Genomic DNA, 144,179 nt, shown 5'->3' with positions numbered 1-144,179 from the left:
GGACAAGACAGAAATGCATTGTAAAGCACTATCGTGCTGGCTCCTAATTGCCAGATGACTTTAATTAAACTTCAGGCTCTTATTCTTGACTAATCACACAGCCTCACAATTCCCAACCCTCCTTTCAATGGTGCTCTCATGACTTTTTGCAGATGTCAGCATTCCGTTAATAGGAACTTGGTTTAAAAAGCGGCACTTAACAGGACTCATACACTGTACACAGATGAAGCCCAAGTGTTGTCAAGTGAAATGATTTGTCAGTGCTACCATTGCAATTTGTCACCAAGCAGTTACCATGAAGTATAAATCAATATGCTCTCAAACAGCTACCAATTGCATTTCATTTCTGAAATTAAGTATCAATTTATTTTACATTAATGCCACTCCATAATTCCTCCCAGTGACTCTTTGCTGCAGAAGCTCCTCGAGTCTTCCTTTATTTGCAACTCCAACAAGGTGCAAGCAACTAGGTTACCTACATTTCTTCACACCTATGAATAAGAGTTTGTGAGCACGTTTTATATTGCTTAAATGATTCACATGAAAATTGCTCCCTGCAGTAGCAGAAAAGGCACTCAGAGGAGAAGCTTTTATTTCGAGAGGTCCAGGGGTTCATATTTATACTTCATACTTATATATTTGGTAACCTTTGAAATTATTCCAACTTTGTTAGAATTCTGCACACACACATTGCAGCAGCTCTGAATGTAACCTTTAAAAAAATGTGCAAGCTACGGCCTGAAATAATTTACATTACTCATCAAGCATAGTGTGGATATCATTAAAAATGTTACTAGTGGACAAAAATACATGAGGTGCATAAGGCAACAATGCAAAAATATGTGGATAATCTACTAGATACCCACTTGTATCATATTAATTTAAGGTAAATAATTCAAATACACCATCATTAATTGGCTTTGAAAACTGAGAAGTGCACTTAATTGAAATGCCTTGGGTAGATTAAAGTCACTTGATAAATGGAGCTGTATGCATAAATAAATTTACCAATAGAGTTTGTTGAATGATTATACTGTACTGAAAGTAATAAAGTACAATCCATGGTTGTAAAAGTATTTTCACAGGTGATCTTGACTCATCAGTAAATGTTAATTTGTTCGGTGGAAATAAACCATCACCTTTCACATAATCACTTAATTCACTTTATAAATGTATTCAGCAATACAGGCAAATTAGCCTTGAAAAGCCCAAACATGTGTATTTTAACTTAAATGCTTTGGCACCATTATGTAGTGGTAAGGTCTGACCCCAGTTATTGTATTTCGCTTAGAGAGATCAAGGAGACATAAATAGCAGTATTTCATGAATTTTTAGATATAGAAAAGAGATGATAATCACATCAGCAAGGACAGAATTTCTCTTGGGAGTCTAGATGCTGATCGAGGTGAAGAGAGAGAGAGCGGAAAGAATAAGGTTGTTCAAGATGGGAATATACAGCAGATCTGTATGCTGATAAGATAAGTGATGGTTTGTGCAATGCTCTGACATTTACAGATCAATAACACCAGCCAGTCAGTTCATTGACTGCGGGAAGATTGCTGAGTGTTTAGATATGATGATGTGTGAAATGTGAAAATGAAAAGCTTTGTGGTTTGACAGCGTGGGAAAGTGGAAATGACGTAGATTACTTATTTTTTAAAGAAAAAAAATGACAGCAGGGAACACTGTACCCACTGACAGATGAGGGGTGAAATGTGGGAGAAATTATCTTTTTTTTTTGAATATTTTTGCAAAAGAGTTGTGACAAATTGTTTCAGTCTCGACAAAAACGCTACAGGATATCAAAAGGAAAGATCGCTGGTCTGTGAATTTGTGACAGAAATGTTTGAGAGAGTGAGCACGGGGCATCATAGTGCATTATCTCTCCAGTGAAGAGGTGGAATCAAACAGTGAAAATTAAACAGACAATTTATATTAATGTGAGACTGACTGACTGACTGTGAGACTCCCCATGTTTACAAGTCAGTAGCAGAAACCATGGCAGATATCATACTTCGATGTAGACTATGTTAGTATATACTGTATGCGTTTCTTTGATTGTTTGGTTCAGATATGAAAGAGCACATGCAATAACCTGATAAATCAGAGTAATAATACCACTAGACAGAGGTAGCAGGACCAAATCCATAACAGTGAAATGACTTCTTTCTTTTTTTTTACTTGGAGAGGACAAAATTGCTGAACCATCCTGGCTCAGTGCTGTTATGACCATTGCAGTATTTGAACAATAATTCTCCAATGAACATTTTCTTTTCCAGGATATCAGTTAAAATGTGTTTTAGTGGTGAAGTTCTTTCCCCCAACACTGCTGTACCATATTTTTTTCTATAACTTTTTTTTATTATAAAACAAGAAAAAGGCATTGGAAGTTTTTAGATTGCTCATGGGGTACTGCAGTCAAGGAATATAATTAATGAACTGCTGCTGTGTTTCTCTTTATACAGGCCAACACTCGGAAGGTTGAAAGTCAGGTTTGAAATGATGCAAAGTAAAACCTTTCAACTCGGCTCAGCAGCAGGCTGTGTGATTCCTTCAAGCTGCTGGGACCCTGGAGGCACACACAGCAGCAGATGAGTATGGAGAGGTAAAAATGAGCATTCTCCAAAGCTGTAAAATTATTCTTAGCTAGCTGGTCATTACTAGAAAGCCTAAAGAAGAATGAAGTGCATTTATTATTCGTGCCACTGCACAGCTCTTAACATCTCCGAGCGGCATATCACATACAGCATATATACCCTGCAGCTCGCACCCACTGGGCACACGTTCAGTTTGTGAAGTCGTCTGTCATGCTGAATCTGATAGACGGTTCAAGTTATTGATTTTTATGAGGGAGGCTTGGTGAGAGATATCTACGGGTGCCATCAGAGACCAAAGAAACTCCCATTGCTTAACATTTACAGGTTCACTAACTCACTGAAACTTCCTGTGGTTTTTCAGTGTTCAGACTGTAGCGTACTGTATGTCAGCGAGGAATGGTAACGTCTACGTGACTAAACAGTTTTGAACCCATGAACCTAAATATGCAGCTTGAGAAAGAATAAAATACTCATTGTTAAAAAAGTTGTCATTGATGGTTGCACAGCCAGTATGACTATGTCTTTGTAATTCATGTTTGTGAAATTCTGACTTCAGGCTGCTTTAGTCCATTTAAATCAAGACTATAAATAAGTGTAAGACCATGACTATGCTGTCACGCTCCATAAGGTTGATGTGTGGTCTATTTTGCTTTCAACTTCCAGGGGAACTTGGAAGTAAGAACAAGCTCAAAGGCACCCAGAGTGCCTTTGAGCTGTATAAAATATGCATGCCTACTGGACACAGCTCTTTTTATGTATCTCCAGTGTCTTCAAATCTTATTGTCCTTACAGAACTTTACAAATTTACAACGAAACTATAAATTCATTGTATAAAGATTGAATAAGTACTAATACTTTTCATGTAACAGATTAACATCTAAACCAGTTTACTTTTTTATCCACGTTTCCATTAGAGATTTTGTTCAGAGAACTGGACATATTACAAGATCCACTGGACTCCACACCAAAAGGCAATAAAAAAATATCAATAATTTATGCCTCCTGGAGTGCTATTAAAATGATGAAAACTCAACCTGACAACTGAAGGGCTACCTCCAAATGTTTAATGAGCTATTACACTGTCAGGAATGGCTGTTGTTGATATGGATATGCAAAGATACACACACGCACACATACATACACACACTGCAAGAACGTTGCTGTTAATTATATGACAAGGCAGACATTTCTCATCTTTTGTCATATAAACAATGAGCTGTAGCAAAATAGGTCTCAGAAGCCTGCTATCAATCAAGACAGGGATTACTGTGGATTTAGGTTAAGCTTTCATTTCCATACAGCGGTGGTGGAGTGGATGTAGTTTTGGTTCTATCTCTACTTCTTTACTACGCGCTAAAGAGGGATGGACTCCCTGAGGGCATAAGATCAATGTGAGTAAAGCAGTAGTGGTTTGAATTAGCCAGAACAATAATTCTGCAGTACGGTAAGTGGTTTAAACTTGCACAGAAAATAATGTTAAGATTCATCCATTGTACTACTCCAGAATATAGAGGCTGCAATACAAAATAATGTGCCCTTCTTACTACTGGACATGCTGTGGAATACTTCTCACGTGTGTCTAACCCTCAAATGGAAACAAAGTGAAACTGATTAAGAAAAAAAGCTCACTGACAATCATTGAATCTGTCAGTGAGAGAAGAATATGTTTTAGAGAAGAAGTCAGAAGTTGTGTTGTCACTGTTTTACCACCTTGATTTTCACCAAGAAGGAGATAATAATGAAATGCTTCAGGTTAAACCAATTACCTGTTGCAGCACTTGTGGGTCATTAAAATATGAAGTTTCCAAGTGCGGATTTAACACAGGAATTAACAAACTGTGGTCATCCATGAAAATTACAGATTAATTTTGAATGAGTTTCATTTCTCGAATTTTGAATGAGTGCAGACACATTTTCATCACATCTATTTTTATATAGTTCAATTTTGCATTTCATTTGCCACCGTCGTACCATAACATTGGCTAACTTGATGGTGGTCAGCTTGTGGGATTGATGTCACTGGCTGCTGTTATAAACAATCAAATCTCTGGCTGCACAGCACAGCACACTGTGGCTTCTTGGCTGAAGTGCCAGAATGTGTTTTGAAAGCAGAGTGATAGTCTGAAAATATAAACAGGACCTGTGATAGTCTCTGAATTTATAAGCCAGAGCTTTTAGCAGCTTTATGACAAGACATGCAATGGTGGCTAGAGTGGGATACCTTTGCTCTAATAGGTTTAAAAATATAATAATAATCAAACCATAATGCTGTCACTTACAGGTGTGTTAAGAAAAATAAAATACAAGCACGCACAAGTAATAAAAGAGGAATTTCAGTGGAGATAAATAATTTTTGAAAATACCTATTAGCAGTATTTGTCCACCACTCGGTAATTCGGCATGACTAAACCAAAACAAGCTAGATGAATTTCAGCATTCATTTCAGCGCATCAATAGTTGTAGTATTGACACTACAGCTTTTCTTAATGTGACCTGTGTTAACCACTTAACGCACGCTGTTCCGTCTACAGGACGGGACGGATGTTAGGAGGTAGCCACAAGTTCTTCTGGATGTTTTAAACACCAACCCTTAAACATATATATTCATGTCGTACATCGTTGGAAAGCTTAGATTGTCCTGATTCATTCAAGACCACTCACGACTTATATGGTTGCTCACAGCCGTAATAGTATTAGCGATTAGCTCGGCTAGCCCCTGAGCTAAGTAAGAAAAGCTATAATGCCTACATACCTTCAAAGTCTTCCCTTTATCCACAACGATCATCTTATGACTCAGCACTTTCTGTACAGCTCGCCAAATATCCATTCTTGTGAAATATGAAATCCGTTTCCATAAAACCGAAATACTTTCCTCAATATGTCCATGTATTTAGTCCAACACGTAACGTAATAACACAAATAACAAACCACATATGGTCCGTTTACGTCATTTCCTGACCTGCACGTCCATCTCAGAGTACACGTGACTAGATGTTTACGACCGTGAGCCTCTTCTGCTTCTGACGACACCACACACAAGCCAATCGGTGTTTAGGATTAGGCAGTACATGTCTCCAAAGCCAATGAGGACATGTGACCAGAGACATGATGTGACCGACAACAATGACGACATGGCTTTGATTGACAGCTGTTCTAGCCTATGGAAATATTCGGTGAAATGAAGTTGATAACCTTTTAGCCAATAGTCAGAGGTTTCCAACGGTGTATGACCTTTCTTATATACAGTCTATGTGTATGACACTAAGCTATTAAGTTTAGCTGTCCATAAACAAACTCCAAGCGTAACCAGACACATCAGACAACCAGACACGAGCTGTACAGAAAGTCCTGAGTCATAAGATGAACGTTGTGGATAAAGGGAAGACTTTGAAGGTATGTAGGCATTATAGCTTTTCTTACTTAGCTCAGGGGCTAGCCGAGCTAATCGCTAATACTATTACGGCTGTGAGCAACCATATAATTCGTGAGTGGTCTTGAATGAATCAGGACAATCTAAGCTTTCCAACGATGTACGGCATGAATATATATGTTTAAGGGTTGGTGTTTAAAACATTCAGAAGAACTTGTGGCTACCTCCTAACATCCGTCCCGTCCCGTAGACGGAACAGCGTGCGTTAAGTGGTTAATAATAATAATAATGATAATATGGCGTCAGCTTTCATTAGAGACCAAGATTTTGATTGTAGGCAAAGGGGATGTGAAGTTATAGGTGTTTGATTGCGGTTATACAGCTTTGGTAACCAAGTGTCCATTTGGAGTCTCCAAAAAGGACATAAGGAAAACGCATGGACATACCTGTTGAAAAATAATGCTGAAAAATTCATCTTTTGGTCTTTTGAGTCCAAATTTGGACTGCATGAAGCCAAGACCTGTGGCTGTGGCCTCATTGTGTCTATATCCTGCTGAGAGGTCCCTGAATGTCTGTACACATGTCATTGTAAAGGCAAACCTATGGGCGAGTAAACAACCCCATCATTGTAACCTCTGCCACTCTTTGTCAGTAAGTCACAGAATCACACAGACACTTTTACAAGAATCCTGAGAGTGTTTCCTTTCCAATGATACCAGACACATCTCTGAGTCTCAAACTATGTGGGATCTGTGCTGCTCACAACTTGGGCATGTCGTTTAGGCTAACAGCATAAAAAACAGGGGCGTGTGTTAAGTTAATTAATGTTTTCTGTAAAAAGGAATGACTCATATAGACGAACCCACAGAAAATTATGACCTGACCCTGCAGTCCCCCTACAGTTCCCCCTACAGTCCCCCCCCTTTTAGTATCTTTCAGCTCAGTGTTTTAGTTGCTTTCATCAGTGGTGTTTCCTGACACAGCAGGTAGGAGTTTTCAGCAGTTTGCACTAATCATTATCATTTTGCATCTTAACAATGGGGAACATTGCTTTGTGGGATTGATAGCAGAAAGTAGCGTACAGGCCACAGATACTACTTTCTTCATTCCATTGTGGAATTTTTGAAGACTCTTTAGAGGATAAATTTAGACACTTGGATGCTTAAATAAAATCCTGGAGGGTAATAGTGCACTACGTAGAAAATGGGGAGTGATTTCATATACAGCCAGACTAAGTTAGCAACTAACTACTCAAGTCAAGTCAAATATATTTATAAAGCCCATTTAAAGTAACAGCAGTTGACCAAAGTGCTGAACATGAAACATAAAAGCAACATAGAAAAAATACAAAGACTAGTGTAGTAGACAGAAGACAAAGAAAAGACAACTCTCATACTGAGTTAAAAGCCAGAGAATAAAGATGGGTTTTAAGATGGGATTTAAAAACAGGCAGTGTGGGCTTCAGCCTAACATACAGAGAAAACTCATTCCTGAGTTTGGGGGCTACAACTGAAAAGGCCCAGTCTCCCCTGTGCTTCAACCTTGATTTTGGCACAACTAGAAGCCTTTCCTTGATGATACATGTGGTTGTAAAAGATCGGAGAGATATGTTCCAGCTTTATAACTCAACACTGTAGGCGGGGTATGACTGACTCTTCTTTTTTCTTATTTTTGGTTTGACTGACTGTACGACCTGACTTAATATGAGCTACTGGATGCTTTAATTTCCTTGGGGATTAATAAAATATTAATCTATCTAACCTTAACCCTAACCCTAACCCTATCTTTCTATCTATCTTAACAACAGAGAGCGAATTTCTATGAGCGTCGAGCAGCTAAGAGTGATATCCCCTTCAAGTTCAGAACAAATTAGAGCAATTAGAGTCACATTTCTCTTTTTTTGGATAGTGATGTAAAGATCTGTTGGCCTATTGAAGATCAGCATGAAAATAATAATAGGAGATCCCGCCCTAAGGAGGATGGCAGGAGCCTGTCTTCCTCTGCTCTCATAGTATCCACATGACACACCCACGTTGATAGATAACATGCCCACTTTGTTAAGGCCCACTTGGTTAAGTTTGGGCAGTAGCAGTAGGATGGTCATGGTTTTAACTCAGAAACTAAATGATCAGGTTCTGCAAACACCGCTTTAAAAAATGAATTATTCTGAAAGTCCTGATTTATTTTATTCGTACAGGGGAAGTCAAACTTTTACTTGGATTCGCGTTGAACATGGGGAAAAAAATCCCACTAACACCTGTCATAATATATAGTAATTATTTCTTAGAGAACAACAGCTGGGTGCTGTTACTGTGTACAGCTTCCTGGAGTTTTGTTGCCACAGTGAGTTTGCCAGATTTAGTACCATTATGTTTGTACAGAGACCTCCATCAAAAGCCTGTGCTCACAAACAAATCTGGCAACAGACATTGAACAGATGGATAAACTGTTGGTCATCACAAAATAGTTACAACATTCAATTTCCTAAAAAATCAACAACAGTTTTTTTCACATTTTTTAAATACTTGTTAATTGGCCAGCTTTAGGTGTGTTGGTAGGCTTACTTTTAAACTTTGGAGAGAACCAGACTATAACGACTTCCTTTCTTTATTCTAAGTTAAGCTAAACTAACCAAATCCTGACTCCAGCAAACTTAACACATAAACATGAGATTGACATTGATCTTTTTGTCTCACTGCCCCCCCCCCCAAAAAAAAAATGTGTATAAATATATATGATATTTCCCAAAATATCGAGCTATTCCCATAAAAGCATGGGTTCACAGTTATTTAATTTGATAGACTAAATTAGACTCCTGAAGACTCATATGAGCCTCACTTATGTTTGAAGGGATATTTAATAGCCAGTATGAAGAGGAGGAATGATTACAGTGAGGAAAACATCTTTCAGTGTTCATATATGCGCTTGTTTTAAGGTTATATGGGACTGTTGTTTTAAACCAGACTTGAAAAAACCTATCTTTGAAGCCAGTCAGTACTGTCATAATTCAATCAGGAGAGACATGAAGTGAATAAAGTAAGGATAATTGTTTATTATAACAGATGATGTTGTGGTAATTAGGTCTTGGTGAGGAAACTCTTTGGCACTTATACAGGATGATTTTTAATCGAGGGGCATCAACCCAGAGAAGCAGCATAATAAATCCCCCCATGGTGTCCAGACACTGCTAGTGGTGGTGGCTGATGACTTCTGCTGAGACCGATAAGGCTGATGAAGTGATGAAACTGTGAAGACTAGGCAATGATGAGTAGGTGGAGAGGTGCACGTAACAGTGGCATGAATGCACTAAAGGCAGACAGAGAAACATTTTACAAAACAGCAGCAAGATAATAGGCTTACAATGGAGGTGTGTCAGTGTGCTCTTGGATAGATGTGAACAACTGATGTGAAGAGCTGATAACTCAATTGACAGCCCCAGACAATGACAGCAAGGGAAATTATGAGTCAGCATGCATGAGAGATGTGAATGACAGGATCAAATGAGAATATAAGTAGAAGTCTGCGCATGCAAAAGATAGCTTTATTTCACAGTGAATGAAGTAAAGATAAGTGTTTATTATAACAGATGATGTAGTGGTAATTAAGTATCAGTCAGTAAAGTCTTTGGTGCTTAGACTCTACAGGGAGATTTTTAATCGGAGGGCATCAGCCCTGAGCAGCAGGATAATAAATCCCCCAAAATAAGGGGCACTGGCCCCCAAACACAGTATAACAATTTCCCCCAAAGAATACTTACCAGACAGGAATGAAACAGCCCTCAATTAAACATGCAAAGACAGCATAATCTGCTAAGAGATTAAACTTAATAATGAGTGATTATATATATAAAAAATCAACAGTGTACAATAAATGAATAAGCTGAGACAAAACACAGCCAGCAATAACTAACTAGAAATGAGCTGAACAATGAAAGTCCCCATTAAATGACCTTACATGACTTCTACTTCTTGTAAAACAGAATTTCTTAAATGGTGAAATCGTCCTGCACTAGTGGGCGTAAATTAAAACCAATAAAACCTTTATAAATCTTTGAACATCCTCTCCTGTCCACCTATCCATTAAAATAAAACTGTGTTTCTCTCCCAAACTGATATCTTTAAACTATTGGTTTAAATTTGCCAATGACCCTTCTCTTTACAATGCCCTACCCCAACATCCAATTTCAACAGGAAATGCATAAAAATCAAGGAAATAAGAGTCATTTCATAGGGACTTTAACAATGTTGAGCTTAGCCAGCCACCTCTACCCTCTACCATGCCAGCCTGTATGACCTGCATGCAATGTATGGGCCTTAGCCAGCAATGGCTACTACTGAGGAATGACTTAAATAGTAATTATTGGGCTTAGGCAGTAATAAGACACCTGACCTGAAATTCAACAATCATTGGACCTTGCCAAAAGGGGTCAGCAGTGACTTGAAAATTGATAATTATAGAGTGCAGCTAAATAATAGGCAAGACAAAACACAAACCCCATAGATCATCACTTGTATGCAATTACTTACCATAAAATGTTAATGCTTTAGAGATCTGTGAGCTTTAATGATTGCAATGGCATCAGGATGCACATACGAATCAGCTGTTGAAGGCACACTCTTGATAGACCTTGCTTGGCTGCGGAAGTTGCCACACCTATTCGAAGCAAATGACTTGAATAATGCTTTGGGGGTATGTTACATCTCAGAACAATCTGCTATATATAATAGCTAAACCGAGTCTGGATGTTGGATTGTTATCTGGGTGTCAGAAAGAGAGAGGCAAAAGGCTTGTTGAAAGGTCCGTTCTTTTAATAATTACGCATTGATTTAAAAGGACTGCTTTCAGGATTCAACAATGATTTAAGTGCAAGCGCCTCCATGTTTAGAGTGTTTAAGAAAAAGGACTAAAGAAATCTGAATGGAACGTTTAGTCTAGTTAAATCTTTAGCTGGATCAAATTAAGTGGAAGAAGTGGTAAATTCACCACTCCTTAAAAAACCTACAAAAAGCTAATATAAAAGAACAATCCAAGATAGAGTCGACATAGGGATAAAAATAACCATGACTGAAGACTGATTGCATTTTATGCAAGATGGAAGGAGTAAGTTGGAGTCTATTACTAAGACTAGAGTAGGAAAGTTTTTTAAAATGCCTTAAAGTAACAATTTAATGGCCAGGTTAGAGAATAGGCTGGGGAAAGATAAATCAAAACATCTACCATTAGACTGGAAACCAGTAACCAAACCTCTTGTACACTATGGCTTAAAGTGATGCTCAAGCACACTGATTGCAACAGATTATGGGGGAAACTTCAGAGAAACACAGAACATGGCAAAAGTTTTCCATGCAAAATCATGGTTTTCAGAGTAGAGGCAGTGTCCAGTTGTCTGGAAATCAATGGGTGACCCTTGAGGACAACATGCATTGTGAAATTTAGTTGGCCCAGGAGAGACAGCAGTTGCTGTTTTGTTACTTCCTTTGATGCAATAAAAGACTGAGTTATTTTGTGATTCAATCGATTTTTTTGAACTGGAAGAGAAGCTTTCATTTCTACTGTGTGTCCTGAGTAATACCCAGGATCTCGACGTGAATAGCCGGACCAATCATTTCCTCGTCAGAGAGGGGGACGCCCAGATAATCAAACAGACCTTTCAATTTGGACACCAAGGAGCTACATTTGTCGTGTAGAGGATCTATCAGCACAAAGTCATCAAGAGGGTGAAGAAGAGAGGGAACTTGAACTCGGTTTAAAATTATCCGGGAAAGGTCCTTGGAAACCTGATTGAAAATGAAAGGACTGTTCCTACAACTAAATGTGAGATGCACTGCAAAAGGCAGGTTGGATTCCCTCTTGAAAATGAAAAGATGCCACTGTGAAAGACTTGGAACGATTTTGACAGTGTCTGCAGTATTGACCTCAGAAAACCATGCGCTCTGACCAGCTAGCTTAATAAGGTATATAGCATCGTCAATGGAGGAATAATGTAAATGGCTCGGGTAGAATAAGAACGTTGACTGTTGTTTTATTTCTATTTCTATCTGTTCTATTCCTGGCTCTTTTAAGGCAGATGGAGGTTCTCCGGCACATATGTGGAGGCCAGGGATGAGACACGCTAAGAGGGGGCTCATTTCAAACTGGTGTCTCACAGACCACTTCATTAGCCAAATTGTGAAGCACACCACAACCTGCACAGTGACAGATTAGCACATAACGGCAGTATGAATGAACTAAAGGCAGAAAGAGAAACATATTTACTAAGGCAGCAGTGAAATAGATAGTGATAGATGAGATTATAAATGAGCATGTGTGAGAGGAACCATCACTGTGAATGGCAGGATAAAATGGGAAATATAACTACAACCCTATGCATGCAAGTGATAGTTTTCCTGACTGAACTTTCACTAATGCTCCATTCACTCAAAATCTAGCATTTCTTTCAGATGGGGGTCTGTTAAGTAGCTTGAAGCAGTGAAACCGACACCAGCAAAAGATCAAGTAGCCATGATTATCATTTGAATTAAAGAATCTCATCTTTCATAGAAGAATTTACACCAAGGCCAGCTTGTATCATATCTGCTCTTTGTTAATGTAGGCAAAGCATGAGTCCTCCTACTCATCAATTCCACATATTAAGCTTTTATATGGAGAGACATGTATTTCCTCTCTATTATCTAATGTAGATCATAATCACACTGCGTTAGACAGGGTGTGTACATTTTTTAAATTTTGACCAACCCTGATGTATTCAGTGTTGCTGGCCCCAGTGCACATTTTGGAAAGAGGATGTTTTATTCATAGAGATGAGTTTCACCCTTATAGTCATGGAAGCTTGCTGATGAGGGAATGCTCTACATCTTTTATCTCCATATTTTCCATTTTAGGCTTTATATTTTATCTTCTATTCATACAGAAGAGCAAATATGATGGTGCCCAGCCAGGCTTTCAAGGCAAAGACTACTTTTCTTCTGTAGCAGTGATGACATCATTAGCCTGACCTTCTTGTTGTGTGCTTTTTCGATGTCTGCAGGATTAAATGTATGCATGTCTTGAAAAGGAACATGTTCAAAAAACCTTGAATATACATATAGTTGAGAAAAGTCCTCACATTTCCAATAGCAGTGGAAAAGAATGTGTAGTGTATCGCAGCAGTTTTTGCAGAACCTATAACAAGTTCATAACAGTTGATTTCCAGTGTAATTCTTTTGGAAGAGTATAAATCTGACAAATATTTGCATAACAGCAAACATTTCATGATAAAATGCCCACTGTTATGCCAGTTTTGTAGATGAATGACTTTACCGTTGAGTGTGTTGGTGCCTTCACATCTGTGTATGCCCTGTGTGTGTTATAGTTCCACTGTTGCTTTTTTCTGTGGTTTATGGAGTTACAATGCAGCTGTTTTAATACACACCGTCTGCATGACTTACTCCCACTGTCTCCTATCAGCCAGCAGAGATAAATCAGGGCTTGTTAAGTGCTCACTGAGGCACTAACAGTAGCGGTTATTCTGATTCTCAATACGTTTACCTAGCTTTCAAGCTGCAACAGTTATTCTAATTCAAATTCCTCATGCTATGGATGAAGAGACAAGATTTTTAGACATCTTTATTCAGCTGAGTCAGGTCCTCTGCGGTGTAGCTCCTACGAGAAGTGCTGTCTCCTGTATTCAAGTGAAAAAACATCATACGTAAAGTCAAAAGCAAATATTGCTGTCAGACTTGAATTTCACAACTATAGTGTTTTTATATTTCATATATTAAATCCATCTTTCTTCTATCAGTCTTTTCATGCCAATGATGCGCCTTGTGCTCTTTTATACTCAATATACAATCAGTAATTTTACTGCCTAATTGCACAAAAAGGCAATGATACATCAGCAGGGGTTTGCAGTTGTTATTAATCATTCCACTCATGATTAACTCTGCTGCTGAAATTTCAGGCTTAAATAACCAGTCTTTTCTGTGCTCCTTTGCTTTGGTAGCACCCTCAAACATGGTTTTATTATTTTATAATTCTTACCGCTCACTGGTTTTTACAACCAACAGTAAAACAGTAAAATTCATTGTGATTCCCACACAGTGAATAGAGCTTAACTATTCTTCTATTTCACACAGGCTCAGCCCTCTGCACCCGCAAAAACAGGGGCCCCGACCTCATGTCGAGAAGTGGCCCTCTGGTAGGTAAGTGGGGGCTGCACCTTGAGGCGGTGTAGAAGATTTGGAATTGGTTCGTGAAAGCGGAGGTGGACCTGTTTGCTAGTCAAAAGAACACTCCTTAGGGTCTGAAGTCCTAGGGACTTGCAAGCATTGATCAATGGGTCTGTACACATTTGTCAGATATTTGCTGCTACTGTATCCATCTACCCCAGCATCAGAACAGAATGGACAAAGTTAATCAAATGAAATTGTAAAATTATTGTAAAAATGCCTATTAATGGTCTGGTTATGATCCAGTGGAATGGGATGACCTGGAGAAATAGGTTAGGATTCCACACTATTGAATGTTGTACATTTGTATATCAAAATCACAATCTGGAAAACACACTTTGTGTAAATGCAGTTCATTTAATTTAGTGGGCTACAAAAATATGCCTGGAGCTGCAGTAAAATACAAGATTCTTCCTTTAAACCTCTGTAGAAGCCTACAAAAAATGCTTGATTAACTTATAGAGTAAGTTAATGTTCTGCTTGTAATTGACGGCCGCATGTTTAAAATTTGTGGCCTATTTTACTGATAAACAGCCACTTGTGTTCCCAGAAGAGCTCTTCAGTATATTGCTATGTTCACATTACAGGCCTTAGTGCTAAATTGTAGTTTTTTTAGTCCCGTCTGATATTTTTGTGTTGATGGTTCTCATTCATATTTGCAAGTGACATGAATTCAGCTTTGGTATGAACACCACTGAGGTCTGAACCACCCATGCATATGTACAAGAATAACAGTAATGTAATGTGTGTGACAGCTAAATAGAATAGAAATACATTCAAATAGAAAATAAATAAATAGAAGGTTTTCCTAACCCTTTTTACCAGGCTGTGAAGTGCCTGCCTAGAGAAGTGAGACATGCCATTACGCATCTTTTCTACCTTGAAGATTTCCTAGGTGGATGTTACAAGAGTTCAAGTAGTTGCCAGTGAGAGCCCTTGTTAATACCACAACAACAACCGAATGCCATATATCGTAAATGAATAAAATGGAATAATGAAAAAATGGAGTTTGTAAAAAAGTAAATGGGGAACCAACTGGGATATAACAATACAAAACAATCCTCTTTTTATATTTTGAAAACAGGTTTGTTAGATTTATTTGAGCAGTGAGGCTAAAGTGGAAGTAGGCCCAGGACCCTGTTGTTACCTTGCAACTCAATAGCTGCACACTTTTTGTTTATTATAATAGAGTGGTATTCAGTTTTAAGTTAGATTGATTGTTGGCGCAGTGGTGACGTTCAAGAACAGCATCATATCTGTTGTGTATAAGGGTGAGGGAGAGCTTTGGGAGTAACCCATGAAAGTAAAGCATTGAGTGCACAGCTTCTAAAAGGTTTTCTGTGTCCTTGACAGTGAGAGCACCATTGAATCATAGGTATTCAACACTTTTTTTTTTTAAATCCTGGGGGCTACTAACAATATACTATATTTGCTTGTAAAGTAAGAAAAGAGACAGGTTGCTCTTCTGGAGATATCCTCAGTGATCCCTGAAAGTTTGTTAAACTTGACGGGTCTGAGGAGAGATGCTGTTAACGCTCTTATAATGGAAATTCTTTATTAGGAACAATCCATTGCAATGTACAGACTTGTATTGGAGGGGGGGGGGGGGGGGGGGGGGGTCCCTAAACGATAATGACAGACAAAAACACCAATAAAACAGTACCTATCAAATAATAAAATAATAAATTATTAAAGACATGTACAACTGATCTCATAATAAGAAGACATGAGGATATTTTTGAATGTGTGGAAAGATGATACAGATACAATATTTATAGGTAAATTATAGAGGCTTTCTCAGCTCTAGACATAGACACTACAGGAAAATAGCTATGTAGACTGTCTCAGTTGATAAATGGAGGAGAAAGATACCATGAACTGTTTGAAATAGTCTTTAAATAGTTTATTAGGTAAGTGAAATGTGTATAATTAAAAGTAAACTGCAGCCAATGTTGCCGTCAAAGATGAGTTATGAAAGGACAACCAAGAGCACATCTTCAGTCTTTTATAAACTGTATTGAGTAGTAGAAGATTAGTTTTGGATGCAGCCTGATATAAAACATCATCATAATTCAGAATTGGTAAAAATGAGTTGTTACACAAGCTTCTTCTGGATTGGTAAAGATCACCAATAGCAACGTGCATTTTCTTCACAATATGATTAATATGGCATTTAAATGAAAGTTCAGGGTCGAGCCATAGACCCAGTTATCTATTGTGTTCAACTCTTTGCAGTCATTTGCAATCAAGATAGGCAATAACACATGAATAAGCTATAGATTTGAATATAATGCTTTGCCAAGTACCGAAATGTGAGATTTAGTTTTATTGAGTAGTAATTTATTATCTGTGAGTCAGCATTCAAGGATATTAACGTCAGACTGAAAAGCTGATTCAATCTGTAATAAATTAGTTTTAGAAGTGTATATTACTGTGTCGTTATTGTCAAATCAGTGTAAATTAAAGTATTGTGTGTGACTATAAATGCATTACGTTACTGAGCAAATCAACTCTGACTCGGATAAACCGAGGATGAGCAAATATCAAAGCTGGGATGCACAGTTTGGAGACCTACAGTTTGAATCTTTCTCTCTGGTAGCTCTGTTATAGACACTGCAATAAAAGAGAGCTAACATTGTTCCATGTCCCAGTGTATTTCACTGCCGTGTTCCATGATTAATTACTTCTCAGTCACAAAAATATGTCTACTCAGATATATTAGATGTTAACATGGAGGTGGTTGAATTATGTAATGACTTGTGAAATCAAAGTCAGGAGAAATTTAAATTTTAGCCAGTAAATAAAACCTTTTATCAACTCTTTGGACGAAGATTTAAAAAAACACAGTTAATGTATAAAATATCATGGACATATATTCCTGATATTGAGCAAGAGCCACAGAATATTGGCAGTCTCCTAAAATCTTTCCTTGCCTTGTTTATTCTTCTTCATCTCCTCCTGTGAAAGGGGAAATCAATAAAGCATGATGTCTTTCACCTCTTTCATCTCACCAGTGACAAAGGCAAAATGTCCTTATTGTGTTTATTCTGTGCAGTATCAACAATAACAAAAATCTGGAGCATCACATGAAAGCAAGTGATAGTGCCAAAATTCATATCTCACCATATTGTGTGTATTATAGAACTGTTTCATCAGTCAATTGCATGCACCGCTCTGATTCCAAGTGAATTGGCTTTTAGTGTGATTCGAACATGTGATTTCATCATCTTACTATTTTAAAAGAGGGGTTGCTATATCATTTCTAATTCATGCTTATATAAATAAAGTAGTTCAACTCGTAACATGTGTCTCTACATTTGGACACCAAGCGATATGTCTGCAGGAAATGTCTGTATTGGTAATAAAAAATGAGTATCAGCACCACTTGTGTGATTGCTCTGGTAGTAGATAAATATAATGTTCCTCTAGTTTAAGTATAATCACCACTTTCTCTTACAATGTTGCTCAGTTTCCTGTTTTTTTTGTTTTATTACAACCTCAGCTCGAATAATCAATGAAAATTTTATCTGCTTTCCTCATTTTAGAAAAATCTAAATAATCGATCCTAAAATAAAACCTTGAGACATACCTCTATTATGCTCCATTTGGCGTATGGTTGTTCATTATCCTCAGGTAGCAGTTAAATCTCTATCTTCCGCTGACAACCTGTCCAAAAGACTGACAGGTTTTTTAATGATTGCAACCAGCACTAAACAAACAGGAAAATACTCCAGTGCTTACTTCAAAGCACATATGAGCCTGGTTACATTTGCTTTAATCCCACAATCTACTGATTCATTGTTTTTGGTTGTTCAAAGTTGTGAATAAAGAAGGTTTTACTGTAGCAGGTGGTGGAGATGGTAGCAAATTAGAACAGGTTCACAAATGCAGTATCTAGTAGCCTTCATGTTTTATTTTCTGATTCATTTTCATATTTCACTTCACTCTGTCTCCACCTTTAAATCCCATCTGAAAACTGAGTGGCATACTCTATCTCACACTAACTATGCAATCTTCATTCTTGTTTATTTACTGTACTAATGCACTTTGTAGTCACATTCATATTTATTCTTTATCTTTGCACTAAATGTTACCTGATTTATATAGTTTGATGTACTGTTGTTGTGTTATATGTGCATTGCAAGGTGTCCTTGAGTGCTTTGAAAGGCGCCTTTAAATGAAATACATTATTATTATTATTATTATTATTATTATTATATTTCACTTGTTTTAATCGGTCAATTTATTTTATTTTGTTAGAAAGGAAATGACATTGAAGTATGCTGGTGAAAAATGGTAAAAGGTAATCAGGAAATATTGTGTGTGGGCATATAGAAATGCATGTATGTCTGCACAGAAGGAAAATGAGTTGCAAGTTCCCGTAATGACCAGCTACAAACTCACTAATACATTATATAAATGTAAAATACATTATGTGTCATTTAGGGCTCTTCTCAGAATTGTACATTATAGTAGTATAACAGACAGCAGCAATTAGATGAAGTCATGTTGTGTTCAATGCAGGAAAACTTTTCAAACCTTGTGAGATGTTGATGTGATGTATCTTGGATATGCTTTCCTCCAGGCTTTTATTTAATAAATAACCTTCAAGTCTGCCCTGTCACCTCTTTTTCCTGCATGATGCAAATGTAAAGAAACCAAAATCACTATTTTATCTAATGTCATATTAATCTTTAATGATTTTTTCTTGTTGCCATGTCCAAAATTTAAAGTCAGCTCTTGATATAGCACCAGAGGAGCATTTCAGCAAGATAAGCTAGTGCTGCCCTCATGTCATCCTCGAGTTAACGCAGTTCAAATTCATGTCAACATATCATAATTATGACAGGTCTACTTATCTATAAGATCCAATCCAACTTGGCACTCTATAATGTGGAAATACATGAGGCTCACATCAGTCAGAGTCCACCAAACCCAAACTTAATAGATAAAATGTAATTTTGTCAATGCAGAGTATTTTAAATCGTCATACAACCAACTCACTAATCATACAAGCTTCCTGAGTTGTCAGGTGACATGAACACTTTAAAGTGTACATTTCCAGTCTCTATACTTGTATTCAGAGCTCCATTTGTGAATCTTCAGGATAAACAATTTAAAAAACTCTCTCTTATCTTATATTGGTTCTTTGCACAGCCCCTCAGTTCAACCTCTGTCTGAAACAGGCTGTTTTAGCATCGTCTCTTTAAGCCCCCCTCATCATGAGCCCCCTCTGTTCTGATTGGCCAGCTTCAGGGATCTGTCCCTTTGTGGTTCTTGAGGCTACATAAAGAAAAGTAATAGTAGGACTTCGCTTCTTTTTCTGGTTCTTTACTCAAGATGTGGACCTTTGACTAATATGTTGAACATCCAACATCACAACAGTAAAAAAAAACCTTAAAGCATGATATATCATCTTTATCATGGGAATCTTTCTGATCCTTCCCACCCATCCGACATAGTGTGAGCCTGTGCATCCTTTTTAGCTAGTGATGTAGCTCTATAAGGGTGGCATTGCTGGTCTAAAGGTCATTTGGTTCAACAGTTTGGTTCATATTGAAATATCTTAAAACTTTGTACAAATATTGATGGGTGCAAAGGATGAATACGTCTGACCTTGGTGCTCCACTGACCTCCTTCTATCATCACCATAGTATTGACCTTTTTATTTTTTGTGTGTAGCTCACAGAGATTGCAGCATCTTACATATTCTTCTGTCCATGGTTATTTGGTTTCGTGTCTGGAATTTTTTCATGACTTGTTTTACTCAGTCTTACCAATATTTAAAAATAGAAAACACAACTTTCTGTAAACAATCTCTCCACAGTAAGACGTAATTAAAATAATGTTTAAACAACATTGAAGGTGATTGAATTCATGTTTGTCTGCAATGTTATTTGAATTAGCTTTTGGTCAAATATGAAATATACCCAGCTACCCAAGAGTGATTTTCTTCTTCACAATTGAAAATATTCATTTCCAGCATGTTGACTGTTTTGAACAGACTTTCTTGGATGAAGACAAAATAGAGTTGTTAGTTTTTGGTACTGGGTAAGAAGAAAATAAATTTGGGTCCATCCTCATTACCAACTGATGAAGTAATACATCTCAGTGTTTTTCTCTGTGCCAACTTCAATTTTACAAGACCACATTTTGATACAAGATCATCTTTTTAGCATTTAATGAATGAATTTGAGATTTCTAATCAAAACCAGACCTGGAGAGTCTTGCTCATGTTTTTGTAACCTGTAAAATAGCCTTTTTCTCTGGTCTTCCTCAGAGGATAGAGGGCTGGCTAGTCTCATGATACCAAACAATCAGAGATCTCCCCACTTACTAGTCATCTAGGAATTTCTAAATGTAAGGTACTTGCTTTAATGGCTTCGAGAATGGCCCGTAACAAACCTACACCAATAACATTTTGTCAAGGACATGTCTTACCAGAAATGATGCTCCTCCCCCCATTCTACAATGTAGTGAACTGCATATCAATGCTCTCATATGAAAGGCTGCCCTAAAGACTTTGGATTAGTTCTGCAATGCAGGATTTTTTCATTTTACTCTCTAATTGTTTCCACTCAGTTTTTAAAAACAAAAGCTGGGAGATTGTCCTCAGTCTCTAGTTGAGCTAAGCGTTTAGAGACTGACTTGTGAGTCTAGGGGACAGCTGCAGCTCATTCAGAAAGCCAGTTAAAACACGGACAGTAAAAAGAAAGCTCATTGAACCTCTCCTTAAATCACTGCTGTGTACTGGTTTCCAACACGCACAAGAATGAACAGTTAGGTTCTCGCTTTGCATAAAGTACTGAATGTCCTCTGTCCTCAATATGTGTTAGAGAAAGCTTTAAAGCTATGAGCACTACACAATTCTCAAGTGTCTATTCAAAAAATCTTGTGAAGCTACCTTTAGTTTCTGCTTGTTGTTGCTGTAATAGCCTTTCAGAGGACTTGAGATAGGCTCAGACACCTCTTTGATAAGTAGCGTCATCCTTGATGAGTATCACATTGAATGAGCGTCGTATTGAATAGTATAAAGAATATCCATTTTGTGTCTTTTTTCTTTTATTTATTTTGAATTTTATGTAAAGCCTATTGAGTTTTACCTACTACCTTCTATAGAAAATGTTAATTATAACATGAAGTTGGTCTTTGCTGTTGTCAACCAGGACAGGACTCAATATGTGGATTTATTTTTTTTTTATGAAGAGCATGTTGAGTCTGAATCCAAAGTTTAACCTCAGCTTCCAATGCACAGTTAATGTTATAATACAATATAAAGTACTATAATACAAATATAATATTCACAAGAAATGTATTAAATGCGTCATGGATGACATTTTCAAAGCTTTAGTGAAGTAAACAGTCACTCAACAAGCACATGGACCTACACAGGTGAAGGATAAAATGCAACACTTTTGGTGCAGAAGACTGATGATCTAAAAGAGGTGTGAAGGAATCCATTAATGTCAGTAGGCGACAATCATCCCTCAGCAGTCAGAGAGAGAGACCCGGGACTTCACCTTTTCATTTTTTAAAGCTTTGTAATAACATCTTCACCTCACCATTTTTACACCAATTCATACTCTTACATAACTCAAGCTACTCCCATGTGAGGGTGTGACTGCCACAAAGGTTAAAATGCTTCTTCTGATGTGACGCCTTGCGCCTTTTCAGTGGGCAGAACAGGTATCATTTTGGGTTTGACTGAAGATACAAAGAGACTGTAATGTTGATTTGTTGAATGTTGACTTGTTGAATTCAAACCATTTCCTCTCTACAAAATGTCCTACAATGCCTAAAAAGCAAACATTTAGTTAAGACCACAATCTGACATTAAACCAAATAATAAATAGCAATAAGTCATAGGGAAAAAAAGAGCTAAAAATCAATTGAACCAGATATTGGACATATTGGACACATGAGAAACGACTGCTGTATGAAGTGAAAGCTAGATGTGAACAGTAAGTGATTTTTTTTTTTTGTGAAAATGAGATTTTCATTAAATTAAATCTTAGTAATTCATTTGGTATTCCACATAACTTGAGGCAGTAAATCCAATCATGACAGAGAAAAAAAAACCCCACCTGGGAAACTTATCTACTAAACACAGCCTAACTTACTTAGCAAAATACTGTATGAGTAACTGTTATCTGAGCTTGATAAAATTGATGCGATTTGCTGTGTTAATCGCAAAATATCATCATTCATCAACACAAAGGCTTCATACTGTACAAACCATTTTCTTTCAACTTCACTGGCTCTATATCTGTCTTGGATAAATTGCATCATGCAAATGAAGAAGCTAATTGTAAGAGCATTTTGGATCCTGGCGATGTGGTAATTTATATTTCCATTCTTTAAAACACATCTGTTTCATGTCCTTAAAACAGTCTGCTGACAATCTGGCTGAAATTACCATATTAACCATGTAAAAAGAATAAGATGAAAAAGAAGTTAATTGGATCAAACAAAACCTTCTTGGTAGTTAATGTATATGTTCAAATCTTTTTTTTTACTGGATATCATCTTCCCAGCATGAGTTGAGTAATTATAAAAAAAAAAAAAATTCTTTATGTATTGGAAAAGCTTAAAGTTGTGAAAAAACATTGCAAAATTGCTTCTGTATGAGCTATTCTTTGGAAGAAGCTTTATTCTTGACAGTTTTTGAGAGAAAAATATATTGAAATATGAAATCCTGCAAAATTAAAATTATATGTTGGATATGTGAACACAAAGCACTTTTTTTACAAACACACCCTCAGTGAAAAAGACTTGAAGACGAGACTACTCATGTAAAAAGCTTTTTCTGTTGCTATCATATCTGCACTTGGTGAGGTTTCATTAATTACCTTTTTCATAAAATGTCGATATTCTTTACGTTTTGCACGGTTTTATTGGATATTTTTTTAAGTGTAACCTAACTGAGGGAAAGTAGTTATTTAATATTAAGTGGATTCCTCCACCCTACTCTGCCATTCCTTACGAAAACAAACAGTTTTGTAGAGGCTTTTTCATGTCTTTCCACAGCCTGTCTGAGTCCCCAGAGCCACTGGTGCATAAATGGGCAAAAGAAAGCTGAGAGCTGCATGCAGACCGAACACTCACACACTCTCTCTCCATTCCAGAGTTACAGTCATTATATCACACTCCAGGGAGACTTGTTAAAAACATTCTGGAGATGCAAACTTTCATTCCATTTGCAAGTTATCAGTGCAGTTTGTCACAGCCAAAGTGCTGTGATGTAGCTCTGGTGTTCCCGTGACGGCTCCGTCAAAGTTCCCGTTCACTTCTTGCACATTACCAACCGAATGTGCACTTCCAGCAATGGCCTTTTAAGCCCTGATGATAATGATTAGATGTATGAATGATCACTTGGAAACTCTTCAATAAGCAACATGAGCTACAGCAGGTGGGATGGTAATAATGTGCGCTCAAATAGCTTTTTTTTTTTTTTTTTTTCTGGATATGGAGTAAGAAACTAGCTTGTATCCAGTGAATAGCCTGGTCCTCCGGTCAATCATTCTTTATCAAACTAGGCCATCCATCCCTTTGGTCCTAGTCGTTTGTACACAGCTATCAGACCTGGGCCACAGAAGAGGGAAAAGGACAGGCAAGGAGAAAGTAATGATGTTTGTGATGAGCCTCAGTGTTGACTCAAGTTTAGCTGCTAAATCCCTGGACTCTCAGAACCAGGCCATTTCATACACTCAATGTGGTCCCCCTAAGCTGGTGGAAGGGCTTTCAGGGAGCGTAGATTCTCTTATTTGAAGCTGGGGTTTTTTTAACCACCATCTGACTCAACCCTGTCTACAAAGACTGCACGTTTCACCCTTGGAATTATTTGTACTCTCACCCGGTTTTGTAGTACTCATCTTTATGATCTTACTGTTTGTTAAACTGTCTTTTAACTTTCTAGGGATAGCAAAACCATTTTCTTGCTGCATCTCTGTCTTTGACCCCTCATTTTTAAATAGCATGGTGCAGCATATGCAAACGGCATAGCATCTGACTTATTGGAGAAGCACATTAGCTCCAGTTGGGTAATTTGAAATGGCCATTTTCTCACTGTTAAGATTTCCTTTTTAATTAGTCTATTAGTCTTAGTCTATTTGAAGAAACATATACTCATCGGACCGGAGCTGACAAAAATGCAACACCTTTTATCTCTGACATTATTGGGACCACTGATGTTGAAGAGAAAGTATGTATGTTAGTGCATACTCAGACCATTGCAGCTGGACTTGTATGATCTGGCCCATTACTTTCCTTTTACATTATATCTGTTAATGTGTTTGTGACAGAGGAAATGTCATTCTAAGTCACTTACTATATGAAAAGCTTTGATTAAAATATAGCCTGCCAGCACATCAACAGATGTGACAACTAAGACTCATTATCTGCAAGACTTACATATGATTACTGTAGCAACAAATTAACCAAGATCACTAAGGTTCATGTGGGAATTGTTCTATTATTACCTTAATTTTACTAAATACAAATAAGTATTGTGACAAATAAGGCCCAAAACCAATATAAGACATAGAATAAGAATAGTAGTTTCCATCACATAGTTGTCATGGTCTAAAAGTTTCAAACCTTAAGTTGTCATCTTTAATTAAGCTGTTCCTGGAGTACAGGAGTATTAATAACCTTGAGTATAATGGTTCCAGGACATAATATTAAAAAATCTTCTATGTGCTGTCTGCTTCCAAAAGACAAAGCTAGTGAGGATGGCACAGTTATACCTCCAGGGACAGAAACCAATATGAGCTGAGTGGGGACAGCTGACAGACAACAGCGGGTGTCAGCCTATAACCCAAAAAACTCTTCAGCTCTCTTGGTTTTAAGAGCTTAGCTGCAATTTCCTGTCACAGAGGTGCTCAGTTGTCCACACTGTAATATGGCTACATCGAGTTTGGGAAGCTGCACTGCTTTAGGGTGTTTGGCAAAAGTTGATCCGAGAACAAATTGGCAGCATTTAGTGAGTCAACATGTTGATCCTCATTTCCATATTTCACCTGGGTGCTAAGCCCAGCATTAGAGTGGCCCTCTATAAATACAAAAGCAGCAGAGCAGGAAAAAAATGGGCCTGCGTGCCACACAATTGCTGCTTCAAATGCAAAGAAAACAGATATCACTTATAATTTGTTCAAAACAAAAACAAACCATCTTTTGTGTTTGGCACATCACGCCACAGTGGGGGAGGAAAGGAGGGGAGGGTGTATTTTTGTTGAAAACCGGGTAATTATCGTAAGTTTCTATCCTCTCATTCAAAAGAACCGTTGCCCTGTCTCCCTCCGTTTTCTGACAGCATTATTCAGATGAGTTCTGCATTGCAGTCTGAGTCATGTTTACTGACCAAAGCCGCAGTGTGAAATCCAGAATAATTGCTCTCCACAACTCCCCTGGCATTCCCTGGCACATTGTGCTGTTCTGTTCAGTTCAAGCAGGAAGTCCAACTGAGACAGAAATTTCCAAAAATAAATTAAGTCAATGTTCTGTTCCTCCATTGTTTGCCACGTTTTTACTGTCAATAAAAACAATTAACGATGAAATGTCAAAAATAAGAAAAATCCACATACTACTGTCATTAATGCTGCAGGGTGATGAGATGGAATACATGTATGAAAAGTCACCGAGGGAATAAAGACACGTCCAGCCTCGCTGTCATTGAGAGAAAATGTCTCTACAGTATGTTCAGCACCAGCAACTTTTCACACCTAGAAATACACCTGTGATAAAAACAGGTAAGCTTTGAGATACCTGCTGTGTATCTGGGAGTAATTGCTTAAAAATGGCAGATAAGCAAAACAAACAGATGTGTCAGGGCACAGTGTGCACAGCTCATTATAGTGGAGCCTTCTTCAATATGGAGCGATACTCTGTGCCTGCACAAAATGACATGCAGGGAGGAGCTCAGTGTGTGGTGTCAAGTGAGGCAGCGCTGGTAACCAGCAGATAACAGTCCCACCAAGATGATAATACCAATGCTTGGCACAGGAAAAGATGGGGTTGGGGGCATCGTTGCCATTCAGCAACACACACACACACACACACACACAAATCTCACAAGCAGCTGTGTTTCCTCTTGCCTGGATGTCAGTCTCCCAAATTGTTTCATGTTCTTTAGAGTGACAAAGTAAAACCAAAAGGCAAACAAATCCTCCTGGGACAGAGAGGCAGAGAAAAATACTGGTGTCAGATATTTTGTAGTGCTGCCTGTGCCTAATAGGTCTTTCTAGTCTTGTTTCTTCAAAATGGCATTTTCTATTTGAGCTTGGCTCTAAGGCTTTAATAGGAGGAAGCATCTCTAAAGGACTTACTGCCATCTGTTGGTACTGAGTGAAACAGATTATCAGCCGATAATCTTCGTGCTGCTCTGCTGTACTGTACAGTGCTACTCTCTGCATTATGCATGCTGGTTTGGACTATTAGCCTTTTTACATAGCAAAGTCATTGTAAAGTACAAGAGAGAAAATGTGACCAATTCTGTGTCATTCATCTACCTCTTCAAACATGCATTTTCTTACCTTCAAAGCCTGAGTACTTGCCTTAGATGAAGTGAATAATTTACCTGTTAAAACTAAAGCACACAAAAAAGCTCAAGGATGCACAAATCTTTTCAAGAGATAACGGTCATGCTTTCGCTCCAGGTTGAAGCCCAGGCATACCAATGTAAAAAAAAAAAAATTAAAAAATAAAAAATAACCCAAATCAAATATAGAAATTGTGGTTGGTTTGGAAATCAGAAGCAAGTTGGTTGACAGTGTAACATCACCAGCCAGGCATGGGTTTAAACATACCCACTGAAGATTTCACTACTACTTAGCAGCACAGCATTAAAATGAGCGGTCTGTTCTTCAGACTTTGTAAAATGACTTGTCTTGGTGTATGTGCGCGGACCTCCGTTTTCATAACGTCTTGATTCACCATATCACTTTCATTTCTGCATGCTTCACTGAACCATAATTACCATAGTAAGTAGAATAGAAGTGTAGTGAATGAGATCGTTGTTTGTGCTTCAGGTCACGCTAGCAGGCTGCCTTTCCTGATTACTTGATTAGGTGAGGCTAGACGGGACCAACTAATGGACAGTTGAGCACAAAGGATGGATTTCTACATGTATGTTTGGATGCTTATGTATGATTTTTCACACTGTAAATTATTTAACATGACTAATTTCACCCAGCAATAATAATAAAAAACACATCAGTAATGAAAACCATTTATTTCCATTTCTTTTAAAAAGTCAAACTGTTTGACAAAAGGAAAAAAAACAGAAACAAACTACAAAGCATCTATGGGTCTGTTACATAAAATGTGAAGAACAAAAAAAACAGTTAAAATTCCTTTTTTGGGGGGGGCATTGCCACTGTCACCATTGCAATTTAAAATGGCTTCGTCCTTCACCGATGATAAAAAAAAAAAAGAATCTAAAAACAAATTCAAAGTTGTTACGTAATTGGCATAAATGTAAAATTAGGTTACAATAGAAATTTGCCTTTAACAGGGCAGAGATATCGTGGCTTCACAGACGGACCTCTGGCAAATTTGAGAATGTCAAGAGTTCCATGACTAAATACTATAGCTGTGAAATATGCCTTCAAACTGGCTAATTTTAAAAAGGGAATCGTTTTTTTAAAATCCCCCTTTGTTACACGAAAAAGGGTTTCAGTCTATTTAGCTAAATGTGGCACTGTGACCGGCTCCTGAAGGAGTATAAAGAAGAGAACGAGTATTGAGTCAGACTGAAAAACATGTCTAAAATTAAAACAATTACTATAACTATTAAAGCCCTTGATGAGGAGGTAGAAGAGAAAAATGGGGGAGGAAAAAAAAAAGAAGAAGAAACAAACAGTTCTACCGCATCTGATGCTATGTTAATGTAAAAATACAAAATCAGGATAGTAGTTTGGAGGTTTCTCAGTCTGCCTCCTCTTCCTCAGACTCGGACTCTGGAAATAAGAAAAAATGTCTGTCAGCACTTTGCACAAACGTCTAGATACATTAAGCATTACCACCAATGATGCATTCATTTAGAAGGGGGGGGGGGGCAGAGGGCGAGACATCTGGGAAGAACAGAAGCTCGAGGGACAAATACAAAGAATCAATCAGTTGTACTCATTTGTAAGCAAACCCACGTCATCTTCTTTGGCAAATTTGGGATGTTGAACGACAAAAAAAAGACAGACTGAAAAATACAGAAAAAAAATTAGAGAGCGAGGTCCTTACCTTCCTCTGCACTCTTGAGCCATTCAACAAACTTTTTCATCTGTTCAAGGAAAACGCTCTTTCCTTTGGCCCTTTGGGCGTCATTATACCATTTCAGAATCGCTTCCTCACTCAAGACATCCGCTGAAAAACAAACAAAATAAAGTAAAATAAAAAAATAAAAAAATCTCAACATGAAGCCAACAGCACAGATGCATACGCAGGTGCTTGATAAACAAATGTCGCCAGGCAGGTTGACGACATCAATCAAGACAAACTTTTGGCTATAATCTCTGGCCATCTGGCATCATTCACTCATGCCTACATAGCTTCCCAATACAAAAAAAAAAAAAAAAAAAAAAATCGACTTTTTCCAGAAATTTTGAGGATGGGGGAAAAAAAAGGAGTCTCATGGACAACAATAAGTTACCTTTGTAAAGTAGAACAACTATTTTCTGGAAGGAATTCATGAAATGGATGTTGTCATAGCAGTACTCCTGGATCTTTAGCAGGAGAGTGAGTTCAGAGAGACCCTGGGATGTAAAGGCCTTCAACAGTGGGCTGTATTGCTGAAAATGAACAAACAGGGAAAATTAGATTTGTTCTAGAGTTTAGAAATGGTAAAACTATTCCCTTATTCCCTTAATGCTTTCATTAATTCTACTTTTCTGATGGTTAGTAAATTAATTATCCTCTCTGCTAAGTTCATCTAAAGTTCTGTTTAGTACATCTTATTTGTGAGCGTGTGTTGTCGGAATAATGGAGCCATGTAACGAGGGGGGTCACCTTTAAATGTTTGATGGCTTGTTCTGTGACTAGCTCCTCCTTCTTGTTCCACTCCACGGAGCTCATTACACTGGACCAAATTAGTCCAATCATCATCTGCTCGGAGATGTTGTTCTTCTTGATCTCCTCTCGGATGTTGGCGATGATCTGTAAGGCCCAAGCCCAGAAATGAACTCACATTATTGGCAAAGCTGGCAAACCGCGGCCAGCATATGCTGAGGCTTATTGCTTATCAAATCCTGCAGACGTCTGAGGTATGAGAACCCTGGCAGGATATAGAGGCTTGCAGCAGCAGATAATATGTTCAAGTTGACTGGATTTCAGCAACTTGTCATTGATTCACTGCATCTTTTTTCTGCTGCACTCCTCAAGACAAAAGGGGGCAGAGGTTAAGAAGTAAGCAACTTTAAGTGCCGCCCCCTCAGTGATGTGAAAGAAAAAAAAAAAAATGTTGGACCCGGTAAAAGAAGCTGAAAAGCTAACAAGGCTTACATCTTTGAGGGGGTCCCCGCGTGACATCTGCTCCTCAAGCTCTTTCTGCAGCTCCTTTCGGGCACCTATGGACTGCTGGTTTCTGGCAAAGTCCGAAATCTCCTTGAGGCCTGCGTCTGTGAAGTACTTTGAGAAGTGCTCACAACTCCGCTTGTTGGCAGGGAAGAGCTCCTGAAATAGCACACAATCAAAGCTTGAGATGGATCCTGCTCAACAGACGAGACCTCTTTAACAATAATAAGACGCCTTTTGTTCATTCATTACCTCAGTACTGAACATCAAAATCTACTAAATGAACGACCATTAACTTTTATTTCCACTAAACAATTTTAAAAACTGTTTGCACACGAGTAAGAAGTTTTACACTATAGAGCATAATGCTTGACCTGGGCCTGTTAAATGTACTTGACGTGTCATTCTCACCATGAGCCTGTGTTCCATGCCAACTTTTCGGAGACTGCCAGCGACAGAGTTGATGTCCTTCTCAGAAAGCCAGGATTTGAAGAGTTTTACAGCGAAGCATGTTGAAACACCTGAACAAATGCATTCAAATGTGAGTCAGCTGTTAGTCACAGACCTGCCAGGATAACGTTAGGCATTTGATAAGACATCGGTAAACACAACAACTCCAAGATTGGAGTTGTTGTGTTAGACAGGTTTTCACTGGAAAAATGATGCATGTGTCAAAGAGTAAATAAATCTGGTGTTGACCAAAGGCCTAGAAAATAGCACTTATATTAAAACAAATACAATATGATGATTTCAGTAGAGCTGCATCGATTACTCGATCGACAGAAAGTGATTTGGCAATTATTCTGATAGTCAATTAATAATAAAGTATACTCAAAGTTGTTAAAGAAAAATGCCACCATATCTTTGGGTTTTGGACTTTTAGATGGGACAAAATAAAACATTTTAGTTTCCATTCTGAGCTTGGGGAAACCATGTTTTTTCACCATTTTCTGACATTTTATTGACCAAACGACAACATGATCAATTACGAAAATACTCGACAGATAAGATTGATAATGAAAGCAATCGTTAATTGCAGCCTTAGGTATCAGTCAACACCATTTCAGTGATGCAGTTTGAAAATGTGAAGTGGACAAGATCATTACAGAACCCCCCCCCCCCCCTCCCCCTCTGGTGCCCCTGACACATCAAACCAAATGTTAGCAAAAGAAACAAAAACGTCCAGTCATCATTAATTACAACATGGCTAAGTAACTCTGCTAGTGGCATCATTAGTCACTCCTCACATTTAACACTGTCACTGTATTAATTCCTGCTTTCCAGACTGGCTGTGAAGATGTTGCTGAAGCCACTTTAATGTAAGTGATGGGGACAAAATTCAGAGTCCTCAATTTGTGCAAGAATGAATCAGCTGAAGCTAAAATGAGAAAGAAGGGAAAATTGTAAAATAATGCAACTTTGGAAGATACCCACTTGACTTGACAAACTCAGACTGCTACACTGACTTAACAAGGACTTCACTGCAATTCTGTCAAAGTGTGCCGTTTGTGAACCATTCCTGGGGTAGTGTCAGGTTAGAAAGTCTTCATACTCTCAGTGAAACAATTAGGCAGATATGATGACGTAAATGTATGTTAATTCACACCTCAGCCCTTAAAATGTTTGATAGAGGCGAGGAAGTCTTCAAGAAGACAATAAATTATTCATTTTAAAAAAAGAACAGATGATTGGACAAATTGTATTTAAAAAAAAAAAAATCAATGACAGGTACTAATGAGGTGGAGAAAAGAAAAGAACACCGTTTTATAATGTTCTACAACGTTAATAATAAAAAAGTACATGATCACCCCCAACACCTCCCCCCTCTACAAATCTGCTTATTTTAACTCACTCCAATTATTTTTATCTGTGGACCTCATCTGCTTAACAAAACACAACTAGGAAAGCTTACACGGCAGAAAAGTGTGTACCTTCTTTGACCAGGTTCTCGTTGAAGAGGCTGTTGAGAATGGATGCAGAGATATTGCCATTAGCCAGCAGAATCCCTGTTAGCATGGCCAGCTTGTTGCGCTCAGACTCTGTGAAGCCCTTGAGAAACAGTAGCAGCTGCCAAAGAGCAAACATACAGTATTAACACAATCCTGTAGGTCAGACATATTTACGGACTTTTTTTTTTATAGATTTGAGTTATAATATAAAGGCCAAGAACACGAAACCTTGACCTGAACACGTTTTGGACTGTGTTCCTTTAAAGAGGCCTCCGTCCAAAAAACAAACCTTTTTAATCTCCTCTTCAAATCCTTTTTCCAAATATTTGTAACGCCTGATGAGCTTATTGAAGACCTAAAGAAAAGAACATTTTCTTTAATACTTACTTACTAGAATAGATTTTTAACTTCCCTGCAGTAACATTTACAACAGTTCAAGACTGAACTTCACCTGTGCATATGCCTGCATGGTCTCCATGTCCTCTTGTGCTTTGAAGAGACAGAACTCTGTGCAGGTCATGTCATCTGCCATGGATCCCCCCGGGGCTGAAAAACACATTTTCATGAGTCTTAAGCATTACCTCCAGAGATACTTGACTGTGTTGTAGACTCCAAGAATAGTCATTGCTATTGGTAATAGCTAATCGGGATCCAAATACAACTAAACTAAGCAAATTTTGTTTCTATAATTGTAGAAAACTGAATGAATTTCAAATTTAGTTTATACCAAAATCTGCACACTACTTAGAGCACTTTTTGGCAATTGTCAGGCTGATGATAATGCTCAGCTGTACAATGGATCGAGCCCTGCCTCTTACCCAGCATTCCACCGGCCACCAGGATGTCGAATAAAGTCTCGGCATAGCGACGGTAGTCAAGCTTGGCACCAGAGGCATCGAGGAACTTTGCGACAGCTTCCAAATCTGTGCCAGTTTGGTTCAGACCCTGAACGATGCTTTCCTGAAACTGGGTAGGGTCAAACCTCTCTTTTTCATCTGTTGAAAAGACAAATGTTCATTTAAGTTTAGCCTTGCGACTTACATATGATCTTATGATATTATGAAAGAAACACCAAAACAGCATAAACAGGTCAAACAGTAGGAGATTTGTGAATTGTCTACCTTGTATTTGTTATTGGAGTTAAGCTCTACAGGCTAAAACACTAACACAATGCTGCTGCTTTACTGTATGTACTTCATCTTCATTTGGTACTGAAAAATGGGACTCCTTCATATATATTTATTTACCACATAACAGTTTTGGGCCAAGTTAAATCCAATTGCTGTACACATAATTTAGTGGCTAACACTGGCGCCTACCATATGGAATATACCATTGATAGTACAGTGGTGCAAATCTGAGGGTCAGCAAAATGAAAGACAAGTAAGCAAGTTTTCTTCATAAAACCCAATGGAGACCTACTGGGTTAGACAAACAGGATCAAACACTATACAAACTTTAATTCCACTGGGCAGTACAGTGTGATGTCTTGAAGTTTGTGTCTCTCACCTCTTTTTCGTGTTTTGAATCGTTGGCCTGTTAGTGTAGGCTTCTGCACCCTTTGATTACTCATAAAAACACTCTGGAAAACGCAAAGAAAAGCAGAAATACATCAGGATTAGCAGCCAACAATTATAATAATTATCCGGGGCTAAAAATGCCCTTTGTTAGGCTGTGTAAGTCGCTGAAAATAACAGTTTCAAGCCATCACCTCCTCCTGATGACACTGGTCGTTTTTAAATGAGCATTAGTCAAATAATTGTACACTGGAGTCAACAGTAGGTGTACTTCAATGCTTATGTATAATCACACATGCAGTGTAGGATCAAATAAACCAGTCAGTGTACTCATACCAGCATTAATTTTAGTTCACGAAATAATTAGCTCAATATAAATGACATTAACTGGATATAAACTGCTCATATCGTCGTTAACTATTATGTGAATCTAACAAACGACATGACATTGGTAACATATTTCTAAAAGCAATGGTTAGTAAAAGTAAAAAAAGAAAGAGGAAAGACATAAAACGGTGACAGTCCTGAGCATTTTTAGCTATAGCCCAGAACAGCCACGCAGGACTTCAGTGAACACTGGTGTTATGTCGAAATCTGTTACCCCGTCGATATGTGTCCCCCCCTTCTCCATAAACCCCAAACAGTCGTCTACTGGGGTGCTTAACCTAAACCCAAGCTTACCTTAACCCCAACTAGCTAACTGTAATCATAACCTAACTCCAACTGCAGTTGTGAGACACAATTTTAACAGAAGGGGAACCACATTCGAGGGGGTAACATAATTCGACACAACACCGGTGTAGTGTTAGCTAACTCCAGCCAGCTTCCTTTTATGTTCCTGGCGTAGTGCCTCAATAAGCGTAGATTTATATATATATACACACAACCATCGCTAAATAATATTGAACTGCATCGAAAAGCAACTCACCGAAGTCCTTTTTATGAACAAAAACAGTCCGTGAAAACAGAAAATTATATATAGATATATATAATATATAGATAGATATATATAGTGCCACTGGGCTCTGGTTTAGGACAATCAGTTCCAGACAGTGGAGGGGAAATTATAGCACCAGCGCATGCGCATTAGTGCTGAATTTATTTGGGTCATTACACTTGTGTTGGCGGGGGGGTGTAGTACACAGATGGCTAAAAGTTGACAAAATAGCGCCAGAGTTTAATAATAATGGAAAATTTACCAGCGATATGTTTTATTTCGTGCATTATGATTGGTCACTTATCGGCCTGTGCTGTTTGCAGGAGTAATCTAACGGCAATCTTTGTAAATTAACCCCCCCGTGACTTTATATTTCCCTAAATTAACGGTCAGGTAAATAGGCTAGTAGAAATGTTTCAACCCCTCCCCCCTTAAAAACTGTAATAAAATAACTTTATGGATCGCAGAAAAGTGGTTTTAATCTTCAGTATTGAAACCCCAAACTGACCCCAGATTTGGTATCATCAAATAATCGGTCAATAAATCGGTGCTATCTAGATTTAAGACACAGGAGGGGGGTGTTGTGCTGTCGGGTCTGTCTTTGGGATGAAGGGAAAACTTTCATGCTGCGTTCTAACTCAACTCGTAAATCTCAGCTCTAAACATTTTGTACTCAGATAAAATTAGATGGTTTTTAATAGGGCCCCACCCATACTGGATTTTTTGGGTCTGATGCCGATATCGATATAAGGGAGGAAAAAAATATCGTCTGTTAATCATATATACATAATACATACATAAACACACATTTATTGCCCTCAAATTTGGTTACGACATGTTCAACAAACATATATATGTAATAGCCTAGAGGTATACAGTTGAAGAATAAATGAAAGTTTTATCAAATTACATCAGTGCTCTGAAACAGTAAACTTCACTTGGAATTGAATATGTATGTATTAAACTTAAATTAAATATACTTAAATCAAATATACTTAAAATGCAGACTATAGGCCTATATCTTTAGAAAAATATATATCGACACACCAATACTGATATATCTGTGATAGCCAATATATTGGTCAGGCTCTAGTTTTTTCCAAGAATTGCAATTGGAACCTGATCATTTCTACACAAGCCTATTTACATATGCTAAACAAAATGTCCCCTAAAATCAATCCAGCTGCCCAGATGTTGCTTCAGACCTCTTCATTTGTTGGTCGCTTTCATCCTGAACCTCCTCAAGGATCACCTTACGCTCCTGCTGCAGTTCCAGCTCCCAGCTGTGGAGGATGTCTTCTTGCTGAGCATCTTTCACTTTATGAACACTGTTCTCAGTTGTTTTAGGGTGGTTGTGGAACATCTGACCTTTGTGATAAACTTTTTGACCATTGGTATTCTACCCCCAATGCATTCCTTATACTCATTATCCCAGTCAGATGGCCCTATAGGGTTGGGAGTTTTTTTGAGTTACTTCAACAATGCTATCTGAGATCTTTCAAATCAGTTTCGCCCTCCAGGATTAAACTCTACTACATGATCACATTAGCCCTGTTTTCACAGACGGACAACCTCCCGGAACTTTTACAGGGCCTAACCGAGTCCCTGCCACGGGGTAGGTACCATAGACATACATACGTCTAAATATGTCTATGGTAGGTAGGTACTATGGTGGGTACTCCGGTCCCAAAAAACCCCAGGGTGGGGTTTGAGGTTGACTCTGTGCTGATTGGGTATACTCAAAGCGGGATGTGGCGTCAACAGAAAGAGCTAAAATAAGTGGCATTTTTAAAACCCAGCAGAAGACGAACAGTAGTAGAAAGCATCTACACTGCTGGAAAAAAGTTAATAGCATCCACCGCCATGTACACAAATATTGTATTCATTGTAGTTTTATTTGTTATGCGTCGCCTTGGTGACGTCACGGTCAGAGTCCAGTGGGTCCTATCCGGGTCCTACTCTATACAGTCTATGGTCCTACTTTGCTATGGAGACATGCACACCCTTTTTCCACCTAAGCAGCGCTAACGCTGGTTCTGGGCCAGTGCTTAATTTGGAGCCGGTTTTCATGTTTTGACAGACAAAGAACCAGCTCTCGGCCAGAAAAAAAACTGTTCCAGAATGGCACCAAGTCTTTGCTGGACTAGAAGAACAAACCGCTTATGTTTAGGGGCAGGGGGCGTGGTTATTGAGATGAATCACAACAAACAAGACCGCATAGTGGTGAATAGCTAGATAAGGAGTGAATTATCCCTTGACTGATGGTGAGGATCATACATATTTGCGTTGTGAGTTAGCTGTGCTCTGCCGGCTAACGTTAGCTTACAACAAAGGCTAACATAACCATCTCAATCCTGTCAAGCAGCACAAATACATTATATCTGCCGTGTTTGGATGCCAATGAAGCCTCGTAGAGCCAGGAGCAACAGCTGTACAGATGCGTAGCCATCAAACTCATCATGTTCTCTAAATATTTTTTTTCTGAATGGGTTCCTGGAGCTCATTTGGCATGGAATAGGATTGTGGATTATTATCACTGGATGGCTCAAATGACATTTTAAGGTATAATTGTGTCTTTTCCCCTCCCAACTACCCATGCCCAACCAATACAAAAATTCCAAACACAATCGGAGCACGGATACATACAGTACCAGTTAAAAGTTTGGACACACCATCCTATTCATTTGAATGAGAAAATGTTTCCAAAATTTGGACTGGTGTTGTATATGACTGACCATGATGATTATGATCATTATCACAGTTTTGAAGACGTTTTGAAGCCTGGAGTAGTTGTCACACATGACTGTGCAATATTAGTATCCCAGGTATACTACTGGTTTAGTTCAACTGTGTAATATGTAAAAAAGTTTTATAATATATACAACCCCCCCCCCCCCTCCCTATTTTTATTGTTCACTTTGCTGCTGCAATAATGTAAATTTCCCCATCGTGGGACTAATAAAGGAATAGTTTATCTCATTTTATCTTATCTTATCTTATCTTGTGCAATAGCCTATTATTCTGTGCAATATGCTACACTTTGAAGCACGTTGAAGCACTTTTTGTGATTTTGTCTATGTTTTGTTTTTCTGTGCTTATTATGTATTGTTGTATATGTGCAGCTGCACCTGGCACTTTTAGCCCAAGACAAATTTCCTTCGGGACAATTAGCTAAATGATCTAATCTAATCTCATTTTAATAATAATGATAACAATAATAATCATCATAATGAAAAGTAACACACTAGCATATAACAGACTAGAAACTAAAAAACATAAAGCATAGAAAAACAACACTAGAAAATATATGACACATTATTGAATGATATGGTTAACTTCTTCCCTCTAAGTGTAACCACTGTGGGATGTACAAGAGTGATTCACGTGGACAAAAAAAAAAAAAAAAAAGACATCCTAAATATTTCCGACGGCACTCGAACACATCACAACCCCACCCCCCCTCCCACCCTACCCCACCCCACGCTTGAGGTGATTAGCAGACGCTGAACTAACCCAGAGACGCCGCTCTGGACGCTCCCTTCTACCCGGCGGTCTGTGCTCTCTCTCTCAAGCCCCATCCAGAGCTCCCATTCAAGAGTGCTGAGATCCAGATGAGAGCCACATTTCAGCTCCGACATCCAGCACAGCAGCACACAGGCTCCGAGTCAAATTAAAAAAAAACCCAGCAGGGAAGAAGAAGAAGAAGAAGAAGAAGAAGTAGAAGAAGAAGAAGGGCTTCAGAGCCACTCCAGACTTTGGAGAGTCACCTCTTGGGATCCTACTTTTGTCTGTGGAGTGGATTTAGGACGAGAGAGGGAGCAACTCTTGCGGAGATAAAGAGGCAAGTTTGACATGTTTTTGCTGCGTGGCGAGGAGCTAAAAACGCGAGTGCCTTTTGCTACAATTTGAGTTTTATGTGTCACTTGTTGTAACTGTTCTTAAAAAGTTAGTTTTACATTGTCTTTAAACCGTCTTCTTCCCAAACTCATTCATTCATCTTCACCTCTTGCAGGGAGGGGGTTGGGATTTTTTGTTTATCTTTTTTTTTCCTTCGTGGAGGAATTATAGCGGCTGCAGGGTAAAACAGTGACTATGTCGGAGCTTAAGTTGATCTATTTTATATGTGAGATCATCCAAAAGCTTATTCAGCGTTGTGAATCATAAGTACGGTCACTAATTGCCTACATCTGCGGGATCGAGCACCATCTTTGTGTTTTCAAGAGTCAAACCACTGCAGACCCAAAGGCAGAGGGCAGAGGCAGATGTGTCAGGGCTCTGAAACAAACTCATTCAGGAGTTTAGGATTGGAAAAGTTTTGGGTTAACTCAGCTACTCGGAGCACAGCAGCAGAAAGAAATAAAGAAAGACAGCCAGCTTCGTAAAAAAAAGCCCAGCTGAACAATGTGTAAATGTGCAGCTTAAATCAGATATGCTGGGATAAATGAATAACAGTGAACTCTGGTTTTTACATTGAAGTAGTTCAAAGTATTACAACCACCACTATTTCCACACGTTTTTGCTGACTAAAAGCATATTCTGACACTATGATCTATGGATAAACATGGATATGGTATATACAGAAAAAGATCACTGTCAGCTTAAAAAAGTGGATAAACCATGTGAAGGTGGGGTTTACTCAGTGCACTCTGGGTTTTAAGACATCTTAATGTCTCCGACTGGAATAAATTACAGCTCAGCGTGGAATGCATGAATAAAACTGTTCACCTCCTCTGAGAAACATCCCCAAGTTCCTCATGTCAGAGTCGAGCTGCTTTTCTTTCTGCTGGCTTCCCCTGTGGCATCCAGCCTGAAACCCATAGGATCAAACAGGAGGAATACCTTATGGCAGCGGTGCTCAAAGTAGGGTTCAGGGACCCCCAAAGGGGCCCTTGAGGGGGTTTCCAAAGGGTCCCTAGCAAAAAAAGGGGAATCATTTCAGTCAAATCTCATCTATAAGTAACACAATGATGGAATTTATAACTTTTTGGTTTATGGGTTTCATACTTGATAACAAAAATCTTATCAAATGGGGGTCCGTGGACTAATTTGTGTCAGTTTAGATGTAGTAGACTATATTGTTGCTAGGAAACAAATCTATACTACATTAGATAAAATAGCCTGTAGACTACATACATATTGTCATCATAGGAGAAATGGTGCTCTACATGTGCCATTGAAACTCTCCATATGTGCATTTAAAAATAGTAGTGTTTTTAATTCATGCAATGTTTTTGTTAGTGCAGCATACTTAAATAAAACAAGCGAGGTTGCATTCTCTAAGTGGGAACAGAAACTCTGATAATTATTCAAACCTGTGACTCCAAGGCCTGCAGAAACTGCTGATTGTACTTAGTCTAAACATAAAATTGTCCTTGACTTTGACTCAGATTTTTTTTTCTTCTTCTTTTTTTTGCATTAAGTAGTCAATAACCAAAACCATGATCATTTCCATACAGTATAAAAATAACCATGCTTCTGAATGACTGGTTCTGGCTTAATTCAAAACTGATTCACAGCATAAATTTAGTCAAAATCCTTGTTATGCTTTAAATGTCACATGACTGGCTTTAATGCAACACTATTTTTTATGCTCAAGTCTGTTGTGAATGCTCCACTTTTTCAACTCCTAATTCCATTTGTGAACTCAAAATCCCAAGAGGATCAGATAAGACCGTCTTTTATAAATGATGTCTTTCTCTTTGTGGTTTTCCACAAATATGTCCCCGCCTCTGTTGGCCCTAGAGTCCCAGTCAGAGGGGGAAACCAGATGGGAACTTTATTACCTGCTCTGATCAAACAAACAGTGATGTAAGATGACTGTGAAAGGTAGTGTGTGTGTGTGTGTGTGTGTGTGGGGGGGGTAAACTTTGAGTGCTGTAGAAAGACTCCTGGAAAATATAACAACCGTTTAGCTCAGATTTGGAAGAGGGCAGTGTGTGAGTCTGTTTGAGAAATTGCCATTGTAGTAGCTCCCCTCTGCGTGAGCTTGTTAACTTGCAGCTGCTTTTTCTAATGTGCCAAAAGCATCTTGGTGAACACCATCGGGTGACATGCTTTGATGTAACACGGTGTGTGGGTGTATGTGTGTGTGTGTGTAAAGGACCAAAGTCCCACAGCCAGGGCCATGGTGATGAATAGTGTTTGCACTTGTCTGCCCGTGCAGCTTAGCGTATTGAGGCGTGCGTCTTGTGTTAGCCCTGCATCACAGAGATAGACAGGGGCACATGTGCTGCTCCACAGACTGGACAATGAAAAACCTTCAGCAGCTTTGCTTTAAAAGAGGATTTCCTAAACCTAGGCTGCATGAAAAGGCCTGTGGATTAGTTGCATTTCCAGTTCTATGCCTCATCAGCATCATAGGTCTCAGTTGTTACATTTTCATGTTGTATTGTATTAATTTGAGACTGAGAGGATTCAAAATCTCCCCGTGCTCTTCAACTCAACTATCCTAACAAACAACTGTCACCTGTGCTGCTGTTTGATTCCACCTGTTTGACTCGATTTGCTTTATCTCTACATCCCTTTGTCTTCCAGTGGAGCCAAAATAATAATACTGTACATTTTGATTCAGCTCCTTTGTTGCTTTGTGGAGTCCAGAACAGCTGCTTTCTCCATTCACTCTTATGAAACCAAGCCAAGCCAAGTGTTTGACTGCCTGTTATGCAGACGGTGCAGATCCTGCTAAGACAGAGCAGAGTCTGCGGGGAACATTTGTGTGTATTTATGCACTACAGTGAGAATTTGTAACCTTGCAGGGCTCTCCTGTGTGCATTTATTTAATAGCCGACATGTGGTTGAGTCTTTTTAGAGCTGTTGTTATAGCGGTATAGTGCAACATTGTGAACCCCGAGGATCAAGAAAAGGAGCGTTGAGTGCCTTTATGGTAGGGGACTTGACAGAAATTGGATATATTCAACAGAAGAAAGTGACACTTTGCTTTCATGTGGTGCAACTGGAGAGTTTTAAATGCCGGGCACCGTCATATTTTGTTGCACAATGTCGCCATAGGGATTGTATTTTTCACTAAAACTCCTTTTATTGATATTTTGGTCTGTAACTTTAGATAGCTTGAAACATCCTCGCTTAATTAATTTAGCCACTTTGCTGAAGCATATCTTGAAAACGACGTGTGACTCATCAATTTCTGTCAAGCAGCTTACCATGAATCAGCCCTCAGCCTCATAGGCAGGGGTTTCTGTAAATCTCTACCTTGCCAGCCTAAATCGATTAAAAAAAATCAGCATGCAAGTGTCATCACCACAGTAGTGAGTGAGTGTGTGTGTGTGTGTGTGTGCGCTCTGCCCAGAGGAACCTGCCAGTGTTGGATCTTTTACCTGTCTTATCATTTTTATAGCATTACTCTCGTTGGCTGTGTGGATAAATACGAGCATGCTTTCTGTTTCGTAGCTAATGGCTCTTAACAGGACTCAAACTGTTACCTCACATTTCTCTTTAGAGCTGCCAACGTGAGAAAAAAAAAGGGTGCAGAGTATGAAGTTAATTGCCACCTGTTTCATGATGCAAGTTGAAATCAGCAGCAGTAGAGGCTCATAGGTTGTGTAATGTAAGTCACTCTTATTGTGTGTTTACTGCTGAGGGGAATAAGTATACACTAAAGGACTCAAGCCTCATTACCTATATAGAGGAAGTAGGGTATGCTTCATTTGTGGAATAAAAAAATGCACACAAGACTAAAACTCAGTCTTGTAATGCAGAAGGAAATGATTTCTGACATTATTTATTCATTATTCATAACTAAATAGGCAGCCATCAGAGTGTGTTTTTAAAAAAGATGAATATTAGTCAAAAACATGAACAAACAAGTCCACAACAGGCCTGCATCATCGTACGTTTCTGACATGTCACAGTCTGTTTCTGTGCACCCTGGCTCACCTCTGTCATGGTCATGTGACACTTAAAATGCATCAGGGGCATCATGCTTTTCTATGACACAACAACATTCTGTCAAAATGGTCCTGCTGTCCTGTCACCACACTTTGACTCAGACGATGCTTAAATCTAATTGGTGCGTGGAGCCGTGGACATGGATGACATCACCAGTTTCCAACAAATCAGCGAGAAGAGCACAGTCACAAAAAGTACAGCGATTTTTTTTTTTTTTTTGCATGTGACATAACCAAAACTGTTTACTTTGTGATCATGCCCTGTATTAGTACCTCATTACTCATAGTCAGAAAGAATAACAAATGTTTTCAGGGCCTTTAAAAAAAAAAAAAAAAAAAACCCTGAATACATCCGTTCCGATCAGTCATCCGGTCCTGTTTTCAATCATAGTTTATCTGCCTATTGAATTTATGATAGTATGGTTTTGAAACTTTGTCATCTGGATGTCAACAGTAGGCTTATGTTTTGCAAATGTTCTCGTCTTAACGTCTCCCTGCAGTTTGAGCTCAATTGTAAATAAAGTCTAGTGTTTGTTTGGGTTGCAGGTTTATATTTAACCAGGCCGGATGGCTGTGAGGGATTTAATACTCACACTGCTACCCCCCCTGTTACTGAGAAGGTCTCCGTTATCTAAATGTTGGAGCTTTTCATATTAGATGGAAATCATTTAATTGAAGTAATTAAGTGCGAGATATCCTCTTTTTTTTTTGTTCGGCTTTTCGTGTGCCCACAAGTAGAATAACCCTCCAGTTAATTTGTGTGCCAGCCTGTCCTCGCACACACTCGCACAGATCAGCACCTGGAGTGGGGGGGTGAGACTCTGGGTTCATGGTCACTTTCCCAGGCAGCAGCAGCTTGCTCTCTGCTCCTCTAAAAACCTCTGTCCTCTCTGTCCCGGTCTGCTCTTTGGCACAGACCCACACCCCTGCTGCTGATGCTCCATTAGGGAGGGTTTTTAATCTCCATCATTGCCAGCAGGCTGTGATATTGTGACTCTTCTGCCCCGTGACAAGGCCAGCTTGATCTGGGGGGGGGGATTTACAGACTATTACACAGCGTAATATATTTTATTATCGTTTTGTTTGCACATAGACGCCAACGTGTTCTCAAACAACCGCTCCCAAGGTGGAAACAATGCCAATCATCTCTCGGTGTAGCTCACACAATATCCATTAACTTCCTCACAGATCACATGTTACTGTAGGATCTGAGCTTGGATTATTGATCGTGATGAAAATATTCAATAATTTTCAACTTTCAACTAATATATTATTACATTTGTAACTTTATATGGTCTTAAACTTTCTCTGCAAAAAATAAATGAAGTATATGCACCTTGTGTACAGGCTCAACTCCCTGTATTTTTTACTATTTGTTGTGTGTTTTTCATGTGAGTGCCCACAAGGCTGTTGACCTTTTTGGGTAAGTGACTTCTCTCCTTGCTTAAGGGCAGAAAAGAACACGTGGCTTCAGTCTAGGGTTTGTAAATAATATATGTACATTTAATGGTGTTTTTTTTTTTTCATGATCCCCCACCCACCCCACCCACCCCCCATAGCTTGATCTGGCTGGGAAATCTGGGTCAATGTCAGAGGCAGGAAGCGAAGCGTGTCTCATAATATCATTCCCAGCCCACCCATCACTATCAGACTTTCAGCGATGAAATCTCCTCGCTTGTATTTTCATCTTCTCCCGTTGAGCAACTTAGCTCTTCTAAAATACCGTGCTTTAATCTGCCGTATGATGAAACTCCAATTTAATAGTTAATTCTGTGACGTGCAGTATTTTGTACGTGAGATCAAAAACAGTGACTCAGTTTTTTGCCCTTCTCCTGACATTCAGGCTCTGCAGGCTTGATCTTACTGGCATGCCACTTATTGCGTGACACTAAGAACTGACGGGTGTCTGTTTAATGGAGTGCTACTGTCAGGCATTAAGTTGAATTTATATTGATGATATGGCTTATGGAAGATGACAGATAGTTGCATCAGGATGCACTAGCAGAAAGTAGTTTTATAAATGGAAAAAATCACATTAAACATCTGTGCATTTGGCCATGCAATTCAATTATCGTCTAATAAGTGTTGTAAGTAAGCTACAAATAAGTTTATATTTAGATACAGCTGAGATGTTTTGAACACACACTGATGTTTGCCATGCTGTTGGTACATGAAGTCAACATGTCACTGTGCAGCTGAGGTTTTGGAGTGTGCTAAGTGAAGGTAACATGCATCCAGACAAGAGGAGCATAAGTTTTGCTCCATCACTGAATCATCAGATTTAGATTTGAGATTAATAGTAAGCCAAACCGTGTGTGTGCTTACTGCCTCAACATGCATCAGAGAGATTTCATCAATCTCTCTGATGCAAAACACATCAGAGAGATTGATAAAGCAGGACACTTCTAATCCAGTTTCTAAGTGTAATTCGCTAAAGGGTCACTCTGGGTTCATTTTGATTTAGACTGATAAAATGAATCTATTCTATCATACATGGCTGACAGCTGGTTTGTTATGGTGTGTTTTTGTTGTTTTTTTTTTTTGGAAGGACAAAAAACAAACAGTTTTTTCTTTTTGCCTTTCATAAGTACTTTGAAGCAAACCACAAACAAACAGTTTGTTAAATTTGCCATTACAGACTGTTTCTATTCCTCATCTCTCTACCACTCAGCAGTGAGGATAATCCCCAGAGTTTAATCAAGGCTGTCAGGTTTTCTCTCATTCTCTCTCTTCGGATTCAGTACAACATTTAGCAGCAGGCAGCAACTCTTATTAATGGGATTGTGTCACTGGCTGCCTGGAAGCCCCTTCCAAATCTGGGGTAGTGGGTTATCAGCAGAGGAGCTGAGGGCATCGGGCAGCCAGGCTCCAGACAGATGCAATATGTTGTTGGTGAGAATGGCGTAGGCACTCAGGCGACATGGACACATGGTGTCGTCCCCCAGGTCAGTGGAAGGCTTCAGCATCTGTTTTCACTGAGGAGGAGGAGGAGGAGGAGGCAGAGTCCTTTACACTCTTGTTTGTTCATACCAAAGACTAGACTCAGCATTTTCAGTCCACGCACTAACTGTCAGGCAATGGGTTTGCAGAAGCTGGGTAGTTAACGACTTTGTAGTAATTGGTTTTACTGATATTGATTGTGGCAGGCTAATACAAGTATAATCTGATGCTCGGGTTGGCCAGTATTCAATGGGGTCATTGTCTTTAATTTAAATGTATTTACATGGACAGTATGAATGTAAGACTAAAATGATTACTGAAGGAATTTGTTTTTAATTGCATTCATGGAATATGTGGGTGAATTCCAGCGATTCATAAGGGAGCTCTCAGGACCATGAATGTAAACAAACAACTTAGTAGCCCTATGAGAAATTCCATATTGGCGGCGTGAGGAGAATTCACAAACCAGCCCGAAATGAAATTGAGGAAAAGGGGAACGGAAGAATCAAAGCAGCACAACGCTAACTAATGCGATGCTCAGTTCTGTCAAGAGCAAACAAATAACCCAGGAATGCCGTAGCAAAGCAGCAGCATTATGAAATCCCGTAGAAAGATAACATATGGTGTGAGATCACAGAGCAGGTGAGCGCCGTTTCATCTCTGCAGAGAATCAGCAACTATGTCGAGAGGAAATAACTTGATTTTAAAAGTGCGTTTGCAGACAACCAGAGCAGCTGGTAGACATGGGCCTTCACTAGGAATGTATTGGCACAGTGCCATCATACCCAGTACTGGCACAATTCAGTAGTCTGCAGACACAAAGTAATATACTTCGCTGGCCTGCATGTTGACAACAAGCAAATATCATGTGTGAGTCCACATAAAGCTGTTGGCATCTTTACAGCATCCTAGCTAGCCCATTCAAAATGTCTTAATTGCAAAATAACAACAATCTTTCTGCTACATTCTTCCCCATCTGTCTTGGCCCCATCTTTTTAAAAAGTTTTGTGTTCGTGCTCAGTGTGAGAGTGAGCAGTTTTTTAGAGCTTGATTCTTTGCCTTCTACTAAGTGCCTGGCAACTTCTTTATGGGCCCAATAACATTGTGCCCTGCAGGGGGAACAGAAGCCAGGGGAAAAGTGAAGTGGAAGTCTACCCAGGGAATCAATTTTCCGTTTCCAGGAACTCATGCTGTTCCTAAGTTACTGCTTAAAGTACATCTGACAGCTGATTGAGAGTTATGCCTTGTGAAACAAAGTTAGGGTTTTCTACTGAAATGTAAGAGCTTTACGTCGCCCAGATGCGGGGGTGTCTGCGTTTTTTTTTTGTTTTGGATCACATAAAACCTTTCGATCCAGTTGTTAGATTAATATGCAGAAAAAGTTTGAGAAGTGTCAGATGTTGGCCAATTTTAGGGCTTTCTCTAATTTCCACTTGCACCGCTGCTTTACTGGTCGAACACATGTCTAAAACATCAGAGTCCATCATAAATGTGTAGCCTTGCCATATTTTTCATTCAGTGTCAGACAGTGGCTGTTTCTGGTTATGCAAAAAGAGACATCTGTACTATGTGACCAGTGAACAATGGTTGACTACATGGCCTCATCTATTGGCCCGGTGTGGGACAGTCTGTCACAACAGCAGACATTGGGTTTTTTGGTACAGCAAAGCCCTGTGTCCAGGCCCTGAATGTATCCTAGGCCCCTCTTTTATCTTCAGCCCTATAGCATTGGGATTACTGTCCCAAAGGCGGTGGGACGCAACACTGGACTGAAAACTGCCACCCCCAGCAGTGTTTTTGTCTAGGTGCACTCCAGCCCAGATCCTTTACCGGCCCCAAATATTATATTGCTGCAACAAGCAAGATGTGTGAGGGGTAAAAAAAAAAAAGGGAAAAAAAAGAAAAAGCAATGAATTTGGGGTTATTTCTTTGATGTACAAAACAGCCAGAATATGGGAGCAGATTCCAGCTGAGGCCAGGGTCAAACTTCTCCTCTTATGTAATTACCTATGGGACATTCTCACATGCCGGAGGAGAACAAGACTGAAGAGCCAATCAGAAATCCCCGCTCCTCCCCTGGAGTCTAACCACTGCTGTACAAACATGTCCGCTCCAGAGTTTATTTGCATTAGCTAAGTTTAGGACTGTTTATTTACCGATCAGAGACTGTCTCTTAAAACTTTGCCGGAGACCTCACAAATAATGGTCAGCAAACACAATAATGGCCTCTTAGGTGTAATTAAGTGCTACCTTTCTTAACCCAATGCACAGCGTGGTTCATGTGTCTTTTCCTCCTTCTGTTATTCTCTGCAGGGGGGGACACCGGCAGCCAAAATGGAGGTGAAGACGTCACTTCTAGACAACATGATCGGGGTAGGGGACATGGTCCTCCTAGAGCCCCTGTCTGAAGAGTCATTCCTCGAGAACCTGAGGAAACGCTTTGACCACAGTGAGATCTACGTAAGTGTCCACCAATTAACGTTCAAATAATAATTGTCTTGTTATAACTGAACTTCATCCATGTAGAAGAAGTGTTGTTCTGGACCCTTCTGCTCATCCATTATAAGGAAAATATAGAAGTCTTCCCTTAGGAAACATGCTTCTCATAACTCTATTGTTCCACCATTCACTTGCTCATTTTAGTCCTGGCAACAAAAGTGGCACAGATTCAGAGACCGCAGTAACCAGCCAATCAATAAATCACATCACAGTGGAATGTAGATGATATATTTTAATGAGGCATGAAATCCTCTGCTTGAGGACAAGGAGGGACCGGCACGCTGGCTGCCTATTCATTGCTAGAGGAAGGGAGTTGCTGAACTATCATCCCAGCATCAGACGATTGGTTATGGGCCTTTATGCTCCGACACTCCAGGATTCTTCAGCTCTGCAGGTTTGCTGCTCTTGACATCAGCCACAATGATTACAGCCCTGCCTCGGTTGCTGCTGGCTCACAGGGCTCCAGGCCCAAGGGATGATGTCACCTCGCATAGAGACGATTGCCATAGCAGCGCGCTGGATATTTTCTCGAGATGCAGCCCACATCCTGCTGAGGAAAGGGAATGGTGTTTTCACATTTCTGATGCCCTCAATTTTCTGTCCTAAACTATAAGCTCAGAGCTTTTTATTTCCTGCGGTGCTGACCTAAATGTTTTGGCAGAAGTTAAACATGCGCAGTTGCTTTTTAAGATTATTTAAGAAAAAAAAAAAGAAAAGATGATCTGCTTATGATTTCATTACACTGGTCCTTCTTAGTTTTTACATGTCTGCTGTTACCTTTTGATTCAGTACTGACTGCAAATGAAGTGAAAATGAAAAATAGCATTCTCATGGAAAGGTAAATAACATGGTACTAAGTCTATAATGGAGGCATTTCGGTGGCATAAACTGCACCTCAAGAGTGATGACCAGGAAAAGCTCTGAAACCTACACTTATCCAATAAATCTGTGGTGTACAATCCTTGCATGTGAATGTATTTTTCCCTCATGTGCCATCATTCTTTACAAATGGCCCCAACCCCCCACCCCAAACTATCATATGACAGCTCGCAGCAGAAGAAACATGGCTTTGTTTTCCAGTGGGACAGTGCATCATGTATCCAATAACACTGTGGAAAAATCAAAGAGAACGAAAATTACCCTCTTAACCGTTGACCCACATCTTCCGTCTGAAGCTTTCTGTCGTTTTTGATCGAGAAGAGTCGATGGAAAATTTTAGTGTTTCTCCAAGTTTATTTAACTCATGAAGCTCTCTCTCCGTTTCAACCACCAGTTCTTCTTTTCCTTTTAAACCAAAACTAAAGCAGTATGCCTCACTTTAACTTACAAGATTTCTCCTAATGGTGTAACCAACAGATGTTCTGAAGTTTCACAGTCAGCATCAAAGTCTTTTTTCTTCAGTGGCATGACAGATGAAGAGATTAAGATACCAACATATGTTTTGTACATAATTACTCAAGTTTCCACCCAATTTTTAATTAACCAATAGCCTTGACGCTAATGGCCTTTTCATACTAAGTCCACATATTCACATTATTTTTAAAACTTACAGTCATCCCCATACTGTCTTGCACATATATTTCCATACATTAATTTTAAATGTTTTTTTATGCTTTCTTGCTTTTGGTCAGGAGAAACTCTCATTAACACGTGACTCTAGTTGAATGCACACACTCTTTCCCTTTTGTACCCGTCCTCTGCACTTCAAAAAGGCTCATCCAGCCTCCAGTGGGCTATTGAACGAGAGGCTGTGGGAAGTTGTGGCTGCGGTTGCCACGGGGAAGGCCGTGCTCCACTCTTGTCAGAGTGGGTTATGCAACAGCCATTACCGTGGAGAGCAAAGAAAAATGTTTCAGGTTGATGTTTTGAAAAGTGCTATCCAGGCTCTGTTTTGAGCGTAGGAGGAGGAGGAGGAGGAGGAGGATGATGATGATGATGGCTGGTTATGTTTGGTTTCAAAAATATCTGACAAGTGCTATCTGTTGAGCAATGCCAATGTGAATGTTATATAAAGGTGAGAACATGCTTTAACAGATTTTTGATGAGAAATCCACTGCTCACATGTTTTATCTCTTGCATTTTAATAACTGTGTAACGGACCACTGTTCATTTCAATCATTTTAAAGTATTTTTTAGGGTGATTCTTTTGTTTTTTGTCTGCAACAAATACCAATATGTGGGCCTTAACATGAATACTTGCACATGTGCATTCACTTAAAACCCTTTTGCACTTTGACCTTGTCACAATCTGTGTTTACTGCCCAACCCAAACATTTTTTTTTACATGTCTCCTGTCCTCCTCACTTCAGGCATTGCATGTCTCAACAGTATATTAGGAATACCCAGCAGGAAAAAGCTGACATAGGCAGAATTCCTCCCATCACTACTTAACAATTAGCACTCCAGTAGATAGAGGGGAGGAAAAGCTGTTGAAACCGGTGTTGTTGTGAAGCTGACAAATGGCTTTTTGGCGTCAAACTAACTGCTAATGTCTTTTTCTTCACCCTCCAGACATACATTGGCAGTGTGGTGATCTCCATGAACCCCTACAGGTCCCTGCCCATCTACACGCCAGATAAAGTGGAGGAGTATCGCAACAGGAACTTCTATGAACTTAGTCCACACATGTGAGTCCATCACTCTGTTCTTCTCCAAAAAACAACTAAGTTTTTTATTCGTAGCTTGAGGCTCGAGCACTTCCTGTTTTGTCGGTCTATCGATGAACAAGTAAAAAAGACACTTCAAATAATTTGTTTCAAGGCTTTGTGAGTCTGAATGTGTTGAGCAGGAGCTGTCATCTGTCTGTTGAAGATACAGTGTGTTGCAAAACCTCTGTAAGGATTATCAATTTGGAGCCAGTGACTAATGGGGAGGGGTGGGGGGCGGGATTGAGATCAGAGGGACCCTGGCTCTTGCGTAGGGAGTCAATCTGGTGCTTCTGCTGGCCATTCAGAGCCGTGGCACGCCATCTGTCCATTGGCAACATTAAGTCAGTGTTACTGTGAGGCTGCCAAGATAAAACAAAGCCCAACACTCGTCAATTAGCCTGCTGTGTCTCTAGGCTGCAGCTAAAACCCTCAGAGAGACCAACTGAAAGAGCGAGAGTGCCCTTGTCCCAGAACAGACATACTCCCTGCAGACAAAAGCAAGCATCTTGGCTCTACTTTACAGCCAGCTATACAGAAGTGACATGACACAGTTTCACACTGTTTCGTCCCTTTTTTCTCTTCTTTTTGTTTTGTTTACCCCTGTCCGTCTTTACTCTCTTTCTTTTGTATAGTGCCTGGGACTACAAGTGTGTACAAGGACTTTTCCTCACAGTCTTCTCTTTAGTGCAGTATTTAGGAGGTTGTCCTAGTTTACCTGTTGAGTTATGAGGACTTTAAAGGTCGACAACAGATTCCCCTTTTAAAACAGAAATTCAGTCTTCGCTATGCGCTTCTGTTAGCTTGAAGCTGTTCTCTATTAAACACAACTCACAGAACAGACATGCTCACTGATGAATATCTTACAGCAATATGGTGGACAGAAGTGAATCAGCTGTCAAGTCTTTTCTTTAATATATTTTCCATTGCATACCCTGGAATAATAATTATAAGAACAGCATCATTTTAAATAGTTGAGTCCTGTATTGCAAACCTCCTGCAAGGATTATGAATTTGGACTCGGAGGATTTCTAAGCCTCATAATTAAACTTAGACTTGAACACAAACATCAATATTGCTACTTTCATATGAAGTTGGTAAATACTGAGGCATTTAAAAAAAAGTTTGCTGTTATGCAGTGGACAAGTATTTTTATGAATGGCTCTTGCTCTGATTACCACAAGACAATTTGAAGTTACCCAAGGCTAAAGGCTAAATAGCTGGCCATTTGTCAAAGGCACTGCAAGATCATTTTCATACCATACTGTCATGAGCATAAACTAGTGGCTGCCTTTTTAAAAAAGACAGTTATGTAAAGTATGAAAGATCTGTACGAGCTAAAACATGCACAAAAAAAAAAAAAATGAATCACTGGTATGATCGTATGAAGCTACTAATTCAAAGCGCTTGACATATAAATGATAATAGTGCTTGGTGTATATGTCTAGGATAGTTAAAGTCCTAAAATACATGCTGATTCAGGAAAATGTTTTTTTGTGTTCGGAGCATGACTCAATTACGTCTCTGGTTTAGATGTCTGAGCCATTTCAACTGATTTGTCTGTGAAACCACAGAGCCAGATTGAAGGAGTCATGGTAAATCAGACCAGCTAAGATATCCAACATCCTCGTCTGTGCAAGCTCCTCTCAGAGCCGTCTCAGTTTCTGCATCTCTAGTGATAACATGACTAGGCTGCATTGGCAAAAATACTTTTTCAGTTATCGATTCACTGAAATGTATATCCTCTAAACACATTAAACATCACCTCGCCATTAGTCTTTAAGTAAAGAAGATTAAACCCTGTTAAATAGGACGGGCTCTTGTAGAAGTCCTAAAATGCCAGTCAAAGGCAGATTGTTTCAACATGCTACATAAATTGATCTTAATCCTGCAGTCAGGCCATCTGGACCAAGCTTTGTGGCTTTGCATTGATCTGCCCAAAGTAATGTTAAACCCTTAGTCCAGTCAAATACATAAGCACAGTTATTCTCCATGTCATCTCATGTTGAACTGATGTGCAAGCAAAAAACTCAAATGTTATCTCAGCTCATGCTACCTGGCCTTTCAGCATTGGTGCTTCCTACGTGACTCTTTAACTGACTTAATTTAATACTAACCTCATAACTGTGTAAGTATGCCAAACACAGGCATCAATCCATAAAACACACACCATTATTTTTAGAAATCCACTTCCCAATTCAGTGCACGTAACCATTTGATACATGTTATGCTATTTACTATAAAAACTACCAGGGGGAAACAGCAAGCCTACATCAAAAGGGGAAATACTTTCCATCCATAGGTGTTTCCGCTGTTTTCACAGTAAGCTTATGTTAAACATGCCGCAAAGATACCTCAGCATTAAACACACAGAGAGGAAACTGATGTTGATCTTCTCATCAAACTCTCGTTAAGGGGGAAGCATGGTGTACTGAAATGAAGTAATTAGTTTTAGCCTTAATTTAGTTCCTCACCACATTGTTATGCCAAATCTAAAGCACTTAGAAATCATTATTTGAAAAAACACTCTGACCAATCTAGTGTCCAGTTGATATTTTAAATAAAAATGACTCCCAATTCTCTGTAATGTCTTCAAAACCAGAAAAGGTTGCTGCTTTATTTATTTATTTATTCTTTTTGCATGGCTGAGCCTCAGCTGACTGACGGGCATTACTACCAGAGTGACCAGCCAGTGCTAAAGGGGATCAGGGTTGGGCTTTAATTAAGGTAACGGGGGGTCTTACGAATCTTCCTCTTCCCGTCTTTGATCCTCATTAGACACTTCAGCAGTATAAAACCAGCAGCTCAGAACAGGTTGCAGGGGTGTTTCCACTGCCCCTCGAGATACATGTAAAGCTCCTTTTGACTTGCTGCCTGGAAAAACTGTTCACCCTCTCTGGGTTTGACTCTATTTTAACTGCTATCTTCTTGTCTTCTTGCAAGTGTGAAACTTTTAGAAGCATTTGCAATTGGCAGTTATGTCGTATGCTACTGCAAGAATTGGTATCGTGATCATTTTTGACAACAGAACACACCATTTTGTCACAGGATTGTTTTGAGAAATGACAAACATGAATTTGAATGAGTACCCAGCCTGAGGGAAGACTCTTGAAAGCTATAATTGAACATATAGAAGAGAAAATGATTGCACTCTATGTATTGGGAAGCTATCGGCTGATGTGAATTTCCCACTTCACTGACAGCGCAGAGATACTTTAGAGAACAAATAACAAGCAACAGATGACTCCTAAACCCTAACCCCCCCCCGTCCACAGCACCACCCATCCAGACACGCTGTGTAAACAACACCACCGTGTCAGCCGGCCACAGCCATTGGACGTCAAGGATTTGTATACAAACGTGTCATGGATGGCACTGCGTCATAGTGTCACAAATCTCTTTCCTGTGACATCCTGGCAGAACAATGTGCTTATGTAGCTGGAGCCACTGTAAAGAGCTGTGCACAGTGACAAAATGTCAGCTGATTTGTCCAGCATGTTGTTACTAAAACAATCACTGGTCCTCTCTGTCCTCATTGTCCTGTTGATGCAAAGCCCTGTCTGGTGTGATAGTTAATTCACTGTCTAAGCATCCCGGATGGTAATGCAGCTTCAGGATCTCCTCCAGATGTGTTTAAGACATGAAAATATTCTCTCCTTTTTTAAATAGTAAATTGTGTCTGGTTTTATATAAAAAGATCAAATACCTTGGAAGTTTCAAGTTTCCATTTTATATTTGTGTGAGTTGCATATCTGACCATGTCACAAATCATGCCTGTAGATACACACCGATTTAAGACGAGTACAGAGAAACTTCTCTCTTTCAGCAGATTAATGTTCAATCAGTCACTCACTTCTGCACAGTGAAGCCCAAACATCCAAGTGAGGTAAAAAGAAGAAAAACACGTTCTTTATTGGGGGCTTTAATGTTTTCGATTAAAAGCCAGGAAGCAGAATTAGTTTTGTATAATGTGTTGCTTTTGATTAGTGCTTTGGCATCATAATTGGGTAAGTGTGTGTGTGTGTGTGTGTGTGTGTGTGTGTGTGTGTCTCTGTGTGTCTCTGTGTGTCTCTGTGTGTCTCTGTGTGTGTGTGTGTGTATGTGTCTGCATCTCCATGGATATTTTAAATACTGTCTGTTTGTATGAACACAGGGAGTGTGTGCAGGTGGTGATGTATTTCACACCTGCTCTTTTACTCCTCAGGCAAATAGGCATGGAGGGAGGCAGCTGGTCTTCCATCTCTAAAGTTGTTAGTAGACTAATTGCCTGTTAAGTTTCATCTTAATAAGAGCACTGCAGATAAACAGTGAGACAATTCAAAAACAGTCTGACCGATGTTTACATTACAGTTATAAAGTACATTTCATCAACTGAGCTGAAGCAAATAACAAGACATGTGGGACAATTTGAGTGCAGAACAGCAGGTCATACACTAATCTGAACGTCAGTGGTTCGATCCCCAGTTTCTTGGACAAGATATTGAGTGTGTGTATGAGCATGAGAACTCCTGATGAGCAGGTTGGCACATTGCATGGTTGGCACATCTGCCATCAGTGTATGCATGTGTGTGTTAATCAGTCAACATTGGCATTTGGGTAAAGTGCTTTGAGTGACTGGAATACTTTATAAATGCAGCCCATTCACAATTTACATGCATCAATCAGAACCAATGATCTTATTTCTGTACGCTGTGACAGACATATTATACCAAATGATGTATTGAAGTTGTTCTGTAATTTAAGTCATTGGCACATTTTTGCAATATTGGAAACATATTGCAAAATCCACATCTACATTCACATCACATTTACATCCCTGAATGTAAATCCAGCCAGAAAGTTTATTCTGCTTTCCTGAGACCCTCACAGGCCACGCCCCATCTCTATTTATAGAGGACCACACATCTATCCATCATTTCCTTTGCTGGCCAATTTAGCAGAATTTTCTCCGCCCAGATGAGGCACCCATTAATTAACTGGCAGGTGTTTTCCTCCCCTCCATACACAGGCAAAGCATCAGATGTAAACTAATCAGTGGTCCTTTTCTGCCTTTCTCCATGTGCAGCAGCATTACAGATGGCCTGGAGTCATGTTTTGTATGTTGCTTGCTGCCCAAACCAGGCACAGATTGAGAGAAGTGTGTGGGGCGAGGGGCTAGCCCCATGTCTCTAGGGTGGGATCATATTTCCCCAATGTTTAATGAGGTATTGAGACCCCCCAATGTTCTCAGAGCTCAATACTAAGTGCCACTAGAGCATTGGCTGCAGAGGAGCATCACGACTGGCTAATGGAGCAAAGAAGCCCCGCATGCAAGGCTCAGGGCTCTCAGCTGTCACGCACATGGTTATGACAGCTTGACTGTGGCATTTGCTTTGTTAGACATCTAGAAATATTACCTCCCTTTTATTTTTTTATTTAGGCTATGTCGCCTCCTAGTAATCCCTCTTGCATTGTGATGATGCCTCAGTCTCTAAATAGTTTGAAGCTTTAACTTTCGCTGTTGTACAACTACAGTTAAGTTTGAAATATCTCTAGAATGCCAATTAGGAAGTTAAAATTCTTGATTAACACTAGTCCAGCTATAAAAAAAACGCAAAATGAAGAAACTCTTATCATTACACACACTCGGTTACAAACACAAAGGTTGAAAGTAATCATTGCTGTGACTGCAGTTTCCGGAATGAGGCCTTTGCCCTTCATGTCAGAGCACTGAAGAAGTCCAGAGACTGCATGTGGGAGGAAGCTAATTTACCGAGTGCCTGCCTGACACCAAAAGCATTCCCTCTCTGCAAACTCCCCTTACATAATGAGTATCAGAGCTGCAGCTATTAGTCGACCAAAAATAAATCTGCATCTGTTTTCATAATCAATTAATCATTTTGACTGATTCTTTAATCTTCTTAAATTCTCTTGTTCAAGCTACTTAAATGTGAATATTTGTATATAGATAGGTGTGTGTATATATATATATATTTTTTTTCTTGTTTTTTTTAATATATGTGTGTCTTTCTTAGACCTTTGATAGTAAACAGAATATATTTGGGTTGTGAATTTCAGTTAGGACTAAACAAAACATTGAATGTCTCATCTTAAGCTTTGTGAAGCTGTGATTGACATTCACTATTTTCTGGAATCTTTAAGTCCAAACAATTAATCAATGAAATAACCATTAAATAATGAAAATAATCATTAGTTGCAGCTGTAATGTGTATGTATATCATCACTATCTTGTGCCTCTCAGTTATTTGCATATAACAGTATATGTGGTCCTGTATTTAGCTCAATTATAAAGTGCAAGTACAGGCACGTATGAATAAGCAGTGGTGATTTGGGTCGGAGTCAAATTTCTTGACTTGGCATCACTCGCTGCATCTTTCTCTCAAACTTATGCAGAGTGTGTGAGAGCGGCATGAAATTCCCAACTGCCCATCTGTGTTGGGTTTTATTTCAAATGATGTCATCAGGCAGAAGACTGAATGTTGATTTACATGCAGGATATTGGAGATAAAAAAAAAACGGATGGTAATTTACCTCTCTATCTGTGGGTAGGATGGACTTTGGAGCCGTTTACTGCATCATGGCATCACACCTGTGTTTGCCTTTCCAGTACGGTTGGGTGGAATACTGATCGAAAGGCAATATGTGAAAGTTGTAAATTTCATGCATGTAGCATTTGGGCAGCACACTCAAAATACATGTGCCCCTTGCTTTTTATTGGTCTCCCCCTTCAAAAATCTGCGTTGAAATCCTGTTAAAACTGCCAAAATACTGCTACTTTTTATGGATAAATGAGTTCCCCAGTTGAAATAAGGTGAGTGAACGCAGGGTTGTTTTCCAGCAGCCTCAAGTGTCAGATTTGGCAGTAAAATCTCAAATGGTATGAATACCGATTGCGCAGTCAGCCCTTAAAAAGACACATGGATGTTCTTGGTAAGAAAGTCTTGTTTGATGTCATTGTTTCTTGACATCAAACAAAAAGTTTGATTTCAGAAAGACAAAAACTGTCAAAAGATGCGAACTATGGACAGGCTGTAAAACGGTACATATCTTCTCATTTTTTAACCATCACAGCTGCAGTTATTTAGTATTACGCTTATACCACGTGTACCTTTTAATGTTTTTGTATCATATGAAACAGTTTTGAAGCATGCCTACATAAGTTGCAGCACAGAACCTGTTTGTTGGATTGAAGTGGGCACTTAGTGAAATGGCATTTTGACTCAGGTGGGTAGACTGAGTCCTCTCCAGCATGTGTGTTGGCGTAATAGAGAGCTCAGTAAGCCTAGAGAGGAATGATTGGGAACGTGTGCGCATGTGTTCCCTTTTTTTTTCCCCCCACCCACATCTACCACCTGAGAATAAATATGCAAATGCATTGAACAGGATAATGCAACCATTTATAATCAATTGCTACATTTATGCATACAGGCAATACTTTAACTCCCACCCGCTCTCTGTATACATACTTAAACACACAGTCCCGGTCTCTTGTTCTCCACTAGAGAATAGAGAATAGATCCCACTGAGCCTGATGTGGAAGCCACTGACCAACCTAATTATCCTTCCTTGACTATGTTAGTAGTAGATTTTTTTCTCCAAAGGATTACGTCAGTGCCATTTGTATGTATTGAATTTATTATACTGTGTGAGCTGTTTGGTATCTAAAATTACCAAACCCAATGGCAATCATTAATAGAGAAAGGTTATGAATTCCTTCCTTTGTTTTCAGAAATAATGCCTTTGCCTGTCAGTAGTTCAACACAAGACTGTTTAAACATTGCCTAGTCTGTCATTTATTGCTTCCGTGAGCATAAGGTTTCATTTTTATAGATTTTCTTTTGTCTGTGACTGCCCCAAACCATTGTAAACTCTCTCTATTCATAGTCAGAAGAGCAGCTATTGAGCGTTATCTGTGTAAAGAGATTGCTTAACAGTATGTGGGAAGCATATCAATAATATAAAAGACTCCTATCAGTTTCATTGTGGAATCATATATCTTTGACTTTAACCTCGACTTTTAAAGACACAAACTGCTATAAATATGAAATGTCTTTGGAAAGCTAAGATTCTTGTGATTCCATCGATGCAAACCATTTCAAGATACAGTCACATCATCAGGTACATCAGCACCTCTGTCAGACCACCAAAAAACAATTACAAAATTCAGGCAAGTCACCTATGAAGCCTCATAAAACTCTGCCCTGTTTCATTGGCAGAGGCCCAATCAATCCAATCCAGTAAAATATTTAGTCCTAAACACATTATGCAATAAATATCCACAAACTGCTTGTTGCATCATTTCAAATTAGCCGGCAGATGTGCTTATCTTCTACGTATTTCCGTCATAATTCAAGTTAGCAGAAAAACATTAGCAAAATGGGAACTTGACCGTACTTGACCCAATAGGAGCTTCCATGTCCTGTCCAGTCTACAATAGCCAATGAGAATCTGTGTTTAAAGGAAGTGCCCGCCCCTCTTGTTTTGTATAAAGACCAAACCAGTTGGAACATATTGTGCTGACGACTGGTGCTTCTTACAGCCAGTGAAATTCTGAAAATGGCCGTATGCAGTTTTAATGGGATCTATCAAGCCACAACAAGGAAATGATCTACATTAAAATATTTGGTTTGATAATTAATAATTACTGAATTAAAAGTATTCTACAGCTAAGATCTGGTGCAATCCATTTTAATGCATGTATCCACATTTTGGTGTATTGACATGAGAACAGGGCCCTTCTGAGCATAGCACAAAAACTGCAGATGGACAGCTCCATTATGGCCACTGCTGAGTCACGGTGGGACAGCATGTGATCGGTCACATGAAATCAAACAATCTGTCAAACCCGATTTTGAAGTGATTTGTGTGGATTGGGGATTCAGTTGGCTGTGGAAATTTGGCTGTGCGTAGGAACATTTATCTCTTCCAGACCTCGCATAGGACTGCACTAAGAGCGCTAAGAGTAAGGTTGGCAGTACTCAGAGAAACTGTACATGCTAATGGAAATCTGATTTGACAGCCATCGTGTCAAGGTTAAGCCTGCATCATCATGTTCACTGCCAAGTTAGCTTTAAGTATGGGAATGGGGTTTGGGAAATTTGCATTAAAAAAAAGGTATACATCAATAGGAATGTGGTCTAAGACTTTTCGATCCCATTGTATATCTGGATTAAATTACTGATATGTACATTTCTTAGATTGGAAATGGTTGCATGTTTCTGTGTATCAGTTCAAATGTACATGATGTTGTAACATTGTGCAGTACGGCAAGGTATTAAAACAGCACAAGAAAAGGATTGAGATACAATAGATGAAGAAAAAATGAGGAGAGAGTAGAATATATTTAATTAATGAATATAATTAGATATAAAACTGTGTGCATTATAATACCTGAAGCCAGAAAGGACCTGATATGGCATATAGTTATAGATATGATGCTTAATCTCCAATTTGCAAATACTCATCAGTCAGGATATATTTTTCTTGGATCCTAGTCCTTAGCTGTTTGCCTATTAACTGGTTCTAGTGACCAATTGGAAGTCATGTAATGAAAATGAGGAGTGGAGTTTTTTCCTCACATTGCGACTTGTTGCTTTTGATGAATTCATGCACAGCACACCTACAGTATGATTTATCACTGAGCTCTTTTCCACCCAAGGTTAACATTGTATTTGATGGGCATGCATACCTTTTTTTTTTGTTTGACGTGTTCTTCACTTAAGGCGAGGTGGCCTGCGTCTCCTTTAAAAAAACACTGCGGTCAGTATTTCCATTTGCTTTTGCATGAAAAGCTTTTGTTGGTGATGCAGTGTAAATCAGTTGCATTCAACTGGCTTACATGTTCAATCAACCCACTATTAATGATTTAACTTGAACTCCAATGTTTATTTAGGCTCTGGAAAAAGAAACCCTTAACAACTATAATCCTTTCTGCTAAACCTCTCAGTCTGTGGCCTCCTCGTTTCCTGGTGTGGAGCAGGAGAAGGTGTAACCCACCAGTGTGGTGCAAATGTGGGACCAACATTACACTGTTGGTCAGACCCACAATGACTCTGTCTGTTGTGTGAATGGGCTCAGTGGGTCACATGGTGGCCCTGAGGCTATTGCTTCTTTGAGGACATGCCAAGTGATCTTGTGCTAAATTAGGCATAACAGTTTATTTCTATACAGGCTTTGTGTGCGCAAGTGTGTGTGTGTGTGCTGGGGGAATTTTAATTTTAAGAGAGAAATCAATTGCTTGCAGTCATCATCCATTAAAGACATCATTCACTCTTACATAGTTAGATCATCCACTCCATTACGGTGTCACAGTTGTAAGACTGTTCACTGACAGATAGTTAAGGACACATCCACCCAAAGTTACTTTTAATGCTGTTTAAAAGCAGCTGTTGGTGTTACATATTGAATTGGAAACACTCTGTTTATTATTTTTATTTTTCCCATGGATACCAGGCAAAAAATATACCATATCATTTAATGTACAGTTGAGCTTGTTCCGGTGCTGGATAAGAAATAATCATACTATTTTACTGCAGTCAGCAAAATGAACAAGAAAACATCCTCTAGAATCAAAGGGCAATGGAGTCTTGATAGACTTCTTTCTGTTGCAATGCAGAGCACAAGTTTAAGGAGAGATCCAAGCCCAGAACAGTTTGTTTCGCTGAAGGGCATTTGGTCCGTATGTCAGCAGCGCAATGCCTCAATGCCAAGATGTGTTTTGTGTTGTAAGGTATCTAAGAGCCAGAAGTGACCGCAGTTGCCACAGTGGAAGGCAAATACACAAGAGGAGAAGTTCTCAAATCTGACATGAAGATGGAATAAAAAATAAGTTTTGTTCCTCTGTTGCCATCATACTGTCTGTGGTTGTTCATATGTGGCTTTATTTTCCCCCTTTAAAGTTGTTAAGATTCTACAACTCTCAATATAATTTTAAGTGTTTTGGAAATCAGCTTGGAGAAACTATGCTGATGTTGTTCTCACTAATCCCAAACAAGCACACACTACAAGATATCATGGTGCCAGAGGGAGAAGGTACCACCTCACGTGATCTCACAGGGAAGCAGATGTAAACGAAACGGAGATTGATGTGGTGCACCAATTTAGTAATGCTTTGGATTGAGAAAAAACAAAAGCAGAAGGCAAAACAACTCTGGATGAAAAAGTAGTTGGGGCGGGGTCAACATGGGTTATCTGTTCTTCAGCAAGACGGAAATGAGATTTAACTGTATCTGTCAGCAGTAGTATGCTAGCTAACGTTAACCTCATGGCCGATAAGCTTTACAGTTGCTTGTCAACACCATCCGCTGTTCCGGAACTAACGTTAGCTTGTAACACTAACATTTAGCTAGCTAGTTCAAAAGTGATATTGCCCACTGTTGTCCTTGTAGACTTTCTCATTGGTTACTGTGTTTCCACTTAGAAAGTAGTGATATAATTATCCAGATTTTAACTCCTAACAGGGCTCAAAAATTAGCAACAGCCACAGACCAAATCCTAGTAAAATAAAAATAAAATAAAAAGTGGTTATGGTCCGCGGTTTGTCCATTCTGGGCTACTGTAGAAATATGGCAATACAATGTAGAGTGCTCTGGAAAAGGAGCAGCTCCTTATGTTCATATAAAGGGCTCATTGAAAGTAACAAAAAGACAATTATTTGTTTCAGATGATTATACACAAATGAAAACCATTTCTAGCAATAGATTCTCCCAAATCTTACACACTGGTCCTTTTTAAAATCTGATATTTGGAAGCTGAGTGTCTGGGTTTTTTGTTTTTAATATGCTACTTACGGATTTAAACAAACTTGCCAAAAAAGGCTCATGAGAGTCTTTGTTTGAGTACTTTGAGGATGTTTTGCTACCTTACTCAGCATGCTTATTTCCTGCTTTTTCAAGCATCAGACAAACAACATGGAGCTGTGTTTTTCCCTGCTGTGGAACACTAAATTGCTGTGCAGTAGAGTAAATTAAAGCTCTGGACCCCTTCAAAGTTTGAAGTATGGGTAGACAGGGGGTGTATCAATGAGTAATTAGTGATTTAGGTAACTTCTAGTGAGTTTTGGATAAATTAGAGATCTGTGGCAGCAGTACTTTACTTTTGACTTTTAATTTAGTAAGTAGAGGTATTCTTTATTGCACCTTGTCAGTTACACATAGAAAATGCTCTTTTGAAGAGGGTTATCATGTGTTGGATGGTTGTGAGATTTGTGCTGTTTCCTGATCTCCTTACCACCTGCTTTACAACACCACATTGTCATAACCAACACACAGATGGGCCACATCTGTTGGGACCAACATCTTTAGCATGTATGTGTGTGTGTGTGTGTGTGTGTGTGTGTATCCGCTCCCTGCCTACACACAGACACACCAGCAGGTTTGTCATCAATCTCTGAATGCATATTATTGTGTGTTTGTGTTCTTCTTACACAAGCCACCTACTCTTCCACCTGGTCATCAGGAAAGAGTTGCTTCCTTGGCTTCTCCTTCAGAGCCCGGCGGATTTCCTGAGACTTCCTGGGGAAACCAGATCACACTGAGATCACAGGCTACCGTACTGCCCCTCATACACACAATTGCATAATGGAAACTGCTGAATTTAGCACCAAAGTTCTACAAACCTACAATCAGAGTTTATCCATTTTAGCACTGGGAAATAACAAAATTGTATTTTGTTTTTAATCAAATGTATTACACGTGAGTAAGACATGGCTAACAACCTCTGAGCACTTCCTCCAGTAGCTGGGTGGGCTGCTTTCCAGCCCATACATTACAGCTTCATTAGCATTTACAAATCACAACTTTAAACTGTGCTGAATCTGCCCTCAAAGTACTCCACCCTGTTAAGATTCAGGTCACACACAGCAGGCCCATCATTTCCTCCTGTGTCTCAGTAACCAGAGGTTGGTAGTAAAAAGAACTGACGAGACTATTTTCTACTGCTTACCTCATGCCAGTGTGGCTTTGTGTTCACCGCTGCCACGTGCAAGTCCAAATTACAGCCTGCAGGCAGATGTAAAGGGGAGGTGCCAAGCAGCACTTACGGTCCAAGGCCTTATTCCAGCCTCACCCCCACACACCCTGCTCCACATACTGATCAGAGAGGCCTCTGAGATTTTGGTGCCTCATTCGCTACTCCCTCTGCCTTTGATGGTGACCTTGGTGCTTCATCATTTTCGTGTCCACATTTGTGGTACATCCAGTTGCTGCTCACACTGCTTTCATGGGCTTCATGATAGTATAAAGTTGTAGTCACACAGATGTACACTATATCTAATCATGCCTTTCTTGTCCTTGCTGTACTTGTGTGTCCACAGATTGGATATAAAGACAGATTAGTTTTGACTATGACATGGTTGTTTTTCTTTTTAATTTTTAAGGTTTAAACGTGTGTACCATTTGGGTGTGGCCCCTTGCTTCTGCTGACCTCTTTTCTTTTTGTGATTATGTGATGGTCATTCATATTCATAAGACCAGCTCTCTGTGTCTCCCTGGGTGAAGCACCTGGCAGAGGACATCCCACTCCTATTTTACAACCTCTCGCCTTCTCCTGGTTACCCCCACCCCCCCCCTTTCCTCCCCAGCCCACAGGCCTCCTCTGGGGGCAGGATAATTGTGTGATGGTTTGGTCATTGTCAGGATCAAGTCAGGCAACAGAAGTGTTTTCACAAAGCAGACATCTGCTGCGCTGTGCTGCCTTTTTCAGCAGTGACGTAATGTCCTGTGGCAAGTCGCATCAGTACAAAAAGTGCAGAGTGGAGGGCTGGAGTGGTGGGTTGGTGGGTTGGTGTACAGGAGAAGATTTGGGGTGGGGTGGGGCGGAGATTGTGGAGATGACTAATCAGGAGTATACATAGTCATTAGTTCTCTATAGTCTACATCATGTTAGCAGTGGTGAGCAGCCTTTAGCCGTCATCCTCATATTTTGTTGGTGCATTGCTACATTTCTTGGCCGATAAGAGTGGAAGCAAACGGTGCTCTGTAAGCACACTTTTATTAACTAACGTCACTGGCTTGACAAAAAGGCACTTTTATGGTGAGGAATGTTGCATTAGTGTACCCCTTTTCCTAAGGGTTTGCTGGTGGAGGGCCCAGGCTGGGGGCTGAAGTGGGAGGGGGCTGGTTGTGGGGCTGCATGGGCTCTGGTCCAAAACAGTGTGTGATGGTGCAGAACCATAAGCTGCATTAGCCAGCTAGAGCTTTAACTTGTATTGTGGCCTGGAATGCATTCATCTAGCTGTCCATCTCTGGATCTTGCTCTGTCATGGCTTCTTACTAGCAATCAACTACTTTACAAATTGGAGGTCAGTGTTAGTTCAGCGTGTGATTATATGCTCCAAGTTCTGCTCCCCGCCGCACTGACTCCACTAATACATTCATTGCTTTATTCCAAATCAGATTTAGACATTTTTAGGCACAAGTTTCTTTTTCCAATGTTGCAGGCGATAATTAAAAAAAAGTACTGAATGATGCTGTCCAATCATGCAGCATACAGATATAAATGCAGTCTGAACATCTCCCTTAGAAATCACATTGAACCCCATTTAATCTAGTTTTGGGTGACACACTATGTTTTGACACTCAGTGTGCTTAAAGAGGACAACAGCTTTGCCTCTACAAGTAAATGCATCCTCCAAGTGTAGCCTAACCCCGCGTCTAGACAGCAGGCGTGTCAGACTTGTTTTTGAATACACGTCACACACGAAACAAACACGCTCCCATTTTAATCTATTCAGCAATCTGCACCAGCATCGTGCAGGATCGCGTGTTGGCCGGGTCTCATGGGCGTAACTGTGTCCTAAAGCATTCATTTACACTTAAAGTCAATTTTCCTCAGTTTTCTGCACATCACTACAAGTCATGTGTGTTGGACTCTGAGCACTTTCTACACACGGGTGACTTACGCTCAACACCACACCTGAACGACTCCAATGTGGGCACACAGACGGAGCACTTGCTATTGCTCTGCTGATGTGCTCCTCACACTACGTTTGCTGTCTAGACAAGAGGTAATTAATTAATGATATTACTCCAACCTAGGAGACATAGGGTGCCCCCATGCTTCAGGCACGGAATTAGACGAAATTAGGCTCTTGGGAGAAATGATTTTGATGCATTCCTCCAAAATTACCTCAAGCTATATTTACCCTGTACTTAAATGTAACATAATACGTAGATGTTGGTCTTAGTTTGATGTTTAAAAAGTTGGGGAATTAAGCCTCCTGATGGTTTTAAAGATACCAACATTGAGTTAAAGTACCACCTGTATAGCTGGTACAGATTAATTTTCTCCCTCAAGGAAAATTCAGCAAGGCAGATGCTTGAGCTTGAAACTATGTTTTCTGAACGTGCTATCCCCAGCTACATTACCCTTGAGTCCAGTTGTTCCCATCCCTCCTTTGATGGTCCACAAACACAGATATACTCTCAAAGAGTCTCTCCATAAATATGGCAGAACTCATCATGCATGTCTTGGACAATGCAGTATGCCAAATCCACTCAGCCATGTCTCAGACTAACTATTTCTTAACAGGAAAAGACATTTTGAGTGTGTCATAAGGCAGGGGGGGGGGGGGGGGTATGCGCTACATGCAACATTTCCCTCATAACCACAGCTATTACCAGACGTGGCTTTGGAAAGAATTCCTGTGTCGTGAATGCCAAAGTACAGGGGGACGGCAGAAGAAGCAAGCTCATTTGGAACATGTTTCTTGTAGCACTGTACTTGACTGTTTGCCTGCCAAAATGCAAGCTGCAAAAAAGCTGTTTCTGCACCCTTTAGTGTTCCTTCTCTTTGGGCGTATCACATCGAAATTACAAACTACTGTGTCACACCGGATAAAAAAGTTGTCATTGTGATATGGCCCTCATACCATCCACACCCTACTCTCAAACCGTCATAAGGGATTCGTCTGCATAAAGAGAACAAATAATATATTGTTCTGGCATTTGGTGGGGGTGAAACTGCAATAACCAGTCCCATTTCCCATTGTATTCCTGTCCTGGAATGTATAACAATAGGTTTCATTTTACAATAGGAATAGGAACTCCCCCTTCTATCATTCACTAATCCACCACAGCTTATTTTACATTCTCGTCAACTAATTGCATTATTCAAACACCTGCCAAGGTGATGATTTGAGTCATGTATAATTATGTATTTTTATAATAACAAAACATCCTGAAAGTAATTACAGTATGACAGTTAAAACAATTAGTCTTTGAGAGCGAACAATTGTCCTTTTGCAGCAGCTTCGGCAGCGTTGGTGTAGCAGTTCTAGTTTGGAACGAGCAGGAAATGGCTAGTATTCCAACTATTGGAGCCAAATCCCAAATGAAAACCAGTCACTGTAGCTAAATAAAGCTCCAAGTTACTCTAGTCCTGTGGCTGTCCTACAGATCCAACCTAATTTCCAATACAGCCACATGTTATTGATTAGAGTAGACGCCATGCAGCCTGGCACAGCAGTATACCATTTCCCTGAACTTCTTTCACCCCTACTACCTTTTGATCATCCCCAAGTTATGCTGGAAAATGTACAACAAATGCTTTTTACTCAGCAGATATTTACATACAGTATAAAGTATAATCAGATATACTTGGAAATAAGGATTATTTAAGCATTCAAGATGCATTTAGTTATATTATTAAGTCTTGTGACTTTGTGCTTCTTGTCTTCCAGCTATGCGTTAGCAGATGAGGCCTACCGTTCACTGAGGGACCAGGACAAGGACCAGTGCATCCTCATCACTGGGGAGAGTGGGGCTGGGAAAACCGGTAGGTAGCCATTTTTGGGTCTATGTAACATTATTTTAACATTTCTTCTTTCCAGGTTAAAGAAATGTACTTGTCCTATCAGGCCATCTACAGTCCTGTCAAGCACCATCTTGCTTCATAAATACAGTCAATACATATTTAAGGCTATCCGTTCAATCAGGAGAGATTAATTTGAACAATATTCATTGATGTTAGAGACAGAAGAAGATTTCTGGTGATTAGACTCCATTCCATCAACATTAAGCATGAGAGTGTAGGCCCATATAAATGTAGAAGATAAGACAGGATCCACCCTAGAGTCTAGACACTAGTGGTGATGGAGCGGAGACAGCAGACCGTTGATGGAAACCTTTGGATGAGTCCCCCTGGATATCATGGAGGTCATGGTGGTAAGGGGAAGGAAGTTGGTTGTGCAATAGTAGATCTTTAGAGAATGGAGAGAACAGCATCAAGTGTACAGACTTCTGACAGTGTGGGAAAGCATATGTGACTGAGAGAAACAGAACTGGAAGAATTGACAGACATTTGCACATAGTAAAATAAAAGCAGAACATGAGGAAAGTAGATCTTCGTTTTTGAACTTTTGCCAAAGCTTCATTAACATCTTTTCAAGCATGAACATAAAAAAGTTCTTCATTTATCTAAAGTCAAGCAAAAGACCCCATTAAAAAGTTTTCATAGATCCATGAACAAAGTAACTTCAGGAGTCACCCAGTAGTTGGTTAATATATCCCTGGAAGGTCTAAAATTTGCAGTCTCGTCTGTTCAGCTATTTCTTGTTTGTAGTGCTCAACAAAGGTTTGTTCAAAGTGTAGTCAAAACTTACCTAAAGGCAACTGTAAGATGAGGGTTGTTATGTAGAAAGCCACAGCGCAGATTTAGATCAGATCTACCTTAAAAGGCAGCTTGATGCCAGTTTTGTTTTGAGCACACGTGTTGGTACATGAAACACAACAGTAGCTCTGTGACGAGCTGTGTATGGACAAATCAGGGTAGACCAGCAGGATACAGAAAACACAAACATTCACACTGCTCAGGTAGGAAACTTGGAAATTCCTGTAGGACTCTTCATCACACTAGAAACAGGTCTGCTTAATGAAGCTGGTTTCCTTTTTCTTTTATTATTGAATAGTGCTTAACTTGACCTTTTCAATTACAATAAATATATGTTCTGAAATGTTTAGGTTATTTTTAGATTTTGGTGAAGCATATCTCATCAGTAATTTAGTCAAAATTATCATATGCGATTTTTGTCAAAATACAGTTCTAAGCAGAGATGATAAATGATATTGAATCATCACCTAGCCCTGTGTTTGTTCTTCTCATGAGTAGCAACACTGACATTTGTTTACTATAGAAATGATTCAATATCTATTGCCTGTATTGGAAATGTAGCATGCTGTTAATAGTTTTGGACTACTGGTGCATTGATCTCTGGCTGGAGCTCAGAGTTCACAACATAACCTCCCCTGTAGCACTATGGCAGAAAACACCAAGAGCCATGAAGCCACACACTTATTGAAACAAATGACACTATTCGCAGTTGTATTAAATATTGTTTATACACTCAAAGGTGAAATGCAATGATACATAAAATAGGCCCAAAAATAGAGAGAAAACACAGTGCACTATGTGTGTGTGACAGATCATGTTTTGCATGATGTGGTATCCTTTATTTGGCCGCTCCCAACCTCTCATGGATATTAAAAGCCCCACTCCAAGAAGCTGTTCAGCCAAGTGGAGGAGATAAATTTGGATTGCAGTAATCTCATCGGCCCCGAAGCATTGTAGTGGAATACAGCCATCAAAAACAAGCTTGCCCCATCGATAAGGGTCATTGACATTCATGTCTTGCTACAGGTTTTCTCATGCCTCTGCGGATTCCATAGGATCGAGGAGCTATGACGAACATTATTATCAGATGCCAAAATTGTTTGCAGGAGACATAACACACTTGTTGTTTCATTACTTGATAGAGATGACTGAGGGAGTCTATTCTGCTATTCTTAAGAGATAAAAAGGTGCTCACGATCTCTACATTTTTTGCAGCCACATTTTTCTCCCACCTACCCTCTATCCTGCTAAAATCAGCAAATGTGTCTGGACCTGTGTGTGTATGCCAGGCTCATTAGCAGTCTGTACCAGCAACTACTGTCAAGCTCTTTTCTATCCCTCTTTGGCACATCACTCACATCATCAGTTCTGGGTCATCTCGCTGGACAGCAGAGATGATCCTGATGCCAGCAGTCATCCTACGGGGCACGTCACTTAGTTCAGACAGCACATGCCTTTTGAGCTCAGGTCACATTTTTCAACCAGAAAATTATGTTTTGGGAGGACAGACCCTCTCACGACAGTCTCTTAGATCAGCTTCAGTTCTAATAAAAGTGTGTGAACAGTTGCCATCTCAAGTCATGTGTCTCCGCTGCGTCCTGTTGTTTCCTCTGTGAAATCTGTGTTTTTAAATGATGATAGAATGATGCAATACTGGTCAACCATCTCACTAAACAAAGTGAGTTTTCATTATGGGATTTGTAAAATAAGGGCTCCTCCTTTTGCTCCAGACAAATGATTGATGCACGCCCAGCCTCGATGGGTGTCAGGGGGGATGAGGTAAGGGGGATTTTTATGGAGAATAGTGAGATGGGTGTGTATGTCGCACTTGTTCTTCAGTTATGTCTAGCATAGGCTTTGACCCAATATTTATGAGTGTCTGTATGTGTGTGTGTGTGTTTCAGAGGCCAGTAAGCTGGTGATGTCATATGTGGCAGCGGTGTGTGGGAAGGGCCAGGAGGTGAATAAGGTCAAGGAACAGCTGCTGCAGTCCAATCCCGTTCTGGAGGGTGAGTGAAGCGCTCCGAAATCTCAAGCTATCCCAAATCAAAGGCTCTTCCAAATGTGGCCCGTCCTTTGCCAGAATTTGGAAGATACAGATGTATGTTTGCAACTTTCAGCGACCTCTTTAACCCACTCTGGACCAGTGTTTGTTGGAGTGTATTTGTAAGTCTTTGATCATTCAGCTTGGATTTTAGAGTACATAATGTTCTTAAAGATACATTTCATTGCCCCAAAACTTCTGGTAGTTTTCTATTGAACGCAATATGTCACAACTACAAAAAACACACACACACTCTTCCACACCTACACACATATACTGTCTCATTTCCCACAGCTCGGTGCTGCCACCGGAACAGCTGTATTTTAATTGGGGGCAGTGGACAGGAAATGCCCATGAATGATGAAGCTGTATGCCCGGGTTTGAGTCGCTACAGAAACCCTGCACATCTGCAAGAGTTTAGCTCCTGCCGATCTAATTGCCCTAACACTGAAAAGAGGGAGAGGGGGAGCACAGTTAACCAGCTACACACAATGTATCTATGTCAGGCTTTCTCTGAGACTCCCAGCTTTGCTTTCGTTCTTTATCACAATCTCGGTTTCATTCTTTGTCACCCTTTTTTATTATTTTTCATTTCTTGCCCTGGCTCCCCTTTTTTCCTTTTGCTCTTTATCTTTCTGTGGCTCTCTTATTCTCCTTAGTCTCTCTCGCCCTACAGCTGCCGTCCTACCATGCTAGAACCCCACACATTCACATTAACGATAGACTTTAACACGCATTAATCAGCCGTTATCAGCAATTAAGCTGTTATGCTAATAGTGCTGTGATGCATGACACATTAATAGCATTTTAATGTAGAAATATGGTTAGAAATGAACGGAGAGGGCCCTGGATGCGATATATCATTCGAAAAGGATCCCTTATGCACTTAACACAAGGGACACATACGCACACATGTTTATGATGCATTTAACAAGGTCACACACAAAAAATCATACATGTGTTTGAAAATCATGTTATTGTTTATTTATAAGCGTGGGCACATATTGAAGCAGTTGAACTTGAATGCGGCATGACAGCAAGGTTCAGCCTTTCCTAAGCCTGAAAAGCCCCAGTGCTTTGCTTAATCCATACAGAATTATGGGCTTCATCAGCACAAATGGCTTTGTGATCCAGCCTGTACATGATTGACAGCTAGCTGGAGTGAGACACACTGTTAAGGATCATTAATAATAAGGTTTGGGATATTTGTAAACAAGATTTGATCTGTCTTTTAATGTGATTGGCTATAGCCTTATACTGGATGGATTAGCACAAATTATACTTTATTATGCTTTATTATGCTAATTACGGTTCTCCTCCCTTTTCAGCCTTTGGAAATGCCAAAACAGTAAGGAACGACAACTCCTCCAGATTTGTAAGTATCCCTTCTTGAAGTAATGAATGCTAATGTCATTTGATTAGATGATTAATTGGCTAATTATGCCACACAGCTTGGATGTTTTCATCCAGACTTTATTCATGCTTGGAAATAATCCCGTTTTGTCCCCTAGTTTTTCTTTTTTCATCAGAATAAGCTTCAGTGTTTCCTAAAGCAGTGCATTTTTTGTCCCTCTCCATATTTCTTTTCATTTCCTTACCGGGAGAATTCATGTGCTTGCATCAGTCTGTCTTTCACTGAGTTGAACGTGCAGGAGCTACGGTGTTATGAAAATTCATTTATTGAGTTTTTGCAGGATCATTGTGTAGTTACAGGTGTCACCTGGACACAAGTCCTGCTTTTTCAATTAACAGCCTTTGCCACAGCTTGATGGTTAAAGCAAAGGCCTGAAGGTATTTCCACATCCAAACTGGTTTGAAGCTCGCATGTTGTCATGGTCCATGTTTCTTGTAGACACATGCCCTTAGCAAGTGATGCATGTTAGTCCATGTTTCATAGCAACAAATAAAAAAAACATGGAGTAACATCCTCAGAATTGCAATCCACACAGATTCAATTGGATCCATGCAGAACATCGTTCCACGCACTGCTTCAGCTGCAGCAGCCCTTACTAACTTGATATATTGCACAGGCACATGTGAAATGGCCTATGTAAATGTTCTTTTACATACAGCATACTACACAAAGTCATTGACCTACAGTATGCTGCTTTTCATCAACTGCACAGTGTGGCCAACTGCCAACACAGAGCAAGCAATCAGTTTATCTCCAACCAAAGAGAAAGCAAACTCTGGAGTTTCCCCCCAGATTTGTTTTATGGGCATTTCTCAATTGTTTTTTAAAAATGAACTTGTTTATCAGTTGAGCTTCAGACAGTTGATTACCTGCATGTCCAACTGTGGTCTGAGGATGAGGAATCTGAAGAAATGTAATGCTAATCTCTGTGGAAAATGGAGATAGCATCGTAAAAAAAATGATTCAGCATCTGCCTCGATTTCTGCATGAGCAGACACAAATCCAGACATTTCCAGGCAGTGACTGTATAAAAGAACGCAGGGCGTTTTTATCAAAGGAGGCATTTTCACACACTTACTGTCTCAAAGTTTTCAGGGAGGCACAATAATGAATGTGGCAATAAAAATAGGATACGATGTTCCAGCATGGCACCTCATTCATTCCTGTGAAGCATCGTCAGCAGCCTCTGGCCAACCCGGCTAACTTCCTGTTGGCTCCCCACACACCCGAATGGCATGAAATAATTTATTGATACAACTCCTCTAAACTTAAATGGACCCCGAAGGATCAAATTCTGATATTACAAAGAGTCTTTTCAGGGGTCGCTCAGAAACATGTATTCACAGTTTTACAGCCACTGTTTTTCTAATGCATGTGTTAGAAAGAGGTCTTTTGGAGTTTGTGTGTTTGTCATGTGGTGCTGAAATTCAGAGTGCTGTTCCTAAGGGCTGCTTAGTTCAGTTTTCTCCCTTATGACACATTTTCACATCAAATTACCCCCAGTCGCACTACCGGTTTGTGTTAATTTTCTACAATGTATGATTTATTTAGCCGTAGTTTCTTCAGTGAATGATTCAATTACACTGAAGAACTTCTGTTGAACCCCAAAAGTCTAAAAATGACTTCATGGAAGGAATGGAATGGAAAATTATTCTAGCCAGTAAAATTGAGTGTGCTTTCATCTATTGTGTTTTTTTTAATTTGCTTTTTCAAACTATGCTCAATCATCTACCTACAGAGTACTTATAAATAGATCCCAGTGCTCGGACTTGCAACTGTAACAGGAAGTATTATAAAGGATTATGCCCGTGATCTGTTTATATTTAGGTAACCTTGGCATTAAACCTCCAGACAAGGACCTCAGACCTCCCCGCTAGTTCATCAGCGCTCCATCAGTTTATCAGAGACCTACGAATCAAACTCTCTCATTTTTCTGAGTGCAAAAGTGCTTATTGCATTTGGCCTGAGCTCTCTCACCAGTTGAGCTTGGCCTGTTCTAAGGACCTGTCTGCTATTAATACATCAGAGGGTGAAACACACAGAACTCTCTGTTCTACCTCCCAAATTTCTGACAGAAGGAGAGAAAGGGCCTGAAATAGTTCTAGTCCTCCAATAGAGGAGAAAAAAAAATTGGCAGGGGTTGGGGGTCTTTCCCTCCACAGAGGCTAGTTATTCCATAGCAGTTGTGTTTATGATTGGCAGCTGGTGCTCTAATGGCAGCCGTGAAGTGAACTGAGCTCATGTGTTTGGTTTTGGGCCCAGCTCATTGTGTATATTAGATTTAGAGTTATACATGCTTTTAGTTCTAAGTGTTGTACTCTCATCAACAGGGGAAGTACATGGACATTGAGTTTGACTTCAAAGGAGATCCTCTCGGTGGAGTCATCAGCAACTGTGAGTAGTGTTTGGGATGGAAATTCACTTACAGTAAAGATTTGATGAAATCTGTAATTGAAAATGCAGGAAATGACACCCATTATATTTCCTACTTCATCTTTATCATATCAATTGAATATGTTTCTCTCTCGTTTCTTGTCCTTCATCAACCGGACACTGATTGCTTTGCTGTCTAAAGCCACACTGTTAACTATTAAAGTAAATAATCAAGTGCCAAGTTATTCTTCAGGGCAAGAATAAGTGAGAGTATCTATTTTTATCATTTTTGCTATAATGTAGATGAATTTGTCCAAATGTGCCTTCATAAAAATGCATGCTTATTTGTCAGAGTTAAGGAGAAAATGAAAGTGTGGAAGTTCATAATAAACTCTTGATTTCTCTCTTTGAAATGTTTGTATTTAGTATTGATATTGAGGATGATGAGCAGTAATAGCCCCATTTCCTGTACTATTGTTAATTGTCAGCTTTTTAAGGGACTTCTTCAAACTGTTGCAGTTGCCCTTTTTATGAAAGCCATAGACATTGAATAATACTTTATAGAAGCCAATCTCATTCCCAGACTGAACAAAACGTGCCCCTCCACCTATCTGACTCCCTCTCCTCAGCTCTTTTTCTGAGTTTTTGCCCTTATCTTTCGTCTCTTCACATTGTTTTGTCTTTGCCGGCTTACCCGCCAGAGGTCACAGAAACAAAGAGCAGAGCTGATGGCCGAGACACAAGCGAACCTCTGTCTGTTGGCCTGAGTTAGTCAAACACAAGGGACTTGTCTGTGAAGAGGAGCCATTGACATGTGACTTCTTCAGACAGAGCTTGGCTGGCTGTCTGGCCAGACAGTTGGATGAGGAAGTTCCTGCAGGATAGACCTTGATGGATTTCTGTTAACCTCTCAGATCATTATTGTATCTTGTATGTAGATACCTGATGTCATCTGCACTTTCTACAACTGAGAATAGATATATAGATATAGCTTCTTTTTTTAAGTCAATTCTCAGTAGAGTGCTAAGACTGTTTTTGCAGCCTGTGCCTTTAGTCAAAACATAACAGGATATTGTTTCCACATTGCTACTTTAATGTGTGTTTGCTTATCTAACAGAGATGGAACATGTTCTGAACAGAGCACACAATACATGGCATTCAGGATGCAGAAAATAGGAAGCAGTGGCCCTAAAAAGCAATAAAAGATGACTGAATGGTTTAGATGGAAGCAAGGTGAAAGATTATTTCAATGCCCTTTGGAGCAGAATAATCGGAAATTCTTTATTCCTCCCCTACCCAGACTCCCTTGTGCTTTTGACAGAAAGGTGTCCGACAGCTATGTACATAAATTGGCTCCTTAGTAGTGTTTTTTTTACCTGTCTTCCTCTTTCATCACAGCTCTGTATTGCTGTTGGCAGCCACGCAGTCCTGGGTGTTGTTTATTATTGATGCGCTGGCTCTCTGACGGCCACTGATGTCATTCATGGCCAGTGAAGTGCCACAGATTCACAATCAGCCCAATCCGCCACGAACTCTGACAACCCCAGGTCTCTGTACAGGGATCTCTAGTGCTTAAAGCGTGTACACAGAATCAGTAAAAAGTGGTACTTCTGTCCTCTCAGCACCCACTGACTGGATGAGTCACTTTTTTGAAGTGAAGTATGAAGATTGAGGAAGCCATTAGCTATTCATTTATGGCTAGAAATCTGATCATTTTTAAAATGGCAGAAAATGTGTATGTTTCTCCAAAATGTTCACTTCACCGCTACGTAAACTCTCAAGTCTCCTAAAATAAGATGTTCTCTAACCAGAAAAATTGAATGCCATCATCCAGCCAATCTGGCAGTGAAGAGGATCTCAAGCAGCCTCAGTGGCTGAGCGCTGTAGTTGGTCTTTAATTAAATCATACTCGGCTTAATGCGGTGAACAGATGATGGTTCCCCTTTTAATCAGGTACTGTTGCACTTGGTTGGAAACCCAGGAGAAAGGCCTGACATTTAATAGCTGCATGTGGTTTCTTTCTCATAGACATCCTGAAGCATGTGTGCATGTATGCACACGTAAATAATTACCAACATTGAATTGGTCACCATGGCAACTTAAATGCATGGTTAGGAGCTATCTGAGCTCCATGCAGAAGTTGGGCATCCTCAAATACTTATTATAACAGGTCAGCCACATATTTATTACAGAAGAAAACCCCACTGCACAAACATTTCCTATGAAGACTATTGTTAGGGATGGACTTTTTGTCAGCGTGTGTCATTGTTTCCTTTTTATTGTCCGTCACCCTTTTAGATCTGCTGGAGAAGTCACGCGTGGTCAAACAGCCAAGAGGAGAGAGGAACTTCCACGTCTTTTATCAGCTGCTCTCTGGAGCCTCTGACGACACACTCAGTAAGTCGTATTAATACTGGGAATTGCAGTTGAACAGAAGCATTAGTGTGTGGGTTTTTTTTTTTAAATAGTGTGGAGTACACACACAGCTGTGCACAGGAAGTCATAAATTAGAAATGAACCAAAACAGCAGTCGTGTCCACAGTAAGCTTTCCTTTTAGCTCTTATTGTTTTGGCTTATTTCACACCAGAAAAAAAAAAAAAACCTGAGTGTGCAGTTTGAGTTACCTTTATTCTGGGTTTTGGGTTTCCCTAATTTTATTTATATCCAACTAACTGTAATCTGAAGCCGGCAACATGCCAGTCCTTGTGTAAAAATCTTTGTCAGACAGAGCCTCTGCAGCTGGACGGACACATGGCTGATGCATTAAGGGTCCAGTCTTCCTGCTTAACAAACACAGCCGAGAACAAAGACTGGCCGTGAAACCTGTTCCCTCTATTTGCTTTTCCGTGGACAGGGGGCATTGTTTTATGTCCTGAGCACAGCAGAACAATGTAATGGTCACTCACCCCCGAGTACACACATCAGAGGGGGCTTGATTCAGCTGTAGTTAATGCAGCCACTAATGAAATCCGACACATGCACACACGAGAGGAATGGATTTCTTTGCTACTACATAGAGGGCTTTTAAAAGGGCTATTTGATCTTGCAGAATGATGCTCACAGCAGTAACCTTGTGAGTGCTTACACTGTGGAGAAATTGTGTTTGAAGTGACAGTGGCCCGAGGGTTAGATAAATTAGTTTCAGGGTATCACCCAATCTTTGCACCATCAAGTGCATTTTTTAAAAGAATGTACTTCAAGGAAGCAGATTACATCATTTCAATATGGTGGTTTTTATCAGGCACCTCGCAGCTGTGAGCGTGTAGGTATGTAAATGCATCACCTTTCTGCTCACCCTTGCATTTAATGTAAATAATGGCCTTGAGCCAGCCTGCTCCACCAATTGTAGTTCAAATGGTAACCACATGGTTTGCCTGTCACAGAGAAGCTGAAGCTGGAGCGGGACTTCAGCAAGTACAACTACCTGAGCCTGGACTCAGCTGCAGTCAATGGGCTGGATGATGCAGCCAACTTCAGGACAGTCAGAGTGAGTACTGCATGCATGTATATACACATAATAAAGTTTATAATCATCAAATTTACTTGTAAAGCACCTTTCAAAACCAATGTTACAAAGAGCTTTGCACACAGCGAGCAATTAAATCAGAGTTAACGGGATAAAATCAAAAGTCACGCCAGTAAAAAGCAATGTTACAGAGTGCCTTAGATAAACATACGATAAACATCTAAAGTGCAGAGTATAAAACATAATAATACGTCACGCATTAAAAGATATACAACCTGGGATTACTGATTAAAAAATTCATTTGATGAAGTGACTTAAAATAAGTTGGTGATTTGTGAGTCTGAGCTTCTCAGGCACATTATTAAAGAGTTTATGTTCCCTGACAACAAAGATATGATCACCTCCAGTCTTAAATCTAGCCAGAAGGTTCACATGACTTTTCTTTTTTCTTTTTTTAAATGATAGGTTCACAGTTTTTCAAAGCTGTCTGAAAACAATAGACAGGTGCACAAATGGACACTGACAGAGGTTTTGCTTTCTGGGTTCGCTCCTCCTGTTCATACTGAACATTAGAAGATCCCCTCTAAAAAGTATGTGAGTGATGGGGAATGAAAAGTCCTTGTTTGGAGCAGCACATTTGTTTTAAAGGTATCTGAAGATAATTTGTAGCTTCAGCTGTCTTCAATCACACTCTTTGTATTTAAAATAAAATCTATTTGTGGCTCGAGTGTTTTCCTGTTAAAGTAGGAACAAAAAGAAGGAATTTGGCACTAAAAAAAGAATGAACAATAACAAACAGAAGTTTCATATTGGCTTCAAACTAACTTTTAAATACATTTTTGCACGGAAGGAGGACTATGGATATCATCCCCCGTCACTTCCATTGAAAGTGTGTAATGAAGGGATCTCTCAATGGCCAGTATAAACAGGTTGAATGATTACAGCAAGGAAATGTGTCAGTGTGCATTTTGGCACCTGACTATTGTTTTAGGACAGATTAAGAACCTATACTTTAATGTTATTAAACTATACCCATAATTTAGACCTAAACACCCTCAAATCACTCAAAGTATCCCACTTGAAACCTGAGAACTTGGTAGAGATGTTCTCTCTTTTATCTAAAACGCGCTGATAATAATTTTCTAAACCACCAAGTGACTCACGCAAATTACACACACACACACACATCGCATGAGCACCGTATCGCTCCACTGGCATTCAGCACTGACTTTCTTTTGTTGCATCACACCGAGTTAATCTAAATGCTGCACAGAGGGTAGAAGTAGAGGTAGAGGTAGAGGTAGAGGCGGTCTGATTACTCCTTATCTCCTGGACATAACAAACTAACTAGACTGTAGATAGTCAGATTGTGAAAACACTCCTCCCACATGTTGCAAAACCCTTTTTGAACTTTGAACCGAATTGAAAGTGAACTAAAACCTGAATTTCTGGTTTGTATTTATTAAACAAGGGAAATTCCATGTGTACCATTTACCGTTATAATATTTCAAAACAATGGATCAACTTTTAACAGCAGAGGGCAGGCAGATTTTTTTTTTTTGGGGGGGGGACCACATAAGAAAATTCACCTGCTTCCTTTTTTTGAATAAAGTTACACACATACACATGCAGGATCTTGTCTACATGTGCAGCACCACTCCTCCTTGTCCTTACCGATGGTGAGATATAGGATGTTGTGTCTATAAGAGACCCCTTCTACTGCACTCAATTGTTATCAGTCATGCTCCAGCATGCTTCACTCAGCTTCTTTTACAGTCTGTGTTACAATCTACTGTTCTCGTTTCCCTACATTTCACCACATCCTGCCTCTCATCCCCTCTCCTGTAGAATGTTTTTTTTTTTTTTTTTTTTTTTTTTTTCCAGTATTCCCCATACAGCTGCATTTCACCAGCGGAAACACACGAGGACATTCCCACTAAACAATCAGTTCCTCCACATGGCCTTCTCTCTTACAGCCAAAGATGGCCGCAATTTCTTCCCCACTCAAACATTTCAAGTTCTTAGACGCGTGTTTCCACAAAAATAAAATTTTGACTAAAGAACCACAGTAAACTAGATTATGGTTGTGGGTTTTTATAACACAATCATGTCAAGCACTTAAATTCATTGTCTGTTTTGTCAGCTCAGCTCAGGGGAGTCGTTACATTTGGCACTTCAGTTCAAAACATTTTAATTATTACTTGTAGTTTTTTATGTATATATTTAGCTCATGTGTTTTTTTGCATTTTCCTTTTGGTCATTCTCTTTTTTGTTAGTATATTGTGTTATGTTAATCAAATATACTGGTGATATCTGGTTCATACATTTAATTGACTGCTGCAGCTTTGTCGTATACCATCATCCTAAGGTGGTGACTTCTTTAATAAGGTGGAAGTTGTGCCTGCAGAAATGTTTATGTACATACTCATTTGTCGCTTTATCATGACAACACCAGTGTCAGTGCTGACAGATTAGAATAATAATGTTTCAGTCATATTCAACTGTTGTGTTTATACAGTCATAGACAGCATCACAGTGCATTTATAGCTTAGTTCCTGTTTGCGGTTTTGTTGTGCTTTGTTTCCCTTTAGCATTCAACACTGTCAGCTTATCAGTGACTCTCTCATTCCGTTTTTGCCCTCCCAGAATGCCATGCAGATCGTGGGCTTCATGGAGGATGAGGTGCAGTCGGTGCTGGAGCTCGTGGCCGCCGTGCTGAAGCTCGGTAACATCGAGTTCAAGCCAGAATCGCGCTGTAACGGCAACGACGAGAGCCGCGTCAAAGACAAAAACGGTGGGTTTGAGGGATGACACACAGATGGCAGAGAGTCCCTTTTTTCACTATTTTCCACTTTAATTAGATTGATTCAACAGCATGTTGAGAGCAACTGAGATGTCTGGTTAATTAAGATTAAAAAAAATAAATCAGACAAGCTTTATTTATAGTTGTATTATTAGTATTTTAATTGCAGTGTTATTATTATGATACTTTGTGATGAATTTGACATATAAACCTTTTGGCCCAGTTGACCTGATGTTGAGCCACTGCCACCTATTGGCTGCTTTTACTCTCCTCTCCTCTCCTCTCCTCTCCTCTCCTCTCCTCTCCTCTCCTCTCCTCTCCTCTCCTCTCCTCTGCAGTCCTGTTCCCCAAATATTTGTGTTTTATGATTTGTGTGACAAGAGCTGTGTTTATCATTCCCACAGCTGTTCTCTTTAGGCAAATATTGCATTTACATATTTCCCTCCAGGACGGTGTAATGATCCCCTGTCATCGTCCTTACTGTCAATTTTGCTGGGAAAATACATCTGTGTTTTTGTTTTTGTCATATGAATCACAGGCCGGCTAGTTGCAGCATGTTCCTCACTAATTCTCCAAAATGACTTTCTTTTACCAACTATGACATCTTTATTTTCAGAGCCATATTTATTTATTCTGTAATTAGCATATAATATGGTTAATCTGTCTGATTAGATCTTGGAATGTTCTATATTTTAATACATTTCATAAAGCTAGAAAAAAGATGAGAATAAAGTGAGATGTTTGATGTTGGTATGTATGTGATTAAAAAGTTTAATTCAAGCAAGGGAGCACATTTCAAAGTTGGTGAACATGTCACAGGTAGAAATTGTTAACTGTCAGTGTTTTTGTTGTGTGACTTTTTGCAGATTTGAAGGAGATGTGTGAGCTGCTTGGGATCGAACAGTCAGTGCTGGAAAGAGCATTCAGCTACCGCACAGTAGAAGCCAGATTGGAGAAAGTGTCCACTACCCTGAACGTGTCCCAGGTCAGAGGGAAAATTACAGCTACAACAAAGCATTTCTGTTCATGCTTATGTTGACATTAGTGCACACACACACACACACACATACATATACATATACATGCAGTGCATAGAAGGGGCATTTTTTTCCCCCTGACTTCCCTCACCGGCTATCGACTCTCATCCATGTCAAGGCTACAAAAACGTCTCCATTATAGATGAGCAGTGTTCCTTCTGGAAATTCAAATGTAGGTCATATTTTAGAGGTTAGTGGGTTCACTCAGACTGTAGGTGCTGTAAACACGGGCCCTCTGTCCAAAAGCAGAGGAGGCAACCGTTCAGAGAATTAACCTCAGAATAACGTTACCACTGGTGGCTGGCCTCTGGTGATGGTGTCCTTTAATCTTCACTGTGTATGTGTTTGTGAAGGCCCCCCCCCTAAAATATTGACTTTCTGGAAATTCAAGCAATAACTAAAGATTTATTCCAGAGCCCTTTTATTTAGGTCTGTAGAAAAGAAAAAAGTACACAATTTTTAGTTAGTGTGAATGAATTTGATGCATTTTCTCTCAGTTGCTTCATTTTCACTTTAATCAGGAATTTTGTGCGTTTACTTTACAGGCCTACTACGCCCGTGATGCTCTTGCCAAAAATCTCTACAGTCGTCTGTTTAGCTGGCTAGTTACAAGGATCAACGAAAGCATAAAAGTAAGTGATTTTAATCAAAGTAATCAATTTTTCTGTTATTTTTCCTTTTTTTCATGCCAGGATAAAGCGGCAGTAAACCACCATCCTACTCTATTTCTAAAACTGCCAATATTTTCTCCCTGCAGGCACAAGGTAAAACTCGCCACAAGGTCATGGGTGTGCTGGACATCTATGGCTTTGAGATATTTGAGGTAAGAAAAAAGACAGATCAAATTCTGATAAAGCCATGAGGCGAGGACAGAATCTGACCACCCAAACATTTTTATCACATTTTAAAAGGAACTTGCTCCATGCTGTTTGCACATGTGCTGACGTACCTGTGAGGAGCTTATCAACAAGAACCGAGTCGATAAAACTGCATTCACATCAGATTAGTTCAGCTTTATGGCTCCCAGGGGTGGAATTATTTTTTTGTGATGAGGTAATTGCAACATTAAAAAATCAACATTTCACAGTACAAAATGGCCTCAACGCCTTACTGACTGAACTTATCAATACACACTTATCACAAACATCATAAACATGTTACGGACACAATGTCATGACATTGCACATTAAACAATAAATCGTGGATACCACATTGATATGAAACAGAACACAAAAACAGTCAAGTGGACCAATGTTTTGATGTATGTTCTATCATGTTTGATCTGAGTATTATGTTGTTGTTATTATTACACAGCAACTGATGCAGCATAAGCCATTTAAGCATTTGCGTTTGGTTTAGCTGCATGTAAATGAGTATGTGCATGCAAATACATGTGTGAGAGTTTGAGTGCACTGAAGTGGAGATGGAATAAATATTTCTTGCCCTGTTGCTCGATGCCTTCAGCCCCCCCCCCCCCCCCCCCACCCAACCACCACCACTCCCATATGTTCATGTCTTTCTCACATCCCTGCTTTGTTCACTCCACTCACTCTCAAGTCCTCCCTCTCCTCTGAATGTTGTATTGTGTCTTGGTCACCAGGATGGAGTAAGTAACACCAGCCTGTTTGCTGTGCCAGTGTGCATGCTGTGATCTAAACACCCCGCGTTCTTAATTTAGCTCCTCATCAAAGACATTTCAGGAGCTCTTGTTGCGCAGCGAAGCCACGAGGCTGAATAGATGCTAAAGACACTTTTGCATCACTTGAATCAGGGCATGCACATAACTAACATTAATGCAGTCTAATACAGCAGCCCTGCAATACATGAACAGGTGAGGTAATATTCAGCTCCGGGTGATTGTGAGAGGTGTTTCTAATAAATATCCATCCAGTTTAAAATAAAGGATGGATTTATTGTAGCTGCTGCATTTGCACTGTATTAGTTTCAGTTATGTGGGTGTTTCTAATAAACAGTTTAGGTTGCTTATTAACTTATTACCCAACTATATTCAGAACAGTACAGAAATCAGTATCTTAATGTATTTCTGACAACTTTATAATGCAAACTATATTCATTATCGGTTTGCATTAATAATAGATATAATATTTAGCATAAGTAAATCCCATTAAAAATAAATCCCATTGAGATTCTTATCAAAAGACAAAAGTATGTATTTGTAAAAGCATTAAGGACCGGTGCTCCGTCTAAGTGTGGAAACTGTATTTAATCAGTTTCTGTTCATGTTCAGTTATAAAAGCTTAATGTTAAGTGTTATGGACGTTCCCCTACCTTGTGATAAGTGAATTTACACTTTATAGATTTAAGATGGTTACTTCCTTTAGCTGATGTAAACTACCGGCCATAAAACAGTACAGTGTCATATTTCAGCCTGGTGTCTGCTGCCACTTGAGTGTACACATGTGTCTACCGGTATATGCTTTTAAGTGTGTGTGTGTGTGTGTGTGTTTGTAAAGGGTGAAGGTGACTCTGGGGTTTCTCAGAAAAGGGGGAAATGACTCACAAAATTAATAACTGATCTCCTTATGGCCGTGTTTCATTTCCTGGTCACTGACAAACCTCAATGTGACCTTCACTTTACAAGCTCTCAGACTAAACATGCTACTCTAACAGCCTTAGCGTCCCTAGCAAATAAATGCTAACCTAACCCTGCACACAATAAGACCATCTGCCAAGAAGCATGACTCACCTGTCAATGGGTCATAATTGACAACAATAATAATTGAGTAATATTGGGAGTAAAAGGTTTTCAATTGGTTAACACTCTGTCAATGTTTAATGAGCTGTATGACAGTTCACAGGAACTTTTTTTCCTGATAAAGCTTTATCATAAAAGTTCATCAGCGTACATCAGCAGGATTTACTACTATCAGTTGTCCGCCATTCAGAATGATGAAATGTGTGTTTAGTAATGGCTGTCAAAGTAATAAGGTAGCATATCATCGAGCAGAGAGACGAGAGCTACAGGTTATAATTTATTCTGACTTGATTAAAGCTGGTATTAAATCAGATTCAGATGTATGTCCTTACTTAACATTTAAAACTTGTACCTACAGCACCAAAAAAAAAAAGATGAGAGTATGTAGGCAGATGTGATTTAAGAATTCACTGCATTCAGACTTTTGTTCTAACAGAATGTAACATAAAAAGCTGTGCCAGTCTAATGCATGGCCAGTTTCAATTATAACTGAGTCCAAAAATATTTCCATGAGAGTTAGATTCACTGAGGATGTACAAAAATGTCTCCTCTGCTCCAGAGTTGGTACAAAATCTGGATTGACTGCTGGACCGCAGATGGTCTCGCAAATGGTCTCACATCTGTAAACACAAATTCTCCTCAGTGGACTGCTGCACACAAACTGATTTCTTTAATAAGTAGCAAATTGGACAAAGAGGTGAAAGAGTTCATGAAAGCTTCAGTCAGCTAAGAGAAATGAGTTGCAGAAAAATGAAATGTACTATAGGGCTTAAAAAAGGAACGTTTAAGATTTAAGACAACCTATGAAGATGAGTTTCATAATTGAAATGGATTGTGAAGTACAGTAGAAATGACCAAGCTTAGAAATTTTACCGATATGGCAAAATTGATGAGTATTTTTCCTCCTGCGTCTGCTCCCACAGGACAACAGCTTTGAGCAGTTCATCATCAACTACTGCAACGAGAAGCTGCAGCAGATCTTCATCGAGCTGACCCTGCGCGAGGAGCAGGAGGAGTATGTTCGAGAGGTACGTTTGTACATTAAGCACAGTAGACGGGGAGTGCACACTTTGATAAATTGCCTATCAAGCCCACCCTGTAACCCCCGGTGTCACTTTTTCACCTGCAACCATGCGTTGACATCGTTCAACATGTCTGCACTCAATTTGTTGTGCTGACAGTTCATCGTTGTAGGCCCCTGGTCATGTCACTCAACTGTTCAACCTCTTGTGCTATTATGGCGAAATGTACATTCTTGCCCTTGACCCAAAGGCATTTCTAATTCATATATGTCTTTTATATCCCGTCTTCGTCGTCCACCACACACAGTTTACCCACTCTCCGTCTCCTTCTACTGATCGTCTGCGACGGAAGTGATCCCTCACTCCAGCAAGAGTAAACACTCCCCGTTGTGGGCCTTTAAGCTCTGTTTGTTTTCAAAGCTCTATGAGTTTGAGTGCTGCAGCGGTGACCCCCACACCCCCTTCCCTACTAACACCACCACCAATGATATCCCGCTTCTGGCCTCCATCCAGTATACTGCATGGGAAAATACCACAGAGGCCTGGAGAAAGGAGGGGAGGTCCACCAATCAGGAATTTGGCTGATCACCCATTAGTTTTAGCCACACCTTCTCTGCACCCTCCCCCCTCAAAATATCCGTCACATTGCTTACATCAGCTGAAGCTATGTTCCCAACCCATTAGGAGCTGTGAATTACATCTCGACAGTGTGGAGATTTTTTTTCTTTTTCAAGGACCAGGGGCCTTTTTTTTCTTTTTTTTTCTTAAGGGCTGTATGGAAAATGTTTTTCTCCCCAGAAAGACTTTATGTTCTGTCCTCACTCAGAGACAGACAATAGCAGAGAGAAAGGACAAAACATCAACCCAGAAAATACAAATACGACTAAGCATAACACTGAAATCATACTCATTTCAAATAATTAGACAAAATATGTGAATATCTCAAATCTGTGCTTTTTGTCTAGACTTGGTATAACATCAATTTCTAACAATGCAAAACTCATTAGGATTCAGTTTAGAGAGAGAAACACATTGGAGATAAATACCAAGCCGCTCTCTAGCCAGTCAGACAGACCTTTTGTTTTCTATTGTCAAAGACAGACTGTGGAACAAACAACAGCTTCTTTTGTACATTTGCCAGACAGACTTGCTAAAAGTCACTTTGGTGGTTCATTTGGCACATGCTGTAGATGTTTTGATAACTGTCTAATTGCGCAAACCCATCACCAGTGGGATGAATGTCCAGCACTGATTCTTCATCATTGTTACTGTGGAATCTAGCTTGTTGTTGCATTGTATATAACTTTTTTCTCTGTGCGAGGCCTCGTTGGCTTTAAGTGACAAATTTCCCAAGCAATAGGAACAGAAATGTCTGTGTTTTGTTTTTTTGTGTTCCTAAGCTATCATGTATTTTTATTTCCTGGATTAGATTACATGCATTTGCAACAAGAAAGGATGTCTCAAACATAATGGAACCAGAGTACACCCATGAAAATGAGCTGTTTAACAACTCTGTCTAGATGAGGGGCATCATTTGTAGCTTCTTCAGTTTCATTCAGCTTCATAAGGTTGGAAGGTAGTCATAGTATATATTTTGCCATCCAGTACTTTTAGTTCTGGCTCATGAAGTGTTCAGAGCTCTGTGGAGCACTGCTGTATAGTCTATAGAACTAATTGTGAGATCAACTTTAATTAGGTAACTGTCTGACTGTTAGATGTGTGACCAGGTGCTCAGTGTTGTGTTGAAACACAGGCAACTTCAAGATTGTTATCACACACCCACCTCTGTGTGGGAGTAGCTAACATGGGAAATATGTCTTTTTAGCTCCCAAAAACCCATTTTATCTTTGACCTTAATTTCTTTTGTTACAGGGCATTGAATGGCACAACATTGAATATTTCAACAATGCTGTTATCTGCGACCTCATTGAGAATGTAAGTCAGTGTCCCATTCCAGAGAAACCGCACAAACCAACTCAGTATGAATGCACATGTTATGTCTGACAATGTGAATTGAAAGTAGTCATCAAGAGAAGCATGATTATTTTAGTATTTTGACCCAGATAAAAATGTAAAAAAAAAAATTTATAATAATTACATTTGTTGCACGTTTCATAAAAGTGTCTCTCAGTGGTCAAAAGCCTTTTTTTTTTTAAGTGATGATGCTACATTTTTAAATTCAGTATTGAACAGTTTATTTCTGTGAATTTAAACCACCTTTCATGTCTGCACATCTTGCTCTGCCCAGAATCAAAATGGCATCTTGGCCATGTTAGACGAGGAGTGCCTGCGGCCTGGAACAGTCACTGATGAGACCTTTCTGGACAAGCTGAACACCATCTGTGCTGATCACCAGCACTTTGAGAGCCGCCTCAGCAAGAATTCAAAGTTCCTCACTGACCACAGCCTGCCACATAATTGCTTCCGCATCCAGCACTACGCTGGCAAGGTACCGGACCAGATTCTACATTAAATGATTAACAACTAAACAGCATTTCATCTGATGATTCTTAAAGTATGCACAGTTGTAATGTGAATGCAAAAGAGATTAGAGTCATACTATGATTGTAATATTCATGATGCAGAAATGGGCATCAGCAAACTGAAGCATCACAAAACGAGTATAATACTTGGTGTGCACACAGTATGCATAATTTAAACTGAATGAATGAATAAAAAGACAATTCATTTTAGTAATTTAGTGTTTTTCGTCTGTGCATCAAGGTGCTGTACCGCGCCGAGGGCTTTGTAGATAAAAACAACGACCTGTTATACCGGGACCTGTCACAAGCCATGTACAAGGCCACCCACAGCCTCATCAAACAGCTGTTCCCTGAAGGCAACCCAGCCAAAGTGAATCTGAAGAGACCACCAACTGCTGGATTCCAGTTCAAAGCATCAGTGGGGACGCTGATGAGGAACCTGCAGACCAAGAACCCAAACTACATCAGGTAATTTATACCAAGAGAATATCAGTTATCGAGTCAAACTATGATATGATGAGTATGTTGTGTGTATATGTGTCTCTGTGTGTGTGTGAGACAGACATTTTCTGTGATTGTTTAGAAATGTTAGTCCCAAAATTAAAAATTAGCACTTTCATGGAAAATGAAACCCCAATTCTGCCATTTTGATGCATGATTATTTTATATATTTATATGACTCATTATGAGTAAAAACAATGTATAATTCCCCCAGAACAGTCTTTTTCATGCTAGTATTGTTATCGACATCAGCAACCACACTGTGACATAATAAGTCTTTAAAGTGCTTCTGCTTCAAGATTCAAGATAAACTGGAAAAAACAATAGCTGGCCCATATCTGATTGTTAAATACAAGGATGTTATCAGATCATGACAACAGTCTAACCATCTCATGTCATTGCTCAGGTGCATCAAACCCAATGACAAGAAGGCATCCCACATCTTCACCGAGTCTCTGGTCTGCCATCAGTTGCGTTACCTGGGCCTGATGGAGAACGTCCGTGTGAGGAGGGCAGGTTACGCCTTCCGCCAGGCCTATGAGCCCTGCCTGGAGCGCTACAAAATGCTCTGCAAGAAGACCTGGCCCCATTGGAGAGGGCCTGCCAGGTAATGGTTATATTTACTCTGAAGCAGTTAAGTTAGGAGGCAAGCAGAGCGGAGGGGGGGCTTGTCATTGAAAAGTTGCCAAAACAAATCCTACCAAGGTTTTTGGTGAGAAAATTGTGACACTGAAAGCTGAGACACACTCCCAGGTGTTTTTAAACTAAGGCACTGAACTCCCAATAGACCGACTGTGACCAGTGCTAATAGGTTGTAGCTGGAGCGGTCAGCTCCCAGGTGGGATTGTGGGGAGCGTGTGAATGTGAAGCAGGTTGTTACTGGAAAACAGCTCAGATGACTTTCCCTGGACAAACACAGAGTGTTCAGGTGAATCTAAAACTAATTTCCCCAACAGAATAACTTGTTTATCTTTTAGTTTTAATAATCCATGTTTGCCTTTTACAAATATAACTTCATTATCACATGCACATGTTTAATTATATGCACACAACACATGAAAGTCCTCTTAGCCTCCTCTAAGAAACTAGCAGCAGTTTTTGTCACATCCCACTTATTCATCATTGACAATTCCCCCTGAACCACAGCATGTTGAGACATTTCATCCTTATCTGTCTCCTCCGTTCCATATCAGCCAGACTTTCAGGTTTCATCCACAGTGCTGGTAAAAGCACTGATTACTATCTTGTGCTGTTCAGTCATCCGTCACTGCTTTGTGTGGTTTCCTTATGCCCTCCTCCCACATTTCTCTCCATAGTTTGCTTTCTTCTTTAATCATTCTTAGTGCATTTGCTAAACTCTTTGTAATCCATGCTGTCCTAATCTGTTCTCTCCTTCATTTTGCGCCCAGTTGGTTTCCAAATTCTTATCACTGCTTCTATACAGTTGTGCTTGTGTGTTTTTTAATGACCACCTTGAACCTTGAAATGTTTAAGATGTTTTTAGATGACCTTTTTGATTCCTCTGGCTTCCCACAGAGAAGGAGTAGAGGTACTGATGACCGACCTCCAGGTCTCAGGTGAAGAGTTCTCCTATGGTCGCTCCAAGATCTTCATCAGGAACCCAAGAACGGTAGAAAACTCACATTAAAACACAAATAAAGTTTGTATCCTTAATGTTATGTTCCCCAGTTGTGCATCTGTGTGTATTCTGGTAGATCAAGCTGTGATTAAATGTTTAAAGGTTGAATCCAGTGTTCTCAACGGCCCCGTTTTCTCACAGTAAGATGTTTGTGAAGCAGGGTGGGCTGTACATCGAGCCCCCAGTTCAGCAATTAGCATGCAACCACCACTCTGAAAACACATGGTTTCACTTATCCATCCCATCTAACATGGGAAATGAGCGTCTTTACTCAGCGCTTGTAGGCTCCTCAACTGTTCAAGCCTGCAGCATTTGTGTGGACCTTCTCCCCACCCTGCAGAAGACCAAACAAAGCTTGGAATAACATGATCTCATAGTGGGAGAATTTTTTTTCCCCCCTCTAATTGCTTTCTCTGTCTGATCAACTTATCTGCCTTTAATATATCTGCCAGCTGCAAAAGCATTAAATAGACTAGATTTGAAGCCATATTCTCAGACCATATTTCTTTTGGCTGTTAATTCAATGTAGCCACACCTCTTGTTTAATTATTATCAAGTTTTTTGTCAGAAAACAAAGCACAATGAGACCTAGCTTAAACGAATGTGGCATCTTATGTTTGATTAGACACAACTGTGTAAATTCAGGGTAATGTGTAAACAAGCAGCAATATGAAGCGACCCAAGAATCTGTGCCTGCATATCAACCACTTGCATGAGACAGGATAATAGCAGGATAATAAATGATGAAGATGAGTTCAGGGGTCATTTTTTTTTATTGTCTTACTGTAAGCCCGAGCAGTAAATGGTTAATTTTTCACCCTGCCGAAAGAGAAACTTTGTTCTTTATCACTGAATCAATATTTGCTCTGATAACCCCAACATGGTATTGTAGATGTTAAAAAGACTTTCCCGAAGAGAATTAGGTTTTGATACCTCTCTACACTGTGTGTAAGGGCGTTGTCTTATTTTCTCTGTCCTCTTCTCTGCAGCTCTTCTTCTTGGAGGAGAGGAGGAGGCAGTGCCTACAAGATTTGGCCACGCTCATTCAGAAGATCTACCGTGGCTGGAAGTGCCGCAGCCATTTCTTGCTGCTTAAAAAGAGTCAGATTGTGGTGGCAGCGTGGTACCGCCGATATGCAGTGAGTCTCTTGAGGAGTTAAATAAAAAATTCCACAACCAGCAAGAACCGGAAAGACAAATAATTGATCAAATATTAAGTAAAGCAAGATGCATTAAGTGTCGTTAAATATTTTATCTACTCCCTTTTTTCATCTCGCAGCAACAAAAGAAATACCAGAAGATCAAGAGTGCCACCACTGTGGTGCAGTCCTACACCAGAGGATGGCAGGTGCGCATCTCGCTTTGTATTCTTATTGTTTAAAATATACATGTTTTAAGAAGCTGTGCATAAATCATGACAGAAACATTTAAAAATGTCTGCTTGCTTGTTATTATTTCTTCCAGGCACGCAAACTCCTGAGAGAGCTGAAATATCAGAAGAGATGCGAAGAGGCAGCGACCACCATCGCAGCCTACTGGCACGGCACCCAGGTACTGATGCATTACAGTATAGGATATCACAGAGTGAGAAGCTTACCTCGACAGAGCTTTAGCCCGGCTTTGATACATAGGCTTTTTATTCACGTTGCAAAAAAAAAAAAGAGCGCCCTTGAAGGCTTAACACATTCCTAAATAAATCTTCAACTCATGCAATGCTCCTGCTAATGGCCCAACTTTAATATAAAAACTATGTTCCTTTCTAAAAATCTATGCTTGGTGTTTATATCTGCTGTATCCCTTTTTTAAATTCTGCCTCTTTTGGTGATCACACAACTGCCACTTCTCTCTTTATTTATTTTTTTTTACCCCTCCACTCCTTTTTTTCGCTTTCCTTTCTCGATTCTTTTTCTTTCTCACAAACCTGTCTTACCTAACGCCCACCACAACCCACCAGGCTCGGATGGAGCTGAGACGTCTAAAACAAGAAGCGCGGAATAAACACGCTGTGACAGTAATTTGGGCATACTGGCAGGGAACCAAGGTATTTCAACCCAGCTGTAGTGTGTCGCTGTCCCAGCTGTCTTGTCATCCCTGTTCGCCGTATCCCATCCCATTTCACTGAGAGTGCCTAATAGAGTAGCAGCCCCACTGAATTAACCCCAATCCCGGCCCTTCTGTTATCCACTAGCCTGAACATTGTGCCTGATTGTCATTTGTTCTGTTTTCTGTTTTGTAGCCGTTACTGTACATATAGGATTGTCTTGAAAGTTTCCAGACTGACCTGTAGATGTTGTTTAGTTTGTTTTTCAGTCATAGGCATATGCAACCAAAATGATCTTTAAAAGTAGCCACAATATTTTTTATCTCTCAGTAAACTGATATAAATCGCCAACAGAACACAGAGAAGCTCTTAGGAATAAGCATGGATAATGACAGTATGGTGGCTCAAGCGTGTGTGTGTGTAATCACAGCCACTTTGCCTTGTAGTCTGCATGTATTAACATACCATTATTCTATCAGCACTCACATTATCATTTCAGATATCCTTTGTTGTTGTCGATAATAAATAATTTCAAGGTCTCATGTCCTGCTGATAACTCTCAAATCTGTCTAATTAAAGATAGCGTTGAAGATTGTGCTGTGTCCTATGAGAACTTTGCTCTTAGCAAGTTTTTTTTACTTTTTTTTATAGGGCAACAAGCTCTAGATAATGTAATATTAATTCAGCTTGTCCAGCCAATGAATTAATGTCCCCTCAAACACATGACCGTATATATGCAGAAGCAGAAAACATGAGCACCATTCAACTCGCATGCTGTCAAAAAAAAACACCGTGTCCCATCTCTTGACGTCTTTTGTTGTCTTTCGTCAGTGTTTCATCATAACGTTTATTCACACCTACACAATACCTCACCCGGGGACAATTAACTTTTGATTTTCATTGAAATTAACCTCCTCCACAACTGCCACCGCTTTTCATCAGGCTCGGACGGAGCTGCGTCAACTGAAGGAGGAGGCGAGGAATAAACATGCCGTATCGGTCATTTGGGCCGGCTGGCAGGGCACCAAGGTATTTGGGAAGCCTGTTGACTTGACTTGCCGTGACTTGCCGCCTCCATCGATCCCCCTACTCCCTATTCCCTCCCTCATCCCCTCCGAAAAACATATCCATCAATCTGCACACCCCATTCTAAACATTACGTTTATGCTGCAAGGACCCTTTCACATACCGACCGCTGGATTGAGTCTTACTAATAGAACTAAAACAGTTGTTGTTGCAGGTGTGTGCGTGTGTGTGTGTGTGTGTGTGTGTGTGTGCGTGCCAGATGGTATTGTAATCTTGGTAATGTAAGGACTAGTTCATTTAATTGAAGATACAATCACACACACATATCATACGGGTCTCTTCCAGGTTATGTTTTGAGTATGTTTTCAGCTTCTTCATCCAAGGTCCATGCCTCAGCACTGCATGCTGCCTGCTCTCCCAGCACGACCACCTCCTCCTCCTCCTCCTCGTGTAGTTAATGCATGTTTTCTCCTCACCTTGCAGTACTGTTTGTACTGTCGGTACTTTTTTTTAGATGGAACTGTTTGGATCCTTTGAAGTGACCTGTGCTGCCTGAGTTGTGACTTTTGCTCTTCTCCCGTTTCACTCGAAGTTCCACTAAAACGCTCCAAGTCTGTTTCCCTTACAGAGGCTCCCCTGATAAATGCTCATGTGACTCACAGTGTCATATTCGTTGCTGGAGGCTGGAGTAGAAGAGCTGTACTTATACAGTCTCTTGATGGCCATACGGGCCTTGTGTGCATGTGTGTGTGTTTGTTTGTGTGTGTGTGTGTGTGTGTGTGTGTGTGTGGTTGATGTTTGCTCACCTCAGGCAAAAGAATGTCTCCCTCTTCTTTCTCTCACCTTCTCCTGCTTAATTTTCTCCCGCTCCTTGTCTCCTCCCGCCCACCCCCTGAACAGGCTCGCAGGGAGCTGAGGAGGCTGAAGGAAGAAGCCAGGCGTAAGCACGCTGTCGCTGTGATTTGGGCCTACTGGCAGGGACTCAAGGTACCTACCAGCCCCACAGCGAAGCCATCACCAAGTCTACCACCTACTCAACACCCCTGACCCTCCTCATCCTCCACAACCCACAACCATCTATGTACTCATTTCAGGAAGCCAGTCTCTGCCTAGTGCAGCGATCACGCTTAATTCATTATGACATTGTTTCCAACTGTGTGCAGCTTTCAACACAAACATCCCAGAGGCTAAAGACATCGCAAAACAAGTTATTACACGTGTTTATCAGTAGATCTGTTACGTCAACTTTTGTTGAAACCTGCCAGCTAAATATTCCCACCATCAACACAGTGAAAAAAAGTGTCTATAATCAACACTGAACTACACTTTTACAAAGCTTTATAATAGCAGGGACATATTTAGATTTACATTATTTAACTCAGAGTAAAGTCTTCTTTCTACATTATCTCCCCTACTTTTGCTTCTATATGGAAAGCCTAATTCCCTTGCTTTCATTTGTTGTTCTTGTGGGACTCACAGGACTTGTAGTCCTTGAACATTTACCCTGCACCACCCATGTGGCTCAGAGAAATATAATTAGTGCAATAACTATAATCTCCTACATCAAAAGACCATTTTCAGTCTATCCAGGTGGTAGTTTTAGCTTTGTTTGCAGAGGTTTTGAGACTCCTTCCACCTCTCAGTGCTGAAAGCTTTGAAATATTATATAATAAAGTCCTGGATACTCTTAAACAGTTATCATTAGAAAACTCTGACTAGAGGATACAAATGTAATACAGTCAAACAGTTTCTGTAAGTCTAAACATCCTCCTGTAATTCTATAGTTTAGATAAAATGACTTATTTTTAGGAACAGATGCTTTTTCCCCTTTTTTGTTTTTTTAAAGCTACAGTTTTAAACCAACACCCTGACTGACATGGCAGAGGCTGTCTCTCTCTCATCTGTCCTTTTCTTAATGTCTTACTCTGTCCCGTTTATCTGTGCAACTAACCTCATTCAAAGCATCACGTTTTTTTCTATCCAACAGTGTTTGTTTCACCTGTTATTTCTGGTGTATAAAGTATGTGTGTCTGACTCGTTGGTGATTGTGTCTCGTGTCTGCCTGGGCATTTGTTGCAGTGTTAATCTTTTCATCATTTTAATTGACCATCCTGCACTTCACAATGCACAGTGCACCTGTTCACAACTCACTTTGTGCAATTAAAGTCCGCATGAAGGTCATGTGGCATAACCATCATTGAGTTTTCAGTAATTAATTTGGAGCATTGGTTGTAATTGTAATTACTTTCTGCAGCTTGGAGCTAAGTCCGTCTGTTCCAGGTGTTCGATGTTTGTGACTAACCACATGTCTGTTGTTCTAGTGTGCTGTTTGTGCATATCAGTGTATTCCTTTTCTTTCCCGCTTCACATCAAAATGACAGATGACGATAAGAGTTTGACAGTTTATTTTCACTCATTTGCTCTAACAGGTTCGCAGAGAATACAGAAAATTCTTCAGAGCGAATGCAGGCAGAAAGATCTATGACTTCACCATCCAGAGGATTGTAAGTGGAACTTGAATATTTGCTTGAAAGGTTAACTGAATAGTGTAAATACTGAAAACAGTGACAGATGTGTGAAGAAATTATGTTTTTGTTGTTGTTGTTTTATCAAGATTCTTTCCTTGTGTCCGTTTTTTTAGATGCAAAAATATTTCCTGGGCCTGAAGAGCAGCTTGCCCTCCATGTCACCCATCGACAAGAACTGGCCTTCCAGGCCTTACCTCTTCCTGGATGGAGTCCACAAAGAGCTCCGGAGAATCTTCCATCTCTGGAGGGTCGGTCACAAATAACCTGTCATTTCCTGATTCATACAGTCAAAGTGAATATTGTCTTTACCTGGTAGACGGATGTGTAGTAAAATGATTTCACTCATAGATTTTTCATATCATTAAACTCAGGATATGAAACAACAACATGCAGTAGTTGTACCAGAATCTCACAAAAGTAGATAAATCATGAATGTCTACCAGCAGTGATTCCATCAATAATTGATCAAATACATACACACAATTTGATGAGCTATGCATCACAAGATCCATGGAATACAACAGAAATGACCAGACATGCATGCAAATCATATTAACAAGTATCCCTGTATGTGAACTTTTCATTTGTGTTTTCAGTGCAAGAAATACAGGGGCTCTTTCACAGCAGAGAGGAAGGCAGTGTATGAAGAGAAGCTGGAGGCGAGCGAGATCTTCAAGGATAAAAAGGCTCTCTACCCAAGCAGGTACCCGGAAATTCACCGGAGCCGAGTGATGTTTATTTCGCGTATAGGTTTGTTAGCGTAATATGTGCGGGGGAAATGACTCACTTCTCTGTGTTTTATCTCAGCGTGAGCCAGCCCTTCAAAGGAGACTACCTTGAGATCAGCAAGAACCCCAAGTACCAGAAACTCAACAGCGCTGTGGAGGAAAAGGTTCTGCTTGCTGACGTGGTCAACAAGATTAACAGGGCCAACGGCAAGGTAAGAAAGATCGCCGACACCGTAGTATTCACTTTCCATGCAGTGAACTGTCAGAAAATATGTGCTGTGATTACATTGTGACCTGCTGTTAAGAGTCTCGCTGCAGTTTTTCCGGCACAAACCTTGTTCAGCAGAAAACTATTAAGTTGTTTTGATGTGTATTTCACCCAGGTGTACAACAATCTGATATTCTTTTGACATCCTAACAGCTTGACATTATTTTTGCCTCAGCAGATAGCAGACATTTTGGGATAGGTCTATTACTTTTTTATACTTACCCCTGCCCTAGAAAAAAACCCCACTTTCAGCCTCTACATCTGCCTTGGCCCTGATGTTAAGGTGAGGCAATTTAACAGACTGGATAAACAGCATCTGCTCTCGTTTGCAGGGTACAGCTCGGATCTTCCTGCTGACTAAGAACAGCGTCGTCCTCGCCGACCAGAAGACAGGCCAGGTGAAAGCCAGCGTCCCTCTGCCGGACCTCACTAGCGTGTCTGTCAGCACACAGAGCGATGGCTTCTTTGCTCTCAAACTGAAAGAGGTGAGGGAGACCTGTTGTGATTTATAGTCGTAATGGAGTGTTGATTCAAATAGACTTAAAGGAATAGTCTGACAATTTGGGTAATACACTTATTCCCTTTTTTGCCTGGAGCTAGATGGGAAGATCTATACCACTCTCTGTGCAAAAATGTGGGGCCAGAGGAAATGATTAGCTGAGCTTAGCGTAAAGACTTAAACAGCTAGTCCGGCTGTGTCCAAAGTTAAATAAACACCCCCCCCCCCCCCAACACCTCTAAAGCTCACTAATTAATACTTATCTGCTTGTGTAATCTGCATTAAGCATAGGAGTGGTATTGCAAGAGTCTATCAATCTTCTCATCTAAAAGTGAATATCCCAAAATATCAAACTATTCCCTTAAAGTCTGCCTTGACACTAATGTTGTTAAATGGTTAGTTGTGCATGTGCCTCAGTAGATTTAAATATCTATACTAAAGTGAAAAGTGACACTAGATAACATTCTGGGCATATATATCTTAACAATGGAAGTCAGTCTGTAGTTTTTTACCTGTTTGTGACATTTGTGACTGCATGCATGCAAAGATTTTGATGCAAGCTTCTTTTATTTCCCTGTAGGGTTCAGCCTCGGCCGTCAAAGGGGACTTCCTACTCAGCAGTGAGCATCTGATTGAGATCATCACCAAACTCCACCACATCGGCTCCACCGCTGCAGACAGGGAGCGGCTCAATGTCGACATCTCAGACGAGTAAGAGACCATCCAGAGTTTCATCCATTTTTCGTCTTGAAAGATATAATAAACCACTTGGATTGTGCTTAATGACGTTTCTTGTGTGACAGGTTTCTGGTGCAGTTCAAGCAGGACAAAGTGTGCGTCAAATTCATCCAGGGAGTCCCCAAGAACGGAAACAACGTGTCCTGCAAGCGCAAGAACAACCGCCTGCTGGAGGTGTCGGTGCCCGCAACAGCATAGTGCTTCCCCCCCTCAACAATTCTCCAGTGCTGTTCTTGAGTGCTCAGACTGAATAAACACCGAACCACCACCCACTCCGAAAACTCTGGTCTCAAGAACCATTACCCCAGTGCCCACAATGGGCCCAAAAATGACAGTGCAGTTATTTGAGCTTATTGTTTTTTGTTGAGGTTTTTTTTGTTTGTTTTTCTTCAGTCTCTTCTTATCAGAGTTGCCATGGCACCACTATAGCTGTAATCACGTGCCACCTTTTTTTTGGCAAAGAAAGCCCTTATCTGGGTTGCATATGCCACAGAAATTTGGTGAAATCTTTTACTGGTGTTTTGTAAAACTGGGGTAAAGAGTTGAAGATGGATGGAGAAAAAAAAAGGATCTCTGGGGCACAAGAGATTTCTGTATACCAATGGTGATGTTGATAATGATTGTTCTGCCTGTATGTTGATTTAGTCTTTGGAGATAATGTTATTGTAAGAACCTTGTGACAAGCTCCAGACTCAACTGGCCTCGACTCATCCATTTTTAAGGAGCTCTGTCTTAAAATGCGAGATGGACGGGGAACTTTTTGGTCTTGGCTTGTCAGAATCAGAATTAGTGTCTCTGAAGAGCTTAATATACTGCACTTGTTTTCACCTCGGTGTAACCAAAAGATGATGACCTGAAAATGAATCTGATTGTATGTTGTATTATTTTCTATATTTTTTTTTTCTGACAAAAAAAGAACGCACAGCGGGCAGTTGAGAAGTCAAATGTAATTTGCTAGATTATTGTAAAACCACTTTTTTTGTATCCGCAATTCCTATGTGCCAATTGAACAGGTCCCATGACTTGTCACGTGTCGGTGTACAAATACGGACATAGATAATCCATATAGGTGATGGACCCTGTTCAGTTACTGTTATTGACAATATGTTTGCCAACAAAACTCTTTGAAAAGGGGTGGGGGGGGCATATCAACCTGTAGTGGCAGATTCTTGTCAACCTTGACAGCACTGCATGTGATCAATTTCCATTTTCCCCATTAGCACAGCTCAGTACAGTTTGTAGACCATTTCCAAGCTTTATTTAATCTACGAAGAGTTATCGTAATCACAATCCGAGACGGTAATACGTTGAATGTCATGTATGAATCAAAGAAGGTCCTCTTTCATTGTGTGGGACTTGATTAAGGATACTGACAAAGGCAGTGCAGACATTCCAGTGGAAGTATAACCGACCACAATACGCAAAGGTACCCAAACCTTCTGTAATGTCCTCACCCCATTTTAAAGCTTTTAGTTTCTCTGGTGCAAAGTGAAACCCTTGACATTGATATTTCTTTTGCGTGCAATAAATAATGTTTTTTTTTTTCTCCTCTTCATTATGCTATTCCCGGGCTAAATAGTAGTGACATCCAATAGCAGTCGCCCTCACAAGCTGTACATAGGCTTTAGGCTGTAGCCCTGGCATGGACAAAGGGTTTCTTTAGTATCCTAACTTTAAATGCTGTGTTTATGAAAGTAGCTGTTTTTTTTGCCACTGCAGCTTGGGCTATTGTAGTGCTTGACCCACTCTGACCTAATGTTTATTTTTCATGGGGGGGGAAAGACCAAATATTAAGCACATGACCATAGATATTTTTAATGTATCAGAAAAAAATTGAGCAGTTAACAGCTTTTTCCACCTTTGGAGTACACTAAGTATATATTTACACACAAGCCAAATTTGATTATCAAAGAAACAACAGTGAGTTATATTTTCAGGTATGTTGACTATAATCTTTATTTGGTTGTACTGGTAGTTTGTACCGATTTCTAAGTCACCTAGTGATTTTTTTCTGAGGGAATAACACTTGGTCTAGTCGTGTTTTGCAATCCGACGTTTTTTTGTATTTTTCAATGTCACATACGACATAGGGATTTGAGAAATCAGCTGTTTCTGTCCCTTGCACGGGAACGACTGAGTTTTATTGCCAGTTTTGACGTATTTGTTCCTCAGCTCTGCACAGTTCAAATGCAGTTTCGCTAAGGGTGACATCTTCCTCCTCTCTCCTCCCTACTGTGTTTTGTATTTGAACAATGGCTAGAACTGCAAAATGATGTCTGCATTCTTGTGTGCCTAATGTAAACCTGTGCTGAGACAGAACATGGAAATGTTTCAATAGAACTCAATGTAACATTTACAAGTAATCTTTTTTAAATTAAATAAAGATCAGTAATAAATAAATGATGATGTGGGATATTGTGACATTATTTGCGTTGTTATTTTGTTATTATGCTATTTTTATTCCACAAATACTCATGTTACTCATTCACACATTCTAAATTGATGCTGAATTACAGATGTGCAGTGCTAAAGGGCATTTTTCGAGTACAGAGCCTCTTGAACAGTGTTTTTGTGTAACCTACAGTGTACAAGCAACAATCTAAATCAACCACATAATAGTACAAAATATTATTAAATCTCACATTCCTGAGAGGGCCTTGGTTGCTATTTATCAACAGGGGGGTTGGTTGGGAGTCTTATGGGGCTTAGTTGCATTGGGGCTGGGCAGGCAGGCCTTGCAGAGTCAAGCAGCTGGCCAGATGTTTTCCATCACATCTGGGGAGAGCTGTCCTGGGTTAAATTCCGCGGCTTGGGGAGCGCTGCCGGCAACAGGTCTCCAGGGAGCAGCCCTCAGATTGAGCCCAGAGTGGTAAAAATAGCATACCATTTTGGGCTGCCCAGTACCCGGTTCCCACCACTCGGCAGGCTGGGAAAGGAAGGAGGAGTCCCAGCCTCCCCGTGGATATTCAACCCTCAGTGGGAGTGCAAAGGAACTGTACAATGTACAATCCCATCTCCTACGAAGCCAAAGCAGCACACCAGGAAGTCTGGATCCTAAAGTGAGTTCTAGAGAGAAAATAAAGCATATTATAATGGTGTTCCTTCCTCTAAATGATGTGCCACCATTTTAGGTTTGATGGAAACAAGAACTGCCACTTAAAGAACATAGTGTTATAGTGAAGGATCATCATGATATTAACTTGGTTCTAATGAAAGATGAACATGCTTATCATTTCACAGAGGGGAGGGAGGGAGAATCACATTACTTCAGAGATTTGGTGATCTTTGGTGACATCCCATGGATTTAGAAAGACATTACAACAACAAGAACAGCAAAAAGAAAGCAAGGACATACAAGTAAATTGTCGTTTTGATTATTACAAATCTAGAAAGCAATTTTTCTTGCATGAGAGAAATGACATGCTTCTGGCTTTAATACCTAAATGATATATAGATGCATACTTAATACATACAAGATTAGGCATGCAATATATTTTTAATTTTACATATTATATTACTGTGATACAAAAAACTTTGTATAAATGTTTTCCTGCAGAGTCCTTCATACCATATGTTTTAAAGTGAGGAGGCAGACGGACAGCCTGCAAACAGCTGGATGTTTAGGGGAATTCTCCTGATGGGATTTCACATCCTGTCCAAAATCCTATCAACTGAAGTGGGCTGTAGTGCTGCTGGGGGAAAAAAAATATAGAAAAAAATGTGGCCATACAACATCACTGTGTAAACAGATTTATCTCCCTACAACACGAGGAATACCTGGACCACACACACATACACACAGGTGCAATGCATCCCTGTCTAGTCAGTAATGGAGTGGGTTGACGTTTGTTAGCCACAAGTGAAGTATCTCTTTCTCTCTCTCTCTCTCTCTGTCACATTCTTTAAGAAATGATCATCCAGTATCCACTAAAAGAAGATAATGTGACTCAAAGTGTAGGACTCAGTAAAATTAAATCTAATCCCACTTTTTGAAAAGGTGTACAGCTATCAAACCCTTGCTAGGAGGCAGCTTTGTCACAGTAATTAACCACCATTTACAATAATAGGATGTAATTGTTGCTGCTATCCTAATTTAGGTTCACTTTCAGTTCATTTATCACAGTTTAAGTGAAATGATTTCCTAAATCTGATTACATGGCCTATTGTAATGCATCAAAATGAATGGGAGGAAATGTATTAACTGTAATGTGAATTGAAAGTCCTCCAGTACTTTCTTGCCTAATAAAAAACTGCAATACAAAAACTCACAATATACTGCATGACTTTATATTGTATACACAGAGTGCACTTACTACGTACAATGTTATATTTAAACAAAGTAAAGTATTACAATGAAAACAAAATTCAATACAAAAGACCAGTCAAAACATGTGTAAAGTGAAAACAAAGAGTACTGTTCCCTGGAGCCTGTTAGAAAGTCACTGTCTGTGGATAAAAGCTGTCTTTGAGAAGTGCTGTCTGCCCTGATGTTGTGATAGTGCTTACCTGATGGTGGCAGTGAAGATAGATGGTGGCCTGGAAGAGTGAGTGTGTGATTGTGATAATAGCTTGTGCCCTGCTGCCGTGCCTTTGTAGCATAGATCCCCTCCAGGTATGGCTGACTGGGCTGATTGCTATCTGTTATTTTTGATGCCAGCTTTGTAAAGTCACCTCATGTCATGCACACACAGGTGACCAAACCTCCACTGGGAATCTTTGTTTTTAAAGTGCACCGATAAATGGTCACCGTCCATTGTGACTGGAGTGTGGATGGTCTTATTCTTCCTGAAATCAATAATCATTTATGTGGTTTTAAACACAGCTAGTTTTCAAAATGATATGAAAAGTGAAAATCAAACTTTTTACTGAAAGTTTAATATAATTAAGCTCGAACAGACTGATATTGATTTTTACATTTTTGCAAATGGTAAGAATCCATTATTAATTTCTTAGTTGAATCGTTCTAAAGATGTTTTCCTGTGATGTTTTAAGGCTCTTGTTACTGTGGAGTTTTAGCACTTTATGCTCCAAAATCCAAACAGGTGGGACAGCTGGCACTGGCCCCTAATGAAATTTGATGTATTTGTGTAATTATATAGCACAGACACTAGGGGCCAGTCAGATCCAGCTTGTTGAGCTGGCAATAACTTCCCATAAGAAACATTGATTTTCATAATCTGAAAGGAGGAAATTCTAGGCCCATAGGTCCTTTGGTCATGAAGCTCTGTCTTTTTTTCAGCATCTTTTTAGGTGTATTTGATGTTGATTTGAGATCTACTAAATAAAAAACACATGGTAAATGCATTCATTACTTTATTTCACCATATTTAAGCTGCTTCTCTTCCACAACTGCTTACACATCCTCCACAGTGCAACAGCACCAATGCACAATTACAAATACTGCTGCACTGCATGGGCATTTTTATTGGATTTTAATAGTTGTGTACAAATGTGTACCATGATCCAGAAATATTTCACTCTCTACAAAAATGAATGTTTTACATAGGGAGAGCAATTTACAGATAGACATAACCTTCTCTGTAAGCGTTCACATATTTGCGGATCCATTTGTACACGTGGTATTGGTTTCACACATTTGCGGGTCACTTCCTGTCGGTCTGAACTGTGGGGTCCCCAAGGAGAACCAAAATAAACCAAGTAATATTAAAGCTGAGCTACAGTTTTTATGCCCCTGGACTATTACCCCAGCCTTTTTCCACTCCTGAAATTTACTGCTGGCTTAAGTCAATAATATCAAAGTGCAGTGAAAACTAATGAATCTCTAAATTCAACATGCACCAGCCTCCCCCACCCCTTTCCCAACCTTTCTCTCTGTCCACCTTTAATTTGATGTCGCATATGATTATAGATGACATCATTATAAATTACCTTTCTTCATAAAGTAGTGGACAATGACAATGGCATATTTTCTAATCCCTGGGACAGAACTTCCCTGCATCTTTAAGTATATACTCCCATTAGCGTGAAAAGAAAAAATGTTTGTACCCAAATTAGGGTTTTTGCATGGCAACGTTACAAACACCTCCTATATGAGCTGGCAGTTAGTTAGCTGTATTGACTGACTGTATTGAGCCGTCACAGCGTCAAGGCTGATTTCATTATTGAGTATGGGAGTTTAGGATGTAGATGTCAACACATTGGCCACCAGTCAGGTGATTTACTTTGGCATAAATCTATGCTGTGATTTAAATGAAAGCACCCCTCATGACCAGAAACAGACTATCTGTCACTTGGGGGAAATTCATTTCTTTCACCTTCCATTCAGGATTAATAAGATGAATGTCTAGTTTTGGAGGTCACCTTGCAGGTCATTTTATTGGCAATGTTACGATAATATTTTTGCATTTAATGTTTTTGAACTGTTAAGAAATGGTAAATGCTTCCTGTCATTGGTCATTTGCATCTTCTCTTTTCTTGGTTATACACCATAAATATAAGTTATCAAGTCAAATCTTTTAATGATAAATCTGCAGTGTGGTGGCTAATGTCAACAAGAAAGCAACAAGGACACATAAAGTAAGAGAGAAATAAGGCAGACAGGGAGGGACACCCACCCAGTATTACTACCCCTTGCAGTGTGTCAGGCAGTCTGGAGGGAGGGACAGGGGCTGGAAGTGGTCTGATTAATGAGTGTTACTGGGTGGTGGAGAGTTTGTGTCCCCACTCACCCTCGTGTCACCAGCACACTCAATGGCTTCATCAATTTGTAGCCATTATCACGTCAATAGGCAAGAATGGAGGGAGGAGGGGATTTAAGGATTGAGGGGGGAAAAGGGCTTCTGCTACACCATCTGTGGATGGCTGAACATGGTTGAAGAAAGATGTGCTCAATTTATCTATGTTTGTCAGTGTTTATGTGTAGTACAAAATAGAAACCTCACTGTTTTGGATGTGGCCAAATCTTTATCACTAACTAGCAGACTAATTGGCTGAAGTACTACAAGTTGTATCACATTATTTTTTTTTCTATGCCAACTCAAATGATGTCACTTCCACACATTTTACCTGACAAAAAAGGCCTATTTTAGCTGATATATAATGTTAATATTTGGCAACTTTAGCTACAGTATATAACCCTAACCCTAACCCTAACCCTAACCCTAACCCTAACCCTAACCCATTACCTTGACTGAAAATATGAATATATCCTTGACTGGAGTCTGGACATGATGTTTTTTTTCTTCAGATTTTAAGCTTTAGTTTTGGAGAGTTATTTGCCCTAAACTGGGAAACTGAGCCAAAAAATCTGTGGTATTGATTGCTTGATCTGCCATATAGAGTAGTCTTTTCTACTTTATTAAAAAAAGCAAGGACACCTGCATGGCTAGGTTTAAGCAAGTAAAATATAAAACATCACTGTAAGCTATTTTATTCATAATCAAAATCAAGTTGCCTATATGAACTGAGGTGTCACGTGTTACCCAATTCTCACAAAACAAAATAAGATCAAACAGAATACCAGTAGACTAAATATGCTAAACAAACCAATAACAAAACAATTGCCAAACAAATGTACTAATCATCTAAACAAGATAAATACGATGTCCATAATAAAGCAAATACTCAAAATGAATGATTAATAGGTTGTACAATTACAATTCTCATTCATCATGTCCATGCATATATCATTGTATTTTAGTGAGTGTGCGTCTGTGTGTGAACACAAGCAGCTGCGGAGCTGATATGGATAAGCAAATAGCTACACACACATCATTAAGAGCTTATTTGCAGACATTAGGCAGGAGCTTGTGTATATATGTATATACACACACACACATGTGACAGTCCAAACCTGTGAATTTATGAAACTAATGTCAAGTATTTCCCCTGCCATCAACTTCCTCTTTCCTTGTGGCTGATCTCCATTCCCTGCTCATTGCATCTTACTGTGGGAGGAAAATAAAAAAGACAGAATTAATTGAATTTAACTAATAACTCAAACTGGACTATAAGTCTCTTCAGCTCTTCAGTGTGTAAACCTTTTTAACCTCAGAGGTTCAGCTGTCGGTTCATTTTTGGCTGTGAAACGACCTTTTAGTAAGTCCAGAGAAAGCTCAGTGAGACAGTGAGTATAGGCTAATGATTTCTCATTAACAAGTTCATATGGCCTCTAATGAAGTTAATCGGTTCAGCACCTGGTTTTTCATTGCATTTTAGTGTAACTAATTAATTTGTTCTGACCGCCATTAGACAAGCAACATCTGGGGTGGGGGCAAAGAAGAGGCAAAGGCGGGGTGGAAACAGGGGAGATGCTGGCAGAAGGTAGAGCAAAACAAGACCCAGAGTAGATGTGAAGTGAGGGCAAGGGGGGAGGGCTCAATTAGGGAAATGAAATCTCTTCAGTGTGGGACAACATACATCAGGCAGTGACAGCCCCTCCTTTAAGCCTGTCAGTCCCGCCTCTGTCAAAACGACCAATTAAAGCAAAGCTAATTCCCCCGTTAACCCCTAGATAGCCCTTTGCTAACTCTCTGAAAACAAGAAGATGTAGAAACAAGTAGAAAACATAGAACAGTAGATTACAAAAGTTTATTTTGGACTTTTCCTCTAACAAAGGCATGCTTCTTAGCCTGGAAGTAGGCATATGTTTCCCTTTTTTGCCTGCATTAACAGACAGAAATAGCATTATTTTGAAGACTGAAATAGCTGGCACATATACAATTTGTCTGTAGAGTTTCATCTATTTTTGTGGCAATACATTTGTATTCAGATAGCTATAATACACATTTAGATGAACAGAGACAGCAAGAACCATGTTGCAGCCAACACCATGACTGAACAAGACAAAAGAACTACATGCTGCATGGGAAAAACATGTTATTGTAGTGGCTATATGTCAGCAATATAAAAGTGGATGAGAATCAGGTTGATAGCCTCTTTTATCTGAATTGCTTTGAAGCAATAAATCACCATACAAGCAATTTAAATACACACTTACATACAGACTGTAGCACCATCCCCAACAGCAACATTGGAAATGCTGTTATAAACCTGTGACAAAGATATATTGCAATCTTTTTATATAATCCTCCTCATTTCAACAATAAGTGTGCTTTTCATCTGGATTCATCTGGTGCTAGAGTAACAAGAGGTAGAGAGGAGGCATAAAAAGCCAGAAAGGAGAGGTGATATGACTTTGTCAGGTAAGGTGGTGGTAAAGAGTTATGAGTTTCTCTTCATCCCCTAACCCTAACCCTAACCCTTCCACACAAACACACACACACACACACACACACAAGCAAACACACGTGCATAAAACCGATCTGATTAGACCCAACAAACATGAATTGGTGGGAGTGTCCATGGACCACAAGCCTAATTGAACTGTCTCCTCTCGGACAGGATGGAGAGAATGATGAGGACTAGATTAAATATGCTGCAGTAATAGTCATAGAAAGATGCATGCGCAGAAAGAAAAGGAGGAGGAGAGCATGTCTAAACACTCAAGAAAGAAAACAGATAACAGAGTCAAAATGGGCCAAAATACTGCAAGATTTCCCTTCCACGAGCACGCTATCTTGTATCTCTCCATTGTTGGATTTTGTAGGGATGGCAATATCATTCAAGTTGTTGGATAGTCAATATATCACATTGGTCCAGATTGAAATTTTACTATTGGATGGATTGCAATGAAATGTGGTACAGATATTCAGTGTCCCCAGAGGAGGAATCCTTACAACTTGTAACCCCATGATGAAGTTGACTTTTGTGATTCAATGTGAAATGACTCAATAACTTTTGGGTGTGTTTGCAATGAAATGTGGTATATTTGCACATTCATGTTCTCCACAGGATGATTTCTAACAACTTTTGTGATCCTCTGACAGTTGGTTTATAGCCAAATACCTGCAAAATCTGATGCAACAAAATATCTGGTGTTTTGTTTGCCTAGGTGATTAGAAGGTATTTTACCTATTTTCCGAAACTTAAGGGACCATGAGATGAATTTATTTAGTTGTATTGTCGGTGTTCAGTATGATTGCTTTTGCAAGCCTACATTGATTTAAATTTGGTATCTGTAATAGTCTAATCTAATCTAACCTTTCCGGTGGTAACAGTAAAACATTATATAACTCTGAAGGTGTCTGCGTTCAAGTTAGGGAGAAAGGTGTGATGTCTTTTTTATCACATCAGTTTCTGTCCAACATCATTGTGGCTCAGACTAGTTTAATGATATTAATATAATTGAGCAGGGTAGTTAAAAGGGTAAGTTTACTTTACTTTAATGGTCTAATTTAAATTTAAAAAATGACCTGGTTTACTTGCACAAACATTACCATGATGTCTTGCTTGAGTTTACCATTATAATTAATGATTTTGTATAAACACATTTGCTTAGTTAAATTGTGTTTGAGATTGATTCTTATCCCTATCTTTAATTAAAGCTCCACATTATAATGCTCGCACACCGTATGCATTGGACTTTTGCTTTGTGTTCCCTGAAGAAGGAGATACCTCTTTGAATTGCAAGAACTGAGTACTCTTTCAAAAGCTCTTTGTCATTAAAGTGCATAAATCCACCAAAACCGTTAATTTATGTGTCCACAAAAGTTAACTTCTTAACTGTCAAAAGAATGTGGTTTTCACTCACAGAGGCAAAGCTTTTTAAGTAAATAGACTTTATACTAGTTCACATCCATTGTATTTTTTATGTTGAACATATCTGGTGTTGTGGGATCCTGAATCTGCAGAGCAGTCTGGCTGTCCCACAGAGCAACAGATGTTTAACTACTTTCTGCCGCCACAACTCTGCTGCCCCGTCACTGCCCCTGTCTTTGTGTGTTAAACAGCTCTACGTGTGTCTGTCTCCTCCTCTCATTCACAGACCTCTGTTTAGGACTAATTAGCTATGTGCCTCCTCTTCTTACCTCCTCCTGCTCCCCCTCTTCCACTTCTACCCTGAGGTCCCATTTCATTTTGCTGTCATCTCACTGTTTACTGTGCTAAGTAATAATCATCCAGTCTCGGCTCTCTCCCCCCTCCCTTCTTTCTCCTCCTCTGCTCCTCCTCCGCTCCTCCTTCTTGTCCTCCTCATTATGTCCCGGTCTCAGTGGTGACGGCCATCGTTAATCAACTCATTTTAAACAACGTTGAACCTTGCAACCCTGGACACCCACCCCTGCTCAACCAGGAAGTATTCTATTCCCCTGCGGTCCATTAGGCCAATCAGAGCAGAACTGCAGCATGACAATGGATTCAACAATAGAAACCAAAAGCAGATATTAGACTAGATTCCACAATAGAACACAACAGACAGCAGGAGAATAACAGGCCTTATTATACTCTATCTGTTTGGGATATGTTGTTTTTTATTCTTCTTTTAGCCCAAATTAAAACATAGTCATATTTTACTTTATTACCATTCTGGCCCTCTTAATCTAGGTCAGACTCTAAAGAGGGTCATTAAAGTCACAACTCTGGTGATCTATGCAGATAATAAAATCTTTAACATTTCTTATCACAAGCACTTTTTCTTTGTGTAGTTCATATGTATACTGTTCTGAACTGAAACGGACACTTCATCAAAAGAAATTTAATATTAGCGCTTGTGCAAGTTGTCACGATTTTTCTTTGCATTTTTAAAATTTGTCCGACAACTTATGAAATCATGTCTTGTGGTTGTCTCATCTAATTTGTATGTACTCATCATTTCATGTTACATTGGTTTTTACACAAATGTAATGCTATTAAGGATATGTTGTTTTAGGCTTAAAAATACATGAATATAACCTTTGTTTTATGGCTTATCACCTCACTTACCACAGTTAATAGTGCCCACAGACTTTTGTAATTAAATACGTAAAGTCAAATCAGCCTCTACCCCCCATGCAGATTTGGTGTAACCTCTTCGCCTCTTAACTATGGTGGTTTGACAGACATCGCCCACTGGGTTAACCTCTTTTCCATTTGTGTATGAATAGAGGCAACATGAATGGTTCTTTTACAGCTAAGGGTATAGAGGAGCTATGGGCTGAGTAGTTGTTCTGTGTCTCCCAGGCTTGCTCTTGTGTGTTTCCTCTGCATATGAGTCTGTATGTGTGTGTGAGTGCCCGTGCATGCATGCAAATATGTGTGTGTCTGCTTTCCTGTCTCTATGTATGGCTGTAACCCAAAAGTAGCCACTGGAAAAACCCTCCCAGTTCAAAAAAGGAGTAGCTACTGTGTTAAAGGTGCTTTACATTGAGAGGAAACAAAGAGAAACAGTAAGATGATTCAGTTTGGAAGATGTTTCCCTATTTTTATATAGTTAGTGCGATTAATCATTAATTCTGATGTAAGTTTGGTGCAAAAAACACATTGCCATTAATTTTATGCTTGTCAATAAACATTTTGGAGCAATCTGAGTTACCATTCAACACTTACAGAAATGTCAAAAAAGTTGTGTCCTCCAGCCAAGAAGTATGATCTGGATTATATTGATTATACTCAAATATATGATGTCAAAATTGGGTTAAGACCAGAATCTGAGTTGACTGCACACTGGTTTTGTAAGCCACAGAAAGACACTAAACTAGACAACTAGTTAAAGCAAGAGACAAACATCAAATGAAAGCTAACTAGGGAGAGAGTCAGGGCTAACTAGCCTTTGCCAAAGCTACACTTAGTATTACATTTTCCCCTAGCTGTGCTGTCAATGAAAACTATTACATTTTTATGTATCCACATCTTGTTAATTCACTTGGTTTTCCAAAAGTTGCTAAATTCAACTATGATGAAGAATAAAAACCCAGTTCAAGCCCTGCTAAAGCTAACGTACAAAATTCTGAAGAATATCAAAAGCTGTGTAGTCTGTACTTTTAGTCTGAACTTTTGACATGTGATGTGATGAAGCCACAGAAGGCATAACTTAAATCTATCTGTTACAGCCTGAAGTCACTTTTTTAACTTCACTGCTTTTGAAGGCCTCTGTAGGGCTGTTTAATTCTTTCATTTTCACTTCGATCAATACGATTTAGTGCTAGAACATACTTTTATGACACCGACAGACCTACAATGGACTCTAGTTTAGATCCTCACGCCATACCCCTGGTTTGCTGGAAATCAATGAATGTCATTGATTCTATTTTAATCAGACAAGACCTATAGCAGATGGACCTCATATACCTGATCATCTAATCCTCTGACCAGAGTTATTACTGTACAAAGTATCATGGTATGACTCCTATCTACTTATGACGTGATAAATGCTATATACCTGGATTGTATGTACACAATGGCTCTTTTGTTAAGGGTTATTAACATGTCAGCGTATAGACAATAATTCCCAATTCCGTTATATTATCAGACATAATATCTCTCGGTGGTGTGAAATTACAGTCTGTGTCCTTTATAACTACAGAACCTTATCTCAAAGATATGTTGTACAGACTTTATTAAATGATCATGTATGTCATTTACTCTCCCTTATCTCATATAGAGAACAGATCACAGAGTGTTAATGACTTTACAGGAGGCTTTTACAACTTCACTTCTATCCCAATAGATACTGGATGGCAGTGGGAAAAAATGACATAATGACTAACAATCAAACCACTTGTTTTGTAATAAGTTGGCCTACTACACTGTACAATTTGATAACTGTTAATTTACAATTAAATCAATTCATCCTGCTAAAAATCAGAAAATGGAGGGGGAAAACATAATGCTCAATTTAGTTATAGGTTGCTTTGTGGATCTTTGCTCAAAAATGACTTTCACTGCACTGAGAACAACTGAGTAGATTTTCTTGAACAAGTTTAGTGTGCACTGTGTTGTTTCCATTTTCCATGTTAAAATTTCAAAGCAAAGCAAAGCTTCCAGTCCAGAAATAACTTTTCTTTTGACCTCTCTGTGGTCTAGACAGACCTGAACAGTACTGAAAGTAATAAGGGGGTTTCTGTTCTTAGAACTGATTGATCATATAACCTGTAAATTAGTAACCTGGAACCCCTGTGAGACTAAACATCAAAGCCTCTTGATGTATGTCTGCATGAGTCAAATGAGGAAGGAAACTTTATCAGCTGTATTTATGAGTTCATCACACTAAATCTTGTCTACATCAATTGTTCATGCGGCCATTTCACTACAATTGACAAATTAATAACTTGAGAACTTTGATGTCTGGAAAAACTGAAAACATTCATACTCTGGTAATGATTTGCCTCAATGGACACACACATATACACACATGCCGGCACACACATACTGCATGCACACATTGGCCGTTTAGTTTATATGCTGGGTAGTCTAGCAGGTGTTGTTGTGTTTATCTTCGAGGTGAGAGGAGTTTGTTTTCCCAGACCTATGACTGTCTCTTATCAGTCCTGTATGAACTGGCAGAAAATCACCACTGGTTAGACTGTGGCAGGAGCACACAGATGCAGAATGTAAGTATAGCTTAAGTCTTCGTAGTGCATTAACTTGCCAGGACAGATGGCGATCAGCTGAAGTTGATAGGAAGATGTTTCCTGCAAAGCTGGGTTTAGATTTATGAAATGTACTGCTGAAGCCAATATAAAAGACACAGTTTCATCAATTTATCGCTAACCATATGCCCATATATGTATACCTTTTGTAAGATGATTGCATATTATAGAGGGGGAATAAACTTTTTTAAAGACCTTGTGTCACCTGTTCACACATTGGCTTTAGTTTGGGGGGAGAGAAAATGAGTTTGCACTCTGTAAATTTACTGCCTCTTTATCTGCTCCATGGTGTGGTGATGACCGATAATCATAACAGCAACTGCTGATAACCTGGGTTTCTCTCAAACTTAGCAGGCCATAAAGTTTAATGAAGAGTTAGTTGTAAAATGATGAATTACTTCATCTTGCTAAACAGTATTACAGTAATTATGTCTAAAAAGTGTGTGGGTGAGTGTCTTATATGTTCATAATGTGTGTTTACCAGACAGTGTGTGTGACTAAGGTTAACTCGATCATACCTGAAACGGGGATTTGGAGGTCAAACTGTCTCACTGATAACAGACAGACTGTCATAAAGAAAAAACATCTCTCACACACACACACACACACACCTTAATCTTATTTTCATTTATGAATATGATTGTGAATGCTTGAAGGACTGAAATTAAGCAGACAATATTTCTTATCATTTAAATAGCATCTCCTACTAGAAGTATTATCAAAGTGATCATGAAGATCAGACTTTGCTATGCTGTGTAGAATTAAACCTAAAGCTGACACACGAGTGCGTGAATGCCTTAATTAACCCTTCAAAAGAAAGAGTCGGCCTTTACCCTGCCCCTGTGGTTCAGGGCTCTGACCAATCACAGCTCAGCAGACTTTATTGCGCTATTGGGTGCGAGTAATTTTTCAGCTCACTGTTGAAGTGGTTTTTAGAAGTGGAGTGAGTCAGACAGAGGAAATTTCTTCAGAGGACGACTGACAACAGAGCTGTTTACTTGAAGGGTCTGCATACTGTATTTAACAATTAGAGACGAATTTTAGTCCATCAGAGGAAATTTTTTTGGCATGTTTAAATTGCAGTACTGAATATAAGGAATTGATAAAAACAGGAGGCCAGTTTCAGAGAAACACATCGGACACTTCGTAGACAGGATGACTACCACCATGGAGAAATCCAAAAACTTTCGTATTGACGCACTGCTGGCGCACGATATGGAGCAGAGGACTGATGGAGCGTCTCCCGAGTTCTACTACAACAGGAGCCCAAGTGACAGTCCGGTGTCGAACCGCGGTTCCGAGACGCCCTCTCCTCACCAAAACCCAACAAATACCCCTCAGGTCCAGCCAGGACCTCTCTCAAAGTCCCCCCTCTTCAACTTGTCCCAGTCAGGATTCACTGCTCTGCACCAAGGGGGGTTCCTCGGAATGCACCCGAGATCCATGTACCCTCTGGCGGCGTTTGGCGGCCAGCATCCCGCCTTCATTTATCCCGGTTTCACGCAGCTGATCCAGCCATATCCGGAGCATCTGAAGGGGTCCGGGATGGCCGGGGCGATCCCGCTTGAGCCTTGGCTCAGAGCCGGGATGATGATACCCAGACTCGGAGAGTATGGAGGTGAGCAGCTTACAAACTTTAATATCTTCATTAAAATAGTGAAAGAACCAAAACGCACCATGGTTATCTAATTCTGAATTTGTGGATAAAGCTGATCTTGACATGATACGAATATTTACAATGGCACAATCTGTTGCGCTTTTAAAAACAATTAATAAATTATTACATGACTATAATTAATTCAGTGTCATCTAATTTATTTTTCAATTATGGCACCAGGCTTAATTGTAAAAATAAAATTGCATTTACGAATTTACGCACAAACCTTAAAAATGTAAGTTTTAGGACCTATTCCTGACTGAATAATATATAATTTTACCTTTTACCAGTCTATAAACTAGTGCTGTATTTTGGCACGTTTTTGTCTAGGGTTGTGAGGGGTAGGCCAGCATCCATTTCATGTTTATGCTGAAAGGCCCTCCGTTTTGGCACCTCTTTTTGAAAAGACCGTGACATTGAGATGCTGTCGCTTAAGGACAATTTATCTCATAAAAACCAACGTGCAACATTTATGGTAAAGGTAACACCTGAAATAGACCTGCTACTTAATCAACTGATAACATTTACAGGGTTTTCATTAAGGTAATGGACCTCTGTGATGTTTTATTGCCTCTCCAAAGCAATATCCTCTCACACATCCTCACATCAAGGCAATAATATTAAGGGACATAAGCAGCAAGATATACAGGCAGGTAGGCCTGTCGCATCTAAACAAAGGAGAATAGAGACAAAGCTAATGAGTCTGTGACGATTTATTTGAAGATTAATTAAAGAAAGAAATCTCTGGAATTAAATTTTGTATCATTCTGCATTTCTTTATTTTACTTACAGGCCTGCATAAGTAAAACACTCCAACAGTGCAGTGTGGAACATTGAAATAAATGAATACACATTTAAATAGAAACAAAAAAAAAGGAAATTAATAATAATGTATTAAAAAACACTCTCTATTTGTCTCTATCTTGCTCTTTTCCCTTCTCAGGTCCGGCTGCAGCAGGTTTGTTGGGGAAGTGTCGGAGGCCCAGGACAGCTTTCACCAGCCAGCAGCTCCTTGAGTTAGAAAACCAGTTCAAGCTCAACAAGTACCTGTCCAGGCCTAAACGCTTTGAGGTGGCCACTGCACTCATGCTGACCGAGACTCAGGTAAGAGCCCCAGAGGCTGTGAATTAATTATATCACACATATCACATTTATTGTTTTAGTACAGACCATTCCTTTTCACCATCACTGTCCTTACTGTTCTGGACTTCATGCTGCATGGCATCTTTAAAAGTGTGAATACATTTAATGCTTAAACAGGTGCAGGACTAGTGAAACTTTTAGAGGCCTGCAGCATACATTTTTTTACACACCCAATTTTTGTATGAAAACACTCCCATCCATATCATTTAGGACATGTGTGTATGATTCATTACAGCCCTTTCACTATTAAAATATACAGAAACTTTACAAACAAAAACATATCAGGTGCTGAATAACATAAAAAATATATGGTATATATAAAAATACAAAAAATACTTTTCATCAGTGATTTTATACTAGTGTATTTTTTTAATTGTAAAAAAAAAAATAATCATTTTGTTGTTGTGCAGCTACAGAATGCTGACTATAAAATGCATATAGAAACTAATATTCATTGTTTCATAATATTTCTTTCACATACAGCAATAAAAATAAAAAGTGTTGGTTTTACTCATTTGATTGACAATCTGATTTTGAAGTGAATGGACTTTTATTAAAACTATTAAAATTTTTATTACACCAAAATTCAAACACATTGCTTTGGTGTGGATTTTATCAGTGCTTAGAGCACCACAAACATAATGCATTCACCTTCATTAAAGACAAAATCCCCATTTGGGGGAAATGTTAAAAAATGTGTCTTGTGATTTAGGTGAAAGAGCCCTTTAACAGAACTAAAAGCAACTATGTGCATCCTGCCAAGTCCCTGCTCGTTTTAATTTTGTTTATCACCAGCCTTGTTTAAATATTGACTTTAATATCAATATTTTACCATCCCTCTACTTTCTGACAACAAGAGGAGACATTGTTTCTCTCAGACCAAGACAATTTCTTAACACCATTGTGATTCCTGTTGGTTTTGTTTGTTTGTTTTTTACACCAGGTTAAGATCTGGTTTCAGAACAGACGTATGAAGTGGAAGAGAAGTCGCAAAGCCAAGGAACAAGCAACCTCTCTGCTAACTGACACAGACAGGATGCACAGTGCCAAGTCTCAGGGTGACTCTCACAGCTCGAGCCTGGAGGATGAAGAGGAGCTTGAAGGGGAGGACGAGGATGAAAAAGAGGAGAGGGCAGGTTCTTCGGGTTCTTCGGGCTCTCTAGGCGTCATGATGCATGCAGGGGGAGAAACAGGGAACTACAACTCTTTTTTAGATGAGGAGCTGGAGGAGGAAGGTGTAAGAACAAGAACTGGTGTTTTCCCATAGCTATAAAGTTTGGCATGCTTTTATTGTATGTCTTTTTATGTTTATTGTTCTTGAGAAAACAATGCACAATGAAATCAGGTAGACAAATAAAGCGGCATGAAGTGGATCATTCATTTTCCACTGCCGAATAGTGCCATAACTTTATCTGCAGCTCCTAAATCAACAAAGGGCTTGTTAACACCTGCACATTGAGCTGGGTGTGAAAAATTATTGCATCAAACCAGGATAATGTCAGCTTTATGTGCCTGCACGTTTGATGTTTTAATTGCCAGCAATCCATCTGTTTTATGACTTCGAAACCAACAAACAATTCTGACTCATAATGGACTTTTATATGCATGATTTACTTTTGATTTAAGCAGTGCAGACACATTGAAACGAAAGCCAATGTCCCTGTCCTGTGATCTGCAATAAACTAATTTATCTATGAATGTACTTGTACGTAAAATTATATTAATGGCACTTTCATGAAGAAACATTAAGAAGGATAACTTGGAGACTGAAGATATAAAGAGAGTAGTGTTACACTGTTTTCAGTGCTTCCTGGTCTGTTACAAATGCTGTACAAACCACCAACATGTGAAACCGTAAATATTTTTAGGAAGACACAAGTAATGGATTTATATTGACAAAGCTAAAGTTTCAGGGCATTATATTTGTGTGGCAAGAGAAAACACTACTATGTTTATTGTAGTACTTTTTGAGTATATTGTCAAGAATTTTAGTTGTGTAATAATCTACTGTTTGTTTTGTATTATCTTCTTGAAACTGCATGTCATATTCAGTTGAAGCCACACAGAAAGAAATGGCTGCACATGCTATACTGTATTTGAAATGTACTATTAGTATGACATTTTCCCTGTATTTTGTAAACCTTTTCTTATATTAAGTGTGTTGTTGTCAATATAATTTAACATTTATAGAATTTAATATATTCCACTTTAAATGCAACAGTGGTTGTTTTTTTGTGGAGAGGAATTGTTTGAAGAATAAACTTTAATTCATGACTTTGTGCAGATCCAAAAAAGTTCAGACTGACAAAGTGAATGAAATGAATGATGTCTGTGCTTTTTAAATTTGCGGGTTAAAGCATTTTACTCTCATCAGGGTTGGGAAGGTTACTTTGGAAATGTAATAGGTTACAAATGACTAGTTACCCTATTTAAAATGTAATAAGTAATGTAACTATTTAAATTACTTAATCAATGTAATATAACTTATTACATTTGAATACTTTTCTAATTTCTAACACATGTTTTCAGCAGTTTTCAGCTATGCAGGGTAAGTGCCCCATTAAGCACCAAAATCTATACTGACATGATTTATAAGGGAGATCATTTGTTATAAAACAAGAGGTATCTCTCATTTGAAAATGTATTAATTAGTTTATGTAGATTTTGAAATATAAAATTAAAGATATTTTATGAAAAGAAGTAAAACGTCTGACATGGGCTTAATTGGTTATGTTACACCATTTAGACCCATATGTTCAAAATAAGTCCATGTCATGTCTTGCTTTTCTTTTTTTGTTTTTTACTGCGTATAAAAAAATGTTTTTATTTTTTTTCCCCCAAAATTAAAAACAGCAATATGTATTCAGTAACAGGTCAAATATAAAGAATGAGGAAAACACTCTCAAAGCAAAGTCTGACTTCAGATGTAACCCCGTTTGTAATCATCAAAAATTTCATAAGTAACGCCGTTACATGTAAATAGTAACTCCCCAACACTGACTCATTTTAAATATTACCAATTCGCGAATCGCATATGTCCTTCTTGAGTTGCCGTAGGCAAATTGCTATGGCGACACAAACAGCTTCGTTGCCAAGGAAACGCAGTGGACGACAAACTAGTTAAAACTGCTCCTGTGGCTGCTGTTAGCGGGCATTTCACAACTCAAATGTAGTAAATTGTTATTGTTTTCCGGCTTAAAGGAGGTAAGTGTGCGTTTTTTCGGATTGACCAACAGTTATCGGTGTTAAAGTGATTGCCCGTCTAATTTTAAGGGTATTTTATGACACCAACACGTTCAACGCCAGATAGCCTACAGCATTTGCAGCTTTACTGTATCACTGTTGGTTGCATTTTGTTCCTCTCTCTCTCCAGTCATGTTAGCTGAGACTCGGGGTCCAGACCATTTGGGAACAGGCGCACCATGGAAGTCCTCCACCTCGGGGAAAGATATCAAAGTAAACACCTGCAGCAGCTTGTCATCACTAATGACTTTTTGCCTGTTTTTTTGTTGTTCTTGTTGTAGCCAAACAGATATTTACTCTATGTGCGCTTAACTGAGGTGTAAAATGATCCCACGCTGGGTACATATATGGTTTGCAATGGTGAAAAAATCATCTAGTAAAAGCAAAAGTACCAATTTAGCAATGTAAGAATACTCATATTACAAAAGTGTTAGCAGCAAAATTACAGTATTAAAATGAAAGTCCCTCTGACTGATATATTATTATGACATCATTAAATTATTAATACTGAATCATCAGTGCAATGTGTGATAATAATAATAATAATAATAATAATAATAATAATAATAATAATAATACATTTTAATTGAAGGCACCTCTCTGGGCACTAGAGGACAGTGTACAATTAATAAACAACACAGTAAACAATAAATAAGAAACAAAACAGATAAAAGACAGTGTAGAGCAGACAAAACAGTAAGGTTAGGTAGTGCAGTTCATGTTAAGTGGGTTATGCAAGTCTGAATAGGTGAGTTTTTAGCCTTGATTTGTTATTGTTGTAGCTGCTGGGGGTGCAGCTAGTTTGAACTACTTAACCCTTATGTTCATATTCTGACTCGTAATTAGTCTCTACACCAATTCCTCATCGGCCATTAATAAATGTTTGATTAGTCTTATGGAGAAAAAAAGACATTCACAATCACTATTTTATGGTCCAGGAGAAGATTTAATAGAATATGAAGAATACAAAAACATATTTAATAAATAAAGGTCAAACGTATACATTTGCATATATAAAAAAATGTGTATCAGCTGCACAGAAATATAGAAATCGATGCATTTTATTTCCATTTTTGTGTACTGTGGGTCACTTTAGGAAATATTGCTAAAATAAATGTGCATGTGGTGTTTTTACAGCTCTCAAATGGCTCACCAGATAAATCTGAGGGGTTGTGAGGTGATTAATGGGAGAGGAAAGAAGAAAAGACAAAGTTTTGATACACAAATCTGTTTTCAGTTTTTGGAATGTTTCTCTAATCTTTGACTTTTGGTGAAATTTTGGATCATTTAAAAATGTATTGAAATGAAACCACTTGAGAAGTTTAGAGGTTCTAAACTAATAAGGCTGGAAATTACTGGTTTCATCTTTAGAAATTTGTTGTATTTTAAAAGCTTGTTATATTATCTATTGTATAATCTTCATCTCAATACTAACTAAAGCTGTCAAATAAATGTGGTGGGGCAGAAAGTACAGTATTTCCCTCTGAAATGTAGTATATAAAGCAGCATCAAATGGAAATACTCAAGTAAAGGACACATACCTTAAAATTGTGCTTAACTACAGTACTTGCCATATGTTCCTACTATTCTATCCATCAATGTTTTCACACATATGAAAAGCAACCGTGCTGCTGTTTCAGCTGTACAATACATTTTAAATACTAATATATAGTATTTATCTGTTTCCCTCTACCAAATCTTACATGCATTGCCTCACTTGTCAGCATTCGGGGAATCAGCATAGGCAACGGGGAGCAGAGCACCTGCGACAAGTGTCCAGTCAAAGAAGCTCCTTCCTAGGACTGGAAACGAGGCCAGAGCTGGTCTGGGAGGACTGGGACTATGGAAAAGAGTTCACGAAGATATTAATGATAAAAAACATCCACAGCAAGCTGCAGAAGCTAAATTTAAGGTCTTACACAAACATACACATATACACACTGTTTCAAGGTTATTGTTTACTCCCAAACCAAGCAATATAAATATGATGAGTGTCCACAGGCAAACATATCATGTCTTTGCCCCTTCACAGACCTCCAATATCTAGGTTCTTCACCATCCAGATTCCCCAGATAATTGCTGTCAGCCCAGGGACTTCTTTCTCAATACCAATCACCTTTAGACCACTCCAAAGGGTAAAACATCACAATTCTGCATACATTAATAGATATTACCAGTATTTTGTAAGTTTTGTAAGCCCCAGGAATTTCAAATGTGAGTGTACATTTTGTATTCTTGGACTAGGGGTGTTCCAAGTACTTGCAGTCTCACCTTTAAAATGTTCAGATACTGTAACTCTAAATAATTACAAAACAAATCCTATCTAGACCATTATGCAACACAGTGCTGAAGTGACATACCTTTAATAACTGAATGAATGAATGAAAGTTGTGTGGACAAAACCACTCGGATCCCCTCAGAAAGCATATATGGATATTGAATTGAATGATGATTACTCATATAAAACTATTATATAAAATAATCTGCCTTTCCTTTTTGACGGTGTCTGTCTATGTAATGTTTGTGTTTTGTCTATTTGTCTATTTGACTACTTGGGACAGTGTGAATATGAAGACAGCATTGAGTTCCAAAGTAAAGATGGCAGCTTCCAAGTATGTCTCCGTGCCATCATTCCCTGTCATGCCCTGGAGGTTCCTGACTCTGTGCTGCTGCCACTCTGTGCTGTTCAGCACTCCACACATACTACTTTCCTGCTCAAAAATGCCAGGTACATACTAGAAAGAAATTAGGAAAAGCAGGAGGAATTAATAACTTGGGAGTGAATAAGGAAAATAGTGTAACATATTCCATTATTATATACAGTATTTATAGGACCAGTTAGATGTTAGAGCACACTTTCTCTGAATATAACATGTTTTATATGAATATATTTTAAATATTTGTGTTTGATTTCATGTTACATGCATTTTTGAAGAAAAGCACATTATGTTAAAATCTCTCCTCTTTCTCCTTTTAACTCTCCCTCTCTCTTTCCTTGTTTTTTCTCTATTTACCCCATTTTCCTGCAAACTCTTCACTCAGCAAACTCCAAACATGCTTCCAGTGGGAGTGTGCTGCACCTTTCCAGTTGAGGCCTGAGCAAGGCCTGTTGAAGCCTGGCCAGGGCTGTTCCATCACTGTCGTCTTCCAACCACAAGAGGCGCTAGTGTACCAGCAACAGGCCTGCTGCACATTTGGAGAAGAGGGGGATGAGACAGGAAGCTGCTGCACTGTGCTCCTGCAGGGACTAGGTACCATTAACACAGGCAGACACATAAATCAGTATCTAAATAATTATTGTTGAGGACACAGTTTGTGATATAAATAAATGGTATAAACAAAGTCTAAGACTGTAAATTTCTTTCAAGATGATTTGGTTACATCTGTAATGTTATTAGAATAAAATGTTTAAAAGTCAATTTAAGTATGCTTGGTTGGGAAGCACAAAAAGCAAATCTTTCAAGTATAACTCTACTAGTTCATTATGTTTGTGAACACTGATTTTATCAAGCTGTTTGACTGTGTAAAACTGTGCAAATCATATGTTCCATATGTCTGCTATCCTTTTCAGCCAAATACCCATGTCTTCAGCTGAGAAATAAGAGTAACAAGAATGAAAGTGAACAGGGTGGTTTAGTGCTGCACTTTGGCTCTGTGGCAGTTGGCCAAAGTTTGCAGAAATATTTCGACATCTTTAACCCTTCTCCTGTGAGTAGCGCCCAAAATATGCACAAATGGCCACATAAACTCCCAGTGGCCTCACCTCTCATTAGCCTCTCCTCCTCTCTCCTCCAGGTAACTGCGTCATTCTCTCTTTCAAGACTCTTTGGTGGAGTGCCTTTATTGGGGTCAGAGTTCAGTTGTGATATTACTAGGGGGAAGGTGGCACCTGGTGGATCACTACAGGTTACAGTTACCTATACTCCTGCTGCAGTTGATACTGTCTTTGTTGAGTATTTGTCTCTACAGTGTAGAGGGGCACTGAGCAAAACCCTGATCAAACTCACTGGAAACTGTATAGGTAGGGGTCACACAGAAAGGCACACAACAGACAAATATACAATGAAAGAAAACTTTGTTTTGCAATCTTAAATAGACCGATAAATGCAAGCCCCACTTACATAATTTTTTAACTTGTTTTTAATTAAATGGGGATTTGTAGAATCTATAATTAGATGCATGTGTATAAAACTATTTCTTTTTGTAACTAGGTCCCAAAGTTTCCTTGTCATCATCTGTGGTGGATTTTGGCTGTGTTGAAGAAAGAGGAGCAGTTGTTCAGACAGTGGAGCTAGTCAATTCTTCACCTGCTGAGGCTATCTACCAATGGGATCTTGACTGTAGCGGACACAGTGTGTTCAGCATACAGCCAGCAAGTGGCACTGTACACCCACATAGCCGTATAACAGTGAAGACAGTGTACAGGCCCACACAGGCTTTCGCACACCACAGGAGAGTGGTGTGTTTTATACTGCACAGGGTAGGAGAACATAAATGTGAACACAAACATCATTAATACTGTTAATTCAATCTACCTACCTACATTATCAATCTCCTCTTGTAGGACCCTGAGTTCCTTGACCTGATTGGAACCTGTCACTCAGAGCTCCAGAAACCAGCTGTATTGAAACCCGAACACTTGGTTCTGTACAGGTCTCATTGGTACAGTAGACAGGACCCACCAGACACTCTTACTGACATGCAGCAAGACCATAATATACAACTAGACCAGCAGGGGGTCCTCTGCCCACTGGAGGAGGTACAGTGCCAAAGAGAGATGTGTTACTATCTCTTTTTGTCCATCTTGCTTACATTGTATTTTTCTGTGTCACCCCTTAACAGTCAAACCAAAGACCAGACAGTGCTGATATTGTGTCGAGCACTCCCGTAGAGAACTATTACCAGTACCAGGGCAGCATGGATCCTCTCTCTTCCATTTCATCTTCATTGTCTCCGCGTGTATCTGTGGTGCCCAGTGAGCTGTTGTTTAATCACAAAATGCCCTCCTCCCTGTCTACTTCATCCACTTCCTCTCAGGCTGTCTCCATTACCAACCACACCGGACGGAAACTCTGGTACCACTGTCTGCCTTTTATTTGTGACTTCTGTAGAATATTTGTTTAATTGTATATCATGCCCTGTGACTTCTATTGTATGTTTTCCTATTCCAGCCTGGTGTGGACTGTTGCCCAAGATTCTCCATTTTCTACCTCTCCCTTGTCATGTGACCTGGCTCCACTGAAGTCCACCTCATTCAGAGTGACGTATGACCCTAAGCAGCTCAATACTCTGCATGGAGCTCAACTTGAGTGCTTTGCGTACTATAAGGTAATAACTGGAAGAAAAACAACTGAAAAAAATCCATTGCAACAAGCAATGGTGCCTTGAATTTTTGAATGAATATAGTGAAAAGAAAGTAATTTCATTATTATGTGGAGGTATATTCTTATTTGTTCTCTGTATGAATTGTACTCATTTGCTGTCACTAACCTGTTAAATGTCCGGATGCAGCAGGACAATCATCCTGCTGAGGAGCGACTGCTGTGTCCTCCCTGCTGTGTGACTGTCAGAGTCGTTGGCCACTCCTTCCAGCCAGGGAAAGAGCACTTTATCCCATGCTGGTCCCTTAAGCCCCATCAAGTGGTGAGGCACAAGCACAACAAAGAAGAGTTTTGCCATAATCTGAATAAACAATAACAGATGACAATGGTATTTCAGCTGATGCATTTCATCGTCTCCCTCACAAAACATTATGTACCTTGTCAAACTAAAACTTCCTTTTGAAGCAGTATAAAGGACATTATAACACTAAGAGAGTATACTCTGCTAACTGTAATATTTTGTTCTTTCTAGGTTTTTCCAGGCCTGGGTGTTCTTTGCTCTCGAACAGTGCTCTTCCAGAATGTTGGAGACCTGCCGCTCACTTTCTGTCTGGACCCACACCACAACTCAAACCCCACCTTGGCATCAGTATCTGTAATGCCGAGCTGCGGTTTGATCCAGCCAGGGGATCACCAAATCTTCACCCTCAGAACAACACCCACAGAAGACAGTCCCAAACAGGGATTTAGTTTCCACCTGCAGCTCAATGCAGCTAAACACATGCAGGTACACACATAAACACACAGGACAAGAAAAGTAAGACACATCTACACTGTGCTTTCAGGTTTGTACAGTATCTGTTCATATGTCTCTGTCTCCTTCAGGAACTGGCAGTTTTTAACATGGTGGAAAAGTTTTGTGTGTCTCTGGAAGGAGATGGCAGTTTATATTTCCAGCCTACAGCTGTGGGCTCACAGACACAGCGCACCCACCACCTTAGGAACCTCAGCCGCCTGCCTCTACGGTTAGTTTTTTGTCTGATTTATAACGGTTGTTATCAATGTTTGTTATTCTGGTTATGTATTTCTTACATTTTTCAGTGTATTGTTTTTAGTCTGGACTTATCCAAGCATCATTAATCTTTTCTGCAGCTGGTTTTCTGTGATTGTCCTTTATGATAGGTTCCAGTGGAGCATTCCAGAGTCAGACCAGGAGCTTATCTTTGTTGAACCAGATGCTGGTGAACTGCATCCCAATGAGAGCTCAGTGAGAGACTGAAAGGATCACACACAAGCTTATGCAGACAGCAATTTTGCAACTTCTTGAAGAAGTTTACTGAGCAACTGATTGTATTTACCTATATTTACTATTGTTTATACCTGCTGATGTTACAGATACAGACATGGTCCTTCAGTCCGCTGGAAGAGAAGGCATACACACTCAAACCTACTCTCACTTTCTGGCCGACCCAGACTCCTGAATGTAACACATCACAGCTTACCCTCAAAGTGGTGGGATGCGGCTGCATAGGCGTCATTGAGGTGTGATTGACATTTGGGTTTGTTATGTGTGTATGCACATATGATTATATTCATGTGTGCAGTCACTTTTTAAGAAAATTCAAATGACTGTTCCCCTCACCTTTTTGAAGCGTGCATTGATCTGGAAACTATGTTTGCTCCCTTCTCAGGCAGAGAGAGCAGTTATGGATTTGGGGGAGACTCTGGTTGGAAGTTACCAGTCAATTGACGTTCCTCTGGTGAACAACAGCCCCTGTCCTGTCTCCTTTTGTCTCTCTGTACAGCAGATACTACAGGATGAGGAACATATTTATGACCCTAAAACTGAGCCAAGTGGTATTCTCTTTTGTGGTGTTCTCATGTATATTTAGGATATTAATCAGTTCATATAAAAAATGACTGCTAATCACAACTAGTTGAACCAGTGTCTGTCCCATCTGATCAATTTAGCCCTGCAGCTGGACTGTGAGAAGGCAACCATTGCCTCACGTTCCAAAATGCTGCTCCGATCCACAGTCAGGCCACGCAGACGAGCCCAGTACTTATGGACCATCAGTTACCAGACACTGGACTCCAGTGGTAGAAAACACACACACACACTCATACACATTACATAATGTATACTACTATTTTATTCTCTATCACACAATACATTCATCTCTCTGTGTTTCTATATCTTCTTCCCTTCCTAGGCTTTGTGTCATCCCCTCCGCAGGCAGTGTGTGAAGTGCGCACTAAGGGTGTGTTCCCCACTCTGCAGGTGATTGATGCAGTATGTAGTGGCAGTGTCGGCAGGCTCAACAAGCTACATCTGTGGAAACTCTTCTCATTGGACAGCCTCAATGAGCACTTGCTCTCCAACCCCTCCACTGTAGAACTCACTTACAGAACCCCCACCAGGCACAGGTTAGTGGCAGAATATACTATACTCAGTTAAACATTATACTTACAAAAAAAGAAAAAAAACTGAAAACCATGGGAGCTTACTGTATGTCTTGAAATCCATCAAGTTTCTGTTGGATTTCAATTTCACAATCTTACTTTGAATTGTTTATTGTTTACAAAAGTAAAGTCAAAAAAATATACATAATCCACTGACTTTGTCTCTCTTCCTGTCTCTAGTTTGCGCTCTTGTCCTTCCACCTTTACCAAAGTCTTGTTGGATTTTAGCTTCAGCTCAGCTCCCCTGAATTCACACCCCTCTACTATTGTGTTGATGTTTCACAACCCTGGCTCCATCCCTGTAGACTGGTGAGTAAAAAAAACAGACTGTATAGTGTGTGTATGTATACAGTGAAGATATGATAGACTGATAGTCAGAAGAATAGTTAGGGAATAGACTTGAAAAGATTTGTTCTACTGATGTACTGATGTTTGGCTTCCTTTTAGGACATTCTTATTTCCAGAGGACCAACAGATAGAGTTGGAGTATTGGGCCGAGACAGGAGAGTTTAGCAGCACTGAATTGTACCACATGAAGGTCAGACATTTCATATATTTATCTAAAAACATGAAGGAATGTTCTGAATTTAAAATATCACCACTATTAAAATCCACAGAGATTCAGATATTTCAGCATGTGATATTTAGCCTTAAAAAAAAGATACAGACCCCAGCACAAATATCTTAATCTTATTGACAGGTTCAGGACAACCAGCTTTTCAGCATTTATCCTCGTTCTGGTACTTTGCTCCCTGGCCAGCAGAGGGCAGTGCACTTCAGCTACAGGTCAGACATTATTTGACAGAATACAACACAGACTTGTGTCCAGGTCAAAAAATGTGGTAATTTTGGAAGTAGTAATAAAGCTTTGATGTATTTATTTGATTATTTTGACATTTCAGGTTTACATTAAAAAAGAAATTATGTCTTTGTAGCAGAATGGCAGATCTTGTAGCTATGTGATTACACTGATAATGTGATCCAAAAAACAAAACAAAATTGTCCTTCACAGCCATGACTTTGCTGGGACGGATCAGTTTCCCATCGTGTTCAAACTCTCTTATGGCAGAGAGATCTTGGTAAGGCAGAGCTCCTGACAACTTACATGAGACTATTTATTTAAGCAAAACAGCTGTTACATTTTCTTTAATGGTAACCGTATAAACAAAATGATGTTTCTTTGCCATAATGAACTATTCTTTTCAATTCTGTTGCACAAATAGTTGTGATGTATCACTAAGTATGGTGACCTATTTAGACTTGTACTCCATGTACTTGTGTTTCTGTGTGCAGCTGAACTTTCAGGGGGTGACAGTAGAGAGAGACAGACCATACCTTCACTTTGCCTCCAATCAACATGTCCTCACTTCTGTAACTATTGGGGATTTAACTCCTCCAAGCCAGGTGCGTGTTTAATTTTGACATTAAGTCCATATGAGTCACCTATTTACAGTGAATTGAAATATATATTGTACACTTATTATATAATATTTCATATATTACCCCCTTCTTAGTGTAACAGCCTCCACAGATTTCTCCAGATATTTAACTTGCAGCATTGTTTTCAATTGAGAACCTCAATAACATAGATGTGATTCACCAAGTAACATAAAAAATATTTTTAATGTTTTCCTAAAAAGATAAATTGGTAAATACAGTTGCAGCCTGAGCTACCTGGGCTAATTTTACCAAATCAAAATTGATATTGTGTATTAGGTTTTGTACTATTCCCAGACTGTCTGTTATGCGTTTGGTGGCCAGTGCTTTTCAGACTGAAATGTCTTACTCTATTATAACTATTAATACACACCACTTACAACCTGAGTTTGTCTTGCCAAAACTTGTTCATCTTTGGTTGTCCTGTAGGTGTATGAATTATACAATGGTGGTGCAGTGCCAGTCCATTACGATGTGGATACAGCTGTTTTGTCACAGCTACAGGTGGACAACTTTAATCATCCAGTGCTTTGCTGCCTCAATCCAGAAGGATTGGTCCTACCGGGTCACACAGCCATGTTGGAGTTTATCTTCTCACCGTTGGAGGCCAAGATGTACTATGTATGAATCAAGCTATATTCTGCCTACCTCCTTCTTTCTTCTTAATATGAATATTTATCCTTTTCATCCCATTATAAAGCTGTTTATAGAAGTAGTATGTAACTGTGGTCACATGTTCATCTCTCTTAGTTTTTTGTGTTTTGCTCTTGTAGCATTGTTATAGTCAGTAACATAGCAATTTAGGAATCAAGCTGTCAACGAAACTCAGATACTAAACAAGTATAAAACATTCCTGTTATCTTTTCTGTGATTTTGAGTCTTGTCCGTGGTTGTATATTTCCAGATGGATGTTCCTATCCACATCCAAGATGGAGGCTCCACACTGGTGAGGTTTGAGGGATGTGGATTAGATTCTCCAACACTTGGCTCCTCAAACCCATTTAAATGCAGTGAGGCTAAGCCCCCTGTACCCTGTGTGCAGAGGGTGCCCTTCCCGGGACAGGTGAGACACTGAAACACTCAAACTATTTTCATTTACATCTAACATAATTAAGATTCTGCTGAATACCAACAGTCTAGTCATCATAAGTCTTCTTGTCGTTATGTCTTTGACTTTATGTATGTGTTCATCCCAGCGTGTGTGTGTGTCCCTGTGTGTAGATGGTGCTCCTGTCTGAGGACAGTGTCTCTCTAGGCAACATACCTGTCTACTCACGATGCTCAAGAATCTTCTTTCTCACCAACGTGTCCCGTAGAGACACCTTCTACTGTTCATGGGACCTGGTCCAGCTGAGCACTCAACAGGTACAGGAAGGTGTATTTTGTCTGTGTGCCACATGTATTCATAATTTCAGGTACTGACTAGGTTTGCTTGTCTGTTTTGTGTTGCAACAGGTGGTGCAGATCCATCCAGAGCAATGCAGTCTGTGTCCAGGGGAGAGAGTCCTTTGTGTCCTTACCTTCACCTGTAATGACTACCCCACCATTTATCGACTAGATCTCATCTGTCAGGTACCATATCAGCGCTAATGCAGAAATAAAGTGGCATAGGGATTTTGTGTTCTTGAGCCAGTGAATTTAAGTACAATATTCAATGATATTTTAGTCCTGGTTTGGCGAGCTATAGTTTTAAGTTAAACTATGGATAATACACATTTTATTCCCTCTTTCCTCCTCTCCTCTTCCCTGATCTCCTCTCTCTTCCTCTCATCTCAACCTAATCCGCAGGTTACTCAGGAGGCAGCACTGGTTCGGTATCATGATGCTCTGCAGCGCTGGGAGCAAGAGAAAAAGAGACAGCAAGATGAATTCACTATTATGGACAAAGACCTTACAGAAAGCCGAGGGGTTTGATGGATGCAATCCTAACTCAAACAAATTGTCATATATTGGATAATAATGTGACTGCCCTCTTCACAGTTTTCACCTTTTGTCTCATTACAGGAACCTGTAGCTGCTCCCTTAAGAAAAGGGCCATCACTCAGGAGATATAAGGTGACTGCTAGAATTTTAATGAGACGCCTCATTTTCATTTTCATTCCTGGTGTATATTTCCCTGTGAATCAGTTTTTCACTGCTGTAGATTATGTATTTTTATGACTGCATAATCATCAGCAGCAGTGTAACGCTACCAAAGGAAACTAAATCCATTTGATAGATTGTAGGATACCTGTGTATGATTATTATAGCACATTATTATATATATTATATTATATATATATATATATATATATATATATATATATTATATATTATAGCACAAATTAATTTATAACTAACAGTACAGGAACAAATTTAAACCTTTGAGAGTTTATGATGCACTGATTTATGTTGACTGCGCTTTTATGTCTTGCTTTCTCTCACAACCAGACTCTTCCTCCTATCTGTGCCAGTAGTAGTTGTGAAACACTGGGCACTATATGTACCAAGCTAACAAAAGCCGAACGGCGGGCACAGCGCGAAACAATGGAAGTAAGGAGGCGCCCTGTACCGCCTCAACCTGCTCTGCTACATCTGGAGGTTACAGCACACTCCCACGATACACTGGAGTTCCTCGCACACTTCCCTGACCAGTTCAATAAACATTATAGGTAAAGCATTACTTGGAAGTACACATTAAGTATCATCGAGCAAAACCCAGACTTTTGAATGTCACTTATAAATCTATTAACACATAAATGTATTTTATATTTAGGAAATAAATTGTGACAGAAGATCAGGTTTCAGAAGACCCTGACTTCAACTCTATACACACTTTTGTAGCAATAATGTTTCATCTGTGTTGCTTTGCTAAGATGCCTCCAGTCACTCAAGCCCCAGAAGCCTGAAACTTTGTCCAGCACACCCCTCCCTGCTGGGCTGCCTCCACAGACACACACCCACAGCCCTGAGAAAGACATCGTCTCACACATATTCAACTCTCTGTTCAGGTAACAGATAAAGTAAAGACTCTCATTCAGCGTTTATGGTTATGGTTGGACTTACATTTAGGTTTAGAGCAGTTGTAACAATAAATAAATTGTGTTTGTATGTGTGTGTATATTTCATATTTCTTCCTCTCTCCTCCACTGATGCTCCAGAGACATATTGGAAGATGAAGCTTTCGCCCAGTCTCTGATTACTTTGGCCTCCAGGCCTGTCACCTACCAGCCAGCTCTACCCCCTACACCCCAACCTCAAGTTCTGTTGAATGAGACTAAGGCTGAACTGAATGAACAGCACAGCACAGTGGACAGTGATGGAACTGCAGGATGTTCAGGGAACAGACTCAAAACAGAAACCACACTGAGCACTCGACATGTGTCTACTGACATAAGTGAAGATGTTTTGCTGAACACCCTCCAGAATCTGATGATGGAAGCTGTCAGTGGAGAGCTTTCCCTCACAGTACACCCCCGCACTATTATCTTGCCACCTGTTTCTGCCAGGTGAAGACAGAAACACGCTGCACAGTACATACACACACACACACAAAGCTTTGGCATAGTTAACTCCATGGTGTATTTGTTGTAGGAAACTTTAAAAAAATATGTATGCTAACCAGATCTAAAATATTACACTACATGATTAACATATTGTGTGTTCCATCAGGACCAGGCGGATGTCCAGACCCAAGGAGGAAGAGAAAATGTGAAAATCAAAAAGAAATAAGCATGAACTTAATTAGGAGCCTCACCATCTACCAACATCTTGGAGGCCCATCTCCCTCTTTTGTTTTCACTGAAAGTCAACGTATCAGCATGTTCAGTTTAACCTGACACATGATCTGTAGCTCTTGTTTATTTCACCCAGTGCCATCCGAGGTTTGCTTTATTCATGTGTCTCTCCTCCCTAGCCCTATGTCTCTGTGCTTACTGGACTAACCTGGGACCAGGTGGTGACCAGGCTTCTGTTGTAATTCATTACTACATGTTTTGGACAGTAATTAAAGAGATTCATTAATTAAAGAGATAGAAGTTGTCTATCCTTTTTGTGGGTGTATCAGCAAACAAAAATCAATCATTTGAAATATACTTTACTTTATACTTTCATTTGACATGTCCATTCATTTCTGTATATTCAGTGTTTCTTATGTTTGCATTTTATTTTGCGGTAGTAGTGTATTACACTGCACATAAAACTGAAAACAGTTTTGTATGACTAAGTATAAAAATATATTTAAATGTTGATTTTGTGTGACTTCATTAAATCAACTGTGTACACTACAAACAACCATTAGCAACATTCATATTTTAGATTTTGCATATCAGGTTTATGTCTGTGTTGTATATTTGTCTGTATGCCAATGGAAAACACTACTAGTATCTTTACAGACATTATTCATTGGCTATATACAATGTACTCAATATATATTTTTTATAGAGATTCATTTACAAGCACCTGCACATTTTCTATCAACTGTTTACAGTGTTTTATATTTTGAAGAAAAAAAAACAGTCCACCAGATAATTTAAGGCATTAAAGGTACATCTTCAAACATTTAATAACAGAACAGCATGTATAACTGTAACATCAAAAGTCAACATTTTTAGACCAATTACAAGTTCATGTAATTTTTCCAGCACCAAAGAAAGGCAAAGTCACTGCCAATATTTACATAACATTAAATTCATCATGTCCATTTACCGGTATAATAAGTTAAGAAGTAATTTCAGCTATTAAATAACTGCATTATTTGAAAGGGATATGATTTCCCCCCATCTTTTAATGGTAAGATGTCCCATATCTACACATCTCTCAGTTCCCTCAACAGGCAGCTTTGATATCAGCAACAATGTTAAAAATATTCTTATAAAACAATCCATACTGTTATACTATCAGACTCATATCTTTGTTATACAGTAACTTCAATTTAGAATGTACAGGTCTGTGAAATGTTTCCTGCCTTATTGTCAGACAGTAAAATTAGTATCCTTCCATTAGGATATGTACATGTATGTAGCAGTATCCTCTTCATATTGCACTGTATGTAACAAGTATGCAACACTCAGTCAAATGTTGATACAGCTCACTGGAAAGTTTGTTGATTTTATACAAAAATGTGAGAATCAACCATAAAAAGTGTTTGGGGAATCTTTGTTTGAAGTTGTACTCAACCTGTGAGTCACCTGAGATCAGTGATTGAGCGTGAAAATGGTGGGGAAGATCTTGTTGTGAAGATATTGAACCTGTTCCTCATGACTTCTTAGCTTCTCAAATTCAAAGTAAGGGATCTGTAGGAGAAAAAGAGCACAGATCGAGTTAGGAGCTGAAGAGAGAGAAAGTCTTTCATTTTGTCTCGCTGAAAGCTCAACACATAAAAAAGCTGCTGAGACATTTTATTGCTGAATTTTCCACGCATATCACGCCTTAAAGATAACAAATAAATAAAAATGTAGACACAAAAAAAACTACTACAACAAAGAGGCACAGTCTGAGTCAATTATAAATCACATCTGAGCATGTGTGTGTATATAAAAAGTTAAAATACAAGGTTGATTCGCAAAAATTATAACAGCATCAACAAATACAACTGGAAGTATGGCAAAACAAATTCATACTTCAAGAAGAAGCTGCAAATCAGCAGTGAAGAAAGCTGTGATGCCTATATGCAACTATCCAAATTTATGATGAGGACATTCACAAACTTTGTCAGTGTGTAGTTTTAATTTTGATGCAACATTTTTTGCTAGGCATACCTGCACCACCTCATAGCCCATCCTGTGGAGGTGTCTCCTCTTAGTAACTTCCTTTCCCAGAAGGTGTTTTGTGTTATTGCAGAAACGGCTTTGACCATCTAAACAAAGTGCCATCCTACACATGAACAAGACAGAATATTGTGTCATTTTGTTGGCTGGGAGAAAAAGTTTGGATAATCATTTCAGACGAGGTGCAAATATTATACAGCTGGTTTGCAAAACTAAAAAAAAAAGACATGGTCTGTTAACTTTCAAGTGGTTCAAAATGGAAATGATGGTTGTGTTAATCAGTGTGTCTTGTATCTTTTGTAAATTTAACATTCCAGCAGTTGGGTTTCTACCTTCTGTATGTTTGATCCCACTGAGGGAGGGGCAGAATAAATCCATTCTCATCCAGGCAAATCTCCACATCTGGACAGGAAAGGGAAACAACAAGTTATCAGTGAGTACATTATGAACAGTAAGGTGACAAAACACATGGAGCGCATGTGAGCTACTGACTAAATGAGCCATGTGGTTGTTTCTTTTTGAAGGGATATACTACAAAGTGTTCTAATATTGCGTCTATCATTTACTTGTGTATATTTGTATGCTTGTAACTTACCTACAGTGTATCCACTATAAGTAAATATATTGGTGGAGTAAAACTTTCCCCCCAGTAGGTGTGTCAACGGCCCTTTGACCTGTTTGTACAAGAGACTCTCCATAGGTGTCTCAAAGGCCTGATCCACAGAGGCAAACCTCTTCACATGGAGGAAGAAGGGTAGCCTTGGACCCTGATGAGAAAGGCATGAAGACAACTTAATTCATGTTATTAATTATCTGAATCAATCATTTTTCTAAAAGCTAAGTGGAAAGACACTGCTTTTATTCAGGCAACGACTATGAATACTTCGAAAAAAAAGTGAGCAGCTCAGTAAACTATAAAGTCTATAAAACTTATGTTGTATGATGCTCACCCAGTAGTAACTGCACTCTAATGATGAGGAGAGATGGATTTGTGTCAGTTGTCCCATTGCATTCTTGTCCAATGGTTCCCCATGTGCTGTAGGACAGACAAGGACAGCTTATATCACAGACTTTATATATCCTGTTACATACATATTACATATTGTGAAATGTGCTGTAAACTAATAGCTTTGGTATGACAGCAATTTTCTTTGACAAACGACAATATATGACCATGCACAATAAATACATAGTACATTCACACAAATAGTAATACTGCAACTATTACAAAATCCAGCCTTGTATATACAGACAGCAGCACGTGACATGGTGGCATAACAGAGCCCAAGAGTATTTTTAAAGCTGTTTGTTTGAGCAACCAGCAGTACAGGACACGATGGACCCCGATACTTAGCTACAGGTGTATTTCTAAACCCTCCTCAGGCAGAAAAACATGATGTAACAAAGTTTTTCTCTCCTTCTCTTCTTCTTCTCTCACAGTAAGCAATACAAAGCTTATACACACCTTGTAGCCTCTGTAGGAAGAACGGGCTGAAGACTTTGGACATGAAGTTGAGCGGGAAACGTTCCAGGTGGATGCAGGCGTGCAGAACCTCTATCAACGAGTGAGGCTGGAAATGGGAAAACCTTGATGATAAAATCCTCTCCAGCTTCTTAAACATCTGATTGGAGCACTGAGGAATAAAGGAGATTACAGATTTTTTTTTATGGCATGTAAGAGGAACCTTTTTTTTTAGTCCAAAAAGGATGCATGCTTGCAAATCAGTCATAGACTCACTCCATTTCATTGTCTTTTGTTTCATGTACAGTATTGCATTATAAACAGCGCTCACTTGTGGCAGGTAGTTGAGTCTCCCCATGGCAACGATCTGTTTGGCTATCTGGAGGGTGGTGTGCCTCTCAGCATCATGCACAAAGTTCTCAGCCACAGCTTCAAAGATGGGCTCAGAGCGGCACCTTGTTTGCAGACAGTACTCCATGACAGTGCTGATCAACTCAGGATCACACTTTCCCAGCCTCGCTGACAAAAACAACAAAGAACTCCATGATTAACTCAACATTTCTTCACAAACTAAAGCAGAGGAGGCTTGGGGAATACAACTGATTCAAACAAATAGACAGGTTTTACTAAATAAAACACACCTGGAACATGTTTCTCCATAGCAGCCAGAAGTTCTTCACAATGCTGTCCCAGAATCATTAAGGCAGAGAGCACCTTAATCACATCATCATCACTGAAAGCTTTAAAGACTCGTGATGCTCTGTGACTCAGCCTCAGCACCAAGGAAATGGCCTGTCAAACAAAAGTTATGGTGTTAGTATAGGTGTTAATATCCTGTCATTAGTACTTTACATAGAGGAATATATCCCAATCATCACATTTATTTTAATCACACATATCTGTGTAAAGAAACTGAGTTATCAAAAGGAAAATTAAATATGCTGTGATTAAAAAGTGAGAGCAAATTTCATATCAGAAATCAGTACTACAGTACATACCTGTCTCTGCTGTAACTTCAGCAGGGACTGCAGAATATCACAGACTTGCCTAGCTTTTAGCCTGTGGACCAGCCTTTGTGTGTGTCTGTGCAAAGTGGACAGCATGAGTGTCTGCTTCTGGTTGGCAGGTTGGTAACACAGAGCCAAGAGTGAGTAGACTCTGACAGCCTCACTGGGAGAGGAGACGTTTTCTTCTATAGCTGCACCTATGGAGTTCAGGACGCCTGTCACCAACACCGACTGGTTGCCTTCCAGGGCATACGCCACCTCACCCAGCTGGCAGAGCTGTGCCACCTCGATGTCTCGGCTGGAGATGAGCTCCAGGCACTCATTTATCAGTCTGGAGACTAGGGGGTGGTGGGCTTCCACACCAAACTCAACACATGCTCCCAGTAAAGTGGCCAGTCCTTCTGCCCTGTCATTGACTGGGAAATGTGCCAGCCTGGTGCACAGCTCCTGGATGACTTCCCCTTCAAACAATGACTGGATGTTGACAGCTGTGCTACTTCGTGTTTTGGTGTATGGGTGGTACAGGGACAGGTGTGGGGCCGATGTTGCAGATATTTGAGGTTTTATGCGTTTTCCAAGCTGGGTCACACTCAAGTCGTCCTCTCTTTTCCCCGGTACATATAGGCCTACCGGTGTGGGGAGAGGGGCTGCGCTCACCTGCTGGACTGCTGCTGTGCTTACGTGCGTACTATGAAAAGCACGTACACCCGTTATGCATGGTTGTTGCGCAACAACAGTTTTACTGGCAAAAGTCGCATTTGTGCATCTACCTACAGGACTGCACCGAGTTAAAGCCCAATTCAGATTCAAAGGGAAACAAGCTGAGGTCTGCTGACACGCCGCTCTCACAGAGGAAATACAAGCGATGGACTTCATGATCGTGTCAGTGATGTAACAGCCCCTTCCTGTGTCAGAAAACACATATACACAAGAAAAGCCAGTGTCAGGGCATATTCTTACTTCTACATTAATTGTTCCACATGTGTAATCAAAGAAGCTAAAGAAAGAGTCAAACTAAGCATTAACACACTGTAGGAAAACACAAATGCAAGGAATCTGTGAACTTGGATGTAACGCGATTGTACTTCTATTGTTTAACACTTTGACAACATGACTGACACTTAAATTAAACTTCTGCTCTGAGTAACTTCTCCCTGTGTTAAGGATTATAGACGACTTACCTACAGCGAGACAGTAGGACCATTGGATCAGGATCAGAGACAAGGGCTGCCAAACATTTAGTGTTTGGTAACAGCTTGTGTAAGGTGACATGTGTTTACATGTGCTGCCACCCGGTGGCCACAACGTGTACTGCAAGTTATGTATCTCACTCACGTGCTTTTTGATTGGCCGATCCGTGCCTGTCCATGGTGGTTTAGATCTGTTTGAGGAGAATATCACATGTGGTCACTTACAGTCTTTTTAATGGCAATAATTTATCTTCAGTGAGCTGCCTCTTTTAAAAGTGAATGAATGCCATGTATTTATTCATGTCGTTATAGTCAACCATTTTTTTTTTATTATTATTTGTGATCTTGCCATTAACTTATGTTTAGTGTGTTATTTTGCATTGACTGCTGATGTTACTCACTGTTCAGTTTGTTTTTGTATTTGTTATTATGGACTGCTGTCTGCAAGCCAAAGTCCCTAAGGGATCATTAAAGCTCCACTATTCTCAAGGTCTGCCATAAGAAATATAGCATATGACCATGTGGCTTGTGTCTTTATTTATCCCCAAATGAGGCTACTCTTCACATAGTCTTTAAAAACACTATTAAGCTAATTTGAAATAGACAGATCCCAAAGCATGCATTTCGCTATCCCTTCAGCCCTATATTTCAGCAGTACAAAATAAACATTGTCAGGTCATAAACTATCTAATCTGAATGAGAAGTCTAGGTGTTATGCAGTAGGCCTATTGTTGGATAATTTTAACCCTTGAGAATTACTGGGTTCACTAAAAATTAAATACATTTATCTGAAAATTTAAATATAATATGTAGTCGTATGTGTAGTAATTTATTGTATTTTCCTTTAGGTCTGAATTTTATCCATTACTAACTTCACATCCATCCACATCTTCTTAGTCTTCAGTGTCTTTCATGTACTTTTAATCTCTTCCACAAGATGGTGCTGCATACAAACAAACGGACTGGCCTCACAGTTCACATTGTCTGAAGTCACAGGAGAGCTTAATTTCATCCACATGTAAAAGGAGGGAATAAGCCATGTGTGGGTATGTTACAATAACAGCTGGGAAACAGCATAAATCAAGTATTGAAACTTTTTCTCACACCTAGTCAGACAGATCTTCTCTCCAGTATAGAGCTTAGTAATGGAATCACAAAAATGAAACAAAAAAAGAACGTTTCTCTCACCGGTCAACTAAACGGCTAAAGAATTTTATTACTGTAAGTGAAGCTATGTATGTATAAAATGCACTCAGTTAAAGCAATACAAATGCAGTGATTTTTACCCACAGAACGTCATGTTAAAGTGAAAAGCAGTGCATCCTTTTTTCAGTTATTGAGGTTAAATCTTTTGAATAAAGCTTGGAAATTATCATTAAAATTGCATCAGTTTGCACACAATGAAGCACTTAAATGTCACACTGAGATTCTTCAAACATAAAGAGGAAGGGAATTCACCTCTACGATTTTCGTGATTGTGATATTGCTGCTTCTTCTTTTTTAAAAGCTATGTGTCTATGTTGAGTGCCCTGTTCGTGAATGTGTGTGTGTGCCAGGTATTACTCATACTGTGGGGACATAAACCAGTTTACAGAGTCACACTGTGGGGACTTGTCTCCTATTTGGGGATAAAAAGCAAGTCACCATGAAGTAAATCGTTAAATTTTAGGGTGAAGGCTTGGTTACGGTACGGTTAGGGTTAGGAAAGTAGCGGTTATGGTTAGAATAAGTCTACAGGAAATGAATGTAAAGTCAATGTAATGTCCTCCGAAGGGATGGAAACACAACTGTGTGTGTGTGTGTGGCTGGTGAGAGACTTGGATGAAGGCAGATCCAAAAGTCATCTGCAGCCTCTATCTCTCAGACAATCTGTGTGTGTGTGTGTGTGTGTGTGTGTGTGTGTGTGTGTGTGTGTGTGTGTGTGTGAGAGAGAGAGAGTGTGTGTGTTTTTATCTGTGTGTTTGTTACCCATCTGGCTGGTTCCTCTCTATCTCTTTGTAAACAAGCGGCAACACCACAAGCCCTCTGGACACGAGTTGGACAAAGAAGAAAGAATAAAAAGACTCGGAGCTTTCAAATGGTGAGCAGGGACTTGATAAGATCTGTTATAATAAAGTTACTGTTCTGCCGGTAATGCTGATGAATCACACTGAACAGTCAGTCAGCCTGTGTGTGAGGGCTTTGTAAGAGTGAATAAAAATTATGCCAGCTTTCATTTCTTGTGAAAAATCCAGTGGGAACAATTTGACAATACCTTTCAAGCTAAATGAATGCATATGATTATCATAGTCATAATCACAAAAATAAATCTACCTCATTTATGTTTCAGCTTTGAACTAAGATTAAAAACTGAACATGGTAAAAAAACAGCATAAGGACAAAGAGTACCTTTCTTTTTCTAGTGAGTGAAACTGGCAAAAGTGTGGGAAACTTAGAAAATGCTATTAACACAATGGAAACACATCTGTCTGTGTACACACAAACACACAGTGTATGGGAAAAGCATCACACCGCGCTTTGGCCAAATCTAATCTAATAATCAAAGGTTCAGCTGTAATGTTATCATTACTCACAAATGGATGTGACGCATTTGGAGAACATGTCTACTCTGTCCCTCTCCTGCCTAAATTATTGCAGCTATTGGATTAAGAATAACACAGTCCAAATGGTTAACTTTTATGAGAAAATAGGAAAGTCTGGTAGTTAATCACATCAATGATCAACTTGACAGAAGATCTTAAATGGCTTGTCTGGGGTTGTGACAGTGATTCTTTAAGTACAATGTAAAGTTTCACTTCAAATTATAAAAGATCAATAACATCTATTTAATTAAGATAGGAGTTTTCACACAGTCAGCATTTATATGTTCTCAACAGCTCTGCTTCTGTTTAAAAGAGGCTTATTAGCTGCCGAGGGCTTGACGTCATAACCTATAAAAATGTTCAATGCGTAATAGTTTGCATGCCAGCTGTTCCTGTTATTTTGTCCACCCCTACAAAGGAAAGGATGTATTTTTGAGCATGTTTGTTCTCATGGAAGTAGTCCTCAAATACTTTGCATAAAAAAGTAACAATATCAAAATTTATTATAAGCAGAAGTCCTACATTAAAAACGTTGCTTAGAAAATAGTAAATAGTACAAATGTATTGTCAGCAAAATGTACATAAAATATTAAAAGTAAAAGTATTCATCATTTAGTAAAATGCCTCCTGTCAGTTTATATGTACTGTATAATTAGATTATTACAACTGTAGCATATAAAGCATATTGCAATACTGAAGCTATTTGAGAGGGACCTAAATTTAAATGAAAGGTTCAGATTTTTTAATTGTGTCTTAAAACAATATTCAGGTGCTTAAATGAACATTGACATGTCTTTTTATTGCTGTAATCATTCCTACTGTTCATACTGGACATAAAGAAATCTCTTCATAATGTACTTTCAATGTAAGTGATGGGGTACAAAATCCACAGTCCTCCTTCTGTGCAATTTTTTAACTGAATGATTTATTTCAAGCAAATACAAAAATTCAGCAGTCCAGATTAGTAAAATTAAGTGATATCTTTCAAATTCCCTCTTTTTGTTATGGTCCTTCTATTGAACTTGAATGGGAAAACATTGCAAGAGTCTCCTAATATATTCAGATAAACCTTTAAATACATTTTGCTTAAAACAATGACTGTAAATTTTGTGTCCCATTACTTACACTGTAAACTGGGTACAGCATTTGGAGCAGATCTTCCAATGGTCAGTATGAACAGGAGGAATTACTACAGTGAGGAAAACCTGTTTCAATGTTCACTTGGGTGCCTGGATATTGTTTTGAGACAGATTTGAAAAAACATGAACCTATCCTTTAACTGATTTTTATTTACTTTTTGGGGAGTTTAATCTGCATCATATTATCATAAAATGAAAATGTGTTATGTTGTAAAATCTTAATCTACAAAGTAAATACAACTGTCAAGTAAATGTAGTAACAGTGAAAAGCAGAATACAGTTGCAGAATAAAGTTGAAGTACTCAGTAAAGTACACATATCTTAAAATTGCACTTAAAGCACAGTATGTAGGGAAATGTGGTTAGTTATTTTTAATTATTGCTGCTGGGTACAATTCAAAGTGAAGAAAACTGAAGTACCTTCATGTAGTCAGAATTGACCTTGTGAACTCTTCTAAAAGTGTTTCCAGTTATGCATTCATAGCAATTAATTAATCCTCTCAAAAGAGGTCATAAGAAATCCACTTATAAAATCAATCAAATAAAAACGTGCTGTTGAGGGCCAAACACAGACACCATCTAGTTAAACTTCTCTCCTCTACTTTCTGCCTGTGTTCAAATATGGCTCCACAGAAGGAGATTTAGTCTGGGCTCATTGAACAATTCAAATTCCTCTGGCATTTCAAGTAATATAAGTTAGATGTTCTGTACCTGGTTTAATGGAAACTTGAAGTTCAAGTCTTTGTCATCACTTCTCAGCAGAGTTGCAATTTTTTCTCCGGGATAACTGATCAAGTGGTCGATTCCAAGTGTCTGTAGATTGTTATGATCCAAATAATGTGTGTCCAATTATCATGGGGTCTCTGAGTCAACACTGGGTCAACCCTGAATGAGACAGAAAACAGAATATATCTGTATCACACCAAATTACGGAGCCTTTGTTGACAGATTATAGCCATTCTCAGTGAGACAGTATTGCATGAAACAGAGTTTACTTCCATTACTTGCTGTAACAAGACCATAATTTCGCATAACTTCAGTTCCTTCCTTCTTTCTCTCCCTATCGGTTCCTTCTGGACATGTAATGTCATGTAAGGTCATGTGGCGGCGAGAGGTATCAATATACTACAATACAGTGTAATATATTACAACCCCACACACACTTTCAATGTGTGTGTGTTTGTGTGTGTGTGTGTGTGTGTGTGAAGGAATTTCATGAACATGCCTTTCTTCTGGGGATTCCAGGGATGGCTGTGGTTTGTTTTAAAAAGGTTAGGGCTGTCATGTGTTTCTGATTTAGATCTAATTCAAGTTGTCATATAAAATATTATCTCCGATGGGATTTGTAATCATTCTTGATCATAATCACCCGGGAATGTGTTTTGTATACTTTGCAGTGCAGGGCAGGCATTTTTCTCTGGAAACAAAAGGGCAAATGTGTGGCACAGAGGAAGAAAAAGAGAAAGAGGGTGAAAGAGAATTACATCCAGAGATAGGTGGTGCATTCTGGCAGACAGTAGGAATCCATTTCACGCCCAGAAGAAAGCAGTGTGAGAGGGAGAATGTGTGTGAAGCGTGTGTACGATAGGTGTGGTAGGACAGGGGTTAGGCCTGTTAGCTTTTCTGAGGTGGAGGAGGGAGGGAGGGAACACTTCATAACCCAGACCAATGCTGTTTCAGTTCAATCAATGACAGACTCCGGGAGAAACCACAAGTTATTACAAATGGTTGTTTTTTGTCTGTACAGATAGGTCAATTCAAGTCACGTCAGTTTTATTTATATAGTCTGCTATCACAAATCACAAATTTGCCTCAAGGGGCTTTACAATCTGTACAACATATTACACCCTCTATCCTTAGACCTTCGATTCAGATATCGAAAAACATCCCCCTAAAAAACTCTTTTAACGGGGATAAATAGCGGAAACATCAAGAAGACCTCATAGTTCTCGTCATGCTTTATCTCGGCATGGATGAAGGAACGCCACCATCAGTGTAACCTCTCCAAGTCTGAGCTACTTTTCATTCCAGCCATTCCTTCTATACAACAATAGATCAATATCCAGGTCAAATCAGCCAAACTCATGTCCACAAAGTCTACACGAAACTTGGGTATCATGATTGATGACCAACTGACCTGAAAGGTTCACATAGATTTGATTGCTTAATTGCATCGATATGCTCTGTACAACATCAGGAAGATCAGACCCTACCTGTTCAAGCATGCAGCCAAACTTCTGGTACAGACTCTTGTAATATCATGCGTTGACTGCTGCAACTCCTTACTGGCAGGTGTCCCCACACGAACGTTCAAACCTCTACAGATGATCCATGATGTGATGGTAACACGCCTGGTCTTCAACCTGCCTAAAACAGCACATCACTCCACTCTTCATATCCCTCCACTGGCCAGTTGCTGCCCACCTAAAATTCAAACCTTGATGTTTGCTCACAAAAAAGCATCTAAAATGGCTCCCGCCTACTTGAATTCCCTTTACACTCCCTCCTGCTCATTGTGCTCTGCCAATGATGGTTGCCTGGTACTACCATCACAACAGGGCACTAAGTTACTAGCCAGACCCTTTTCTTCTGTTAACAATCTCTATTCGATCAAAAGAGTCCCTGTCGATCTTTAAGAAAAAGGTAAAGAAACCAGCTATTTTAATGTGCGAACACCTCCACACCTGACGGACACTATGCATTGCTTCTGTGTACTGCGTCTTGCCACCTATGTCCTCTATTGGGCGTGAACTTAGCTTTATGGTACTTACTTGCATTGTTCTCTCACGGCTTGTGTTTTATTAACCCTCATGTGTACATCACTTTGGATAAAAGTGTCTTCCAAATGAAATTGTAACACTGTGAAAACTTAACAGCATAATGAAGTTTTCCAGTAAACAAACAGTATCTTACAGAGATCCATGGTGTACAGAAGGTACATGAGTGAAGGCGTTAGATACAAAATCACAAACACAGATAGTTTTTACTGTGATGTTTTGGCATGAACAAGACTAACAGTGCTTGAGCTAAATGCTAGTGCTAACATAGCAACATGCTGATGTTTACCATGTTCACCATCTTAATTTAGCATGCTAACATTTGTTAATTAGCATTAAATGCAAAGTTTAGTTGAGGATGATGGGAATGTTATTAATTTTTGACCAAATTATTAGACACATTTAAAAGAAATCCAGATCATGATGGTAGATGAAAAGTCACAGGATCACTAAAGTTATTTCAATACACCCTGAGGGGAACATGTATGTGTATACCAGGTTTCATGGCAATCTATCTGATAGTTGTCAAGACATGTCATTAAAGTCCAAACCTGCCTTGTGGTGGTGCAAAAGGAAAAGTTGGGGGATCACCAAAGTCAGGAGGATTCATCCACTGAGACCATGAATGTGTGCACAAAATTTCATGGCCAGCTATTCAATAGTTGTTTAGAATGCAGTTTAAATCAGATTGGTGGACCAACAGACTGACACTGCCATCCACAGAGTCTCACACCTACCATGGCTACACATGGTTGCCACAGCCTGTTGGACCTAAATGTAATATTGAGGGTACACTTGAAGCAATTTATGATAAGCTTGCTTTAAAACACATATACCCATCAGTTGACTGGCCCAGTGAGATTGTGTGAGGTTATATCAGTTTGAACCAGTGTGAACTTAAATAAATGTGTTTGACTGAACATGCCCATATACATAGTAATGGGGTTTAGGAATGCTAAAAGAAAACATTAGGAGTATATTAAAAAGAGAGACACGTGGGGCACAGGCAATGCTGTGAGATCAAGTCATATCACTAAATCCCTGCTCCACCCTTGACAGTTTTCTCTTTCTCTAATACAAGTACCACATATTTCATCGTTGTCATCTACTATAAAATATCTTGTGGAAGGAATGAAATAAGTTTAATGTAATGACTGAAAAATGCACTGGTGACAGCTTGTAGTCCTGCATCTATCAAGGCGTTCTCCTTTACAGCACTGTCCCTGCAGATGTGTTATACATACTGGAAGGACACGTCACACATCTCCACTCAGAGCTATGTGATTAAGATGAGACAGTCAGGGAATAAACAACTGAATGACTCCAATTAATCACAAATCTGTTTGAGGTTAACATGGTGTCAGGGGAAGGGAAGGAGGGTGGGTAGGGAGACACTTAAACCAATGAACCCTGGTTCCAGCTCCTGTGTTGGCGGACGTCAGGTCTGCTGAAGTGTCTTTGAGCATGACTATGAGTTTCTGGCTCTCAGAGTTGTTGTTGTGAGTGCATGTTGTGCAATACAGTTGCCAGCACTGAGTATTTAGAAAAGTTTCCCTTGTGGTATGTTTCAGTGAAACTCCACCATT

At 39.4% G+C, this 144,179-nt stretch overlaps 5 protein-coding genes across 8 annotated transcripts; 3 read left to right on the top strand and 2 right to left on the bottom strand.

Moving 5' to 3' along the window:
• Positions 1 to 25,372: 25,372 nt before the first annotated feature.
• LOC128368107 (eIF5-mimic protein 2-A-like) lies at positions 25,373 to 34,190 on the bottom strand. 2 transcript variants are annotated; one of them, XR_008321948.1, is made up of 13 exons: positions 34,070 to 34,190; positions 33,134 to 33,206; positions 32,443 to 32,619; positions 32,076 to 32,170; positions 31,914 to 31,979; positions 31,607 to 31,742; positions 30,087 to 30,196; positions 29,664 to 29,834; positions 29,172 to 29,318; positions 28,816 to 28,954; positions 28,407 to 28,529; positions 28,006 to 28,129; positions 25,373 to 25,383 (listed from the first exon to the last, which is right to left on the bottom strand). XR_008321948.1 is itself a non-coding variant. In XM_053328847.1 (12 exons), the coding sequence occupies exons 2-12, from the start codon at positions 33,195 to 33,197 to the stop codon at positions 28,098 to 28,100; spliced, it is 1,260 nt and encodes a 419-aa protein (XP_053184822.1). In that variant the 5' UTR covers positions 33,198 to 33,206; positions 34,070 to 34,190; the 3' UTR covers positions 27,388 to 28,097. The 2 variants fall into 2 exon arrangements, 1 of the variants encoding a protein (XP_053184822.1); XM_053328847.1 differs by lacking the exon at positions 25,373 to 25,383 and having other exon boundaries at positions 27,388 to 28,129.
• A 3,594-nt stretch (positions 34,191 to 37,784) lies between these two features.
• myo1b (myosin IB) lies at positions 37,785 to 99,421 on the top strand. Of its 3 annotated transcripts, XM_053327993.1 has the most exons (32): positions 37,785 to 37,919; positions 47,236 to 47,382; positions 49,933 to 50,048; positions 66,745 to 66,839; positions 69,578 to 69,682; positions 71,046 to 71,092; positions 73,462 to 73,525; positions 75,803 to 75,901; positions 76,889 to 76,992; positions 79,618 to 79,765; positions 80,641 to 80,759; positions 81,357 to 81,443; positions 81,569 to 81,634; positions 84,451 to 84,555; positions 86,422 to 86,484; positions 86,798 to 86,998; positions 87,274 to 87,500; positions 87,940 to 88,140; positions 89,070 to 89,163; positions 90,162 to 90,311; positions 90,452 to 90,520; positions 90,637 to 90,723; positions 91,127 to 91,213; positions 92,156 to 92,242; positions 93,140 to 93,226; positions 94,669 to 94,743; positions 94,881 to 95,015; positions 95,364 to 95,470; positions 95,575 to 95,707; positions 96,096 to 96,248; positions 96,843 to 96,973; positions 97,066 to 99,421. In XM_053327993.1, exons 2-32 carry the CDS (start codon positions 47,257 to 47,259, stop codon positions 97,196 to 97,198), a joined length of 3,501 nt encoding a protein of 1,166 aa, XP_053183968.1. In that variant the 5' UTR covers positions 37,785 to 37,919; positions 47,236 to 47,256; the 3' UTR covers positions 97,199 to 99,421. The 3 variants fall into 3 exon arrangements, with proteins under 3 accessions (XP_053183968.1, XP_053183966.1, XP_053183967.1); XM_053327991.1 differs by lacking the exons at positions 91,127 to 91,213; positions 92,156 to 92,242; XM_053327992.1 differs by lacking the exons at positions 91,127 to 91,213; positions 92,156 to 92,242; positions 93,140 to 93,226.
• Positions 99,422 to 112,593: 13,172 nt separating this feature from the next.
• Positions 112,594 to 115,493, top strand: LOC128368336 (motor neuron and pancreas homeobox protein 1-like). The gene is made up of 3 exons (XM_053329125.1): positions 112,594 to 113,044; positions 114,027 to 114,187; positions 115,170 to 115,493. The coding sequence occupies exons 1-3, from the start codon at positions 112,594 to 112,596 to the stop codon at positions 115,491 to 115,493; spliced, it is 936 nt and encodes a 311-aa protein (XP_053185100.1).
• A 2,108-nt stretch (positions 115,494 to 117,601) lies between these two features.
• cfap65 (cilia and flagella associated protein 65) lies at positions 117,602 to 130,528 on the top strand. The gene is made up of 34 exons (XM_053328779.1): positions 117,602 to 117,682; positions 119,194 to 119,381; positions 119,502 to 119,604; positions 120,031 to 120,197; positions 120,512 to 120,720; positions 121,041 to 121,177; positions 121,265 to 121,490; positions 121,681 to 121,949; positions 122,034 to 122,228; positions 122,312 to 122,544; positions 122,641 to 122,797; positions 122,981 to 123,112; positions 123,323 to 123,577; positions 123,676 to 123,815; positions 123,973 to 124,057; positions 124,186 to 124,332; positions 124,482 to 124,647; positions 124,762 to 124,890; positions 125,004 to 125,217; positions 125,434 to 125,562; positions 125,701 to 125,791; positions 125,954 to 126,039; positions 126,266 to 126,332; positions 126,547 to 126,657; positions 127,120 to 127,311; positions 127,595 to 127,753; positions 127,912 to 128,055; positions 128,146 to 128,262; positions 128,479 to 128,598; positions 128,695 to 128,745; positions 129,121 to 129,341; positions 129,546 to 129,680; positions 129,831 to 130,178; positions 130,342 to 130,528. The coding sequence occupies exons 1-34, from the start codon at positions 117,602 to 117,604 to the stop codon at positions 130,382 to 130,384; spliced, it is 5,247 nt and encodes a 1,748-aa protein (XP_053184754.1). The 3' UTR covers positions 130,385 to 130,528.
• A 1,180-nt stretch (positions 130,529 to 131,708) lies between these two features.
• LOC128368335 (FAST kinase domain-containing protein 3, mitochondrial-like) lies at positions 131,709 to 134,623 on the bottom strand. Its single transcript, XM_053329124.1, has 8 exons — positions 134,541 to 134,623; positions 134,231 to 134,418; positions 133,903 to 134,071; positions 133,388 to 133,473; positions 133,033 to 133,204; positions 132,770 to 132,839; positions 132,429 to 132,543; positions 131,709 to 131,963 (listed from the first exon to the last, which is right to left on the bottom strand). The coding sequence occupies exons 1-8, from the start codon at positions 134,596 to 134,598 to the stop codon at positions 131,865 to 131,867; spliced, it is 957 nt and encodes a 318-aa protein (XP_053185099.1). The 5' UTR covers positions 134,599 to 134,623; the 3' UTR covers positions 131,709 to 131,864.
• Positions 134,624 to 144,179: the final 9,556 nt, after the last annotated feature.

The sequence above is a fragment of the Scomber japonicus genome, chromosome 11 (assembly GCF_027409825.1).
Source record: "Scomber japonicus isolate fScoJap1 chromosome 11, fScoJap1.pri, whole genome shotgun sequence".
NCBI lineage: Eukaryota > Metazoa > Chordata > Actinopteri > Scombriformes > Scombridae > Scomber > Scomber japonicus.
This window is presented reverse-complemented; position numbering and strand designations above follow the sequence as displayed.

Excerpts from the sequence above, each read along its gene's own strand:
- myo1b (XM_053327993.1), top strand. The coding sequence starts at position 47,257 with ATGGAGGTGAAGACGTCACTTCTAGACAACATGATCGGGGTAGGGGAC. Across the intron at positions 95,471-95,574 it reads AAGGCTCTCTACCCAAGCAG|CGTGAGCCAGCCCTTCAAAG; the intron begins GTACCCGGAAAT and ends GTTTTATCTCAG. Across the intron at positions 96,974-97,065 it reads AATGTCGACATCTCAGACGA|GTTTCTGGTGCAGTTCAAGC; the intron begins GTAAGAGACCAT and ends CTTGTGTGACAG.
- LOC128368107 (XM_053328847.1), bottom strand. The coding sequence starts at position 33,197 with ATGAGTAATCAAAGGGTGCAGAAGCCTACACTAACAGGCCAACGATTC. Across the intron at positions 28,530-28,815 it reads AGTTGTTCTACTTTACAAAG|CGGATGTCTTGAGTGAGGAA; the intron begins GTAACTTATTGT and ends TTTGTTTTTCAG. Across the intron at positions 28,130-28,406 it reads GCTCAAGAGTGCAGAGGAAG|AGTCCGAGTCTGAGGAAGAG; the intron begins GTAAGGACCTCG and ends TCTTATTTCCAG.
- cfap65 (XM_053328779.1), top strand. The coding sequence starts at position 117,602 with ATGTTAGCTGAGACTCGGGGTCCAGACCATTTGGGAACAGGCGCACCA. Across the intron at positions 122,545-122,640 it reads CACACCGGACGGAAACTCTG|CCTGGTGTGGACTGTTGCCC; the intron begins GTACCACTGTCT and ends TTCCTATTCCAG. Across the intron at positions 128,056-128,145 it reads TCCAGCTGAGCACTCAACAG|GTGGTGCAGATCCATCCAGA; the intron begins GTACAGGAAGGT and ends GTGTTGCAACAG.
- LOC128368336 (XM_053329125.1), top strand. The coding sequence starts at position 112,594 with ATGGAGAAATCCAAAAACTTTCGTATTGACGCACTGCTGGCGCACGAT. Across the intron at positions 113,045-114,026 it reads CAGACTCGGAGAGTATGGAG|GTCCGGCTGCAGCAGGTTTG; the intron begins GTGAGCAGCTTA and ends TTCCCTTCTCAG. Across the intron at positions 114,188-115,169 it reads TCATGCTGACCGAGACTCAG|GTTAAGATCTGGTTTCAGAA; the intron begins GTAAGAGCCCCA and ends TTTTTACACCAG.
- LOC128368335 (XM_053329124.1), bottom strand. The coding sequence starts at position 134,598 with ATGATTCTGGGACAGCATTGTGAAGAACTTCTGGCTGCTATGGAGAAA. Across the intron at positions 134,072-134,230 it reads GACTCAACTACCTGCCACAA|TGCTCCAATCAGATGTTTAA; the intron begins GTGAGCGCTGTT and ends TTTATTCCTCAG. Across the intron at positions 131,964-132,428 it reads TGGGCTATGAGGTGGTGCAG|ATCCCTTACTTTGAATTTGA; the intron begins GTATGCCTAGCA and ends TTTCTCCTACAG.